This window comes from Monodelphis domestica, chromosome 4 (assembly GCF_027887165.1).
Source record: "Monodelphis domestica isolate mMonDom1 chromosome 4, mMonDom1.pri, whole genome shotgun sequence".
NCBI lineage: Eukaryota > Metazoa > Chordata > Mammalia > Didelphimorphia > Didelphidae > Monodelphis > Monodelphis domestica.
In genome coordinates, this window is record NC_077230.1 from 45017056 (window position 1) to 45161234 (window position 144179).

Below are 144179 nucleotides of genomic sequence, written 5' to 3' on the forward strand. Positions count from 1 at the left end.
GGAAGTTGAGTAATCAACAATACACCAAAGATTTGTGAAGAAAAATATTCACATTCAATATTAATCAAGAGAAACTCTGGGCCATTTGTCCTACCCCATCTTTTAAAGTAAAGCCTCCCAAGGTTACTGATGGAATGTTTTAATAGTCTTTAAAGAAGTAATTATAGTTGAGATATTCAAAATGGGAACAGGTCGTTACTGTCCTGGGAGTTATGTCACCACCTGTTTCAATGGAAAGCCACCTTTGGAAAATGAGCCAGGCACAGGTACTTTGAGACTCTTTGGTATTTCAAGTAGATTTTGTTCATCAACATTATATGTGTTGTCCACAGACATTGTGTCATCTTGTTTACTATAAAGGATTCTTTAAATGGAGATTCTATAAGGCACAAGGGAAAGCTATCTCTATAGTGATCTCTACAGGGACAGCTGCTTTGCTCTCATCTTGACTGTTCTCTACATGAGAGTCACTCAGTAGAATTCTTGGGCAGCCAGTGGTGTTTCTCTACCAGGGGACTTGCTGCCTTCTAGTATCAGATTCAGGATGTGCCAGTCCTGGATGAAATTATGAAGTAAGCAAAGGGTTTGGGGCATATTCCCTAACCCAGCAGCATTTGATGCTGTTATGTCATTATGGTGCTTTTCCTTTATTAACTGGATGAACCTGAGTAAGTCAATTAAGCTTTCTGATCCCCTTTTATTTTATATTTAAAATGGGACAAAATAGTCTCTATGAACAGGTCAATCATTCAATCAACAAACATTCAGGTAATTTTTAAACAACTATTTGCCAGAAGGACAGCTATGTGGTACAGTGGACAGAGTTCTGGGCCTGGAGTCATGAAGACCTGAATTCAAATCTAGCCTCAGGCACTTACTACTAGCTGTGTTGTGCTGGGCAACTCACTTAACCATGCTTGCCTCAGTTTCCACATTTGTTAAATGAGTTGGGGGTTGAAATGGCCAACCACTTCAATATCTTTCCCAAGAAATTCCTGAATGAGGTCACAAAGAGTTGGATATGACTGAACAATAAGAAATTCTATCCCCAAACTGAAGCAGGAATTCCATATGTAGCATATTCTATGTTGGAAGAGCTTCAGTAACAGAGAATTTACTGCCTCCACAGGCATCCTATCCCATTTCTGGACAACTTTATTTTGCAGGAGGCTTTCTACAGTGCCTAGCACATAGTAAGTATTTAATTAATGTGTGCTTCCTTTTCTTTATGTTCAGTTGAAATCTATCTCCCTATTGCTTCTCCCCACTAGTCCTACTTCTACCTTTCTAGCAAATCTAAACCAGCAAATCTGAGATTTTCCAAGCTAAACATTTCTAAAGCTTTGTATTATATATACATATATATACATATATTAATCTTGTTAATATCCTGGTGCCCTTGCTGTTCTTCCTAAAATATGTCATATTAGACTTACTCATTATGTGACATGAGGCAAATCACTTCATCTCTACAACTCAGGTTTTGTTAGGTTTACATAAACCATTGTATATAAAGAATTAATATGTTTTATTAAATGCTATGATATGGGGTTAGTCAGTCAACTAGCATTCATCAAGAATCTACTACATTCCAGGCATTGTGCTAAGCACTGGAGATACCCATCCCCAAAAAAGGCAAAGGACAATCAGCCCCTGATCTCAAGGAACTCACAGTTTAAGGTGAGAGGCAATATGCAAAAAACTATGAAAAACAAAAGATAGATAGATAGATGTATGTTAGTAATTCTTTCATATATATAAACATATATGACAAATTGGAGATAATCTCAGAAGAAAGACATTTAAGATTAAGGAGAACTGAGAAAGAATTATTGTGGAAGGTGGAATTTTAGATGAGATTTAAGGAAGACAGGAAAACTAGGAGGTGAAGATGAGGAGAGAAAAGAATTCCAGGCATGAGAGACAGTCAGAGAAAATTCTTAGTCATGAGATAGAATACAGTGTGTAAGAAACTACAAAAAGGTCAGTGTCACTGGATGGTAGAATATGTGGGACTAAAAAAGGTATAAAAAAGCATTGAAAATAGGAAGAGATCAGATTACAGAAAATTTTATTTTTCATCCTGAAGGTAGTAGGAAACCATTGGAGATGAATGAATTAGGAAGTGAGAGGGGACATGGACTATTGTGCAAATAGCTTGACAGAAAGAGTGGTGGGGATTTGAAGCACCAAACGAGGAGAGCAGAGAAGTTATCTTTTGATAAATTATCTTTCTATCACACCTCAAATTTTTCTCAAAAGCCTCTACAAACTGATGAACTTGAACAGTGATCTCTCTTTGTAAAGCAATCTAGACTTCATTCTTATTCATTCTGAAAAGTGCTACAATTACATTTCACAATTCCTAAGGAAATTCCCTAGCAGTGGTAGAGAAATGAAAGCAGTCATCAAACCTAATACCATCTTCTACTTCTGAGAGAGTAGAGAAAAGGCCAATCCATGAGGCCAATATGAAGTCAATCCATCCCCAACAAGGGAGACAGTCAAGGAAGGTATGATATCTATATAACTTAAATAATCTTTGTTGTTATTCAGTCATTCCAGTCATGTCCAACTCTACTTGACCCCATGGACCATTTTAGAGAGTTGTCCAGTGGTCTCTATGAGGGTTCAGGGTGAACTCTGGCTATGTGTGATGATTTTGGTCAAATAATGGAGTGAGAGACACCACGTGCTCAGTCCTACATGTATAAGCATCACATAGTGTTCTTACATGGCGTGGAGGTTTGTTTAATATATAGGCTTAGTGAGTAAATACTCCTTTGGCACACAATCAATTTTCTCCATACATGATCTTCTTCTATTGGATATGTCACGCATTAACAAATCACTTAGTCAACATTCCTGTGATGTTGCAACAACAAAGGATTCTGAGATCATTTACCATGTTGCTACAACAGAGAAATTTTATGATGGAGATAAATGACATGTATAGGGTAGTCTGGAGGTTATTTCCTCTTGACCTTCTGAGTGAATCATTGTGCTTTTGATCAGCTTTCACAATCAATCACAATTACTTAGGAGATGAATAAGAAAACATTTCGTATCTAAGTACAGGATTAAAAGGTAACTTAAAGCAGACAAGAATTGGGGTCTTCCTCAATTTACAAGTTCTGTTTTTCTTGTATTACTTTAAAGCACCTGGCAATGTTGCCTGGTTTCTGCCCACCAACAAATTCATTGGAATGTGTTAAATGTGAGGAAGGATTTATTATGGTGCTCAAGCATTTGGCCAGTGTTGGGTATGGGGCCTTGGAACATGTCTCTGCTTGAGAGAGAAAGGAGGGATAATGGGTAGTTATCTTTAGGCTTTAATTCTGTGAATGCAATCTTTTAGGGTAATAATCTAGGGGGATTAAAGTGGGATATAAGTATTTGCTCTCATATTATTTCTCCTGTATTGGGGAGAGAAAAATAATCATAACAATTTCATTAGTAAGGGAAATTGGAGAGAGAGAGAGAGAGAGAGAGAGAGAGAGAGAGAGAGAGAGAGAGAGGGGGGGGGGGATCAGTGGGGGCCTTATTTTCAGGGAGCTACCTTGCATCCCCCCTCTTCCAAACTGACTTTGTCAGAAGTACACCAATACTGTCTATAGAATTTTCTTGGCAAGATACTGACATGACTTGCCAATTCCATCTGCAGTGGATTAAGGAAAACAGAAGTTTAGTAACTTGCCCAGGGCCATGTAGCTAGTAAATGTCTTAGGTCATGTTTAAGCTCTAGCCTTCCTGACACCCAGTCCATTATTCTATCTACTGAGCCACCTAGCTGCCTTCAACCTTAACATCTAGAAATTTACCATTTAAGATTAAGAATGGCCTGAAGCTGACTTCTCCAAAGGGTAGATATAATGATTTCTATTTTAGGTCTGGGTCTTAAAGTCACACAGAATGTTAACAATCTGAGGATTACACAACCCAACACAATACATTTACAGTCATATGGAGGATTTCTCTGGTACAGTTGACACTGATTTTCAGCCTTTTACAGAATGATCACCAATGAAATTCATATTTCTTTCCGAAGAGAAATTGGTGGACAATCTATCAATTTATAGGGGTTTTTAGAAGAATTTGAGATGTGGTAAAAAGGTGATTTATCAAAAGATAACTTCTCCACTCTCCCAGGGAGGTGCTTAAAAGCCCCAATCCTCTTTGGGTTGAGACTCAGACCTAAAACAGACATCACATCTCCCCTCTGGAACAGTCACCTTCAAGTCATTCTTAACATCAAATGGTAAATTTCTAGATGTTTAGGGAACCTTGAAGCTCATTACAAGTACTTTATAGAGTAATTAGCCTCCAGAGTATATATCTCTTGCTTGCCTCAAGTCACTAAGGAACCTAGGAAAGCACATGAGGCACTGGACTGAGATGGAAATGTACTAACTTGATCAAGCATATCTGATTTGTTGTAATATGCTTTATAATTTCAGCTCAACAAAATTAGCCACAAGCCACATTTAAATCATCTCAAAAGATTAAATCTTTTCCAACCAAATACTGCATTTCAGGGAGAGGCAATTTTCATCAGATGGATCAAGGAAAAAGGGAAAAAAAGAACCTTAGAAAAACTAGAGTTCACAAGTCTAGTCCAGAAAGCCATTTGGTTTCTCATAAATTCAGTTATAAGAGACAATAAGTAGAGACACATGGAATATAAAATTCAGGTGATATTTCCTTCCATCAAGGGAAGGAATGGTCCAGAATTATTTTATTTATAAGGAATAGCTTTGAAATTACATGGTGATCTCTCTTTGTGTGGAAATCTAGACTAGAAAGAAGCAATCAAACTAGCAGCATTATATGCAAAAGAATCTTACAAATAGCTTTAAAAATCAAGTTAAAAAACATTTAGTTATACTAAGATTTTAACAATACAATTTTAAAACATTTTTCCCTTTATGCTGCTTCTATCATTAGATTAAAAGAACATAGCATATTTTACCTCAGATACCTCACATTTTAAAGTTCAGGCAGTCATAGGTTTAAGTTTAAAAGTAACTTTAGAGGCCATCCAGTCCAAAATTCATTTTATAGATAAGGAAAGCAAGGCTTAGAAAGCTTAAATGACTTTCCCAGGATCATTCAGCTAATAAGTTTGTGAGGCAGAATTTAAATATGTTTTCCTGACTTTGAGCTCAATTCTTGATCCACTAGGCTACTTAGCAATTCCAGAAAAGGCAAGTGTCAGGAATGGTATTTGAACCCACATCTCCTTTTTTGCAAACACTTTAGGCATGAAACAAGGCTGTGTCCTCACTCCGGTACTATTCAACCTATTTTTCACCCAAGTATTATGACATGCTGTGATGGATCTAGACCTGGGCGTCTACATCAAATACCGACTGGATGGCTCACTATTCGACCTTCGCCGCCTGACTGCAAAAACAAAGACAACAGAGAGACTCATCCTGGAAGCTCTCTTTGCAGATGACTGTGCTCTCATGGCCCACCAAGAAAATCATCTCCAAACCATTGTGGACAGGTTCTCTACAGCAACAAAACTGTTTGGCCTGACTATCAGCCTCAGCAAAACAGAGGTGCTGTTCCAGCCTGCACCAGGGAGGCCAACGAACCAGCCGTGCATTACAATCGATGGCACACAGCTTTCCAATGTCAACACTTTCAAGTACCTGGGCAGCACCATCGCCAACGACGGGTCCCTAGACCACGAGATCAATGCCAGGATCCAAAAGGCCAGCCAGGCACTCGGGCGGCTGCGCTGCAAAGTCCTCCAACACAGCGGTGTAAGCACTGCGACGAAGCTCAAAGTGTACAACGCAGTCGTCCTCAGCACACTCCTGTACGGTTGTGAGACATGGACACTACGGGAAGCACATGAAACAGCTGGAGCAATTCCACCAACGCTCCCTCCGGTCAATCATGAGGATCCGATGGCAGGACCGAATCACCAATCAGGAAGTCCTCGACAGAGCCAACTCCACCAGCATCAAAGTCCTCAGAACCCAGCTACGATGGTCTGGACACGTCATCCGCTGGACCCACAGCGAATACCAAGACAGGTATTCTACGGTGAACTGTCAGCTGGACTCAGGAAACAAGGCCGACCAAAGAAAAGATTCAAGGATCAGCTAAAGTCCAACTTGAAGTGGGCTGGCATGACACCAAAGCAGCTAGAACTCGCTGCCTCTGACAGAAGCAGCTGGCGAACCCACATTCACCAGGCTGCCACCACCTTTGAAGATGAGCGAAGTCAACGTCTTGCCGCTGTGCGTGAACGCCGACACCAGGCCACAACCGCACCTCCCGTAACAACTGGCGTCCCAGGCCCCATGTGCCACAAAAACTCTGAGCCTCAGCCTTTGGACTTCAAAGTCACATGAGGGTACATCAATAGATGATAATGCACAAAGACAATAGTCATTCTCAATCACCGAGAGACTACTATAAATATAGCTATCACATGAAATAAGTTTTATCTCTTTCATCTCAAAATTTTATATGCTGTACTGACTGAATAGAGAGCTGAAAATAAAATCAGGAAGAATTGAGTTCAAATTCTCCCTCAGATACCTATCAACTCTATAACTTTTAAAATATCATTTGGCATCTCTGGGTCTTAGTTTCTCACCCTGTAAAATATGGGTATTGAACCTGATGACTTCAAAGATTCCTTTCAGCTCTAAATCTATATTCTTTTTTTTTAATTTATTTAGTCAATTTATAACATTATTCCTTGGTTACAAGAATCCTATTCTTTCTCTCCCTCTCCTCCCCCCTCCCCCACTTCCTGTAGCCAACACACAATTCCCCTGGGTTTTACATGTGTCCTTGTTCAGAACTCATTTCCATGTTGTTGATGTTTGCACTAGGATGATCTCTAAGTCTATAATCTTATTTTCCCTGTGACCCTTAATTTTCAATGGACCCTGGTAATGAGGATTCAAACTTTTTTAGCAGAGAAAACTGTCACCATTATCCTAGAACCCAGACATCGAAAAAAATTAATAAATAATCAAAAGATCTTGGTTTTAATGACAACTTTGCCATCAACTATCGGGATGGACTTAAATAAGTCATTTAACTTCCATATGCCTTCATTTCCTCATCTTCAAAATAAGGATCTAAAAGTAGATTATCTCCAAGGTTTTTTTTTTTGTTTTCATGATCAATGATGTCATTTTTTAAACTGAGGCTTTATTTTTTCTTTTTTGTTTATTTTCATTTTTACTAGTTTGCAATTATTAAGAAATATGAACATTTTGTATACAAAGAACAAAAAAGATTAAAGATAAAGTTTTGAACTTTTATTATATACTTTTTAAAAAGACTTTAAGTTTAAGTATAACATGGCTACAGCCCAATTAACCAGTTTTTCCCCCTTTTGAACTTTTTTCTTTTGCATATTGTAAACTCTTTTATTATTCCTTTCTTTTCTTTCAAATTTCTATCACTATCCATTAAATTATCCTAACACAAGTTTTTCAACATAGTGGCAATGCCTAAAAATGTATATCCCTTTCTGCACCCTGGTTCATCATCTTTTTGCTGTTGTAATTTGCATACTTTATCATTAGTTTTCTGATGTGATGATTAGTCATAGCATTGCTCAGATTTCTAAAGACTTTCAGAATAGTTTTTCTTTATATTATCATGGTCATTACAAAATTGTTTTCTGAGTTCTGCTCATTTAACTCTATTTCAGTTCATGAAAGTCTTCCTTAGTTTCTCTGAATTGGATATTTTACCATAGTGTTCCAACCATAGGAAGAACAGTTTTTAAAAGAACTTTTTGCTTTATTTCTTGTCAGAAGCATCTTTTACTACAAATTTATAAATATCATGATGTATATTATTCTTAAGTTGACTCAGTGGCCAGAACATTGCAAATTCTCCAGAAAAGAACATATTCCCTCAAATTCTGTCAGAGTCAACCCTACAATAGCCAGCCTTTAAGATTTTTGGATACAGAATGTCCCAGAAGATATTCCCATATACTACTAGCTCCCAGTCTACTGAAAAAAAAAATACACAGAAAAATTAAATTGCAATGCAGATAGTTTTATCTGAGTAGCTTCTATAGATAGAGACATATTCTTTGAAATATTAAACCCTCAAATCCTTCCTATACATATAAATACTCACAAAGAGTATTACTTTGTACTCTGTCTTCCTCTAATCCTAAAAGTAACTCCTGAACTAGAGATTCTATGCTCCCTGGGTACAGAAAGGCTGCAATAAAGTCTATTTGCATAGCAATGTAACCTGCTTTCTAAAAGAGAACTGAAAAATGCCAGACAAAAGGTGTTGTCTTCCCATGCTTTCTACTTATACTTCTGCCTGCATCTGAAGGCCATAAAATGACATAAAAGACCTGGATTACCTTCAATCTTGCTTCCCTATCCAAACCTCTCAAATTTCTCCATTCTAGTCTTAGGATCATCCATTATATGATCTGCTCCCTTTCTCCACCTCTTTAATCTAGGTGGGATGTGGCACCTCCCTTACTCCTTTAGCTCCCAGCCAAGCCTAGACCTAACAACTAGTTCTTAAGTTGAACAAAGGAAAGACCAGAGAATAGAAGCCCCTAACCCATCGAAAAGCAAGCTATTTTTTGTTTGCTTGTTTGTTTTATGTAACGAGACTCCCCCTAAGTACTCTATCTCTGAGACTCCTACTTTAGAGAAAGTTAGAGGACAGACACAGGCAAATGGACAATGCTCTCTGTTTTGATGGCCTTCTAAACAACTAGAACATGATGAAGTATGAATCACTAATTCCAATGCTGATACACTCCATATCACCCAAGTACCAGACCTTGAAGCTCTGCAAGGAATGCTTCCAAGGAAAACATATGAAAAGATCTGTCCAATGCAAAATTTTCTAATTCAAATGTAAAAGAATATATGTAGTTGTGAATTGATCCAACCATTGTGGAGGGCAATTTGGAACTATGCACAAAGGGCGATAAAAGACTCTCTGCCCTTTGATCCAGCCATAGCACTGCTGGGTTTGTACCCCAATGAGACAATAAGGGAAAAGACTTGTACAAGAATATTCATAGCTGCGCTCTTTGTGGTGGCCCAAAACTGGAAAACGAGGGGATGCCCTTCAATTGGGGAATGGCTGAACAAACTGTGGTATATGTTGGTGATGGAATACTATTGTGCTAAAAGGAATAATAAAGTGGAGGAATTCCATGGAGACTGGAACAACCTCCAGGAAGTGATGCAGAGCGAGAGGAGCAGAACCAGGAGAACATTGTACACAGAGACTGATACATTGTGGTACAATTGAACATAATGGACTTCTCCATTAATGGCAATACAATGTCCCTGAACAATCTGCAGGGATCTAAGAGAAAAAACACTACCCACAAGCAGAGGACAAACTGTGGGAGTAAAAACACCGAGGAAAAGCAACTGCTTGACTACAAGGGCTGAGGGGATATGACTGAGGAGAGACTTTAAATGAACACCCCAATGCAAATACCGACAACATGGAAATGGGTTTGAACCAAGAACACAAGTGATACCCAGGGAATCATGCGTTGGCTATGGGAGGGGTGGCAGGAGGTATTTCCTCATTGTTTCCAATGAATAATGTTTGAAAATGACCAAATAAAAATGTTTAAAAGGAAAAAAAGAATATATGTATGAATTTGAAAAATGGAAATACCAACTGAATAAGAAAAGAACTCAGAAGGACCTAAGAAGCTGGAGGTCTGGTCCCTTATTCCCAAATAGAGCTAACCTTACCACAAGCGAAAAAAACTAATCCACTGTCTTAGAAAAAGAAAGTCACTTGAATTTGAAACTATGCTTTTAAAATTCACAAATACCTAAAATTCACTCATAATAACTATAAACTGGGGCGGCTGGATGGTTCAGTGGATATTGCCAGACCTGGAATCAAATCTGGCCTCAGACACACATAGCTGTGTGATCCTGGGCAAACCACTTAAACTAACTGTCTACCTCTCTTCTGCCTTGGAACCAATACTTAGTAATTTATTCTAATGTGGAAGGTATGGGTTTAAAAAAAAAAACTATAAACTGATCCCTTCCTTTTTACAATTCAAGCCATGACACTGTAATTAAGGGGAGTGTTTAATCCCATTACCACATAACTCTTATTCTTTAACATTTGCATAAACAACTTTTGTGGAGGGTGGGGAAAAGGAAACATATTCTTTCTCTAGCAGAATTCTCCTTTTTCCTTTGCAATGGTGGAAAATGCAAATTCCCTTGGTTGATTATTTTAAAGAGTAAACAAGACATTTTTAACATGCGGACCCTTGTACCTCATCCCCCTTACAGACAAAACAGCAGGGTTACTGGAAAAGAGGAAAGATCTTACACCTGATGATGACTGTCCCTCAAAGTCACTTTTAAATTCCTTGGGGAAAATGTCATTTCTAAGCAGAGCAAAGAACCGTGAAGGCACAGTGACCTGTTGAGATATGTAAATGGGGCCCTAGATGTCTATGAAAAATAATTATATTGAGCACTTAGTGGAATGGGGTCATATTGAGGGTTTTTAAATGAAAAGGCACTGATGGAAAGAGAAAGACCCCTAGGGAATAATTCTCTATCACTCTGGTGATGGGTTCAAATTTCTCATAACCTTTAAAGGTAGAACTTAATTCTCTTTTGGCTAACTCAAATCACTGTAGTTATACCTGACCTATAATTCTTTTCATTTATGCTCAGGAAAATAAAGATTCTATAACTATAACCTGCAAGGCTAGTGGTAAAGATTAGGAAAGGTGTTTTATATCATTACAAATTCCTAGTTTTAAAGGCTCATTATAAAGAAATTTCTCTAGTGCAGACTGTAACCTCCTTGAAGACAAGGACAATATCTTGGTAATTCTTTCATCATACAACCTAGATTTGTGATAAATATTTTTGGGGGGTGTGTGTGTATATGTTTAATCTGAACCTATGGCTTCATTGGAGTGAAGATTTCCATGGTATGAAAATTCCTTGCCTCTTTATAGACCAAACAACAAGTCTATAATTTATTATTTTAGAAAGATCCTAGGGTCCTGAGTGGTTAAGTGACTTACCCAAGGTTACCTAGCATTATATTTTAAAAAACAGAACTTGAATCCAAGACTTGCTCTCTCTCCAAAGTTGTCCCTCTGTCCACTATGCCAGAGTATCTCCCAATGTTTTCAGATCATGCTCATGGTCTAAGATTTTATTCCATTATGATTTTTTTTAACAAAAAGCCTTGCCAATACTAAGTACTGGTTCCAAGGCAGAAAAGTGGTAAAGGCTAGGTTAGGGGGTTAAGAGATTTGTCAAGGATCATATAACTGGAAAGTGTCTAAGACCAGATTTGAACCTAGGATCTCTCATCTCCAGACTTGGCTCTCTATCTACTGATTTTATCTTCCAATTCTTTCACCATCAAACTAGTATTTTAGGCAACATGAAAAAAAGTTTTTGGAAAAACAATAGGAGACTGCAAATTGAAACAGCTATTTTTCAACTGAGTTCTCTTAAAAGTTGAGTATTATAATCATTTTGCAAACTTGTTAGACTTTGTTGATCATTTCCACTCTATCTTGTTTTAAAAAAAAAAGGTGAGGGGAAAATATTGGCCACTCGTCATTAAATTTATTTAGGTAAGCGAAGCAGAGAATTCTATTTCGACATGCTTAATACTCAGTTCTAGATGGTCAACACTGACTGTTCTACCTTGTTACACCCTAGCAAAGGGCTGCCCTTTCATTTTGTTCAGGTGCAAAAGTATCGCCATTGCCTTCTCTTCCAGGTCTTAAGTATCTTGAAAAGGGGAAAAAAAAAACAGTAAAGCATAGATGATTCACACTACTCTATGAGAGAAATCCGTGTAGGCATTTTAGAGACTTTACTTCTAAAGAAGTCATTTGGCATGACATGTCTGACTTCTGACAAGGGTTTCTGAACAATGGCCAAAGAAATTTCTAAGAAAAAACTAAACCAAATCCTCACAACTATTTTTCCTATGGAAAACAGTAAGTTTTGCAAGACTGGAGACATTGAAAAAGGAAGGGAACTGAGAAGAAATGTTCCATGATCTAAATATGGTTCCATTAGAGTCTCTTAGGTGGCACAGAGGATTGGACCTGGATACAGAAAGACCTAAATTCAAATCCAGCCTCAAACACTTACTAGCTATATGACCCTGGCAAGTCACTTGATCTTGTTTGCCTCCATTCCTCATCTGTCCAATGACCTGGGAGAGGAAATGGCAATCTACTCCAAGATCTTTACCAAGAAAACCTTAAATGGGATTATGAAGAGTAGGACACAATTGAAACAGCTGAGAAAGAGTCTTACAAGGCCCAGTGGAAGAAACACAGGGTGGTGGAGAGACTAGGTTTCAGCTCTGGCTCTGTCACTAAATGGTATTGACTTCTGCAGGGTACTTCCCTTATTGGTTGTATGAGGGGTTGGTCCACATCAGAGATAGATACAATAGAACTGAAGATATATAGAATATAGATGATGTTAATATATAGTTTCCCAAGTCAAGATGCAGCCTTGGAAATCTTTATTTATAGCTGAGTGGCTCCCATTTCTATTTGAATTTGATGACATTTTTCTAAAAGGCATTTTCTAAAAGGGCATTTCCAACTTAGTGGTTTTTGCCTTTGTCACTGATTCTCCATATTTGCAAATTGATCTTTCAAAAGCCTTTACAAAAATATATTCCCTATTGTTCATGTTTATAAAAAAATAAATAAATCCCCACCCCAAATCCACTTCCCTTCTTTGTGCAGGTCCTGAGAGAGAGTTTTGTTCCCTAGCATGATGGTGGAACTATTTGAATTGAAAGAGCTATATAGTGAAACTTACTTCCAATGTAACACATTTATTTAAAATTTCAGACAGTACCATGTTTAGGAGAAACACTTGGGAGACAGTAGATTGCATCTTCTTTGGGCTAAGACTAAACTCTCTACAAAGTAGACTGGAAAAATTTTCATAACACCAGTGTGATTATTATTATTATTATTCCAGGAAATAGTTACTGAGAACCAGTAAAGAATGAAGGTCAACCAGTAAAATTTGGTGGAAAGAAGGGAGATAGTAGAGAAGAAGGGAAGTTAGCAAGTTTGATAAAGTCAACATATTTTGAGCCATATCAGTTTGTCAATTCCTATAACATTGAAAAAAACTTTCTAAGATCCAGGTAGATGTGGGACAGAGAATGATGGGGGGGAATGCATTGAAATCCAGTGACTAGAGTTCTTTTCTTTCCCTTTTGCCCTTCCCCCTATCCTTTTGGGTTTTTTTTCTTCAGGAAATGATATCATCTCTGAAGTACATAACAATGTCAATTAAAAAACACTCATAATTATTAATGAGTTAAGGAAAGAAAAGAAAAAAAAGCTAGGAGGACTTGAACTCATTCTTGTGTAATTTACATGTCATAAATCTTTCCACAAGCTCATCTCCAGACAATAGCCTTCTTCACATTATTTCTAAAACAAATATACACCTGTCAATCCTCAGACTTCATTATAATCAGGTAAAACCTAAAAGGGAAGCTCTGTTAATCACTTTCATGTACAGATTCATAATTCATTGATTCAACAATCTGACCCAGCTTTACCATCATTAGTCATGTCATTGCATTAAGGATAATATAGAAATCAAAGCTTGAAATATTAAGCAGCATAACTATATTTATTGACTTACAATCTGTGGCAATAATTTAAGTCAGGGCCAGTATTCTAAGTATTTAACATTTGGCCAATTCATCATGATTATTGTCAAGGTTTTCTAATCAGCTAAATTCAAGGTGACCAGTGTCTCAAAGAAATAAATTTGTTCCCAACTAATGGAGAGAACACATTTGATCTCATTTGTAGGGAGTCAATTTCCTCAAAGAGACTTTTACAATTTCCAATAGGCAAGGCCTAACTGAAGTAATGGCCTACCAGACCTACTGTGGCATTTCTCTGCAAGATCTGAAACCTAAAGGAACATAGATCTTTGTAAGTCTAGTATCCTTCAGTTGTATCACAATGGAAAAAACAGTGGTTTGGGAATTAAAATACATGGGTTCTAATTCTAGCTCTGCCCTATGACCTTGGTCAAGTCACTTAATTTTTCTGAACCTCATATCCTCATCTGAAAAAACTCAAAAATTAGAGTTAATGGCCTCTTAGTTCCTTTTGAGGATTTACCTCCATGATTCTAGGATTCTGGCAAGTGAAAATGAAGGATAGATCACAAATGTGCCCACTATGCTTTTGTAGCAGATTCTTAGGGACATTAAAAGCAAATTTGAAAAATAAACCTTAAAGAAAAAAGTCTTGTTACTTTTGCTGCTATAGCTATTGGTTGTATGAATTTTATATGCAATTATATATATATGTATATATATATACAGTACCACTTTATCCTTAAACTTTCAGTCCCCATCTATTAATTTTACAGATGATATTATTGGCAGCAAAAATGATCTCCATCCTTCAGGGTAAAAAATGGTGTGGAAGGAATATATATATATATGTTCCAAACTTGCAATCTTCCATTTCCACAAAAAAGAGAGGGTATTACATTTATTCATCATTTCTTCTCTGAAGTCCAGGTAGATCATTATAATAGCAAAGGACTTAGTTTCATTTTTCTTTACATATGTACCTTTGTAGTTTATAACAGTTGTAGCTGGATTGTTTTTATTTTAATCCTTATCTTCCATTTTGGTTCTAAGGCAGAAGAATGGTAAGGGCAAGGCAATGGGGGTTAAGTGACTTGCCCAGGGTCACACAGCTAGGAAGTATCTGATCCAGATTTGAACCCAAGACCTCCCATCTCTGGACCTGATTCTCAATCTACTGAGCCACCCAGCTGCCCCCTGAAGTTGTATTTTTAGATAGATAGATATCTTGCTTGGTTCTACTAGCTTCATATTACATTAGACCATATAAGTCTTCCTGTGAGATGCAATGGGTTATAGAGGAAAGAGTTAAAAAAGTGGCAATTCAAATCTGATCTCTGATACTTATTCAACAAATGACTATCGACAAATCACCTAACTCAGAGCCTCAGTTTCTTCATCTCCAAAGTGGAGACAATAATACTTATACTGTCTCCCTCACTGTGTTGTTGGGAAGGAGTTTTGAAAGAGTTTAAACTTATATATTGGTGACCTATATCCTAAAGTATTTACTGTACATGCTGGTAATCCATGCTTAGGGGTTTAAAAAATTTACTAATGAAACTAAGTTAATTTATTTTTCTTCACAATGAACTAATATAATATAGACCCTTTGATGAAAGAGACTTTTGTTTTGATCTTTGTATCCCCAGCAAGTACCTGGCACTTGACCAATGCCTTTTGAATGCAATTGAACTGGTCCTCAAAATGTCATCATTTTGCTCTGATTTGAAGTGAACTTCTCTGTTCATTTGTAATAGTGACATAATGTAGAGCTCCTCACTTTTCCTCTACACTTCTTTACACAATTGAATCTGTTAGTCCGTATTTATTAAGCTGCTAGGTACCAGGCACTGTGCTAAGTTTAACCATGGCAGTAGCTCCACAATATCTCCAGCCCATACATCCAAGGAGTTCTTAAATGACAGATTCACTTTTTATATAATGTCGTCCACAGTACCACTTTATCCTTCAACTTTCAGTCCCCATCTATTAATTTTACAGATGATATTATTGGCAGCAAAAATGATCTCCATCCTTCAGGGTAAAAAATGGTGTGGAAGGAAGAGATGGGGGGGGGAGCAGGCAGGGGAGAAATTTAATCCAATCATAGTACTTTCCAAACTAGCTTCATGGGAAGAAATTGAGCAGACTAAAGGAAAAGAGAATTCCAGGAAGAAGGAATACTGGGAGAAAAGATTCAGAATCCAGAATCATTGGATATATTTGAGGGGCAGTGAGTTCAGTTTGTTTGGAACATAAAATATCAATAATAATAAAATATCAATAATAATAATCAATAGAGAAAAGTAAGATACTATTTTCTTGTGGAAAGCTTAAAATATAAAGTCAAGGAAGGCTTTTGAACTTTGTTTAAGTAAGCAAAAGGAAACATGAAAGCTTGTGAATAGAGAAGTGATATGACCAGATCACAGGAAAAATAGCCAATTTATGACTTGGAAAGTGGAAAGAGTAAAATAAGGAAACACTCTCAATCAAACAACTCTCTCATTATTCTAGGTAGATGATAATTAAAGCCTTTTGAAAAGTAGAATGGCAATGTGAATGTAAAAGAGGGGATGTATTTGAGAGATGCTACAGAAAGAAAACTGACAGATTATGATAACTGACTGTATATGAGAGATCAGAGAAACAGAGACAACACTATAGAGTTCTGAACATGAGAAATTAAGTCAATAGAGGTGAGAGAAATACTCAGTCAACAAGCACTTATTAAGTACCTAGTTTGTTCTAGGTATGCTGTTAAGCACTAGGGATTTAAAGAAAGGTATGAGAAAGTTCCTGCTCTTAAGGAGTTCACAGTCTTATAGGGGAGAAAACATGCAAATAACATTATACAAATGAGATATGGATAAACAGATGAGAAAGTAGCAAGTAAGCAACATAGAGAAGCACTGGCATTAGAGAAGGAATTGGGAAAAGTTTTACTGTAGAAGGTAGAATTTTTAATTGTGACTTGAAAGAAGCCAAAGAAACCAGGAGACAGAGATGAAGAGGGAGAAAATTCCTGGTACGAGAGACAACCAGTGAAAATTCAGGGAGTAGGTAAATGGATTGTCTTACATGAGGAGTTGTATCCTGAATGTGGGGCTGAGAAAGATATAAGACTTCAAAGGAAGGAGGAGACCAATCTATGAAATGACATTAGCAAAGTAACTAAAACATCATATGTGCTTAATAAATGCTTGTTTCCCATTGTCAAAGAATTTCCTTTGAAGCAAATTCAGGATGGGCAACAAATTGAGAGGGAAAGATAATAAAATCAAAAACATTCCATGTTTAGTACGATTTTCAAGTAGAAATTTCCTATATATAACTAAATATATGACCCTAATCTAAGAAGAGGGAATCAAACTGGATATACAGACTTGGAATCATCCATAGTAGAAGACATGAATGTGAGACTGCCAACCCAGAGAACACATAGGAAGAAAAGCCCAGAACAAAACTTATGGGAAAGGAAAAGGAGCAAAAGAGAAAATAAACAAATGGTTAGAAACATAGGAAGAAAACCAGAGTTTATAGTATCTCTGAAGCTAGGGGAGAAGTAAACATGTCACAATTTAGCTGCATAGAGCCAAATGATGGAGAAATGTGGAAGGAAAATGAATGCTAAGAAACAGTCATTGGATTTAGAATTAAAGGGTCAGTAGGGACCAATAGGAGAGAAAATTTAGTACAGTGGTAAAGACAGAAACAGATTGAAAAAGGATAAGGGAGAATTGAAAGGATTGGGAATAGAAATCATTTTGTTATGACAAAGTCCTATATAAATGTAAGCTGTAACAATATAAAAATACTGTTTTCTTAAATAGGAATCAGTTTGAACTTCGATGATTTTTAAGTTTACTGATGTGATAAATTCTTTATTATTCAATTTCCCTTTTGACTGACAAAATTCTTCTCCCAGAAGTTAGAACAAGGACTGTAAAAAATTTTAAGGTATCAATTGCTTATATAAATCAATATTCTAATGAATAATAAAAGTATAAAAGAATCAGAAACATATGAAATAAATTTCCCCTCAAAGCCCACTAAGATTTAAATATTAGGTATGCAAAGAATTGCATCTAACAAGGTATTTTGAATTTTAATGATTGTACAAAATTTATATTTTCCTAAATCCAAAATATGATCATGTTCTACTTCCATCAAATAGAACAACTCGGGAGTGATAAATTTCTCATCCACAAGAATGTCAGTCTAATTTATTTAGCTATAGGTTTTATTTGGTTTGTAGTTTCCTTTTTATTTTCTATTAATCAAGCAAGAATTTTAATGCCAAGATTAAAGAGTATGCCAGAGGCATTGTAGTCTGCCAGAGGCTTGGACTGGGAATTAGGAAATTTAAGCCTCTTTAAGGCTTTTTCAATTATTTCATTATGTAATGTTGAAGAAATAACTGCCTCTCTTTACCTCAGTTTCCCCTTTAGTAAAATTTCACTTAAAAAAGTTCAGAACAATTATTTCATTGGAAAAAAAAGAATTTCCAAAAACTCTCTTCCAATACAAAGAGTTGCTTAGATAACTGAAGGTTAAATGATTTGCCTAACATTGAAAAATTAAGATGTATCCAAGTAGAACTTGATCTAGGAAAGTAGATCTTTCCTTGACGCTATGTCTAGAACATCATCCATTCTGCTATGCTGCCTCTCAAAATGCTCCTTATGATTCCTATTTTCATAAGGCAAACATAGTACTAATAAGATTTTTCCTGAGTCATTGAAGATGGTAGTATTTTTTTAGCAATTTTCCCATTATTCAGCAATGATTTCCTAAAATAACAATAAATAAGCAAATGAATGGATCAATGGCAACATTATATTTGGCCAAATATAATACAAAACCATTTTCAGGGTTAAGAACCAAAAATATCATAGAAACTTTTTCCAGCCTGGATTGACAACATGGTAAGCGCACTACATTTGCAATCAGAAGAATGGTTTGAATCTTGGCTCTAACACAAATTTGTTGTATGATCATAAGCAAGTCTCAAACTCTTCAAAGTCATTTCCTTTTCTATAAAATGATAATAATTCTTGTACTATCTACATCCACAGGTTAGTCATTGGGAAGAACGTGCTTTGTAAACCTTAACACAACATACTAATGTAACTCTTTATTACTCAGAAAGGGAAAATTCTTTTAAGGAACACTAGCTCTGTTGCTAATTCTTCTATGTTGCTATGTTCAAATTTCATTTCAAATGAATTCATTTCGATTTCAATTTCAAATTTCATCTCTGATATTACCTGTGCCATCTCACATTTCTAGGATTAAATTTCCTTATCTGTAAAAGTAGAGACTAAATTAGATAAGGTGACTATACTAGTGAGAACAATTTTCAGGTCTCATTGAGGATGGTATTGAAAGTAGAGGTTAGATTAGATGTCTACTACTGAGGACTGTACCAGTTTCAGAGTTATGAATCCATGACTCTATGAATCACAGCTATGCTATTTATTACTTGTGTGACCTTTAGCATTCCACTTTCCTGCTTTGTGCTTCACTTATGGAAGAGGAAGGGAAAGGAAAGGAGAATAAAGAGGACTAGGAAGAGGAAGAGAACAAGAACAAAGAAAGATTACACTAGATCTCTAAACCTCCCTAAATCAGTTCAATCCCTAAATCCCAAGGTCCATGGGCTTGACAGATCTTAGACAAAAATCTTGACATCAGTCCTTGTTCCCTTCCTCCTCAAAATTCAGATTAAAATCATCTAAAATGTTCTTTATTGGGGGCAACAGGGTAGCTCAGTGGATTGAGAACCATGCCTAGAGAAAGGAGGTCCTAGGTTCAAATCTGGCCTCAGACACTTCCCAGCTGTGTGACTCTGAACAAGTCACTTGACCCCCATTGCCTAGCTCTTACCACTCTTCTGCCTATTGACTCCAAGATGGAAGGTAAGGGTTTAAAAAAAATAAAATAAAATATTCTTTATTTCATTCTGAGGTTCTCATTAATTTTGCAGATATAACAAAATAGAAACAACAAAAAAAATTTCAGGGAGTAAAAAGGGTCCACATGTAATGGAGCAAGGGCAAGCCCTCAGTATTCTCAATTTTACCCTTGTCTTGTCTCTGTTGCTATGATGAAATCATTTAGCCTTTCTGCCCTTCTGTTTTTTGATCTGCACTCCAGAGAAAACAGTTGCTCCAGAAGTGTACATTGAAATCATAAATGCTAAATAGATACTATTCATAGAATTCAATATGTTTCATTATCTTCTGTATCACTGATAACTAATGTCAGTAGGGAAAGGGGACCAGGAGCAGGAGAAAGATTTCAAAATCTCCCAACCCTGCTCGTTGGCAAAAATTTTAGTTTGTTTAACAGTAATATAATTCATTAATTCATTTGACAAATATTTATTGAGCCCCTGTTGGGTCCTAGAATAAATTTCATTTTTCTCTACTGTTTATAACACTGTTATCACACAGCTTTTAATCTGTATGGCTTCATTCCCTAGCCATCACTGAAATTTCAAAATAAAGCCGAATCCCTGCAATTCACTCAGCAAAAGTAAATAGTAACATGAAGCAATCCTCCTTTAGCCTCTTATAGTTCCTTTTTCATAGAGGGCTAAGTAAGACTAAAAATAACTATGTTTATTATTTTTAAAATAATGATAGTAATTTGGGTCCCCATAAGATGGATAACTAGATATAAGCTCTAATCATATCAAAACTCTTCAAAAAAAAAAAAGAATTATGTACTAAATGTAAACTAATTTCAGCTGTCTCTAATAACCAGTTGGGGGGGGGGACTATATTCTAATCCCTACTAGCACATTCATCATCCCCAACTCCACAAGGCTATATGCTTTGGCAGAGTGACACACCACAAGATTATACTCTGCAATCCACTGAGCATTTTCTTGCTGCCACTAAAGTCTTGAAGAACATACCCACTGTCTTTGATACCACCCCACCATTTTGAGGCAACAAGCAACAGAACTCAATCCTGCTTCCCCACCCCATATTTGCTCCAATTAGGGGAATAGCATGGGTGCTGCTCTGTGGCAGAGATTAGCTAGAGAGCTATGGAATAAAAGGAACTAGATCAAGAGATTGGGGATGAGGAGGGGCTCCACCAGGCCTGAAAAAGAGGAATGGGATCCTGTTGAGGTGAATACTATACCCCAAGAAGTTATTTGGGACAGCAACTAAGAACAATGATAATATGGAGTAAGCCGATAAAACTTTATGGTTTAGCCTTCAGAAAATCTGGCATCAAAATAGAAGGTACCAGAAACTAAAAATAGTGGAATATAAGTGAGGTAGAGAATGGAAATTACCTATATCTTAGGATTTGAAAAAGGTTAGTTAAATAATTTGATAAATTAGCAGAGAATATATCAAAAAGAATAGAGCTGATGACATCTAAACCATTTCAAACATCTCTGAATAAAAATTCCAAGAATACAAAGGGAAATTAATCAATGTGTGAAGAAGCAGAGAATCCTATGGAATCCCAAGAGAGTATGAAACCAGGAAAGATGTTCTTGAATGGTTAAAGAGAGAAATAAAAATTGTAAATGTATAATTTGTGACCTTCACAGAAGAAATAATTGGTAGACTAGAAAAATAATTGATTCACTGTATTGCCTTCCCAAAGAAACAAAAGAGAGACCAAAGGATTTAAAATGCAAATAGAAGTGAAGGACAGTAGGGAATAAGAAATGACGATGATGATGATGATGATTTTTTAAAAACATGATCTCTATACAAGCAAAACCTAATGATCTTGAAAATAGGATGCATAGAGACAATTTAATAATTCTAGGTCCCCTAGATGAAGAACAGGAAAAGTCAAGAAGTCTAAATAGTACATTGCAAAAAATGGTGCAAGAAAATGGCCCAGAATATTTGAAAACTGAAAACAAAGTGCCAACTGAAAAAATCAACAGATTACTTCCTGAAAAAAATAGTAAACAAACTATATACTACAAATTCCAAGACACATAATGGTTAAATTCTAAAAATCCCAATGACAAACAACAAATTCTGAATGTAACAAGGAGAAAGACCTTCAAATATAAAGAGAAGAAAATCTATTGAATAATGAAAGAACATCCTATTCTCTCAAAAATTGCAGGATGAAATGGAATGTGTTCCAAAGAGCAAAGAATCTCAAGATGCAACTCAAGGTCACATACCCTGAAAAGCTTAGCCTATTCATTCATAAAAAGATGGACATTTGGGGGCAGTTGGGTGGCTCAGGCGATTGAGAGCCAGGCCCAGAGATCAGAGGTCTTGGGTTCAAATCTAACCTCAGACACTCCTCAGCTGTGTGACCCTGGACAAGTTACTTGACCCCCATTGCCTAGCCTTTACCACTCTTCTGCCTTGGAACCAATACATAGTATTGATTCCAAAATGGAAGGTAAGGGTTTTTATTTTATTTTATTTTATTTTAAAAAATGTTTAATAAAAGACACTTAAAGCTTTTCTACTAAAAGAGATAGAACAGACTATTTTTTATACATGCCAAACATACAAAAAACACAAAAAGATGAACAAATACAGGAAACAAGGAAGATACATGAAATAAATTAGGGAGGAAAAGTATGAAGAGAAAGACATCTATGAGATTAGAAACAAGAAAAGTGTGACAATATCAACAAAAGGACCATCATAATCTTTCTAAAATTTACACAAAGACAAGAATGAAAAAAGAGCTTAAACACAAGTAGTGGTGGAGGAACAGGCCTAAAATGCCAGGGTCTAAACCTTCCCCTGCAGATGAATCAAAGTGTTTTGGGAGGACTAAACTGCATAGAGGCCACATAAAACAAGAAAGAGAAGGAATAAGATAGAAGGGAATGTATGTTATTTATGTACCCTAATCAAGTTGATGGCAAAATATGAAGAGAAAAATTCTATACTTTCAGGAAGAAGAAAGCCTGAAGGAAAATGGGCGCAAACTCTAAGGAAGAGTTGAAATATAAGCAGAAAAAATATGTCTTAATTCAGTGGTATAATAAAATCCCATTGAAGTATACTCCAATAGAAAGAGAGATCATCTATAATGGAAGGGGAGGACTTAAAATGGGTACAATCTGCAATTATTTAATATGTGCTTAGAGACATCATCACACCTGAGAAAGGGTTGTGCCCCTGTTGATAGTATCCTGCCTCAGGATAAAGAGAATCATAATTTCTGGAAACAACTGACAGTTAAAGAGCATGGACACAGACCACCCCCCCCCAAAAAAAAAGATTTCAAGAAAAATAAAGGGGGGGGATTATCATGGGGAGAGCATGTAGGTAATAGTGTTCAGGCCTAAAATAAAAAAGATCAGAGTTCAAGATTGACTCCAAACATATGTGTGACACTGGGCAAGTCGCTTGACCCCTATTTGTCTAAGTTTTTCCTTCTGAAAAATGAAGATAATAGTAGCACATAACTCACAGGTTGTTGTAAGGATCAAATAAGATAATAATTGTAAAGTGTATACCACAGTGTCTGGCACATAGTAAACCCTATATAAATGTTAACTATCATCATTATTATCAGGAGGTATTTCTGATCTACAAAAACAGAAGCAAGGAACATTTCTACCATGAAACATTAATTCGATCATATCTCAGTATAATAATTTATTCTTATAAGAATGAGGCAAATTCAGAAGAGGAAACTCAAAAGATACTTTCGGAGATGGAACAGAGAATAAAGAAGGTATAAATATTAGGACAATGGATCAAAGAAGTAAAGTTTAGAATTGACAGATAAAAAAATTAATGAAAAGAACAAAAGAAAGAAATTTTTTTTAGAAAATACCACAGAAATAAGTTTTAAAGCTTGACAGAAAGGGAAAAGAAAGAAGTTTAAGGGGAAAAGGAAGGAGATTTTACTTGACTACTAAACACCTGGAAGAAAGAGTAAAGGAAATAGGTAACTAGACAAAAGGAAGAAAGAAAAAGGAATTAATAAGTAAGTAAAAACCCAGAATTAGGGAGACACCAAATAGGAGGAAGAGAGATTGAGAGTAAAGAAATATGAGCCTCTAATACTAGAGTTGCCTGAAAGTAGAACATGCTAAAAGTTACTGAAAGGTTAAATTGCTCTCTTTTCTGGGAGAGAACAACAACCATAAAGAAAAATTCCAATTCAGAAAAAGAAAAAAGGAGAAAAATAAAATTCTAACTTTCATAAGTTTAAATGTTAAGGGATTAAACTCTCCAAGAAAATACAAATAATAAAAAGTAAAATGACATTGGATTAGAAAACAGACCCCCAAAATTGGTTACTTACTAACAACAAGATTAAAAAATGACACGTATAGAATAAAAATGAGGGGCTGGACAAAAATTTTCTATGAATCAAAAATTTCAATCCTGCAATCAGACAAATTAAAACCAAAATTCATAACATTAAAAGAGATAAAGAAGATAAACATAATTATGAAAAGAATCATAAAGAACAAATCAAAATCAATAAAAATTCATGTTTCAAATGCTTTATCATTTAAATTTGAAAAGGGAAAAATAACTCAATCATAAGACATAATAACATAACAATAGTAGGAGACTTTAATGTCCCTCTATAAATTCTGGACAAATATAGCAGAAAAATAAACCAAAAGGAAAACAGAATTAAACATATTCTGCAAAAATTAGAAGTAAAAATTAGAAGAAAAAGAAGAAAATTAGAAGAAAAAGAAAAAAATTAGAAAAAAGAAGAAAAGCTAAAAAAATAAATAATTCTTGGGATCAAGTAGAACATTTTAAGAAAATGAACATGTATTAGGGCATAGGGCATTAGGGAAATCACAAAATAAGTATGGAAAAGCAGAAATGATTTTTAAAACATAATTTAGATCCTACAATGCATTAAAATAGTCGTAAGGACAGGGAATACAAACTAAAGATACAGACCCAAATAGAGGCTTAACAAACAAAAATCAAATAACATGTGAATTGAACAATAAATCATAGAAACCATTGATAATTATGTTAAACAAAATTGTAACAGCAAAACGTGATAAAATTTCTGCAACATAAAATCACAAAAAAATTCAGCAGAAATAAAAATAATCATCATAAAGTATTATGTACAGATGTATAATAACAAAACTGATAATACAAAAGTAAAATATAACTCATCCAAACTAAGAGAAAACCAAATAGACATCTTAAATAATTCTATCTTAGAAAATGTAACATAACTATCAGAAAAGAAACTAACAAAAAGTTTCCTTCTTAATGAATTTATAAGAGAATTATGTAAAACCTTTAGAGAATAAATAGTACAACTATTTTATATAGGTACATATTTCTCAAAAATTGAAAAAGAAAGCACTCCAGTCTTCTTTAATGAGACACATATAGTCCTAATACTTAAACAATGGAAGGATTTTTTTAATTAAGAAAACTTCAAACTAACATTATTAATGAATTCAAATTTTTAAAATAAAATCCTATTAAATAAACTACATCAATTCACCCAAGAAAACATTCCTTATGCCCAACTTGGATTTGTATCAGGGACACAAGGATTGTCTAAAATGAGAAAAAGAATCATCATGATGAATCATATTATAAACAAAAATATTCCAAATCACATCCTTATTCCAATAGACGCAGAAAAATCATGTGACAAAGTACAATACTCACTTAAGCTTTAAAAAAAAAATCCTACAAAGTATAACCATACAGAGATCTTTTTAGTGTCATAAAAAGTTGTTGCTCAGTCATGTACAACTCTTCATGACCCTATTTAGGGTTTCTCTGGAAAAGATAATGGTTTCCATTTCCTTTTCCAAATCATTTTCCAGATTAGGAAACAGACAAATAAGGTTAAACAATTGTGCCCAAGGCCACAAAGCTAGTAAGGGTCTGAGGCTAGATTTGAATTCAGGAAGTGAGTTTTCCTATCTCCAGTCCAGCACTCTATCCACTGTACCACCTAGCTGCCCAGAAAGAAAGTACCATATGGAGATAGAAGCTTTCCCAATTAATACTAGAGAAAAATAAGGGTACCCATTTTCCCTATTAATATTTTATAGAGTTCTAGGTAGTGCAGTGAGTAAACCACTGGACTTAAAGTTAGGAAGACCTGACTTCAAATCCACTCTCAGACACTTAACTAGCTATGTAACACTTCATAAGTCACCTGACCTCACTCAGATTCAGTGTCTTCAATTGTTAAATAGGAATATAACAGAGGGTTCCTATATGAATGAAATCAGATATTTGTAAAGCATTTTTTTTAATTTAAGGCACTATTAATGTGACATTGTTATTATTATTAGAAATTATAGGAATAAGAGAAGAGAAAAATTCAAGGTTTAAAGATAGGTAAAAAAAGGAGATATAACTAGCCTTTTTTTGTTTTGTTTTGTTTATAGCATAATGGTTTACTTAGAAAATTCTAGGGAATAACCAAAGATTCTAATTGAATTAATAATTTTAGAAAAGTGAGAGTCTACAAAACAAATCCCCAAAACAACAACATTTCTATATAACCCAAGAGGTAGTAATAGGGGAATCCCACTCCAAATGCCTAAAAATACATGTGATATATCAATATTTCAAAGCACACAAAAGATATAGATTTAATTGCATTATGATCTTTAAAGGAATAAAGAATAATTTAAATAACTAGAAGAATATTCAGAGGGTTTGGCTGGGTTATGCAAATATAAGTAAAGCAAAAATACGAGGAAAGTTAATTTATAGTTCTAATAATATAATAATCAAACCATAAAAGGGATACTTTATAAAGCAATAAAAAGTTTGGAGAAAGAATAATATTAAGGAAAATAATGTAAAAACATAAGGATGAAGAGGGAATAGCACTTCTTGACCTCAAAATATATTATGGAACATCAATAATCAAATCCATTTGGTACTGGTTTGAAAATAGAAAAGTATATCAATAGAACTGACTAAACAAAAGAGAAAGAGAAATGTTGAAACTCAACAATCCAGTATTTGAAAAACCAGAAAATATAAATTACTTAGAAATTAACTAACTTCTTTTTCTGACTAAAAAACCTGCTGAGAATACAAGAAAGCAATCTAGCAGAAATTAGCCCTGCATTTGTATCTAATATCATATTCCACAATCAATTTAAAATAGATACATATTAAATTCATACCACAAACAATTAGAAGAGAAACAGATTGTATATCTTTTACAATAATAGGTAGAAGATATGGTCTTAACTAAATAACGTGTAGAGGCAATTGAAAAAATATAAGGAATAACTCATCCCATGTAAAGAAAAAACTTCTGCATAAACAAAACTAATATATCTAGAATAAGAGAAAGTAAAATAGGAAAAAAACCTTTGTATCATATTTCTCTAGTAAAGTTTTAGCATTTAAATTATATAGACAAATAACTAACAGATATATACATATTTATATGGCAAACATGAAATAATGTTTGAAATCACTAATAATAAAGATAAACAAATCAAAATGACTCTAAGATTTTACCTCATATCCTGTAAATTAACAGAAATGACAAAAGATGGATATAGTCAGTCAGAGAGGCTGTGGGAAGGTAAGCCCAATAGCAATTATTGAGAAAGCTATAAAAATCAGTATAACCATTTTTGAAAACAAATTAGAATTATACAACTAAAAGGACTAAGTTATCAATACCCTTTAACACCAAAATTGCACTGTCATGTTTGTGGATAAGAAAAAAAAAGATCCCATTATATGCCATATTCATAGTAGCACTTTTTTTGTAATAGCAAAAGATTGCAAATAAAGTAAATGGCCACGGGTTGGAAAATGATTAACTAAATTGTGGAGTGTGGATGTAATTAAATATTATTTTACTATAAACAAGGAGAAATATGATGAATATGGAGAAACAAAGATTTACATGATCTGATAGGGTAATAGACAAAAGCAAGGAGCGGGAGAGGGAGCGCAGAACAGGCAGCTTGGTTGCAGCATCAGAGACGCTCCATATTGCTCCCCCCTTCCAGGAGGTTTTGGCCTCAGGAAACATCCAGCCCACACAATATTTAAAACAATGTAAATGGAGAGAACAAACACAAAACAATCAAAAGGAAATGTTGCAAAATGCCAAAGAAAAAAATTATCTCATCTACAATGTTGAGGCTTTCAGCTCAGAGAAATGAACTTTCAAAACCTACTGAGAAACTAAAGGGAAGAAAAATAAATGAAGAGTATCTTGCAAAATAAAGATACAAGGTGGGGAAGAGTCAAGATGGTGGTGTAGAGGCAGAGAAAGTTCAGACCCCTGAAAACCTTTCCTTACCAATTACAAACTAAATGCTCCCAGGAGATTGAAAATCAAATTTAACAACAAGACAGAGCCAAGGAACCCTCCTGCTGGACTCAATTTAAAAGGTACACCCCCCAAAAGCCAGAATTCAAGAACAATTAGGTTGAAAGGGAAAAGAAAGGTCCAAGGATTCACACACACACACACACACACACACACACACACACACACACACACACATACACACACACACACACTTAGAGCACTAAGCATCCAGCAGCAGCTGGAACCTCTGGGTGGGCAAAGGCACAGATCTGGAGGGAGTGCCTTGCGGGCAGGGCTGTGCCAGGCTCAGAGAATAGAACACAGGTGGGGAAGGAGCTGGAGAGGGAGAGCAGAACAGGCAGCTTGGTGGCAGCATCAGAGACGCTCCATATTGCTCCCCACTTCCAGGAGGTTTTGGCCTCAGGAAACATCCAGCCCAACCCAGCAGGACTTAATCCCATTAACAATCTTCAGAGGTCAGGGAAGCTCAAACTCCAACACCCCTCCCCTACAAACTGTGATGAGAGATTTGCTGACAAAGCTCCAAGGTTGAATGCTGACAGAAAAGCCCAAAACCACAAAAAAAAAAGGAGGAGCAAGAGTGCAGGCAACTACATGGAGTAAAGAAGAGGGTAAATATGAGCAAACAACAGAAAAAGAAAAAAGAAATTACAATCAACAGCTGCTCTACAGGCAGTGAACAAAGAGCAAATGGAACAGAGAAGAATGAGGGAACACCAAGCAAAAAACCAGAAACACCAGCAAATTGGATACAGGGTCTGGAAGAATTCCAAATATAATTCAAAACACAATTAAGAGAGGTTGAAGACAACTGGGAAAATAACTTAAAAAGTAAGAGAAGTCATCTGGAAACAGAGGCACTTGAACTAAAATAAGAACACAGTGTCTGGAAAGTCAAAATTAACCAGTTTTAAAATGAGGCAAAGGAGATGAAAGATAACATCCAAAGAAAATCAGACCAGAAGGAGAAGTCAGGGATGAAATAGTCTTTAAAATCCAGAATACAACAACTAGAAACACGCAACTTTACAAGGCAGCAGGACACTATAAAACAAAATCAAAAGAATGAAAAAATTGAGGAAAATATGAAGCATCTCATTCACAAAACAGAAGATTTAGAAAATTGCCTGAAGAGAGATAACTTAACAACCATTGGCCATGAAGACCATGACAAAAGGAAAAGCCTGGACATCATACTACAGGAAATTATCCAAGAAAACTCCTCTAATATTCTAGAGAAAGAGGGAATAGAGGAGATTGAAGGAATCCACAGACCACCTCCTGTACTTAATCCCCAACTGACAACACCCAGGAATGTTAGAGCCAAATTCAAGAATGATCAGACCAAAGAAAAGATATTACAAGCTGCCAAAAAGAAGTTATTCAGATACCATGGAAGCACAGTGAGGATAACACAGGTTCTGGCTGCATCTACACTGAAGGACCGAAAGGCATGGAATATGATATTCTGGAAACCAAGGGAATTAGGTCTACAACCAAGAATCAACTACCCAGCAAAACTGACTATATTCTTACAGGGGAAGATATGGTTATTTAATAAAATAGAAGAATTCCAAGCATTTGTAAAGAAAAGACCAGACCTGAACAGAAAATTTCATGTCCAAGCACAGAATTCAAGAGAATCATTAAAAGATAATTTAAAAAGAGGGGAGAAAGAAAAACAAAACAAAACAAACAAAAAAAAACTTTTTTTAAGGGACCCAATAAGTTAAAATGATATGTATCCCTATAAGAAAAGAGTCCCTTAAAAATTGTTATAACCCACCTGGGCAGTTAGAAGAAGTACACTTAGAGGGAACTGTGACAAACTGTATAGGGTGAAATGACAACACATAAATACGTATATAGATATATGTATGCATAAATACAACTAGAGCTAAAAAAAGAGGTTTATACTAAAAGAAATGGTAAAAGAAACTGAAGGGGATAAATTTATGTGTCACAAAGAAGCACATGGCAGGACGGTGGAGAACATCAATACATGGGAAGGGTAAAAAGGTTGGAGAAAGGAAATACTCAACTCATACATGCATTGAAATTGATCCAAAGAGGGAAGAATAATCCAATCCATTAAGGCAGAGAATTGATTTGCACCCTTTTGGGAAGTAGAAGGGTAACAAATGGATTGGTGGGGAGGGGAACAGTACAAGGGAGGGAGAGGTTGGGGGTAGTTTTATAAAGACTGCAAAGCAAATGAGGGAGGGAATAAGGAGGGAGGGCTTAGAAAGGGAAATAAAATAAGAGTGAGAACTAGGGGGACTGATTAAAAAACAAAACATTGGCATGGAAGGAAATAGTGAAAGAAGAAAAGGCAAGACTAGGAGTAGAAATCAAAATGCTGGGAAATACACAGCTGGTAATCATAACTCTGAATTTGAATGGAATGAACTCACTCATAAAATTCAAGTGTATAGGAGAGTGGATTAGAATTCAAAACCCTACCATATGCTGTCTACAAGAAATACACATGAGGAAGGTAGATACGCATAGGGTAAAAGTAAGAGGATGGAGCCATATCTATTGGGCATCAACTGACAAAAAGAAGACAGGAATCACAATCATGATATCTGACAAAGCCAAAATAAAAATAGATCTGATTAAAAGGGATAGGGATGGTAATTACATCCTGATAAAAGGCAGTATAGACAATGAGGAAATATCAGTACTCAACATGTATGCACCAAATGGCATAGCATCCAAGTTTCTAAAGGAGAAACTAGTGGATCTCAAGGATGAAAAAGACAGAAAAACTATACTAGTGGTAGACCTCTATCAGAATTAGATAAATCAAGCCAAAATATAAATAAGAAAGAGGTAAGAGAAGTGAATGAAATCTTAAAAAATTAGAGTTAGTAGATATGTGGAGAAAAATAAATAGGGACAAATAGAAATACACCTTCTTTTCAGCAGAACATGGTACATTCACAAAAATTGAACATGTATTAGGACATAAAAACATTGCAAACAAGTGCAATAGAGCAGAAATAATGAATGCAACCTTCTCAGATCACAATGCAATGAAAATAATAATTAGTAAGGGTACATGGAGAGGCAAATCAAAAATTAACTGGAAATTATACAATATGATTCTCCAAAATAGATTAGTAAAAGAACAAGTAATAGAAACAATTAATAATTTCATTGAAGAAAATTACAATGATGAGACATCCTTTCAAAACCTATGGTATACAGCCAAAGCAGTACTCAGAGGGAAATTTTTATCCTTGAGTTCATATATTAACAAACTAGAGAGGGCAGAGATCAATGAATTGGGCATGCAAATTAAAAAAACTAGAAAGTGAACAAATTAAAAATCCTCAGATGAATACTACATTTGAGATCCTAAAAATCAAAGGAGAAGTTAATAAAATTGGAAGTCAGAGAACTGTTGATTAATAAATAAGACTAGAAGCTGGCACTTTGAAAAAAAATAAAACAGACAAAGTACTGGTCAATCTAATAGAAAAAAGGAAAGAAGAAAATCAAAATGACAGTATCCAAGATGAAAAGGGAGACCTCACCTCTAATGAAGAGGAAATTTAGGCAATCATTAAAAAGTATTATGCCCAATTATGTGGCAACAAATATGACAATCTAGGTGATATGGATGAATATTTAAAAAACTATACTATAAAGCAGTGGTCATCAAAACAATTTGGTACTGGCTAAGAGGCAGAAAGGAGGACCAGTGGAATAGACTTGGGGTAAATGACCTCAGCAAAACAGTCTATGATAAGCCCAAAGATCCCAGATTTTGGGACCAAACCCACTATTTGATAAAAATTGCTGGGAAAATTGGAAGACAATTGGGAGAGATTAGGTTTGGATCAACATCTCACACTCTACACCAAGATAAACTCAGAATGGGTGAATGACCTGAATATAAAGAAGGAAACTATAAGCAAATTAGGTGAACACAGAATGATATACATGTCAGATCTTTAGGTAAGGAAAGACTTTAAGACCAAGCAAGAGCTAGAAAAAAATCACAAAATGTAAAATCAATAATTTTGATTACATCAAATTAAAAAGTTTTTGTATAAACAAAACTAATGCATCCAAAATTAGAAGGGAAGCAACAAATTGGGAAACAATCTTCATAACAAAAACCTCTGACAAAGGTCTAATTACCGGAATTTATAAAGAGCTCAACCAATTGTACAAAAAATCAAGCCATTGTCCAAAAATGGGCAAGGAACATGAATAGGCAATTTTCAATTAAAGAAATCAAAACTATTAATAGGCACATAAAATGTTCTAAATCTCTTATAATCAGAGAAATGCAAATCAAAACAACTCTGAGGTATCACCTCACACCTAGCAGATTGGCTAACATGACAGCAATGGAAAGTAATGAATGCTGGAGGGGATGTGGCAAAGTTGGAACATTAATGCATTGCTGGTGAAGTTGTGAATTGATCCAACCATTCTGGAGGGCAATTTGGAACTTTGCCCAAAGGGTGCTAAAAGACTCTGTGCCCTTTTATCCAGCCATAGAACTGCTGGGTTTGTACCCCAAAGAGATAATAAGGAAAAAGAAATGTATTAGAAATGTATAAATGGGTAAAATGTACCCTTTAAAGTCCAGAAAACATTAAGACCAAACATTAAGCCTTGGGACTGGGAGGAAAAAGTATAGAGCATTGTATTCTAGATCTGACCCTGTTATATTCAGGATTTAGGCAAAGAATCTCATAAGAGTTATTGTTGTTTAGCTGTTTCTGTTGTGTCCAATGTTTTGAGACCCCAATTGGGTTTGGGTTGTTTTGTTGTTGTTTTTTTTTTGTAAAGATACTGGAGATGTTTGCCATTTCCTTCTCCAGTTCATTTTACAGGTGAGAAAACTGAGTGAAAAAAGGGTTGAATGATTTGCCCAGGGTCACACAACTAGAAAGTGTCTGAGTCCATATCTGTACTCAGGAAGATGTCTTCCTCTTTCCAGGGCCAGTACTGTATGCACTAAGTAACCTCATTGTCCCTTCTAAGGATAGTCACTGATAAATATTCCCTTTCTCACTCATCCTTTCCTCAAGCCTCTGAGAAAGAAGGTAATTTAAGGCATACATATAGAAGAAAGAGTGTTGAAAATGGAGTCAGAAGACATTAGGTTAGATCTCAGTTTTCCTACCTTTGAGATGTTGGACAAGTTACATAAGCTCTGTTGGCCTCAGTTTCTTCATCTGTATGATAAGGAAGTTAGATTGAAGGATCTTCATTATCTCTTCCAGCTCTTCACTGATGATTCTGTGAACAAGGATCTTTTCCCTCTGACACCTAAAAAGCATCAGGCATTTCATGTCACACAACTGTCTAGAATCCATACTTTCAGTACTGTTTTAAGCGGTTTGGAAAATTGGTTCATGGCAGAGAATCCAGGATTGACTGTTAGGCAAAGTAATTAAATAAATAATCAGCAAAGCTATTACTTTGATCCATTGACTTAGTAAATTAAAGGAGGATGCAGACACCATACATGTTAATTTAGTTTTTGTTTATTTGTTTAATGAGAGAGTATTAAAGAAGTGCTAAGTTAGTTCCAAAGATTATCTTCTCTCAAGCATAATTACGGCAGCTGCTATGCATAGTATTAAAACTATCTTCTAAAATATAATTTTTAATAATCCAAATTTTCTGGAGGAGGTAGCTTAGCCCAAGAACTTTACATAGAAATTGTTAGCTAAGGATTTATCTATTTAAACACAAAGGTGATTTTTATTGTAATCGTTTTGGGTAGACATCTTTCTAAAGGTGGCCATCCATCTTTGGGGTGGGCATGCTTCCCTCCCTTCCTATACAGAGTATGCTGAACAGGATTTTATCTCTTTTTGATGGTTCAAACAATCATTGGGAACATGAGTAATTATACCTTAAGACAACAGAAGAAACTAGGTATCATTAGTGAGTAGAACACTGGACAAAAACTAGGAGAGGCCCCTTGTAGAAAGTAGAATTTGAGCTAAGTGTTGAAAGGAAGTTAGGAGTCAAAGGTGAGGAGGGAGATTATTTCAGGCATGGAAGGCAGCCAGTGAGAATACATGGAATAGAAAGATAGAATGTTGTATGTGAGGAACAGCAAGAGGATTGGTATAGCTGGTTTACATCATGCATAGAGGGGAGTAATTCCAATATAAAAATACTGGAAAGGTAGAAAGGGAAGAAGTTTTAAATGATAAGCAAAGCATTTTACTTTTGATCCTGGAAACAATAGAGAGTGCTTGAACTTTATTAAGTACAGGAGTGACATGACAAGACCTGTGATTTAGAAAAGTCAATTTGGTGGTATGATTTGGAGTGTGAAGGCAGCTGAAACAGAGAGACCAATTAAAAGGCTTATTGTAATAGTGCAGATACAAAGTGATGAGGGCCAGGATAGGCCCTCACTTTGTGAGAAGAGGGGAAGGAACATATGGGAGTGACATTGTGAATTTTAGAGTTGTAAAGGACCTCAGAGGTCATTCAGTATGAAAGCATGAAATTACATGAAATTACAACATTCTAAACAAATGGTCATTAAGCTTCTGCTTTGCTATTTCTCCAATGACTGAAAACTTATTCCCTCCCAAGGTTGTCTGTAACAACCTAAAGCAATTCCTCCCTTCCCTTCTAACTGGCTGTTCCTATTCTGTTGGGTACTTGGACATCGCATACTAAGGCAGTTAGAATGTGGTTCAAGCAGACTCTAAGTGAAGACCTAAAGCTCTTTTCTTCAGGTCACTAGATTTGGATGAACTTTGAGTACACAAACTTTCTGGCATCTCTCTTGACTGGTCAGAGGCCATTTGCATTCTCTACCTGGTTCTTAATTGCGTTGCAAAGAAATAAGGTTTTTCGATCATCTAACTCTGGATAGGTATGGTGTTGCTATAAAATTGTCTTGATACTTTTATTTTTGCTAAAGTGAATAGAAGGGCAATATAAATGAATAAAGGCAGGATCGGACCCGTTCATAAATTTCCTGTGTAGAAGTGCTTATCTGACAATAGAGTCCAACCAATTTGTGAGTTATCATAAGAATCACAACTACCTATTTCTCTGACTAGTCCCAGGAGAAGGCTCAAAAGTTGAGGTAAGGCAGAAGACTATAATTTACAGGGCTACTTTCACCCTTTCCAAACTTCAGATTGGCCCGAGAAAGATTGGCATCTCACAAGGTAAAGAACTATATTCAAAGGTAGCTGTTCTTTTGAAAGTGACATAAAGTAGCAAATGTCTCAACAGAAATAAGTACAAATGCTAAACTCCATGGAAACAATGTGTCTATATATTTACATATATGCATGTGTACATAGATATTTATCTATGCATAGACATGTGTGTATACACACACAGACATATACAGTACAGCCTCTTGATTTCCTGCTCTTATTTCAGCAATATCTTCTTTACTACATCTTCTTCTCTACCTTCCAAAAATGTACACATCTAATTGGGAAGCCAAAATCACTGGGCCTACAGCCAGGTCATCTTTACACATGGACAAAGTCAGCAACAGCCCACACAGTTTGATCTGAAAAGTACTATGCCAGCCAGCAACTTCCCACACAAAACTGTCATTCTACCTTCAGACAAGTATTCTTTTGTGTCTTGAAGGTTTTTCATTTGCAAGTCCCTTATTAAAATGCAAATATTCTTGAGAGATGTTCCCTTTTAAGCCTTTATGAGTTAATAACTTAGAACAATAGCTTGTTAGAGCTAGAAGGGACCTTAGAAATTCTTTAGTCCTCTCACTTTACAGATCAGAAAACTGAGTTCCAGGAAAGTTAAATTTCCTAGCCCAAAGTCAGTCACTCATTATTAAATCCCTAGAGCTAAGAGATGGGAGTACAAAAATCCTACTTTAAGAAGCTCATAGTTTAACGTGGACAACAGCATGCAAACTATATAAATATCCACAATGAATCAGAGATAATCCCAGAGGAAAGGCACAAAGATTAAGAAACACGTGGAAAAGATTCTTGCAGAATGTAAGCCTTTAGCTGAGACATAAAGGATACCAGAAGAGCAAGGAGAAGGAAATGAAGAGGGATAGAAAAGTACAGAGTATTGGGAAGTCATTCAGGGCATGGTTGTTCTGCTTGGTTTTAAGATCAAATGCCTGCTCCCAAACATCCTAACTTCCCTTATTACTCTCTTGTGGCACTGAAGTCATGGATTTATCTTAATTGTCTTTGAAACTTTTACTTCAGATTTTTTAAAAATATAATAAATTGTGTATCTTAATTTAATGTAATAATTAGTTACTCAAAACTGATTTCTATAGGATATTTCGACTGATTCCGTTCATTTGAAAAGATGTACTTACTGGTTATTGTGTGCTCAGCATTGTTTTAGGTGTTCTAGGAGATTCAGAATTCAGATAAGTCATAAACCTTGTTCTCAATGATCAGAGAGGATAAGACATATACATCTTTTTTTGGACTTCCGGTTAAGATGGCGGCTTAGAGAAAGCTAAAGCTCAGATCTCCTGAAAACCCTTCCCGACCGATCTCAAACGATAAGCTCCTAAGGCGCCGAAATTCAAAACGATCAACAGCACAGACCCTGGGAACCCTCCTCCTGGACCTGGACCCGGATCAAAAGGTACGGCTCCCCTTAAAAGCCAGAACCCGAGATCCCTCGGACCTCAGGGGTAGGAGAGCAGAGTCCAAGGCTCCTGGAAGCCGCAGCCCGGCAGGGCTCAGAGAGCAGAACCCTCAGGGCCTTCTACAGTCCTGGTGAAAGTTACTGCCTGGGGCTTCTGCTGCAGAGAGCTGGTCGAAACAACAGCAACCCTCAGGGCGGGCAAGACAGCCTCATGGGCTGGATCCTGCTATCCAAGTCTCAGTGAAAGTCCTTGCCCTAGAGCTTGGGAAAGCTGCAGCCCATCCCCCCGCAGGCTGAGGAAACAGCCTCATGGCCAGCGATTCTGAAGGCAACTTCCAGAAAGCGAGCCAGGGGGAGAGTGTGGCCTCGTGGTCCCACCCTTCCATTCCAGTTCCAGTGATGCATATTCAGTTTAACCCAGGGAAAGCTCATAGAACCATCTGCCCAGGACTAAAGCCTCTAAACACCAGACAGAGACAAGAAAAACTAATCCTCCACATTCAGAAATGGCAAACTCCACAGAACCACAGAAGCCCCAAAATACCAAGAAAAATAAGAAGAAAGGGGCGACTTTGGACACATTCTATGGAGCCAAAATACAAAATACAGAGCAGACAGAAGATAATATAAAAGAAAATGCTCCAAAACCTTCCAAAGGAAATGGAAACTCTCCACAAACCTATGAAGAATTTGAATCAGAAATGACCAAAAAGATGGAAGCCTTCTGGGAGGAAAAGTTGGAAATAATGCAAAAGAAATTCACGCATCTACAAAACCAGTTTGACCAAACTGTAAAAGAAAACCAGGCTTTAAAGGCCAGAATCAGGCAGCTGGAAGACAACGATCGTGTAAAAGAGCAAGAATTAATAAAGCAAAGCCAAAATACCAAGAAATTAGAAGAGAACATAAAATATCTCACCGACAAGGTGATAGATCTGGAAAATAGGGGGAGAAGGGATAATTTAAGAATAATTGGACTCCCAGAAAAGCCAGAAATAAACACCAAACTGGACATGGTGATACAAGATATAATCAAAGAAAATTGCCCAGAGATTCTAGAACAAGGGGGCAATACAGCCACTGACAGAGCTCACAGAACACCTTCTACACTAAATCCCCAAAAGACAACTCCCAGGAATGTAATTGCCAAATTCCAAAGCTATCAAACAAAAGAAAAAATCCTACAGGAAGCCAGAAAAAGACAATTTAGATATAAAGGAATGCCAATCAGGGTCACACAAGACCTTGCAAGTTCTACTCTGAATGATCGTAAGGCATGGAACATGATCTTCAGAAAGGCAAGAGAGCTGGGTCTCCAACCAAGAATCAGCTACCCAGCAAAACTGACTATATACTTCCAAGGGAAAGTATGGGCATTCAACAAAATAGAAGACTTCCAACTTTTTGCAAAGAAAAGACCAGAGCTCTGTGGAAAGTTTGATACCGAAAATCAAAGAGCAAGGAATACCTGAAAAGGTAAATATTAAGGAAAGGGGAAAATGTTATCTTCTTCTTTTACTCAAACTCTCTTCTATAAGGACTACATTTATATCAACCTATGTATACTAACATGTGGGGAAAATGTAATGTATAAATAGGGGGTAAAGAAAGACCAAATAGAATAATCATTCTCACACAAAGATTCACATGGGAAGGGGAGGGGAAGAAAACTCCTATAAGAAGGAGAGGAAGAGAGGGGCGGGGGGTTACTTAAACCTCAATCTCAGGGAAATCAGCTCTGAGAGGGAAAAACATCCAGATCCATTGGGATCTTGAATTCTATCTTACCCAACAAGGGTAAGGAGAAGGGAAAACCAAGGGGGGGAGGGGGAGAGGGAGAACAAAAAGGGAGGGAAAGAGAGGGGGGAGGGGGAGGGAACAAAAAGGGAGGGACTAAAAAGGGAAACATCAAGGGAGGGGACAAGGGGGACTGTTTCAAAGTAAATCACTGGACTAAAAGGTAGAGCCGAAGAAGAAAAGGTTAGAATTAGGGAAGGCAATCAAAATGCCAGGGAGTCCACAAATGACAATCATAACTTTGAACGTGAATGGGATGAACTCACCCATAAAACGTAGACGAATAGCAGAATGGATTAGAATCCAAAACCCTACCATATGTTGTCTTCAAGAAACACACATGAGGCGGGTTGACACCCACAAGGTCAGAATTAAAGGATGGAGTAAGACCTTCTGGGCTTCAACTGATAGAAAGAAGGCAGGAGTGGTAATCATGATATCTGATAAAGCCAATGCAAAAATAGACCTGATCAAAAGGGATAGGGAAGGTAATTATATTTTGTTAAAAGGGACTATAGACAATGAGGAAATATCATTAATCAATATGTATGCACCAAATAATATAGCACCCAAATTTCTAATGGAGAAACTAGGAGAATTGAAGGAAGAAATAGACAATAAAACCATACTAGTGGGAGACTTAAACCAACCATTGTCAAATTTAGATAAGTCAAATCAAAAAATAAATAAGAAAGAGGTAAAAGAAGTGAATGAAATCTTAGAAAAATTAGAATTAATAGACATATGGAGAAAAATAAATAGGGATAAAAAGGAATACACCTTCTTCTCAGCACCACATGGCACATTCACAAAAATTGACCATACATTAGGTCACAGAAACATAGCACACAAATGCAGAAAAGCTGAAATAATGAATGCAGCCTTCTCAGATCACAAGGCAATAAAAATAATGATTAGTAATGGTACATGGAAAACCAAATCTAAAACCAATTGGAAATTAAACAATATGATACTCCAAAACCATTTAGTTAAAGAAGAAATCATAGAAACAATTAATAATTTCATCGAGGAAAATGACAATGGCGAAACATCCTTTCAAACCTTTTGGGATGCAGCCAAAGCGGTAATCAGAGGTAAATTCATATCCCTGAATGCTTATATTAACAAACAAGGGAGAGCAGAGATCAATCAATTGGAAATGCAAATGAAAAAACTTGAAAGCGATCAAATTAAAAACCCCCAGCAGAAAACCAAATTAGAAATCCTAAAAATTAAGGGAGAAATTAATAAAATCGAAAGTGATAGAACTATTGATTTAATAAATGAGACAAGAAGCTGGTTCTTTGAAAAAACAAACAAAATAGACAAGGTACTGGTCAATCTAGTTAAAAAAAGGAAGGAAGAAAAGCAAATTCACAGCATTAAAGATGACAAGGGGGACAGCACCTCCAATGAGGAGGAAATTAAGGCAATCATTAGAAATTACTTTGCCCAATTATATGGCAATAAATACACCAATTTAGAAGAAATGGATGAATATATACAAAAATACAAACTGCCTAGACTAACAGAAGAGGAAATAGATTTCCTAAATAATCCCATATCAGAAATTGAAATCCAACAAGCCATCAAAGAACTTCCTAAGAAAAAGTCCCCAGAGCCTGATGGATTCACCTGTGAATTCTATCAAACATTCAGAGAACAGTTAATTCCAATACTATACAAACTATTTGACATAATAAGCAAAGAGGGAGTTCTACCAAACTCCTTTTACGACACAAACATGGTACTGATTCCAAAACCAGGCAGGTCAAAAACAGAGAAAGAAAACTATAGGCCAATCTCCCTAATGAATATAGATGCAAAAATCTTAAATAGGATACTAGCAAAAAGACTCCAGCAAGTGATCAGAAGGATCATTCACCATGATCAAGTAGGATTCATACCAGGGATGCAGGGCTGGTTCAACATTAGGAAAACCATCCACATAATTGACCACATCAACAAGCAAACTAGCAAGAACCACATGATTATTTCAATAGATGCAGAAAAAGCCTTTGATAAAATACAACACCCATTCCTATTAAAAACACTAGAAAGCATAGGAATAGAAGGGTCATTCCTAAAAATAATAAACAATATATATCTAAAACCAACAGCTAATATCATCTGCAATGGGGATAAACTAGATGCATTCCCAATAAGATCAGGAGTGAAACAAGGATGCCCATTATCACCTCTACTATTTGACATTGTACTAGAAACACTAGCAGTAGCAATTAGAGAAGATAAAGGAATTGAAGGCATCAAAATAGGCAAGGAGGAGACCAAGTTATCACTCTTTGAGGATGACATGATGGTCTACTTAAAGAATCCTAGAGATTCAACCAAAAAGCTAATTGAAATAATCAACAACTTTAGCAAAGTTGCAGGATACAAAATAAACCCACATAAATCATCAGCTTTTCTATATATCTCCAACACAGCTCAGCAGCAAGAACTAGAAAGAGAAATCCCATTCAAAATCACCTTAGACAAAATAAAATACCTAGGAATCTATCTCCCGAGACAAACACAGGAACTATATGAACACAACTACAAAACACTCGCCACACAACTAAAACTAGACTTGAACAAATGGAAAAACATTAACTGCTCATGGATAGGACGAGCCAATATAATAAAAATGACCATCCTACCCAAACTTATTTATCTATTTAGTGCCATACCCATTGAACTACCAAAATACTTCTTCACTGATTTAGAAAAAACCATAACAAAGTTCATTTGGAAGAACAAAAGATCAAGGATATCCAGGGAAATAATGAAAAAAAACACATATGATGGGGGCCTTGCAGTCCCTGACCTAAAACTATATTACAAAGCAGCAGTCATCAAAACAATTTGGTACTGGCTAAGAAACAGAAAGTAAGATCAGTGGAATAGACTGGGGGAAAGCGACCTCAGCAAGACAGTATACGATAAACCCAAAGATCCCAGCTTTTGGGACAAAAATCCACTATTCGATAAAAACTGCTGGGAAAATTGGAAGACAGTGTGGGAGAGACTAGGAATAGATCAACACCTCACACCCTACACCAAGATAAATTCAAAATGGGTGAGTGACTTAAACATAAAGAAGGAAACCATAAGTAAATTGGGTAAACACAGAATAGTATACATGTCAGACCTTTGGGAGGGGAAAGGCTTTAAAACCAAGCAAGATATAGAAAGAATCACAAAATGTAAAATAAATAATTTTGACTACATCAAACTAAAAAGCTTTTGTACAAACAAAACCAATATAACTAAAATCAGAAGGGAAACAACAAATTGGGAAAAAATCTTCATAGAAACCTCTGACAAAGGTTTAATTACTCATATTTATAATGAGCTAAATCAATTGTACAAAAAATCAAGCCATTCTCCAATTGATAAATGGGCAAGGGAAATGGATAGGCAGTTCTCAGATAAAGAAATCAAAACTATTAACAAGCACATGAAGAAGTGTTCTACATCTCTTATAATCAGAGAGATGCAAATCAAAACAACTCTGAGGTATCACCTCACACCTAGCAGATTGGCTAACATAACAGCAAAGGAAAGTAATGAATGCTGGAGGGGATGTGGCAAAATAGGGACATTAATTCATTGCTGGTGGAGCTGTGAATTGATCCAACCATTCTGGAGGGCAATTTGGAACTATGCCCAAAGGGTGCTAAAAGAATATCTACCCTTTGACCCAGCCATAGCACTGCTGGGTCTGTACCCCAAAGAGATAATGGACACAAAGACTTGTACAAAAATATTCATAGCTGCGCTCTTTGTGGTGGCCCAAAACTGGAAAATGAGGGGATGCCCATCAATTGGGGAATGGCTGAACAAACTGTGGTATATGTTGGTGATGGAGTACTATTGCGCTAAAAGGAATAATAAAGTGGAGAAGTTCCATGGAGACTGGAACAACCTCCAGGAAGTGATGCAGAGCGAGAGGAGCAGAACCAGGAGAACATTGTACACAGAGACAAACACACTGTGGTATCATCGAACGTAATGGACTTCTCCATTAGTGGTGGTGTAATGTCTCTGAACAACTTACAGGGATCCAGGAGAAAAAAAAAAACACCATTCATAAGCAAAGGATAAACTATGGGAGTGGAAACACCGAGAAAAAGCAACTGCCTGAATACAAAGATTGAGGGGACATGACAGAGGATAGACTCTAAATGAACACTCTAATGCAAATACTATCAACAAAGCAATGGGTTCAAATCAAGAAAACATCTAATGCCCAGTGTTCTTACGCGTCGGCTATGGGGGGTTGGGGGGGGGAGGAAAAGAAAATGATCTATGTCTTTAACGAATAATGCTTGGAAATGACCAAATAAAATATATTTAAAAAAAAAAAAAAAAAAAAAAAAAAAAAAAAAAAAAGAAGGAAACCATAAGTAAATTGGGTAAACACAGAATAGTATACATGTCAGACCTTTGGGAGGGGAAAGGCTTTAAAACCAAGCAAGATATAGAAAGAATCACAAAATGTAAAATAAATAATTTTGACTACATCAAACTAAAAAGCTTTTGTACAAACAAAACCAATATAACTAAAATCAGAAGGGAAACAACAAATTGGGAAAAAATCTTCATAGAAACCTCTGACAAAGGTTTAATTACTCATATTTATAATGAGCTAAATCAATTGTACAAAAAATCAAGCCATTCTCCAATTGATAAATGGGCAAGGGAAATGGATAGGCAGTTCTCAGATAAAGAAATCAAAACTATTAACAAGCACATGAAGAAGTGTTCTACATCTCTTATAATCAGAGAGATGCAAATCAAAACAACTCTGAGGTATCACCTCACACCTAGCAGATTGGCTAACATAACAGCAAAGGAAAGTAATGAATGCTGGAGGGGATGTGGCAAAATAGGGACATTAATTCATTGCTGGTGGAGCTGTGAATTGATCCAACCATTCTGGAGGGCAATTTGGAACTATGCCCAAAGGGTGCTAAAAGAATATCTACCCTTTGACCCAGCCATAGCACTGCTGGGTCTGTACCCCAAAGAGATAATGGACACAAAGACTTGTACAAAAATATTCATAGCTGCGCTCTTTGTGGTGGCCCAAAACTGGAAAATGAGGAGATGCCCATCAATTGGGGAATGGCTGAACAAACTGTGGTATATGTTGGTGATGGAGTACTATTGTGCTAAAAGGAATAATAAAGTGGAGAAGCTCCATGGAGACTGGAACAACCTCCAGGAAGTGATGCAGAGCGAGAGGAGCAGAACCAGGAGAACATTGTACACAGAGACTAATACACTGTGGTATAATCGAACGTAATGGACTTCTCCATTAGTGGCGGTGTAATGTCCCTGAACAATTTACAGGGATCCAGGAGAAAAAAACACCATTCATAAGCAAAGGATAAACTATGGGAGTGGAAACACCAAGAAAAAGCAACTGCCTGAATACAGAGGTTGAGGGGACATGACAGAGGATAGACTCTAAATGAACACTCTAATGCAAATACTATCAACAAAGCAATGGGTTCAAATCAAGAAAACATCTAATGCCCAGTGGACTTACGCGTCGGCTATGGGGGGTGGGGGGGAGGAAAAGAAAATGATCTATGTCTTTAACGAATAATGCTTGGAAATGATCAAATAAAATATATTTTTAAAAAAAAGACATATACATAAATGTAATTTCCACTTAGGAGTGGGAAAGATAAACAATAGCAAGAATCATTTGTGGATAGGTTGTCCTACGATTCTTCTCATATTTCGATGTGTAAGCAACCACTTACTTTACCTACACAAAGAACCAATCGACTTTTTAATTACATTATAATCCTGTTATGACATATAGGCTTCCTCAGAGTTGGTCCTTTGTCCCTCTCAGACTATACATAGACTGTAATTTTCTCAAATGACATGTATTCATAAAGTAGAACCAGTCTTCTTTCTCTGATCTCTTTTGGAGATAAAAGGAGGACTTTTACTGTATGAATACCTAAGGCCCTAGAAAGGTACAGTTCGTAGTCTGGAGGAGACAAGGAACCATATCTCAAAAAAGTATATTGCAAGAGAAAAGCTATTTATGACATCTTTTTTATATGATAGCAGGAAAACTGGAAACTAACTGAAAGTCTAGCAATAGAGATATGACTGAATAAATTAGGACATAAGAATGTGATGGAGTGCTATTGTGATGTAAGAAAAGAGAAAACAGGTGATTTCAAAAAGTCATGGAAATATTCATATGAACTAAAGAGTTGGGAAAGGCTTCTTGAAGAAGGTGAATTAATAGCTGAGATCTAAAAGAAATCAGAGAAGCCAGAAGGTGGAGATGAAGAGGGAAGAGAGCTATAAGGCAAAGTGATATAAGCAGAACTAGTAGAACAATTTGTATACCACCAGCACTCAAAAACAAACAATTCTGAAAGCTACAAGAACTGTGATCAATATAATGAACATTCATAATTTCAGAAGATTGATGATGGAACATACTTTCCACTACAGATAAATTATAATTTTAGGGCACTGAATAACATATACTACACGCACTCACATGCATACAGAGTCAATAAGGATTTTTTTTGCCTGACTATAAATATTTTTATAAGAAATTTGTTTTTCTTTCTGTTTTTCCCACCCTAGGGTGAGGATGGAAGGAAAAGAACATATATTTCTGTTCAATTTAAAAATTAAGAGTAGAGTGGTACAGATGTAGTTTTGTATAATCTTTCAGATGGCATCATATTATTATTCTTACTTGACACATCTTTTTTATAAGGGATCTCTCACAAAGTAGGAGTATTCTGTAAATGTTTATAATGAAAAAAACAGAACACAACAATAAAACATTTTAAAGCCTCTGCAATGCTTCACAGATCCCATCAAAATGTACAAAGCTCATGAAAATCTGTCTCAGAATATATTGAATATTAAAATTATTTAACCTTTAGAGGGCACTGCTAACCACTAGTCTGATCTGATTTACCATAAGCTCCAGAATCTTAGGCAGCCCTACTATCATTCTTATGGTTCTACCCAACCCCAGACAGCTCTGAAAAAAAAAAAAGGCAGAAATCTCTATGGTCTCCAGAGAACTGACAACCTCTTTCTCCCAGTTCTGCCTTTTGCTGGGTGACAGTTACTTATCTCATTTGTCTAAGGGGCACTGTCAGTGAAGATTTATCAGATCGCACTGCCTCTATAGTTGCCATCTCACAAGAAAAATTTCCTTCCTTTCTCACTCAGTTGTATTTCATTAAGTAGCAAGGCACAATGGAGTCAAATGTTCTAAAGTCCCATATATGATTCTTTTTATAATAAAAGGGGAAAAAACTGAATGAAATAAAGTAGAGCTTGGAGAAATATATCCTAAGGCAAATGAAGTAGATTTCACAATAAATATTACATGAAAAAAACTATATAAAATACTGATCATATTTTAAGTAATTAAATTTGTATTTAGCAAAATCATAAGCCCTCTTGGAATAAGCTAAAAACACTAATTGAACTGAGTATTCATTATTTTGGATATATTTTTATTCACTATTATTTTTTATATCAGGTGCTTTTATCTCAACATAAAAAAAATATAATAGAAACCATGCTACTACATATAGTTTTTTACTTACTCATAGACATAGCATCAACAAAAAGGAATAAAGTCATGATATATTTAAAGAATACCACGTGACTGTACCCACAGCTTTTTCCAGTCCCAGACTTCCCGTAACCAAAAATTTTAGAAAAGATACAATTAAATTATTTATCCCAGCTACCTTTTCCCTTCCTGTTTCTTCTCAAGGAACGAAAACAAGAGGAATGAAATAAAGCATGGTTCTCAAATATTATTCCAATTTTAGTCCCCAAGAGAGTCACAGTCAAGTTAGGTTAAGCATTCATGTATTTAGAATAACTTGGCTCCTCCTTGTAGTACAAGAATAGAGATTTGGGGCCACATTCATAATATTGTATTAAGCAAAAATAACTTAGTGTCTGGCACATAGTGGGGATTTAATAAATGCTTGTCAATATATATATGTATATATAAGTTGATTCATTACAGCCTTGTCCACTTTGGAATAACTAACTCATATTTCCAATGAAATAAGCTTATGTTTAAGAAACCTGTCATTTGCATTTTAAATAAGACCAGTTCTACTTTATATTTTGATCAAGTTCACCTAGTTTGATTAGAGTATAAAATCACCATCCATAGAAAATTGCCCTTTAATCCAAGGAGTGTTTCCTTTACTTCACAAGGAGTCTGCTATGTGATGGTAAATCTTCTTTGATGAAAAGATGAAATTCTGATTACCGACATTACTTAAAGCAAAGAAACTGCCTAAAAAAGAGAAGGAAAAAAGGGCAATACATATCTATTTTGCTCTTAGTTAAGATTCAGAAAGGAGCAATTGGTCATCTTTCTCATGAGTGTCAAACTTATGCCAAAAAAACAAAATCTCTATATCAGGTTATTTTTACCAGAAACTATCCTGTTATCATAGGTACTTCCCCCAAATTCTTAATATATTCCTTAACTAGCATCAAGTTGAACTTTTTATACCTCTGTCTGATGTTCCCAAAGTCCATATAAATATTAAAAAGGAATAGCTTTCCTCATAAAGGGAGTATGCAATTACCTATAAGGTATTAGGGCTAGCCAAAATTTTTTCCTCTGACTATTCAGATATAGATCTCAATAGAGCAATGTGTTACCAAGTCATCACGGCTCCCATCCATTTCATAGTAAGATGCAAATTGTTGCACAATTTCATCAAAATTTATAGAAATATGCTTCATTCTTTAAACTCATGAAAGACATCTTAGGACCACAGTTCTAGAGCTAGAAGGGACCTTAGAGGTTATCTAATCCAATCCTCAAATTTTTACAATTGAGAAAAATTTGAATCCAGGGTGGTGAAAAGTGTTGCTCAAGTTTTCCTGACTTCCAGTCAAGATAGTGGCGTAGAAGCAGCGAAAGTTCAGACCTCGGAAACCCTTCCTTACCGATCGCAAACAGAGTGCTCCTAGGACACCGAAATTCAAGCTGAACAACAGGATAGACCTGGGGAACTCTCCTCCTGGATCTGGATCAAAAGGTACCGCACCCCCAAAGCCAGAACCCTAGATCACTCGGATCTAAGGGGTAGGCAGAAGGAAGGTCCCAGGACCCATCCCCCCCAACCCAGAGTGCTGAGCCCACAGAAGCAGTGGGAACCTCAGGGCTCTGAGGACTCACCTTGAAAGCAACCTGAGCCAGTCTCTGGGGCACCCAACACAGATGGCAGGGAAACATAGAGAGAAGGGGGAAGCCTGTAGCCCCCTGGCTGGGTCCTTCCATCTGAGTCTCAAGGGAGGTCCCAGCTTTAGGGCACCAGCTGAACCCAATCGCATCAGGAGCCCTCAGAGCTACTGAAAGGACAGAAAACTCAGGGCTAGCAAAGGGGTTGCTCTGAAGAGCTTACCTTGAAAGTAACCCGAGCCTGTCTCCAGGCATTCAACACAGATTGTGGAGGAGGAGGTTTTTTTGCTTCAGGGCTCATTCAGCCCAAACCAGGTGAACCTAATCCCATCATTAGCCCTCAGGGCCCAGGCAAGCCACGACCCCTCCCCCCTTAGAGAGCAGGGTCTTCTGAAAGAACCAGCTGAACCTAATCCCATCAGGAGCCCTCAGAGCCCAGGAAGGCCATGCACCTCCCCCCCCTTAGAGAGCAGGGTCTTCTGAAAAAAAAAAAACAGAAACCTAGAGGTGAAGTCAAGATGGCAGCCTAGAAGGAGCATAGACCTGGCAGCCTGGCCAGAGCTTTGGAGATCCTCCATATTTGCTCCAGCCATCCAGGAAGTTTAAAACTCAGAGTAAACCCAGCCCAACTAAGCTGAACTCAATCCCATCAAAAGTCTCCAGAACACAGGGAAGCCCAGGCTCCCCATCCATCGTCATTGACTGCTGGACTTTAAGCCAATCAAAAGCCTCCAGAGGACAGGAAAGCTCAAACCCCCAACAACCTTCCCCCAGAGATTACACAAAGAGATCTTCTGTTAAAGCTCCAAGAGGGGAGACTGAAAGAAGTCCCCAAAGAACAAAAAAAAAATGAGAGGAACAAGAGCACAGACAAATATGGGGAGTAAAGAAGGGGTGAATTTGAACAAACAACAGAAACAGAAGAAAGAAACTACAATAGACAGCTACTACTCAGCAAATGGAACAGAGGGGGAGAGATCAGCAAACGATAAACCAGTAATCCCAGCAAATTGGATACAGGCTGTGGAAGAACTCAAAACACAACTAAGAGAGGCTGAAGACAATTGGGAAAAGAACTTAAAAATTAAGATAAGTCATCTGGAAACAGAGGCACTTGAACTAAAACAAGAAAATAGTGTCCTGAAAGCCAAAATCATCCAGCTGGAAAATGAGGCAAAGGAGATGAAAGATGAGGCAAAGGAGATGAAAGATGAGGCAAAGGAGATGAAAGACGAGGTAAAGAGGATGAAAGACAATCTTAAAAACAACAACAACAACAACAACAACAAATTTTTAAGAGACTCAATAAGTTAAAATGATATGTATCCCAATAAGAAAAGAGGTCATTGGCAACTCTTAAAAACTGTTGCTATCACCAGAGCAGCTAGAAGAACTACACTCAGAGGGAACACTGACAAACTGTATAGGATGAAAGGACAAGACATAAATAGGTATATAGATATATGCATGCACAAATACATATACATGTTGTATGTATATATATATATATACATGACTAAAGCTAAAATAGAAAAGAGGTTATGACCAAAAGAAATGGGAAAAGAAACAAATGGGGGTAAATTTATATGTCACAAAGAAGATCATGGCGGGAGGGAGGAGAACAATGATACACTGGAAGGGTAGTAAAGAGGTTGGAGATAAGAAATACTCAATTCATATATACTTTGAAACTGACCCAAAGAGGGAAGAAAAATCCAATCCATTGGGGAAGAGAATAGATTTGCGCCCTATAGGGGAGTAGAAGGGTAAAAAACAGACTGGTGGGGAGGGAAGCAGTACAAGGGAGGGAGAGGGTGGGTGGATTAAAAAAAAGACTACAGTGGAAAATAAGGGAGGGAATAAGAAGGGAGGGGGTAGAAAGGGAAGTACAAAGGGGACTGATTTAAAGTAAATCACTGGACTAAAAGGTAGAACTGAAGAAGAAAGGTTAGAATTAGGGAAGGATATTAAAATGCCAGGGAGTCCACAAGTGACAGTCATAACTTTGAATGTGAATGTGATGAACTCACCCATAAAAGGTAGACGAATAGCAGAATGGATTAGAATCCAAAACCCTACCATATGTTGTCTTCAAGAAACACACATGAGGTGGGTAGACACCCAAAAGGTCAGAATTAAAGGATGTAGTAAGACCTTCTGGGCCTCAACTGACAGAAAGAAGGGAGGAGTGGCAATCATGATATCTGATAAAGCCAAAGCAAAAATAGACCTGATCAAAAGGGATAGGGAAGGTAATTATATTTTGTTAAAAGGGACTTTAGATAATGAGGAAATATCACTAATCAACACGTATGCACCAAATAATATAGCACCCAAATTTCTAATGGAAAAACTAGGAGAATTGAAGGAAGAAATAGACAGTAAAACCATATTAGTGGGAGACTTGAACCAACCATTACCAAATTTAGATAAATCAAATCAAAAAATAAACAAGAAAGAGATAAAAGAAGTGAATGAAATCTTAGAAAAATTAGAATGAATAGACATATGGAGAAAAATAAATAGGAATAAAGAGGAATACACCTTCTTCTCAGAACGACATGGCACATTCACAAAGATTGACCATACATTAGGTCACAGAAACATGGCACACAAATGCAGAAAAGCAGAAATAATAAATACAGCCTTTTCAGACCACAAGGCAATAAAAATAATGATCAGTAATGGTACATGGAAAACCAAATAAAAAAGTAATTGGAAATTAAACAATATGATACTCCAAAATCGTTTAGTTAGAGAAGAAATTATAGAAATAATTAATAATTTCATCGAGGAAAATGACAATGGCGAGACATCCTTTCAAACCTTTTGGGATGCAGCCAAAGCGGTAATCAGAGGTAAATTCATATTCCTGAGTGCATAAATTAACAAACTAGGGAGAGCAGAGATCAATCAATTGGAAATGCAAATAAAAAAATTCAAAAGGGACCAAATTAAAACCCCCCAGCAGAAAACCAAACTAGAAATCCTAAAAATTAAGGGAGAAATTAACAAAATCAAAAGTGATAGAACTATTAATTTAATAAATAAGACAAAAAGCTGGTACTTTGAAAAAAACAAACAAAATAGACAAAGTATTGGTCAATCTAATTAAAAAAAAGGAAGGAAGAAAAGCAAATTAACAGCATCAAAGATGAAAAGGGGGACATCACCTCTGATGAAGAAGAAATTAAGGCAATCATTAAAAATTACTTTGCCCAATTATATGGTAATAAATACACCAATTTAGGTGATATCGATGAATATATACAAAAATACAGACTGCCTAGACTAACAGAAGAAGAAATCGAATTCTTAAATAATCCCATATCAGAAAATGAAATCCAACAGGCCATCAAAGAACTTCCTAAGAAAAAATCCCCAGGGCCTGATGGATTCACCAGTGAATTCTATCAAACATTCAGAGAACAGTTAATCCCAATACTATACAAACTATTTGACATAATAAGCAAAGAGGGAGTTCTACCAAACTCCTTTTATGACACAAGCATGGTACTGCTTCCAAAACCAGGCAGGTCAAAAACAGAGAAAGAAAACTATAGACCAATCTCCCTAATAAATATAGATAAAAAAATCTTAAATAGGATACTGGCAAAAAGACTCCAGCAAGTGATCAAAAGGGTCATCCACCACGATCAAGTAGGATTTATACCAGGGATGCAGGGCTGGTTCAACATTAGGAAAACTATCCACATAATTGACCACATCAACAAGCAAACCAACAAGAACCACATGATTATCTCAATAGATGCAGAAAAAGCCTTTGATAAAATACAACACCCATTCCTATTCAAAACACTAGAAAGCATAGGAATAGAAGGGTCATTCCTAAAAATAATAAACAGTATATATCTAAAACCATCAGCTAATATCATCTGCAATGGGGATAAACTAGATGCATTCCCAATAAGATCAGGAGTGAAACAAGGATGCCCATTATCACCTCTACTATTTGACATTGTACTAGAAATGCTAGCAGTAGCAATTAGAGAAGAAAAAGAAATTGAAGGCATCAAAATAGGCAAGGAAGAGACCAAATTATCACTCTTTGCAGATAACATGATGGTCTACTTAAAGAATCCTAGAGATTCAACCAAAAAGCTAATTGAAATAATCAACAACTTTAGCAAAGTTGAAGGATACAAAATAAACCCACATAAGTCATCAGCATTTCTATATAACTCCAACACAGCTCAGCAGCAAAAACTAGAAAGAGAAATCCCAGTCAAAATCACCTTAGACAAAATAAAATATCTAGGAATCTATCTCCCGAGACAAACACAGGAACTATATGAACACAACTACAAAACACTCGCCACACAACTAAAACTAGACTTGAACAATTGGAAAAACATTAACTGCTCATGGATAGGACAAGCCAATATAATAAAAATGACCATCCCACACAAACTTATTTATCTATTTAGTGCCATGCTCATTGAATTACCAAAATATTTCTTTACTGATTTAGAAAAAAACATAACACAATTCATTTGGAAGAACAAAAGATCAAGGATATCCAGGGAAATAATGAAAAAAAAAACACAAATGAGGGGGGCCTTGCAGTCCCAGACCTCAGACTATATTACAAAGCAGCGGTCACCAAAACAATTTGGTACTGGCTAAGAGACAGAAAGGAGGATCAGTGGAACAGACTCAGGATAAGTGACCTCAGCAAGACAGTATATGACAAACCCAAAGATCCCAGCTTTTGGGACAAAAATCCACTATTCAATAAAAACTGCTTGGAAAATTGGAAGACAGTGTGGGAGAGATTAGGAATTGATCAACACCTCACACTCTACACCAAGATAAATTCAAAATGGGTCAATGACTTAAACATAAAGAAGGAAACCATAAGTAAATTGGATAAACACAGAATAGTATACATGTCAGACCTTTGGGAGGGGAAAGACTTTAAAACCAAGCAAGACATAGAAAGAATCACAAAATGTAAAATAAATAATTTCAACTACATCAAATTAAAAAGCTTTTGTACAAACAAAACCAATGTAACTAAAATCAGAAGGAAAACAACAAATTGGGAAAAAATCTTCATAAAAACCTCTGACATAGGTTTAATTACTCAAATTTATAAAGAGTTAAATCAATTGTACAAAAAACCAAGCCATTCTCCAATTGATAAATGGGTAAGGGACATGGATAGGCAGTTCTCAGATAAAGAAATCAAAACTATTAATAAGCACATGAAGAAGTGTTCTAAATCTCTTATAATCAGAGAGATGCAAATCAAAACAACTCTGAGGTATCACCTCACACCTAGCAGACTGGCTAACATGATAGCAAAGGAAAGTAATGAATGCTGGAGGGGATGTGGCAAAGTAGGGACATTAATTCATTGCTGGTGGAGTTGTGAACTGATCCAACCATTCTAGAGGGCAATTTGGAACTATGCCCAAAGGGCAATAAAAGAATGTCTACCCTTTGATCCAGCCATAGCACTGCTGGGTTTGTACCCCAAAGAGATAATGGAGAAAAAGACTTGTACAAGAATATTCATAGCTGCGCTCTTTGTGGTGGCCAAAAATTGGAAAACGAGGGGATGCCCATCAATTGGGGAATGGCTGAGCAAATTGTGGTATATGTTGGTGATGGAATACTATTGTGCTAAAAGGAATAATAAAGTGGAGGAATTCCATGGAGACTGGAACGACCTCCAGGAAGTAATGCAGAGAGAGAGGAGCAGAACCAGGAGAACCTTGTACACAGAGACTAATACACTGTGGTATAATCAAACGTAATGGACTTCTCCATTAGTGGCGGTGTAATGTCCCTGAACATTCTGCAGGGATCTAGGAGAAAAAACACTATTCATAAGCAGAGGAAAAACTGTGGGAGTAAAAACACCGAGGAATAGCAACTGCCTGACTACAGCGGTTGAGGGGACATGACAGAGGAGAGACTGTAAACGAACACTCTAATGCAAATATTAACAACATGGCAATGGGTTCGAATCAAGAACACATGTGATACCCAGTGGAGTTATGCATCAGCTACGGTGGGTGGGGGGGAGGAAAAGAAAATGATCTTTGTCTTTAATGAATAATGCATGGAAATGATCAAATAAAATATTATAAAATTTAAAAAAAAGTGTTGCTCAAGACCATGCAGAAGATAAATAATTGAATAAGGATTTAAATGAAGTTCTTCTAACTGCAAAGCCAGCACTGTTTCCATAGCATCACATCTCCTGAATACCTTTAAGTCTTTGGCATGGAACAGCCAACTGGTTCCTAAATGTGAGAGTTAGATTTTAGATACAAAACAAATGTGTGGAGTTCCTGTTGCCTAAGAAGTCAATATGACAGAATTAGGGTCTATGATGATGAAAAAGGAGACTGAGAACACCAAAGACAAATTTCACCTATTTATCAATGTTACATAGACCCTAAGCTCTGCCCCCAGAAACGAATATGAAAATAAGTTACAATTATCTTTGACATTCCCATGCTAGTTTTAAAATATTATAACCCATTTCTATAAACCCCTACCCTCAAGAACTTCACACTGGAATAGCTAAACATAAGAAACAATGAACATGATGAACACAGAAAAAGCATGAAAAGACTTCCATGAATTGAGGAGTCAGAAAAAATGCAAATACAATGTAAATGGAAAGAACAGCCACCACTGTTGTGAAGAACAAATTTGTCTTAAAAGAAAAAAAGATAAAGGTATACTTCCATTCTCCACCTCTCACCCCTAATCTAATCCACTGGAGAAGATGGAGTCCAAAGGATATAGAACATTGTTTATAAAGTGAAAGGATAGAAGAGAGCTCCTTCCAAATCCTCTACTTAAGGAGGGTAACCAGAGAAACCATCTCTTCACCTGCTACCTAGCTACATTCCTCTGGATTTTGTCTCATCTTTGAGCAAGTTCCTTCCTACCTCCCTTTTCAGGATATTTTTATGTCTTGCTTTCCTATACTAGAGTATGAATTCCTTGAGAACAGAAACTGTTTTTTGTCTTTCTTCATATTAGTGCTTAGCATAGTGCCTAGCCCGTAGTAGGTGCTAAATAAACATCTAGTAACTAACAGAAATTTATTCAATGCCAATATTGGTTAGTTTTACTGGATGTTTTTCTTCTTTTATTTTCTTTTTTAAAAAATTCTTTGTTATAAAGGATAATTAGCTGAGAGAGGGGAGAGAGGGATATTTTGGGAAAATTAGGTGATATAAAAACAATATGTATCCATAAAAATCAATGTTTTAAATCCTCCATTCTGCTAGGGAAAACATGGACACAGAGAAGCAGATACAAACATACATAAAATATAAATAGTAATTTGGTGGTGGAGGAGGGAGATATTTGATGATGCAGGAATAGTTGGTGTTCTCCATATGTGGAATTTCTTTCTCCCCTTATGTTTCATGGAGAACATATGCCATGCTATTAGCCAACTCCTAGTCACTTTTTACATTCCCCATGAAAAGGAAAAAATGTTTTTCATAGTAAATTGAGAATTTCCTAACATGCTAATTTGCATTTCAAAATAGAACTCCAACTTTTCCTCAGAATTAAAGTCCAGGGCAAAATATTTTCAGATTAAATATAGAGACTATACTCTGGCTCTGTGTCTCACTGTTTTTATTCCACTATATGTCAAACTTATGTTAACGAGCAATATATCTACACGATATCAGTTTATAGTTATGCAGTATGAGATTGGAGTATACCCAAAGGATGTGTAGGTATGAATTTTCAAGGAACATCCCATGAAACATTCACTAAGCTATCCTAGAAATTTCCAGAGTCGTGAGTGACTAAACAGTAAACGTTTTAGTGTTTTAATTGTGGTAATGACTTAGTATTCATGTGTGTGTGTGTGTGTGTGTGTGTGTGTGTGTGTGTGTGTGTGTGTGTTGAGGTAGGACTGGTGCTTGTCAAAGAATGTTGGGTGATCAATAGAACTTAAAAAGAGTGTTTCTACACTCTGGCTCTCTCTTTTTCTTCCTGTCACCAGAGTCTTTAGAACAGACATGCCAAGCATGTGGTCCACAACACTCCCAAATGTGGCTCAAATCAGATTAAAATACAATTAGGAAGGGGTAGTCAAGTGGCTCAGTGGATAGAGAACCAGGCCTGAAGACTTGGGTTCAAATCTGTTCTCAAACATTTCCTAGCTATGTGACCCTGAACAATTCACTTTACCTCCATTGCCTAGCCCTTACTACTCTTCTGCCTTAGAATCTCCACATAGTATTGATTCTAAAACAGAAGGTAAAGGTTTTGTTTTTAAAGTACAATTGGAAAATATGTAACAATAAATAGGAATACAATGAATAGATATTACATTTTATAATTAGGTCAATATGTAGCCTACAGGGATCCTTATATACAGATAAGTAATCCCATTACTATTCACTCTTGACACCACTGGTGTAGAATGTCAGACTTCTCCTATTGTACTTCCCATGAAGGGTGGGTGGTTTACTCTCCCTGTAGAAATGGCAACTCTGAGCATATGGCAAGAGGTACATGTCCTGCCTGAGCAAAAGTGACATTGATACTTGGACTTCTGGCTACCTCTTCTGGTTTGGGGGGAGGGGGTTCCCTAAGCATATTTTCAGGCTTGGAGATAATTTTGTGTGCTGAAAGCTCTTGACTCAGAGTTGACTGGCAACAGAAAGAATTTCTGCATCAGAGAGGATGGCCACCAACAAAAGGAGGGTACCAACCCTTGCCCTGGCTTAACAAAAGACATGAACCTTTAGGAAGGCAGTTTAGAATAGAGTTGAAGGTGAAATGTCAATTTAATAGTTCTGAGAACTGCTTTATGCCTTGATGTTTTAAGTCTCATCCTCCATGGAGAGCTTAACACTTGTTATAAATTACTGTCACTTGTTTTTACAGTTTTGTCAATATGAGCTTGGGGATTTTGTGTTAAACATTTCTTTTGTGTGAAGAAAATAAATAGCTGTCCTATAGCTGATTTACCTTCTACACTGAACTCCTTTCTACTCATCCCTTTTGGGGAGATTTTAGACATGACTCAAACTTAAACTTTAAGTAATTCTACCAGAGGCTCTAGAATTAGGACATAACATCCCAGAGGGTTTGAGAAAAAGAATCAGACCTCTCTCTTCAGACTTCTTACCTAAAAGATATAGTGTGAGGGCAGTCTAGTGGCTCAGTGGATTGAGAACCAGGCCTGGAGACAGGAAGTCCAGGGATCAAAACTGGCTTCAGATACTTCCTAGCTGTATGTCCCTGGGGAAGTCACTTAACCCCCATTACTTAGCCTTTATCTCTCTTCTGTCTTGTAATCAATATAAAGTATCAATTCTAAGATGGAAGGTAAGGGTTTTTAAGAGTTATCTGGATGAATTTGGGGTTCCATAACTTGCCCAATGTAACCTTATCCAAGATAACAGTGGAATCATTTGTGTACTTGTCATCTCTCCTGCTAAATTATAAGTCCCTTGTGACCTGGGACTTATTTTATTATCTGATTGTCTAGCATTGTGAATTGTACATAAAAGGTGCTCAATAAATGCCTACTTATTGAGTGAATGAATGAATGAATTCTAATTTAGTCTCCACTGCTACCATTGCCACTTGATTACTGTTCCTAAGCAAATACTAAAACCCTAAGGAATGTTTTATGGGAATCATTGTAGATGTGGAAATCCACATAGCTGCATGATGTGTCTGGCTTCAGAGTGTCCCTGCTGCAATATCACAGCATGTCTTGGACCTCATTGTGATGAAGCACTTGGAGCAGTTAAAGCTGCACCTCCGTTGTGCAAACAGACAGTTTCATTAAGCATCCAGGCTGAAAAATGCAGGTGCACTCGCCAGACTTTGCAGAACAAGGAATGCAGGTTTCAAATATCTATTAATCACCCAGCTTACAAAAAAGAGAATCTTCCAGGTAACTTATTTATTTGTTTGCTTATCTGTTTATTGTCTATGTTAGTATATTTAAACAACTAAGACACTTTTATATGGACAGGGAAACTCGGTGACTAAAATAAGATTTGGGGAGAATTGTACTTACTGCTGAGAGCTAAGCAGGAGGCTGTGAGTAAATGTGTTCTTCTCTGCATTGGAATTATATTGTTTAAAATTGCCGAGGCCAGAATTTGTGTCATCGCCCTGCTAGAACAATAGGTGACCATTATCCAATGTGAATAGACCCTGTTATTCCTCTCCCTCAAAAAATGTAATTCAAACTCCACATCCCTCATTATTCTACAGAAAATATATCCATTAATAGCATCCTGTCCCAACTTTTAAGGACTAAGCCTTCTAGTTTTCAATCAGTCCCAAGGAAAAGATAAAGATGATACTTCCTGTTACTGTCCCACAGTTTTAAAAGAAAGTGAAAGTGATGTCTACTAAATAGTTCTTGTTACAAAAGGGAATATTTAAAAGGAGAGATAATCATTAAAGGAAGGCTATACAGCTCCCTTAAATGGGACAATTGCTACAAAATGATAGAACATAAGACTAAAAATGCCAGTAAAATATGTCAATCAGCCCTACAGAACTTGTTTTATAATGAAGGCACATCATCTGTATTTTATTGACAGTAGCTTGTTTCACAGACTAGACAATGGCTAGAAACTGCCAATTAGATCATACTATATATAGGCATTCTGTTGTAAGAAAATCTAATATCATGTATGAAAATGCATATTCTCAAAACACACATTGGGATATGGTTATCCACTCTGCAAAATAATGTTCTGTAGTAGTTTTATAGGAATCACTGCAAAGCCTTGCTTTAAATGTCAAGATCCCCTATTGCTTTTAAATTATGATTCAGTTTTCAGAAATATGCTATGCACAGATTTCCTAGATGTGTAAAAAACCCTAAATTTATAGTCATCGATCCTGTATTCAAATCTTAGTTATGCCACTTGTTAGCTATGTGGCCTTGGGGAAATCACTTAACATCACTGGGCTTCATTTTCTTCTTTTTTTTAAACCCTTTCCTTCCATCTTGGAGTCAATACAGTGTACTTATTGGCATTGGGGTTTAAGTGATTTGCCCAGGGTCACATAGCTAGGAAGTGTCTAAGGTCAGATATGAAACCAGGACCTCCTGTCTCTAGGCCTGGCTCTCAATCCACTGAGCTACCCAGCTGGCCCCCATACTCTTTATCTGTAAAATCAAGGGAAGTGATTAGGTGGCTTCCAAGATATCCATCAACTCTACATCCATGATCCCATTAACCTAGATCATCACTCAACCTGTTTGAACCTCAGCTTCCTCAATTACCAAATAAAGGTTTTGAACTTAGATAACTTCAAAGATGCCTTCTAGCCCAAACTTTCCATGAATTTAACTTTTCATGCATATAGCTGTTACATAAAGTGAGGCATGCCCAAATGACTTCGCCAAGCTGAGGAATAAGTGAATGTGTACCTATTGAGAACTAATCCAAAATAGATTGTTCCATAACGGCACTCATTATATTGTTTCAGAGTAAATGTCTACAGAGCGATTTGCTCTACTTAACGATGTCACTCTAGAGTTGAGCAAAGAGATTTTTTTTTTCTTACACATAGTGCTATTATATAGATTCTGATTAACTGCTCACTTGGTGAACTGGATTCCCACAGGACTGGGATTACTGTTGAACTAGGTAATTCACCACTATAACAGCTGCTCAAACCACCAGAGTGTACCCAATCACTCTCCAAATTGAAAATTCAGGGGAATTGCTATTATGTATTTCCATTCCCAAGGATGGAAAATTCCCACAGGTTTTAGATAACCATAGAATCCATGGAATGCTGGACACAGAGACTTGAGATACCAATAAAAAAAAGGATGCATTTCCACTGTCATCATCAATCAAAGATATTAAGGTTTCATGGAATGCGTACTTAATAAATGCCCTTGTTCAATAGTTTTAGTAATTAATTGCACCTTATAAATTCCTCTTCACTCAGGGAAGGTAATGATTTATGCCAGTTGAATAAGCAAAGAACTATTATTGTGATACTTTCAAAACATCTGGGGACTTTTCTTTCAGAGCCAAAATAGAAAAGATTAAAAGCCAGTTTGGGCAGTAGGAAGAGCTGGGTTCAAGTTTTGACTCTAATGCATATTAACTATTTTGTTTGTCTTTGTATCATCCCCAGCACTTGGCAAAATGCCTGGCATGTCATAGACATTTAATAAACATCTGTTATTGATTATGACAAGATGACCATGGCCGAGTGCTATATTTTTCAGTGGCCTAGACAATGATAAGAATTTAAATTACAGGTGAGTTGGCACTGATTTTGCATTGGAATTCCCACCCCGAGTTCCCTATATTTAATTTTTTTCTTTTATTTCTAAGAATTTGAGAAACATTAACAAACACAAACATTTCCATGTTCAAAGCATGATATTTTGAGATCAAGGTTTTGAAAAAATATATATTATATTGTTAGGAATATTTATATATCAACAGATATTAAAAAGCTATAGTTCTAGTGGCTCCCCAATTGCTTACAGTTAAATACAAACTTCTCTTTGATAATAACACTTGTGACAATGTAGCCACAATTACGCATTACTCTCATCCATGCCCCATGTCTTCTAACCAAACTGGGCCACTTGCTGTTGCTCATATATAACAATCTATTCCTCTTCTCTATGCATTTATATAGGGCTGGAATACATTTTCTCCTTACCTCAGTCTCAGAAACCGTAATTTTCTTCAAGGCTTACTTCATATGTTACCCTTTATATGAAACCTTTCCTCATGTCCCCCAGCTTCTAATGTCCTAGTATCCCTTCCTCTTAGGGAAAAAAAACACCTAGTGTTTCTTTTATATGTGAGCCTTCCAGTTTATTGAAAAGGGAGTCACAATTAAGGAGGATTCATAGTCCCTTACCAACATTAATACTTTTCATTAATTATTTAATTACTGATTTATGTGTTTCTTTACAGGAATATCATTACTCTTTTCTTTAAGCTTACCCTACTAAGTTCCCTAAGATGGAGTCTTCTTCTCAGTTTTGAGATTTGAGATAAAACGGCTACAACACAATCCATTTTTCAAGAAATAAAAGCCAAATTCATTATTTCATAACTGTAGAGTTTTTAGTGTCAAAGCCAGTCCTTGCCTTGGTGTTATCTGGTGTCTAGAGGAAAATGATCTTGTCCTTGATAATGTACTCCAGAGGTTAATTTCTACCATGGCTGACAGCCCCTAGGCAACTGTACTCATAGTAGAATGGATATGCTACCCACCTCTTGATAGAGAGGTGATGCCCTCACTCTTAAGATTAGACTTTTTTTTTAATACAGCCAATGAGGGAACTTGTTTCCCTTGATTTTACATAACAGGGTTGGGTTTTACTTTTTTTCTTGGTTTGGGGATAGAGATGTGAGAAAGAGAGACAGAGACACAGAAAGAGAGAGAAACAGAGAGACAGAATGAGAGAATGTGGACTTGAAAAGAAATTTTAATGTAAAAAACAAAATAAAGTAAATGTTTACACATTGATTAAGGCAATTAAAAATCTATGAGGAGTGACTAAAGACACTTCCTGGACCTCAGCTTCCTCATCTACAAAATGAGAAGGTTAGATTAGATGGCTCCTAAGGTCCCTTCTAGTTCTAGATTTATGTTCTCATCATCTTACATGTAAATGATTTGAATGTTTTATATTAGTTGAAGGAAAAATGTCATTTATATTGGCCTTTATTTTATTAATTTTTCCTCTGAATCAGTGGATTTCAATAGAAATTTTTTAAATGACCTATCTCTTCCCCCTTTAATCATGTATTTTTATAAGTATATGTATATCTAAGTCCTTAAAATCTAAAGAACAGATATCTCTCTTATAAATTTCCCTAGAGATCCTGGGAGATCACCTTGAATTAAAAACAATAAATAGGCAGTAGGAACATCAGTTCTCACAAATCTCTTGTGAATATAGTGTTTGAAATGAGGCAATTTATAACTACAGCTGGGAGGCAAATAAATTGATATGTAATTATACTGGGGAAGAGGTGGGAGTGTGAACACAAATAAGAGACTGTCAAACTAATAGAGATCCATCTGGAAGAATGAAACTTTTTATCCTTAAAATCTTGCCATAACTCAACTGAAACCATCAGATGCCATTTGACCTCTTTGTAGAATTAAAAAGTAAGAGAGCGATTGATATACGTATGTTGACAAATACATATACACATAGATGGACACAATCAGCCAAGTAGCTCTTTATTCCATCCAACTTTCATACTTCTCTAACACAACATCCAGTAAATTTTTAGTCTCTAGACTGGTGATTTCCAACTAGAGCTTTGTAAGTTCCAAAAATTTGTTTCCAAGATAAAATTAATTTGTTTTTTTTAATTTTCTTTTCTCTTCCTTCCTTCCTTCTTTCTTCCATTCTATCTTGCCCAGGTTACAACCCCCAAGAACCTTATCTATGTACACAAGGGCTTTGACCTGCCCCATTTTGAACTTGATCAGGTCACTCTTTAATCTTTAGGCCTCATTTCTTTAAATGTAAAATGATGATTTGAACTAGATGACATCTATGGTCTTAATATTTGAACCTTGCATAAAATTAATTTTAATTCAATGTTTGGAGATGACAAGCAAATAAAGCAAATGGGTTTCCAAAAAAGGGTAGAATCCTATCTCTACCCTTGTATTTAAATCTATTGATAGTATTATTCCAGCAATAATACTAAACTCAGACTCTTAGACAGACATCCACCACTTAACTAACTCTTGGTTTCAACTTGGTCAGACTATGAAAGTTGTTTCACAGAATCACAGAATTTCAAAGATGGAAGGACCCTTGTAGGATATTTAGTTCAGCCCATGCCTCAAAATGATCCCTTCTACAAAATACTTGATAAATGGACATCTAGTCTTAGCTTAAAAATCCCAGGGAAGGCGTAATCAACTACATTATGGGACAATCCATTCAACTTAGCTAAGTTTGGAACCACTAGCCTGTCAGGAGCCTTGAACCCCATGTGATGAAGATATAAGTTGGCTGATGAAAATAGAAAAATTCAAATCTAACCCTGTCTTTAGTGATCTACCACTTCACGCATCCCTTATTAAAGTTTCACCTCATGAATTCTGACAGAATTCTTCCAGTGTTGCCAAAGTTCTCCGTTTCCATTACTAACTAGTATTAGTATTCCTACCTTATAATAGAAAAAAAATCAAACATTAAAAAATATAACTAGGTAAATTTTTCAACATTTGAGCCCAGTTTGCAGAGGTACATTTGAGCTAGAGCTAGAAATCATAGAAAAATAGCCACAATTTGAAGCATAACATACAATCACATTTGGGGAAACAAAATGGCCATTTCCTATAGAAATAATAGCACACAATCTAGACTACAGAGTCCCAAAGCAAATTACAGGAGACAGAATATGAGGGTGTCCAAATTAAAGGAAGCAGAATATGAGGACATATATCTTTGAGCCTTCTGGAATTTTATGTTACAATATGCAAAATTTTCATAAATGCATTTCTCCCTAAATAAAAAATGGACACAATGAATGAGCTTGCTGCAAAGAGGGGGGTTATTCTTTCAGAAGCCCATCAAAATTTTGAAACTCCATTGCATTTTTGTCATGATAAATCAGTTTAATATACCTCACTTTGCTAACAAAATATCCAATTAGTATAGTAGAGGCCAAATCTGTGGAATGCTCAGGCTGCAACTTCAATTTAAACCTACTGAGAAAGTTTGCACATAACTACTTTCCCATATTTTAAGTCATAGACTTCAAGACAGAAGGGGCCTTAGAGGTCACTTGGTCCAACCCTTTAATTTTACAAATGAGGAAACTGAGGCCCAGACAAGTTTGGTTACTTGTCTGATGTTACATAGGAAATAAATATGAAAGGTAGGATTTGAAGCCAAGTTCTCTAACTCCAAATCCTGTAGTCTTTGCATAGTGTCATTCTCTTTGCTACCATACTCAGGTAAAGAGACTGGTCTTAATAAACATTTCTTATGTCATGATCTAGATTTTTGGTACATTCATTTTGTTGCAACTTCATGTCAAATAAAAATTTAGACACAGAACCCAGAAGCTTCTCTGATATCTCATTCCTAGATGTAAAAGAATAAAATTAGGAACACAGAATAAAAAATTTAGAGATTTATTAAGAAAAAGATTATAAAATCTTCAGTGGCTTCTCTATATTTTTTATAGGTGCTGGTTTAAAATGGGCTACATATAGAAATTTCATACTTTGATTTCTGTCTTTCTTTGATATCCTGGCTTTATACTATCCTGTTAATGATGACAATAGTGGTTATTACAAAGTAATAACCAATATAAATTTCACCTGAAATAATAATATTTGATATTTAAATATCTTTTATTATTTAAATAATATTTAACTATTAACTATTAATGCTATTTAAAACTTTCAGTGTTTTGCTTATACTTTTTCAGACTTAAAAGTTTTCATTTTTATTGATATGGTTTGTTTTGGCATCACTTTGTTTTCTAAATATATTTCTTCTTCTCTACTCACTGAGCAATACTTTGTAACAATTTTTTTAAAATAAGAAAAAAATGTTCAGCAAAACTAGCCAATGTATTGATCAAGTATGAGAGTTATGCTGTATTGTTCCATACCCAGAATTATCCACATTTGCATCTATGGGAGGAAGATCGATTTTTTTCATTTTTTTCTTCAGAGACAAGCTTGATCATTATAAAAACATAGTTTTCCAGTTTGATGAAGCAAAGTTGTTCTTTCCATGTATATCATTGAAGCTGTATATATAGTTTTCCTTGTTCTGCTTACTTCACCCTACATCAGTTCACATAAGTATTCCCCTACTGTGGTCTTCATATTCATAATTCAATAGGTACAGTACAATACATAATACATATACATAATACAATAGGTACAGTAATATTACATTACATTAATTTACCAAAACATGTTTAGCCATTTCTCAATTTATGGCCATCTGTTTCATTTCCATTTCTTTGGTTAAAAAAGTACTATGAATATTTTAGTTTATCATAGGGCCTTTCTATTGTTGTACTTCGGATATAATCCCATAATTTGAATCTCTAGGACAGAAGATCTGGACAATTTATTTATATTTTTAGTATAATTTCAACGAACAATTCCAGAATGGTTGGGCCAACTCATAGACCTGATTAGCACTAGTGTGCCTGTTTTCTACCATGTCTTGAATGTTGGTTATTCCTATCATTTGTTATCTTTGCTATTTTTTTAGATGTGAGGTAAACCCTCAGAGTTGTTTGGATTTGTATTTCTATTACTAGTATAATATGAATCAATATTTTGTGTGGTTGTCAATAGTTTGCTATTTTTTTGAGAACTGTTGATCTTTTGATCATTTTTCTTTGGAGAATAACTTTGGGGAATGTATGTCAATTCAGTATGTATGCACACACATGCATGTATGTCTATGTGTTTATGTACCTTGGATATCAGACAATAATTAAATTTTTTTCCTTCAACTGGCATACCAATTATATTGATTTTGTTCTTGCAAAAATGTTTCTATTTAATAATATCAAAGTTTACTATTTTCATTTATGAGCCCATCAATCCATTATTTGGTTAAGAACTCTTCCCTAATAAAAGATATCTGCTCTATGTCTCTTCTAATTTTTTTTATAATACTACCTTAAATGTTCAGGTAAAGCATCCATTTTAGGCTTAGTGGAGTATATGGTATAAAATCTTGACCTAAATTTAATTTTTATTAAACTACTTTCCAATTTTCCCACTAATTCTTGTCAAATAGGGAATCCTCTCCCCAAGTAATTCATGTTCTCAGATTTATCAAACACTGAATTATTGAATTTCATTGTTTCCTATTCTTCCTTATCTTGTCTGTTCTACTAATTTACTCTCCTATTTTTTAACCAATATAAAATAGCTTCTGTGACTGCTGCTTTATAATATAAATTGAGGCCTACAGGTGACATTCTTCCTTCATTACTATTTGTTTTTAATATTTCCCTTTTGAGATTTCCCTCTGTCTGACACTTAAAGTGCTTCATATCTTTCCAGTCTTCTTATTCATTACATCCTTCCCCTCCACTATCTGGTCTAGTCATGCTGGCACATTTGCTGTTTCTCACTTTCTCCTCTATCTATGCCTTTGAAATGATTGTCTACCATGTGTTGAATATTCTCTTTCCACCTCTAATAATCCCTGTCTTACTTCAAGTCAATTAAAATACCACCTTTTCCAATAGATTTTTATATTCGTTCCCCTAGGTGCTAGTGGCTACCCCCAAATAACTACCTTCCCTCTAATTTTTACATATACAATATATATTTATCAAATTTATTCATGTACATGTTATCTCTTTTTTAGAATTAAACTCCATGAAGGTAAGGACTGTTTCTGCTTCTACTTTGTATACCCAGTTCTGAGTACAGGGCTTCATCTATTATAAATACTTAATAAATGTTTGATTGAGATTCTAGACCTCCTCTTCCTAAAAAAAGAAAAATTCTTACTTAGCTAACTTTATTCAGTCAACAAAGATCCAATATACCCTTGGTAGTTTGATTGGCATTCAGTCTGTAAGTTAATTTAAGCAATATTTCCATTTTAATTACACTGGTATAGTTGAACTACTCAATATCTTTGCCAAGAAAACAACAAACTTGGTCACAAAGAGTCAGACACAGCTGAAACAACTGAACAACAAAGTAGCTGAACCAGAAGCAAAGAACATTCCTTTTATCATTAAAGAAGTTCCTCATTTATTGAAGGGGTGTTTTGTAATTGTGTTTGTATAGATATCAAGTACACTTTGTAGAATTAGTTCTAGATCCTTTTACATTGTAGAGCTATTTCTATTGTTATTATGCAATATAGAAATGCTGAGACTTTTGTAGATTCACTTTTTAATTCTCCTACCTCAGTGAAGCTATTAATTGTCACAGTTTCTTTGATGTTTCTCTGGGATTTTCTACATAAGTCATCATTAATCAACGTGAATTTATTAAATGCCTACTACATACCAGAATTTGCTATGTGTTGAGGCTACAAGAACAAAAATGAAATAGGCTATCCCTCAGGGAGTAGCTAGCTTTCGAGTTCTCTTTCAATATCTTTCAGCTGACAGCTCCTGGGAATCAATTTCCTCCTTCCTTGGAGGACAACACATCCTCCTCTCTTCAGACCATCCAACACCCACCTATTTAAGAAGGTGCTCAACATTTTTTTCCTCCAAGAGCAACTTCAGTAGAACTACCCAATACCCCATTCAGGAAATATTATAGGTATTATTGCATCCATTTTACTGAGTGAAGAAAATAATGCTAAAAGTGATATCCATGGTGACAAAGCAAGTAAGGATAAAATAAGGATTTGAACCCAAGTCTTCCATATTCCAAATCCAGCATTTGATTTACTAGCCAGGCTACCTAAATTTGTTTTAAATTATCCTGAATAATTTAATAGACTTCCATTTGTTTATTTTGGTGCCCCCACCATTTCCATTTATGATAGTAAATCTTAAAAGCAATAACTTCCAGCATTTCATTCTAGGAAATTAAGTCACAAAAAAAAAAAAGAGCTATAGGGACAATATGAGTCTTTTTTTTTAAAGATGATTTAAAAGCAACATAAAAAAATTGTTATACATTTTCTAAAGGATAAAAGATAAAGTGAATTGTGTGAAGGGAATTTACACCCCTCTCCTGCTAACCCCTATGCCAACACATAGGATGTTGCCCTGCTGCATCTCTACATCCCTGTGTTCCTATATCCCAGAGTAGGCTACATGACTCTAAACTTGAACTGGACATAACTGAATTTGAACCAGATGTAAAAGAGAAGATTAAAGGGGTGAACGGGGAAATGTTCACTCTCTCTGTCTCTGGGGAAGCTACTGCTGCTGGGGGCCACTGGACTCACAACTTGGGTAGTTAGCCTGGCCCTAAATCTCTCTCTCTTAATCTATTTCTCATTTTTACCTATACAAGTAATTCTAATAAACTTTATTAAGTTCTAAGGACCAGAGTCCTAATTTTACTATAACAGAATTAATTCTATATATCAAAGAAAAGAAGAAGAGGGTAGAAGAGATGGAAAGTAGTTGGTAGGAGAGTTTTAGGGGCAATTAGTAACTGTTCTCTTTTTCACTCTGTGAGAATAGGGAAAATGTTTTTCTTATCTTTGGGTCACAAGCATCTAGCATAGTGGTTTTCAGGTGCTATTTACTTAACATACATTTACTGACTTGAATTAACTAAAAATGGTTTTATAGTCTCTGAATTAGGTTCCTTCATTCCATCTCTATTCTTCAATTCAACAAGTATTTCAAAAAAAAACAGACTATCATAGTTGGTAGAGTCTTCAGAAGTCATCTAGTCTAATCTAATACTTGAACTTTAAGTCCTAAAAGTAGCTATAATAAATAATCATTTGTATAATTATCTACCTTTCAATAAAACAAGGAATAAAATTATGAAAAATAAATAAAAGCTTGGTCAAAGAGGCACATACACACATACACAAAGCTGAAGAAAATAGCACCTGAAAAAATAGAACTGTAAATAAGGAAGTCAAGGAGGTAAATTGAATCTTGGAAAAGTTAGATATGATAAACCTCTGGAGACAATTGAATGGGAATAGAAAGGAGTATACTTTATTCTCAGCTATACATAGGACCTTCATAAAAATTAGCCACATTTTATGGCTTAAAACCTTATAACCAAATGAAGAAAAGTAGAAATGTTCAATAAAATATCATATTTTATAAAGGAACATAGATTATATACATATGAAGAAAGCATAGATTACAAGTTATTTGGAATTCAAATAAACTAATCCTAAAGAATTAGTGGGTCCAAGAACAAATAATAGAAACAGTAAGTAATTTCATTTATTAAAATGACAATAATGAAAAAGCATTCCAAAATTCATGAGATACAGTCAAAAGCCAAAAGCAGTACTTAGGAGAAATTTTATATCTCTAAATGCATAAAAGGGGGCGGGGGGAAGCAGATCAATGAATTGGCATGCAATTTAAAAAAAATAGAAAAGGAACAAATCAAAAATCCCCAATTAAACACTATAATGGGAATTCTGAAAATCAGGAGAATTTAATAGAATTGAAAGTAGAAAAAATAAATTCAACTAATAAAACCAGGTGCTGGGTTTATGTGTTGAAAAGCTAATAAAATTAGCTTTTTAGTTAATTTTCTTTTTTTAAAAAGAGGAAAACCAAATTACAATTATCCAAAATGAAAAAATACATCACCAATGAAGATTAAATTGAAGTAATTATTATTTATTTATTCTGTTTTTGTTTTATTTATTGTTTTATATTGTTTTCTTTTTTAATATAGTTAATATGGAAATTTGTATGCCTTCATATTTATAATTGACATACAATTGTTTGCCTTCCCAAGGAAGGGTGTAAAAAATAGACTCGAATACAGGACTACAATCACCACAAGCCTTTGCTCCACTTTCCCAAAATGCTTTGTAATCTCACGGGAATTCTGAGGTGGGCCGAGATCGAGGAAGGATTTAAGCTAGTGGCAAAGGTTTTTGGGGGCTCGCTCTTTTTTGGACTTCCGTTTTGGAGCAGACGCATCTCTTCCATGATGTGAGGTTATTTTGTCTAGGCCTCTGGCCTAGGCACATGTTTCTTACTTGTATTTTCTTTAATCTTTAACCTTTAATAAACCTCTAAAAAAATATAATACTCCTTGCAGAAAGAAACTAATTTCTACCTGCCTCAGTCTCCCCATATATTCCCTAATTTTAATCTTTACAAGGGAGAGGGGAGAGAGAAAGGGAAAGAATTTGGAACTCACAGTTGTTGTTTTTTTTAATGATTATTTAAAACTATTTACATCTAATTAGGAAATATTTAATGATGTAAATTAAACTTAATATTTAAAAGTGAATGTTATGAAAGTCTTCTGTTTCGATTCAAATAACATTTATTAAGCAACTACACTGTGTCTTAGAGATACTGGAATTAAAAAAAAAAACAGACAATTTGAGGAAGAAGAGAACACTAATAACTAAGGACATCAGTTTGCCCATGAATCTTAGCACTTGAGGTAGACCTTAAAGAAAGCTAGGGATTCTAAAAGTTTCTTATATCTATATGGGGGTTGTGAATTCTTAGTATATGGAACATCCTTTGTAAAGGAACAGAGGTGGTAGAGGAAAAGTTCATTTCAGGAAAGAAGAAGTAAGTTAATTTAGCTGGAAGACCAAGTAAAAGGGCATAATGTGGAATTATAGAAAAGCAAGTGGAGATTAAATTGTGAAGGTCTTTCTAAACTAGGCTATCTAATTTTTGTTTTATCCTAGAGGCAACATGGAGTTCCTGGATTTTTCTGAGCAGAAGACTGACAGGGTTAGACCTTTCTTGCCTAAGACTTCATAATCCTTATCTTTGCTTTCTAGATTGTTTCTGGCAGTATCAATTGTACTCATATGAATCACCAGAAGTGTGAAGTACTCATCAGGTTTGACAAGTCTTTGGAGATTCTCCATCTCCCCTGGATACAGGCATGGGAAAGGCAGCTGATCTCTCAGCTACTTTGCTTTCTCTGTGCTGAGCTTCATCAATCATCACTCTTCAATTCTTCTGCTGATGATGATTACTGGGTGGTACTCTTCATCTCTTCTTCTACTGATTGTTATTGGGTAATGTTCTACCTAATGACATCTGTGAAGCCACATCATCATTCCTTGAAAGATAAGCAACAATTTCCTCCTCAAATCATCTCCTCTTCTTTATGAGACCATTAAAAAAAAAACACAGACTCAAGGAGCCTCTTGCTCAGTGAATATGGAAGAACAATGGCTAAGAGAGCATTTAAAATTTTTTTGTTCCTGTATATTGTGTGTGCCTCTTCCTCAAGCCTTTAGGTTTTACTCCCTCAGTATGAATGTTAACAGTTTTTTGCAGCTAACTTCATTTCTGCTTCCTATTCAAGACAAAATACAATCTCTTTTAATTCCCATGTACATGTCCATCAGCTGAACAGAATCTATAGGCCTTATCCGAGAGTTATTAGAGAGAAGAATCTGTAATAAACCATGGTTTACAGGGAAAACAAGTGTCCTATGAGTTTCCAAGTACTGGAAACCCATTGCACAGACCAATCCTTTGGTTTGGGATCTTCCTCTTTCTTCTTTTACCAGTCTGAGTATTTGAATATAGCTGTTTACTGCACATTCTAATAAAGCTTAAATGTTTTTCTAAAAAAAAAACAAAGCAAAACAAAACAAAACAAAAACTTCCCTTGAAGTGTTTAGTGTTCCTTCTTACTTTTCTCTGTCAGGTTTTTCTACCTCCCATCTCTCCTTAAACAGGTCAAGACTTTCCCTTAACTCTTGGGTCCCCCCCCCTTTTTCATATTAAGATTGTTCTATTTCTGTTAGTTTCTTTGTTTTTAGGGAACACCATGACCACAAAAAAGACTGACTTAGCTATAGCAGAAAGATAAATATCATTAATTATTTCTAAGTCTCCAACCTGGAAATGAGATCCTCAAACTTTGTCTTTCTAATACATCCTCTGGCTAACTACTTCAAAGAACTCTTCTCATTAGCATTTTTTTTTATTTTCCCAAAATCTTGATAGTCATATCCAGCTTCCTTTCTCTTGTCCTAATAACATTATTCTTTAATTTTTTCCTCTCTCTCAAATTCTTCTCAATAAGTCATCTACTACGTGGCAGGCACTAGGCTAAACTATAGAGAAACAAAGAAAAGCAGATAGTCCTTGCCCTTGAGGAGCTCACAATATAATCAGGGAAGATTATATATAAATGCAAGCTTAAAACAGGGGAATGAAAATAAGGTACTTTGTGTGTGTTGGGCAGAGGGGAGGGGAACATGATAAAGTCCAAAGTAGTATAAGTCAAGTCATAAATGTTGAAATGGCTGCCCTGGGTCCCCTCTTTAGATGGAGGATATGGGAAGAATGCTCCAATATCCATCTTCTACTTTCTTCAAGCAAAGGAAGAAGGGGTTCCAGGAGCAGGGAATATTGATAAAGTATGTAAATTTCAGAATTAATATGATCTTGCACAATAACCCTTCAGTTATAGTCTATTTCCTTCCCCTTCAATTTTCTCCTACATTCTTCAATATTCCTCTATGAGGATTAAATCTCTTTATACATTTCCAAAGTCCTTGAATAATCTTATTGCCAATTTCCTTTGTTTCCTTCTCCTGATCCTTCTCTGATCCAATCTTTGCCCACCAAAGCTGATGTTATAGTGGAACTCTCATCCATTTTTGTGCTCTTCTGCCATGTAAAATGTCATATGGGCTGTCCTGGGGTTCAGTTGGTGGGGACTATTAAGGAAAGTTTTATTTATTTATGGCTCCTCTCTCCTCTTTTCTGGAAATTTAGCACTATCCAACTTGGCTGCCTTCAAAGTAATAATCACATACTATATTTGAGACTGTGATAGTGAGCAGGATGGGGTCATGAACAGTGGACTCTACCACTCTGTGCTTGTGAACTTACTGCAGTGGTAAAGTCCCCTGTTAATGCCCTATCCCCCTCAGATGGGGGTTTGCCCAGGATTTTGAAACAGTGAGGGGCCTCAGTTTCCCCTTTTTCAGCATGACTTAAGACACAGATCAGCCAGAGTTTTACAGCTGCTGGCCTGGAAGGGGGTAATTGGGCACTTCCCACTCGCTTTCAAGCCTGAAGGAAGTTTCAGAGGCAAAAGTACTAAGAAAATAAAGATTTGGGAATCTGGATTTGACTACAAAAGGAATTTGTAAGTATAGAGGGCCTAAGGAAAGGGACAAGTTCTTCTCTAGATGCGAGTGTGTGAGACCTGTCACAGGTGCAGAACAAGTGTAAAGCCTAGAGTATGCATTTTTGTTGTCCCATCAGGGGCCTAGCCAGAAAACAGGGTGTGTGTGCGCATGTGTGCAAGCTCACACGAGATCCAGAGAGATGCAACAGAGCAGGAGGGAGGTTCCTGGGCCTGTTGAAAGATTTGCAGGATTGAAAAACTGGCTAGATTGTGGAATTTCTTAGAGCTGGTGAGAATGTGCTAGGTTGGGATACACTGGAATTGTACAGAATTGAGACACCTTGAGATCTTGGAAAGTCTTGCAAGGTTGAGACCTGATTTTCTGGCAGGGTTAAAACAACTTGATTTAAAGCCAGTTTGAAGAAATCTCAGGGAGGAGGCACGACTAGGTTCTTTTTCTGGCTAGCAAGATATTTCAGATCTGAGGATGAGCAAGCTAAGTTGACCAGTTTTAAGAAAGTTTTGGATTGATAAATCCAAAGAAAAAGTACAAAAATTAGGGAAGATTCTGCCAGACAGAGTTATAGAAATCTTGATTGTAAAACAGACAGATATTGAATGTCTGAATGGGACAAAGACATTCCTTAAGCACCCAAAGCAGGGAATGCCCCTTCTTCAAAAGAATAAATTGCTGTCATATCTGGCCTCTCAATTTCATGTTTATGAACTTATTACAGTGGTGGGGTCTACTGCTGATGACCCATCCCACTCAATAGGTAAAAAGGAAGAGCATATAAAGATAAAATATTCTATAAAGAATTATAAAACCAGGTATACCTTTTGACCCAGAAATACCACTCTAAGACTTGTTTCTTAAGATCATCAGGTGAAAAGGAAAAGAACCTTTATGTTCTAGAAATTTAGAGCAATCCTCTTTATGGTGGCAAAGAACTGGAAATTGGGCGGATGACCATCAATTTGGGAATGACTAAATAAATTGTGGCATGTGGTGGTACTGGAATAATACTGTGCCATAAGAAATAACAGGCAGGTTAATTTTTTTAATGGAAAGACCTAGATGAAATTGTGAAAAGTAAAATGAGCAGAACCAAGAGAACATTACATCTAGCAACAGAAATAGTGTTTGAAGGATAACTTGTATATAACCACCTCCAGAGAAGAACTGAGAATGAAAACAAACAAGACAGTTATATATGTACATATTTTTTTGGTCAAGTGATGCCTTCTTCTCTAGTGTGGGTAGGAGAGAGAAGGAAAGAGATACCTGGGAATTTTAATGTAACAAATAAATAAATACATACATACAATTTTTAAAAATAAAGTATTATCCCTCACCTCAAAGAAATTATAATATTTTAGGGAATATAAGCCAGATATATGAATAACTTAAACACAAAACAGAATGTGAGATGTACGTGACATACAAAATGCTTTTAGGGGTCTGAGCAAAGAAGAACAATTTCTTACTTGGGAAAAGCAAAGAAAGCTTCACAGAGGAGGTAGAATTTGAAGTACCTCTTGAAGGATAAGTGGTATTTCAAAATAGGGAAGTACAAAGGAAAACATTATAAGGAGAGGAAACAGAATGAGAAAAGCCATGGAGGTAGTTAAATGTAGACTATGTTGTTTGTGTTGCTGTTGTTCTTTTGGAAAGGTAAGGCAGACATAACTTCGATAATATAGAAAATTATTAATACCACTGCAGATGAATTATTACAACTCAGTGTTGAAGAATTCCCCAGGGGCATCAAGGAGCTAAACAAGCAGGGAGAATGTGTGTCAGAGTCAAGACCTGAACCCAGGTCTTCCTAACCCCAGTGCTGACTCTGTCCACTATGCCATTTCTTCTTGGCAGTGCTCAGGAAGTGTTGGAACTGGGGGGAGAAGGAATGTAGCAATAATACATTTATGGGATTTTAGTCAGTTTGGATTAGACTACTATAATGATATTTCTCACAGTTGAACAAATAAGGTTTCACTTTCTTTTCAGCCTATCCTCTCCATTCGATATAAAATGGTAATAAAAGGAGAAGCATTGTTTAGATCTAGTCTAGAAGAAAAGGTGAATTTTTGAGCATGTTTGGGGTTGTTAAGTACTAATCTAAAAACCCTTCAGGCCCATCAAGTTGAGGTCACTTGAATTCTAGAATGACAAATTTCTTTTTCCAGAAAATCTGAGAAGCCAACCAAAAATATCTCTGAGCAAATTAGATCTAGGTAATTAGAAGGACACAAGCAACCTTTATCTACAGCAATTAGTTTGGTACCAACTAATGGGACTGAAGACGTTTCCAATTCTCAGGTGCCTTCTTAATTGCATTTGAATAGCTATTAACAGTTAAAGCATCTTCAGCTAAGTATGGGCTGGAGGGTAAACAGGCTAGGAGGTCCTGAGTGGAAGCACTGCCAAATGCAAGTACAAAGGGTAACAGCTGTGATGTACACCGGGCTCCCAGTTTGCCATAACATAATAAATGAATTGTCACTTGAACAGCAACACAAAAAAAGCCCACCTTCAGTATTTATACAAGATGTACCTTCTGGAAATGATGTGCTCTATATACTAAGAACTGCTGCATGAAGGTAATGACAACCACAGGAAGCTGAAAGGACATTTTCTGTTTTCTGAAAGAATTTAGTTTCTTGTCCACATTGGTTAAGAGTGATTGCCTAACATTCAGAGCTATATTTTGCAAAGATGTGCTTCGAGAAAGGAGAGGTGAAAATAATGTGAAGTTGGCAATTGTCAAGATCTTGAGCTAGAGGTAACTTCAGGCCCCTCCTAGTCCAACCCTTCATCTTACAGGTGAGAAAATGACATCATGGAGGTTAAGTCAAGTGCCCAAGTCATGTCAGTGATAACCCGGGCCTTTTGGCTTCAAAGCTAAAGCTCTTTCCACTGTACAGTGCTAATTACTAATGGTAGTCCTTTATAAAGTCTAATACTTTGATGGATCCATGATTTCACTAATGGGAGTACTCTCTTTCTACCATTGCAAATCACAACCCAGCCATGCCTTCTCTGTACAATTCTTGTCCATGTCCCTCCACAAATAGAAGTTCTTAACAAGGATTCTATGATCTTTTCTTTTATCAAAATTTTTTCTATAATCATTCAATAGTTATTGAATAACTATTTAAATTAGTTTTAATCTAACTTAAAATTGCACTACAACTTGTGGGACATTGTAAATTTTGCTTTTATTTGTTCATTCTCTTTCCATTTGCATCTATCAGTGTTCTTAGGGTGATTTGACTTAGTTGACACAAAAATCCCTGCAGGCTAATTCTACCCACTACTGCTTAAAAAAAAACCACACAACTGTTCTGTGAAGTAATATTCTTTATAACTTTTTCTTATTCTCTTTGAAATGTGCCTAGTCTCTAAACCATTGTTCCTTTTGGCTACTGTGATCTTCTTGGCAATGAAAACATACTTGTTGACTAAGGCAGTTTGAGGCTTCTTTTTGCCATTATTATGGTGATTCTTATATGACAATTAATTACATCTAAGAAATTAAGAAAATCATCTCTTTAATTTTATTCCTTTTTCAATGCCATCATGTTGTTAAAATAGAAATTTAGGCCCCTTCCATTACCATATGCCCTATTTGGATGTTTTTCAATTCATGTAATGAAAACATGTGAGATCACTAAGATTTATTTGGGCAGACTTGGCAGCCTTTCTATGTATATGTACTTGAGCAATGAGATGCAATTTGGATTTAGGGCTTGCTCTCTAAAAATAAATGATTGCTTTAATCTGGGTAAGTGTATGTGACTAGAGGAAACATGAATAAGGTGTGACTCTGTTAGTTAGAAATCTGATTTACACAATGTTATGCTACAGGCAGAGGTCTCACCAGACAAAGTCTCTGCTCCAAAATTACATTTGGTGCTCATGAGAAGAGAAAACTAAAAAATGCATCTTTAGTTAATTAGGAAGAAACAGGAGTCAAGTAGAGCACATTTCCTTGCTTCTCTGAGTTCATAGTATAGCAATCATTTCCAAAATAAGTGTCTCCTCTTTAAGCAAGTTAAGGTGCCACCCAAGGCATGTGGGTGGTATCAAGCAGTATCCTTGAGAACCAGAAAAGTAAAATCTTCAACAATGAGCAACTTCAACAATCTCCAGGAGCAATGTTCTAAACCAAGAAAATTTTGGAACTTGTGCTTCATAAGAACTTAGATTTAGAGCTATAATTAATCTGGAAGGCTACCTACCCCAACTTTATAGATGAGGAAGTTGAGACTCAGAAAGATCAAATAACATTCAAAATTCTTCAAGTAGTATCTGTGCCAGTATTTGAACCCAAGTCCCTTCATTTCAAATCCATATCCTTTATTTCAAATCCATATCCTTTTAATACTCTGCCTCAGCATGATGACAAATAGTTTGCTGACTATGATGAAATCAGTCTCTTTTATCCAATTCACTGAAAGAATGCTAGATTTTTTTTTTTTTTGGAAAGACTGAATTCACCTTAGATCAACTAAAAGAAGCCTATCTCCAAGGTTGCTTGGAGCAACCTAGCAAAGAAGTACTAGGCCAGTAGCCTTGGCATTAATAGACTAGGCCCTCTCCTGCCACCAGGTGTTAAGATTTGGTGGGCCTTTTTAATATTTTAAAAGAACACAAAAATAGTATATGAGAATAATAAAATTAAAAATAGATATTCTATTAATTTTATACCTAAGTTGTTTTAACTTTTAAAATAATATTTTAAAAATAAAAATTTTACATTTCTTAACACACCACTTATTTTTAGAACATAACAAGAAAGTGTAATACTGTTTAAAAGGAAAAAAAAACTAGCTCCCCAAAATATAAATATAATGTCAGTTGTATTAATTGAATTAAATTATAGGCGTAGTGCATAACATTTGCAACACAGTTTTAAGTGAAATGATATTGTGGGAATAGTTAATTGGTCCCCTGGAACTTACCTTGACCTGGCAATCACAACATTTCTCTGGGCTGAAATTTCCCGATCTGGAAAATCAGGAGGTAGAACTATGTGATAGTGCCTCTTCCGAGTCTAAGTTTAATGATGTTAGGATAACCGTAATAGGGGTCTGCCAGTTTAGGAACTATAAAATAAAGAAAAGAACTTTGAGGAAAGATGATAATCATTCAAATGAATTTTAAAGACTTCGCAAAATAAGGCATTCCCTCCTCACTGCTCCATAATACACAAATAGTTCAGATAGAAATAACAGAGCACAACTTGCAGGAGTAAAATAATTCACAACAGGAGAATGATCTCACAAAGCTCATGAATGAAGCAAGTGTATCACTATATACATTATATCATGTCATATTATTACACTATATACATTATATGTGTGTAACATAATAAAAATAGCAACATAACGTAACATGAAATAACATTGGGCCAAGGGGTTACATTTAACCATTCTCCTTGTGTGACACTATATCTCAGGGACAACTATATTTGTTCCTTACTAATTCTGTGCTAGTCATCACTTTCACTTACTACCTCTCTGTCCTAGGATCACTTGCTTCATCTGTGTTGTTCTTACTAGTCATAAAGTACCAGTTGCTTTGAGATTCTTGGGACATAGTCCCAGGATTCAAAGGTTAGAGTGAAATAACAGTAAGAAAAGTTCAAGTTTACATGGGATTCTAAAGTTTACAAAATAGCCTAGTCACCAGTATCCTGGGAGGTGGGTAATGCAAATATTATTCTCCATTTTCTAGGCAAAGAAACTGGGATCCAGTGAAATAATGTATTTTGACCATTGTCATATGGCTAATGAATTCTAGTGATGGGATTTTGAGAGGAACTATCTACTCAAAAGAATCTTGAACTCAGCATTATTAATGTGGCAAAGGCCATTTGATTTCATCCTCAAGAGAATGGGTACTCGTGGGCCAGTGTTACAGACAGCAAGCAAGTACAAAGGAATAGGAGCATGAAAGCTCCCTTTTATTAATGTGAATTTCCCTCCCCTCATTTGCCAGTTATAATCTAGTCAGGTAAACCTGCTGATTGAAACTCAATTTACAATCCCAATCATTCACATTAAAGTGAATGTTAACAACTTCACCTGTTAGCCTCCTAAAGCATAAATCTATCATGAGCTCCTCATCATGTCCTGTTCACGTGGATTTGGAGAAAAGGAGCTTAAGCTAGGAACATGAAACAACTCAATTTTCTTTTCCTTTTCCTCCATTATGGGCTTATGAGAGGAGTCCACCATCTTGTTGGGGCTTGTTCCTTACAAATTTGAACCTAGATCTTCTGACTTCAAAACTAGAGCTCTGGTGAACAGATACCAATTTTGTTTTTAATTGGCAATCTTCAGGCAACAAGGAAAAACCAATATGACTTCTGCTTGCTAATGTCTTCGCTTTTGATGTAGGAGAACTCTAGTCACATATGTCAGATCAGGAATCTGGCACTTTATCTCATCAATATGTATAGATCAAGTTACCAACATTGAACCATGAAGAGAGAAGAGGAGGTCTAGGGAGTCACACATTTCTACTGGAAAGCAAAGTGGCAGAAAAGACTATAATGTATTTCCTACCTTTAAAGGCGAAGTATTCCTTTCACCTAATCTGATTCAACCCAATAAGCATTCTCAACTAACCTAATAAACATCCTACTAAACTAATCTATTCCTGCATAAGAGGTACTAGATGTTAGGTGGTATTGTTTAGTTGTTTTCAGTTGTGTCCAAATCATCGTGATCCCATTTGGGGTTTTCTTGGCAAAGATACTGAAGTGCTAAAGTTACTATTTCCTTCTCCAGCTCATTTTACAGATGAGGAAACTGAGGCAAACAGGGTTAAGTGATTTACCCAGGGTCACACAGCTAGTTAGTGTCTGAGGCCAAATTTGAACTCTGGTTTTCCTTGGGGACACTCCATCCATTATATCACTTAGCTGCTCCAGATGATGAGTACAAAAAGACAAAAACCAAATCTGGCTTCAATTGGCAGAGCACAGCAATAAACGAATAAGTCTAGATATGATTTTTTGAAGAGGGAGAGAGCACTAGTAACTAAGATGATGGCTACAGATATAGGAGTCAAGACTTCTAGGAAGTTAAGAATTCCAAGAGGAAGTCTACAGGCAGGAGTAAATTCACAGGGTCAATCTGTGTAAATGCTCCAAAATGGAGAAAGTTGAGGAAGCAGAACAGTTTAGCAGGGACACAAAGGATGTAAAGGGAGTCACATACAATAAGCTTGGAAAGGTAAGGTCAAGTCAGATTTTGAAGTGCTTTAAACATCATTGCTAGAGGCAACTGAAAAGTTTCTGGAACATTTGGTTCACGATCACATTTGTTTTAGAAAAAAAAAGTATATTTCTGTGGAGAATCTAATTAGAGAAGGGAGGAACCAGAAACAGGAATTTCTTAAGCTTTTCCTTCTTTCTTCACAGAAAGATTAGTTAAGCATGTGTGAGTGAGGAAGAAGGGAAATTTCTTAAGAAGGTCATTCCCAGAAATAATGCTGTGATCTGAGGGATTCAGAGATAAAGAGAAGGGTAAACAACCCTCAGGCCTTTGACACCAGGCTGACATAGCCTGGAAAGCTGAGCAGCAGTCTGAGAAGATTTTATCATCAGGTTATGATTCCAAGTGATTGACAAAGACAAATCAACGTTTTAACCAGGGTCTGTGTAGGAGGTAAGAATAAGCTCTTAAAAAGAACAAAGAGAAAAGAAAAGAAGGTTAATGAAACATTTATAGAATACATCAAAGAAGAAAAAAAGTAGAATGAAGCTCCAAAAATGAAAAATGAGCAGGATAGTGTTGGAATTAGTGTTGAATTTAGAGTATATTTTAAGAAAAAAAAAACAAGCTATATACATAATTAAGATTCAAGGTTTAATATGCAATTTTTCTATTCTTTGAATATGGAAATGATCCTATTTATTGCCAACTATCAAGTTCATAATTTTTAAAATTGGGGAAAATAAAAATAAATTCTGTTTAACTTTAGGCAGGGAGGGGGAAAGGAAGAAAATTGGTTGCTCTTTGTGTTTGCCTTAAAAAGATCCATAATATTTAATGTTTTCTTAATTAATTTAATTCAACAAGAATTTATTAAGTAGCTAATTTGCATTGGGATCCATGGTAGGTCCTAGGGACAAAGGTGTTTTTTTTTGTTTTTTTTTTAAAGGGAAACTCCTGATCTCAAGGATTCACATACTGCTCCTTAAGCTTAAGTATTTCTTTTTTTTTTTAATGATAGCTACATAACAGATGCTTAATAAATACATGTTGACTTAGTAAAAGACATATTTTTGTATAAATGAAATACCCCTGTATTGGATGTCAAATAGAGCACACACTTTAGTTTGAACAGCATGATTGTATCACCACTACTTAGAAACAATATATCTAAATTACAGAGGGAGCATTTTGAGAGCTGAAAGAGCCTTTCATAGGTCAAAACTGCAAAAACAGTCATCAAGAATATATGACAACCCTTAATACCAGAGTAAAGTTCTTCTGGGAATCTATACAAACACAAATCAATCTATATATATAAAAAAAGAGGGATTTGAATTCAAATAAAAAGGCCTCTAAGTTTAGAGCTGGGAGCTCCAGGTTCAAATTTCATTACTGATTCTTAATATCTTTGTGAGATCAAGCAAGTTGAACACCTCTGGGCCTCTGCTTGCTCATCTATAAAATGTAGAATGAGGCTAGATGACCTCAGTTCTCTTCTAGTTCTAAATCCCATGGTCCTCTGAGCCCATTAACTGGTTATTTGATTAAATGTAATTCAACAGACATTTAAGTGCTTTACAATATGATAGGCACTAAGCTAAGCTCTACAGATGCAATGATAAATAGGACACTACCCTTAACCTCACAGAGCTTACAAATGAGTAACAGAATTCAAGGGCAGCTAGATAGCACAGAGGATAGAGCATGAGGCCAATGGACAGAGACTAGAAAATTAGGAGGACCTGAGTTCAGATTTGACCTTAGGCACTTTCTAGCTATGTGGCTCTGGGCAACTCATTTAACCCCAATTGCCTAGCCCTTGCCAATATTGTCTTGGAACTGACACATACAGAAGGTAAAGGTTTAAAAAATAGAAGAATTCAGCTAGTTTCTTATCATGTACATGGAGCAATGATGTTCCAATGGATGGAGTGTTTGCCTCATCTGTAAAATGAACTGGAAAAAAAATGGCAAACCACTCCAGTATCTTTGCCAAGAAAATACAAAAAGGGATCTTGAAAAATGGACATGACTAAAACATCTGAACAGTAACAAAGTGAGTACAAAGAATAACTTGCATATGCCTGGAAAGGTTGAGTCAAATTGTGAAGGATTTTCATGGCAAAGAAAAGAACTCGTATATTATGTTATTAGATATTGTATATTATGTTAGAGACACTGGCAAGCCACTCAAATGCCTAGAGCAGGGAACTAACATGGTCACATCTATGATTTAGGAAATTTAACTTTGGTAGCTATATAGTGGATAGATTATAGAAGGAAGAGGCTGGAGCCAGAAAGAACAATAAGGAAACTATTAGAGTAATCCATCTGTGATGAGGGCCTGAAGCAAGGTGATTATGGAGTGATTAGAGAGAAGAGAATCAATGTGAAAGACATTATAGAGGTAGAATTGATGTATTTTGGTAACTTGTTGGGAATTATATTCCTAAGATCTGTGACTATATGATTCTATCTAAACAGTTTATTAGTTGTTTTCAGACTTTTGAGTCTCTATATTCCCTTAAACTCTCAAAACTACTGTGTACACCAAAGAAATTTTGGGTATGTTGTAATGATTGGTATTTATCATATTTGAAATTAAAAATGATAAATTTTTATATATTTATTTTTCATTAAAAAGAACATATTACGTGGTAACATGATATTTTAATGAAAAATAACTACTTTCCAAAACCAAATGTAATTAGTGGGAAGAATTACATTGATTTACCTATTTTTGCATGCTTCTTTAATGTCTAGCATAAAAATGCCCAGGGATGGCCATATCTGCTTTAGCTTTCAATATGTTGTGATAGATATATTGTTTCAGTTGAAGTATATGAAGGAAATCTGACCTCACACAGATATGAAGTTGCAAAAGGTAGAAAACTTTCATAGGAAAATGATGCCTATGCATTATTAAGGAAATAGTTTTTACCTTGCAGACCAGACCATAAAAGGATCTTAGGAACTCCAAGATCCTGTGGACCATGCCTTGAGTGCCTCTAATCTAAAAAACATGAAGTGGAATCACATTAATTAAATATCCTTTTATTATAACTTTTTTTAAGGTATTCTATATCCATGTGGCTTTTAAGTATGGGGGAATGCCTATCCTTATTAAAATGGCTCTTGCAAGAAGTTATAAAGGATTATCAGAGAACCAGTTATAAAAGATTAAACTCCTAAATGAAGAAAGACCATCATAGGAAAGTCATGCTACAAGTACAAAAATCCATCTCTCCAATCCAATCCAATAATTGTTTATTAAGCATAATGGTGTGCCATTATAAATAAAATTTAGGATAAATCACAGAGGGATAATATGAAGAAGATAAAACGATATGCCTAGCATTTATGTTGTGCTGACAGAACTTAAAAATCTTTTTCACATGGCAGTTAGAAATGGAGAAAGACCTATGACAGCCCGTACTCCATCTCTTAGATGAGAAAGAAAAAAAATACGAAACCCTATTTGAGAAAAATGAACTTATGTGATGAAGTTCAAAGACTAGACTATTACTGATGTTCCCTGAAAATATGAGCAGTCTCACAAGCAGACCAATATTTTTAAGGCAGTTCAAAAACTTCATAACCTGCTTAGTTGCCCCTAAACTGATAGTTAAGGACATTAGCTTGTACCACCTATTGTATTATTTCAAACTTTGCTCTAATGTGTACAGCATATTTTTTTAAATAGAATTCAGAGATTAGGCAAATTATAAACTGTTAATTAAAGCAATGAAAGCAGAGCCCAGTGTATATATTATACTCTAAAATTTATATTACTATCCAATAACTCCAAGTATTATATTTTATAAGATTTGTTAATAATCACTTGAAGTAGAAGAAAATAAGAACAAAAGTAAAAACCTGAGTTAAAACCACCTAAGTAAAATTCTCCTGCCTCTCACCTCACCCCACCTCCATAGCCACATTTCTGGGAGAAGAGAGAGAGGGCAGAGCTACACAAAACTTATATCCTCCCTACATTAGCACATAACATGAGGAGTATGGGAACCAGTGAAAGAGAGTTCTGGGGTTCAAAGTTCTAATTATACAACACATAAGTTCATCTTCATAAAAATTCTTAGATCAGTTTGGATTATACAATTTGGTCACACTTTTTAAAGGACGTAACATTTTTCTAATGAGGAAGAAACCATGGATTTTGTTCAGATACTGACCCAAAGATTGCATCATCTAGTTAGCTTCAAGTTTTGAAAGAATTCAAAGGAAACCAACTTATAGTGTGGCTTAACAGAAGGAACACATTACTTGAATTTTACTCCAGGCTTGGCTACCTTGGCCTTAACTTCTCTTGGCCTCAGTTTCTTCATCTGCAAATTAAAAGATTAGATTAAATTATTTCTGAGGTCTCTTTCAGTTCTACAATATCCTAGGATTCTCTGTGAAGTCAACAGTAACATATCTAAAAGGGGAAGTAAAGAAAAGGTGATATTGTGCATTCATTTCTATCATGGTACATCTTTAAGAATTCCTGGCTCTCTCCTAAAATTTACCCAGGGCCAACATGTAGCAGCAGCAAGGAAAAGGCACAAGAAGTCCCTGTATATTTCTTAAAAACAACAAAAACTTGAAGTGCTCTTGGAATAAACCCATACTCTCAAATTTACATTAAGCTTTACTTTATTCCACTCTTCCTTCTTTTATTCAATAGTTTTCACATCAGAGGGCTTTACAGAACTAGTACAGGCTCACAAGAATCAATCCTGTTAACAGGAGTCATGAATTTACTCTTTGGCCATACAAACTCTACAGTAACAGCCTGCTCTCCCATCTATCTGGATATACTTGTGGGAGAGTATGCCCCAAACTTTGGAGGTAAAGTTTTATACCAACTCTTCTAAATCTAACACCTTAGTAAATGCCCTTTGCTAAAAAAAAAATCTAGCTGATGGGAGGTAGTTAGGTGGCTGAGTAGATTGAGAGTCAGGTTTAGAAATGGGAAGTCCTGGATTCAAATCTGGCCTTTGACACTTCCTAGCTGGGTGATTCTGGACAAATCACTTAACCCCCATTGCCTAGTCCTTACTGCTCTTTTGCTTTGGAACCAATGCAAAGTATTAATTCTAAGACAGAAGATATGGGTTAAAAAAAAGTTAATTGGTGTCTAATGGTTGATCGAAATAGGAGGTACACTGGTGCAGGCTTATAAACAACAGTACTAGAAATCCAGCCCCTCCTATTTCCCTGAGTATGAGCAATCAACTCACCTTGGCACCTCCAAACCACAAATTGGAATGTGGATTGGGGTAGTACTTAACAAAGAGTGCCACACTAGTAAGAATAATTGACACGCTCTATCCATTGGTTAACCACACACTTAAAAACACTTTTTACCAATTGTTTTTTACATTCTAAAATTCAGATATACTCCCTCCCTCCCTCCCCAACCAAGATGATGAATGATATGTTATACCTATATTTTCATATAATACTTGGGGGCTCCAGATGACCAAAAATTCAGCCAAGGGAGGAAGGGGTAATCAAGTCCAAGGAACAGTTTATTGCCAGTTACGGTGATGACTCTTTTCCCTGTCAGGAATGAAGTCTTAGTCCTAGAACAAAAACTATGCTAATGCAATTATGATGGGGGTACATTCTTAGTAACACCCATGGGCACCCTTACTGCCTAATATTATAAGAATGAAAGGAGAGAAGGGTGTCTTTCTGAATTAGAAATCCTGCATTCCATAAGGGAATTGGAACTGAAATTATGGATTCATAGCAAGCCTACTATCATTCAGAAACATCATGATACAGAAGAAAGAGTACTAGATTCAGAGTCATAGGACTTTGGTTTAAATCCAAGGTTTGCTCTCTGTGTCATCCCAGAAAAATCACTTCTGTATTGTTTCTGGGCTCCCATTCCCTTCTATGTAAAATGAAGAAGGTGTTCTAGATGTGGTACCTTGGCAAGTCACAATAAATGCAGAGTACACAATGCATGTGTTAGTGCTTTTTAATTGTACTTTAACATTCAATGTGTCTGCTATTATGATTATTACTAGTATGATTGTTAATTATACTCATTTCAGATTGTCTACATCACTTACTGGCTAATGCAATGCTTGGATAATGCTTTAATTGTTTCTCTTTCCTGAACCCAGTACTAGCCTTCCCAAACTGTAGGGTAGATGACCTGAGAGATAGGTTGTCGTCTCTCAATTAATTACTTGAGGGTATTTTTGTGAAATGAATTGGAAGGGGTGTTATGTTGGAGATACCACATTTCCACTGACACATGCTCTCTGCTTCCCATACATATCCCCCACCCCAGTTATTTTCTCTCTCTTCTTCATTCTCCCATCCTCTAACCAGCTCTCTTACCCTACATTGTTCTTAATAAAACTGGGCTTTCTCACATAGATCATAGCCCTCCAGGGGCATGTTGTTCCTGTCTGCTGAAATGCTACAGTGATAAGCACTATATGAATAATTAGGGATGGTAGACCATGTGTGCAGGGTGTCATCAATATGCTAATGAAACTCAGCTTAACTTCTGCCTTTTCCTAGTATTCTGACAAACTGTCATATTTTTGTTTTCCTGAAACTGTAATAAGGGAGTAGACGAAAGCTGACAGCTGACTATTAGTTTTAACTCTCATAAAAGAGCTCTCAATAGTAACTGTACCAACAAGACATATGGTTGGACCAATTCAATTCAATTCCATGATACAATTCAGCAAATATTTTTTAAACACCTTCATTGTTATTGGTGTTAAGGAGGATATAAAGTTTATCCAAGGTCCAGATAATATCTTCAATGGATAGATAGCTAACATATATATATATATATATATACACATATATATGTAGACTTATATAGGTATGTATATAAAAGTTCTATAACACAAAATTATGCACAAGAGACCATAATAAGTGCCACTTAATGAAAAGGAGGAAAAAGTAATTAGTGGCAAAGAGGGAGGAGTGAGGACAAGGAAAAGTATCATAAAAGAGGTAGGATTTAAATTTAGCTTTTAAGAATTGATAGGAATCAAGAGGGCAAGATACAATTCAATTAAAGTATTTAGGATCCTAAAAGATAAAAGGCACAAAGGAAAAAGGCACAGAACAAATACAAAGGACAATGAGTAGTTTAGTTTCACTGGAGTAGAGACTATGTGGAAGGGATTGGGAGGTAGTATGAATTAGACAGAATGACACCGGATTGTAAAGAGCCCTATCTAAACAACAGGTAGAATTTTAACTTTATTTGTAAGTAGGACAGAGTCATTTAAAGTTTTTGAGCAGAGAAGAAACATGACCAGATCTATAAGTTATATATATATATATATATATATATATATAATATATAAAGATCTAAAATATATATATATATATATATATATATAAGTAAGGCAATATAAGTCTACTGAGGTAAGCATGGTTTTGAGAATATGAGAGTGAAGAGGAGAGATACCTTGGTTGAGGGAAATGGTAAAGAGGGTCTATACTAGAGTCATGGCAGCTGGATCAAAGAAGTATTTTTCCTGCCCATCTCTATAATTTTTTGGAACCAAAAAGTAAATAATGTATTAGTCATAGGGCTGAGAAAACCTCAATTTGATACCTGCTTCTGGTGCTTATCATCTGTGTGATCATTGGCAAATTACCATCTAAGCCTAATTTTCTATCTCTATATAATAGGGGAAAATATGGGACAAAGTTCCTTTAATGCAACAGGATGAACTAAGCCCATCATCAAAGCCAGTTACCAATGAAACATCTCCAGGCTGGACAACCCACAGCTCTTTCCTCTTCTATTAAAATAAAATTCTTAGTTCATAACATAAGGCAAATAACCACTTGCCCCCTCAAGTAGTCCATGCCAGAAATAAAGTAAGAAGCTCCCACATTATACAAACTTTAAAGTAAATTTTAAAGTAATTAGATAAATGGGGGGAAAGGAAAGCATCTGAATATCTTAAACATATTACCAGTCTTGAGTATGTCTTTCTCAATTCCATTTTTTCCATTACTTTATTCATGAGGTGGCATGTTTTTATCACTCTAGGCTCAGTACTAATGTCCTTGCTATCTCTGCTCTAAAAAGTTTCTATTCTCTTTGTAATATATGATAATTCTCTTTTTTAATTTATAGGGTGCCATGTATTATTCATTGCTGAGGCTTGGCTCATACTACAAATTCTATATAATTTTCCACATGTCATAAATGGTCATTTAAATTGAAATAAAAATAATATTCAACTAGTTCAGGTTCACCATATCTGGTGAATTATTCTCCCATTTTAAGATAATTTCCTGTTCACTTAACGTATCATTTATGGGGGGGATCTTTCTTCTAGACCCCTATAAGTAACAAGAACAGAAGACAGTATTTCATCTGAAAATAACTCTTAGGAACCTGAGAGATTGGTGATGATAATGGTCAGGAAGAGTTTTGTTGTGAAATATAGGGTGCATATTACTCCCAAAATGGTCCATTAAGAAGTTACAGCATAATGTATACATAGCATATAATTTCAACTTTCTTTTATTTTCAGTCCCAAACTCTTTGTTAAAATAATAAACTGACTTAGCTTTTTTTCTTACTTATATTTTGCTTTCTTGAAATTTTCTTTTGATTTTTCTTTTTGTGGATACCCACTTCATCTGAATAACTGAATTCCACGCTAAATTCTCTGACCTTTCCAGGGAACTTTTCTCCCTTAGAAGCAAACATATACCTCCCACTGAGGGCAATGAGATCTGAATGTCAATAATGAAGGGCATTATTTAGCCTGAGAGTAGCTTGGGGGCATTTAAAGACAGATTTTCATCTACAGGAGGGTGATTACTCTCTGGAAGAAGACAGAGAAGCATCAATTTACCCAATTCCAAATTCAGAATCATAAAATTTAGCAAACTAGCAAACACCAGAGGGTGCTTTGAAATTCTGTACCATGCCACTCATTCCTTGAAGGCATAGAAAAAAATTTTAAAGCATATATATGTGTATATGCACACATACACACATATATATATACATACGTACATATTCTATAAAGTAGTTTTGCTTCATTTCACTTATGTTACTATTAGTTTATGAATGAAAGAAACATATTAGCATTTGTGTATAAATATACCTGTGAAGATTAAATATAACTTTCCCCTGACTGTGAAAATGAAATTAACTCTCCCCTAATTGTGAAAATTTAATTGTAACCCCTGCCCATTTTTATATTTAATCACCAAAAGTACAAACACCCTACTTAAAGTTGAGTAGGGAGAGCTGTCCATTTTTAGATTTAATCACCAAAGGTGTAAATACCCTATTCACACTTGAGTAGGGGAGGTCTGTGATGCACATGTGCAATAGTGGCTGATGAATCAGAATTAAACTAATTTTCCCTGGGCAGCCTTAAAGCAAATCTTCAACTGTGATTGGTAGACATAAAATTAGAGAAGGCACAGGAAGTGATGTAAAAGAAAGTGTCTTTAAAAGGGAGTTGTGGTGTGCCTTAAACCCCTTTAGTAAGCTAATAAATCCTATAGATTTTTCAGAAAAAATAAATAAATAAATAAAAGGGGGTTACAACTTCTTGAATGGAGTTTTTTACTTGGAGTTCTACTAGGAGTTGAATTTCCTATGAGAGGCAGTTTTTCATTCTTTGGAGTGGAGTCTGGAAAAGAATCTGCTGACTGGACCTGAGACCCTGTTCCTGGTGAGGCTGCTCTTATATCCTTTGAACTGACACAAGGTGAGTGAAAAGGCTGACTCCTTTCCTGAATTATTCTGAAAAAAAAAAAACTAGCCTCAGGAGAGACCTACTGCTTGAGAAAAACTTCCCCAGGTCCTCTACTTTGCCGAGGCCAACTAAGAACTAACTCTCCCTGCCCAGGTTGAGCCAGGGATCCGGAGTAAATTACTTAGTGCTTAGGCTAGATATCTTACCCTATCCTCTCTCTGATATTCTTACTTCACTCTTTCTATATTTTGTAAATAAATTATAAATAAATCCCTTTAGAATAAATTAAATTCCCAGTGACCCTATTTTAAATATAATCCAGTTCAACCTTTTTATATAATTAACCCTTTTGTTCCCTTACATACCTCAAAATTAAAATAATATGAGATAGTTAATTAACTGGTAGATTAATTGAGGCCAGAACAAAAAAAAATCATTAATTATTTGGATCTTATAAGAGAGGCACAGTCCCAAAGAAGAACAAGAATGGAATAACTTTGGTGAGGGCAGGAAAATCTCCTAATCTCATCATCTTTTCATCTTCTTAACTCAGGTATGGATATCCCTTTCTATCCACTGAAATCACATGCAGTATGGCTTTCCTTATATTCTTGGGCACACACACAAAAAAAAAAAACAGATTCAACACTTCTGCTAACTAAAAGTTACTACTCAGAGTTCTCATCAATTTTCTGAAGCACTAAATGCAGCACAGATTATCCCTATTGTGAACTATAAAAAGTCAAATGTTATCTTGTTTCCAGGTCACCTCTTTTTCTCTTGGAAAACATTCTCTTTTAGAAATTTATTTTACTTTATTTTTTTAGTGATTACTCTCATTGTTGTAACAAGCACATGGGTTACATAATTGCAAAAGCAAAAGATGAGGAATCAGAGTGTTTGGCACTGCTTCAAACAGGCTGTTTGACCTTCAGCAAGTTATTCAATAAATGGTCCTAAGTTTCCCAAACTATGCAATTATATTCAAAATACCTTTTAACTCAAAACAAAACAACCCCCCTACCAAAAATTTGTGATTCACTTCCACATATGAAGATATAGTCTACACATATCTTTCAAGATTTAAGGCTTTTATAATGTGCTTTTACCTGGTGATGACTAATATACTATAAATATTTTATGGAAGGAACTAGAGATATTCAGACTGTAGAACAGAATATATAAAGAGATACACATTCTGAGGAATACTTTCCCCAACTCCTTCTCAGTGCGACATCTTCCATATCTATCATCTTAGGAATTATAGAGATATCTACTTATATATGAGGATAGAGAATGGTTCCATTGTTTGATTACATCTTTTCATTTATGTTGTTTTTATGTCTCCATTAAATAGTCTGCCATTGGTCCTTTAGCTTTTGCATGGTCCGCAAAACCATGACTTGGAATCACTTCCATAATGTATGTATAGTATCATAATATTATTTGTCAACAATTTCTATAATAAATAAAAGTACTTACAATAACCAAATGAGATAAGTTATATAAAATATTAAGCAAAAAACTTTAGAGCAAATTATGAGATGGATAGGCTAAATGATTTGTGGAGGGTAGGAGGGGAAAGAGGGACTCCTAATTTCTCCAAATTACATTTGAAGCCAAGATGGTTGCCTCTTTTTGATGAAAGAACATTTTATTATATCTATACTTTCAAGCATCTGGAGTTACTAGAAATAAAGTGGAGCAAGCCCAACAATGGACTATTTTCCCTGAAAATTGCCTTTTGATGTGCCATCATTATTTTATTATTTCCCCATATGGCTTTATAATTCAGTCCTGTGTCTGAATTTACATTATGGAATGTAAAATGAAGATTTGAGTCCCAGACTTCAATTCCCCAGGAGTCCTTGGTACTTCCCAGAATTCCCTATAATCTCACCTGAGTCCCCACCTGGGCGAGATTACATTTTGTATTTAAACTGGCTGTAATGCCTACTTTGGCTCTCTCTTCCTCTACTCAGCAATTGCAACATGTAGTGAGTAAAATGTGAATGGGCTAATCAGTCCTAGGCACATGGTTTATTATTTCGTATCCTTGATTTCTAATAATCTTTAATGAACTTCATAAAATATAATATTTTTATCAGTAGAGACTAATTTAATTTTTTACAGTTACGAAGCCTGAATTGGGAATTAAGACAGTGGTTTGAATCTTAGCTCTGCTATTTATTTCCTTTGTAATCATGTACAATTCATTTCTCTCCATTAGGCCTCAGTTTCCTTAGCTGTAAAACAAGAAGATTCGACTAGACGATTTCTAAATTTCTTTCCAGCTCTAATTATTACAATTCAAAGATTTGATTTGTCCATTAACATGCGAATGCCTATGCACATAGCTTAAAACCTTTACCTTCTGTTTCAAATGAGAAGTATCAGGCAAATTGACACTTTTGAGAAAGAGATCTTTTAGGTCACTCAAGTTGTTTATAGAGATTAATTATAGAGAACTTTTCAATATCTTAAACAAAACTACATGAACATTCAATTCCCATCCAAGTTAGATATTATCTCAGGTGGATAGGGTATAATGATGTAATGGATACAGTTGAAAATTCTATAATACAGATTCTTACAATTGACTTTGGATTAGAGCCAATGTGAAAAAATGTTGACATTATCTTTAGGATGGCATTCTACTTTGAATATGAAATGAAGTTTTGATGTCTATATCCTAGCTCTATCACAGAGAAGGGGTTAAAGTTGAGGTAGTGGTATGTCATGTTGCAGTCAACCCAGAGATGTGTTGGAGCCAGTCAGTACCAGATAAGCCAATTAAATTTTAAATATGAGCATTTTATATCTTATATATTGAGAAATATTAAAGATCTGGGCTTGATTCATTGTTTTATTGACCATCTAAACATAATAAAGTAATAGAAAAGTGTCAAAAATGAAGATTAAAATTTAAAAGTATGTCATGCATGCTTTTTTCTAGAAAGCTAGTTATTAGACATTTACCAGAAAATCCCTGTAGACAACAGGTAAGAAGTGGTAGCTCTTTAGTATAGCACAGACAGTAGTATGTTTTACTTCTAGGATAGGATATATAGGATATATAAAAAATATAGATATTTTTATTATATTCAAGTGTATATGTGTGCATTTGTGGTTGTTGATTCATTCAACCACATCCAACTTTTCATGGACTATCCATGGGTTTTCCTTTGCAAGGATTTGGGAGTAGTTTTTTCTTTCTTTCTCCAGTGGACACTTTTTGTTGGACAGTCAGAGGTTAGGTGACTTTCCCAATGTCACAGTTAGGAAGTGTCTGAGGATGGATTTAAACTTAGGTTTTCCTGACCAGGCCCAATGCTCTTAACTACTCAACCATCACAGGAGGTAGATAGACAGACAGACAGAGGCCGAGAGACAGAGAGAGAGATAGATAGATAGATAGATAGATAGATAGATAGATAGATAGATAGATGGATGGATGGATAGAGTAAACATTAAAATTAAATCTCAATAATAATATGATATTTTAAGAGATTTATTAATGATCACTCGAAATCAAGGAATAAAGAAGATACAAAATAAAGACCACATGCCCATGGCTGGTTAGCCATTTTTTAGTCAACCCCACTCACCACCATCAATGCTGATTCTACAACAAAAAGAGGGAGCCTACAAAGCACGCACCCTTTATCCTCTGTCTACAGGAAGTATGTAATGACAGGAAGTCAGTGGGCTCTTGGGATATGTAGTTTAGGGTAACAGATTTTCAATCATATATTCCCCCCCTGAGACCTATGGAAGACTAGTCTCTCCAGTGGGTCGTGTAAACATATCAACTTTGAAATTGCAATAATTTGAGGATAAGAGGAAAAGAGAACAAAACCAATAATTGCTAGGTGCATTGACAAAAAGCCAGTTAGGGGGCAGTCCCCCTTTGGCATAAGAGTAAACATGCAAATTAAATGTTTAATCAACCTTCAGTTCAATCAACCACACCCAAAGTTCATTCTGGATCTTCTTGATGTAGCTTGTAGTCTGTGGAGGCATTTTCATGGTGCATTCTAAGAAGAGTTCATTTTCTGAATTTGGAGAGGTAGCATGTTTCTTAACCTAAAATTACTCTCAAAAAGAATTTAAAATTTGAAATTTAAAATAGCAATAATAAATTCCCTCCTGAAGAGGGTATTGAAAAATACAGGGATCACTTAGGGATACATGGGTAAGTTAGGAGGTATATGAATCAATTGGCAAGAGAAATAAAAAATATTTTAAAAATTCAAATAAAAAAATAAGTTCTGGATGAAATAAAGACTATCAAAGTCTTATTTTTTAAAATTCTAAGTAAAGGAAAAATAGATCCATAATAGGTCATTGAAGAAGGCCCAATTAAAATGATTTAAACAATTATGCATTTACCCAATCAGTTGCCAGGACTATAGAAAGTTCAACACATCATAAAAGACAGAAAATGGACTAGATTATAGGAGCCAGGTAGGAGCCAAATTTGAGATACTTGGTAGAATGTAGGAGAAGGAAAACCTGCTTTTAACATGTGTTAAACAACTGGAACCTCAAACTCCAAACAAGTTCAAATCCTCTTGTCTTGGCTCAAAATTTTCATGAATCCCATTGAGATTGGTTGGTCTCTTTGACTTTGTGCTCAATAGGCACTATGCAGTTTAGCTTTGTGCTTCTTTGGCACTGTGCAATGGCTCTTTTTGTATTCTCTTGTTTTGGGATCAGACAGAATCATTAAGCAAAGGCCCATAATTCTTTATTAAGCAATCAGTGGCACCATTTTTAGTCTCAAGCTTTTGGGACATGCCTTGACATTATAGCAAATATATTTTAAACTTATATTACTGCAAAATCAAAAAAGTTAAAGAAAATCGTCTCAATGCTGGTGCCATGTGCTTCAAATACAAAACAGAGAGAAAAAATGCAAGCAAAAACAATAATAAAAGAGTTTTAAAAACCAAAAAAGCTAAGGAATTATAGAATACAAAGGTTTCTCACCAAAAATGAGATCCATTTCCTCTTCAAACCTGACCATGATCCACTCTGAGTACAAGCAAATAAGTTTCACAAAGAAAAGGTTTTTTTTATAAAGAACAATAGTACAGCATGTAATGCACATTCAGAAAGAATCAAAATCCACAAAATTATAATAGCCTATTTAATGACAATAGCAAGCAAACCCACGATCATATTTCATATAAGTTTCTGTATGACCAAATAAAAGGATATTTGTCACAATTTTTACAGACAGCAAATCTTTCAACCTTGGCAAGTATATTTTTTTCAAAAACTTAAATGCCAGTAAAACAATTTTTCACTATTTTCAATGCTATATGTTCTTATCTTTTCACTTTGGCATGCCTTGACCTTTTTCATTTGTTTTGTTTGCTTAAACTTGTTGGTACATTTTGTTTCAAAACAACAGATAATTCCAAAAAAACCTCCCAAGCCCCTTTACAAAGTACATTCTCTGAATAATAGTTAGACTATTGATTTCTCACAGAAATGAGGGATGTGCCCTTTTAGCATTAATATTGTAGTTCAAAGAATTTTCTCTTCTAGTTGCCATCATTTAAATTATCGTAGTCACCACATGTATTGTTTTGGGCTCTGTTTTCTTCATTCATTATCATTCCATATATCTTTCTATGATTTTTCTGAGTTCTTCACACTCATCATCCCTTATGGCACAGTGATATTGTATTATATTTGTATGCCATAATTTTTTCAACTAATCTATAATTAGTGTATTTTAGTTCCATATTTTTATCACTTTTTGGGGGGGGGGGGACTAAGCATCTAATTGCATTGATATATGTGAGTTCCAAGTGAGGAACTTCCTCTTCCCACCTTAAGTTGTATTAAGTACAACTTATCCTCAGAGAGTTGCCTGGGACACTGAGAAAGGTTGTTGTTTTTTTTTTTAATTTATGTATTTGTTTGTTATATTACAATTCTCAAGAATCTCTCACCTTCCCTACCCTCCCCATAAAAAAGACATACCCAAATATAAAATTGTCTTGCTATATATCTATTATATTATCTCTTTCTCTGAAGGTACACATACACTAGTCACTCTTCAAACAATATTTCCATTGATATTCTCTTGGTTTTGCTTATTTCACTTTCATGTAAATCTTGCATTTAAAAAATTAATCTGGTAATTGTTTCTTACATCACAGTACTATTCCATCGCAATCATATACCACATTAAAACAACAAATGACATGGAATACAATAATTTGAAGAACAAAGGATCTGGGTTTACAGCAAAGCTGGGTATCATCATGCAAAAAAAAATAATTATCTAAATAAAACTGACTAGAAAATTTGATCTACAAGAATGAGATGAAACATAAGATGATAAACATGAAAGATCAATTATAAAGGACTTAATAAGGTCAAAATGTCTACTCTTCATATGGGAAAATGGTACCTATTCATCTTAAGAATTATATCATTAATTGAGTAGTTTGGAAGAGTATATAGAGAGAGACACTGATGTCTAGTTGAATATAATGAAATAAATCAATAAATAAAATAAAATAAAATTGGAAGAGTAAGGATAAAGTGGAATAATTATCTCATGTAAAATAGGCATGGATAAAATAAATATTATATAAAGGAAAGGGTAATGGAGGGCTGGTGATACTAGTACCTTATTCTCATCAGCTCTGGGTAAAAGAAGAAATAACACATACATATAGAATGGTAAAAACTTTCTTAACTTATAAGGAAATACATAGTAGGAGATGTAGATTAATAAAAAAATAAGGCAAGGGGATATAATTAGGAAGGGAATACTATAGGAAGACAAGGAGATAAGAGAGGGAATAATAGAGGTCATTCATATTAATAAATATAAAACTAATGAAGCTGAGATTAGAAGGAAAGTAGAAAATTGGAGAAAATATTTATAGGCAGTTTCTCAGATGGAGGTCTTATATCTAAAATACATAGTGAATTTTGTCAAATTTATAATATGAGTCATTCTCTAATTAGAAATGGTCAAAAGACATAAATGGGCAGTTTTGGGGTGAAAACATTAAAGCTATATATAATCATATGGAAAATGCTATAGATTATTATAAATTGGAGAAATATACATCAAAACAACTCTGAGATATCATCTCACACCAATTAGATTGGCTCAAATGATAAATGAACAAAATGACAAATGTTAGCGGGAACACTAATACTGTTGGTGGAACTATGGACTCATCCAACCATTCTGGAGAGCATTCTGGAATTGTGCCCAGAGTTATAAAACTGTGTACATCTTTTTGCCCAATAATGCCATTATTAGGTTTATTTCCTAAGGAGATCAGATGAAAAGAAAAGAACCACTATATTATAAAATATTTATGGCACTGAGAAATTAAATGACTTACTAAAAAGTCACACAATCAATATGTAGCAGTTACCCCAAGAATTGAATTCTTCTTAATTCTGAAGCTCACTAAGTCATCCTATTTAGCTATGAATATTTTTGTTCATTTTTTTCATCAACAACATTCTTTAGAAGTGGAATTTCTTGGATAAAAGTCTATCAACAACAATAATTTTCTTTGTATAATTCCAAGCTATTTTACCACATGGTTGAATATATTCATAAGTCAACCAGTAACAAATTAACTTGCCTAATTTTCTAAAATCTCGCAGAAGGATCATCAAGTAGGCTAGTGTCACTTTTACTCTTATTGAAGAATACAAGGAGAGGAATAAGGAATAAAAGGAAGAGTTTTGAAAGTAAACAGAATTTTTTATTTGATCTTGAAGATAATAGGAAACCACTGGAATTTATTGAATGAGATGGTGGCCTAATCAAACCTGTACTTTAAGAAAATGATAACTTTGACAGGTGAGTGGAAAATGGAATGGAGCAGGTAGAGACTTGTAAAAGGGAGATCAATTAGCATATTATTACAGTAGTCCAGTTTTGAGATGATAAGGACTTTGATCAGGGTGATGATGGTATCAGAAGAGAGAAGAGGTCATGTATGGGAGATGCTATAAAAGTAGAACTGACAGTATCTCCACACTGATTGGCTATGAAAAGGTGAGAGAGTAAAGAGTCCAGAGTGACATGTAAGTTGTTAACCAGAGTAACTGGGAGAATGGCAGTACCCTTGCCAGAAATAAGAAAGTTAGGAAGAGGGGAGTGTTTGGAGGAAAGATGCATTCAGTTTGTAACATTTTGAGTTTAAGATGTCTATGTCTATCCAGTTCAAAATGTCTAAAAGGCAATTGGATGTGGAGGATGGAAGTCAGGAGGTAAGTTTAAACAGGATAAGCATATCTGAGAGTCATCCATACAGAGATGATGATTGGAATAGAAAGAGTTGATGAGATCACCAAGGGAAATAAACATAGAGGGATAAGAAAAGAAGGCACAAAGCAAAGCACTGGGAGATTCTCCATCGTGAGTGGAAATGGCATGGATTAATATCTAAAAATGGAGACAGTGGAGTGACCAGATAGGTAGGAAGAAAACCAGAAGAGAACAGTGTCATGAAAACCTGTAGAGAAGAAAGTATCAAGAAGAGAAAGATGTTAATAGGTGCAGAGAGGTTAAAAAAAAAAAACCTAGATTAAGAAAAGGCCCTTGAATTTGGCAATTAAGAGATCATTAGTTGGATTACTATTGTTCTGTAAGAAATGACAAGCAGGAGGAGCTCAGAAAAAAAACTAGAAAGATGTACACAAACTAAATCAGAATGAAATATTCAGAAGCAGGAGAATGTTGTGCAGTAACAGGAATACTTTACAAGGAACAATTGTGAACCACAGCTATTCTCAGCAATACAATGATCTAAAACTATCACAAAGGACTCATAATTTTCAAAATGTCATCAATTTCTAGAGAACTGAGTCTGAATCCAGACCAAAGCAAACTTTTTTCACTTTCTTAATTTTTTTTCTATTTGATTTCCTACCCCAAAAGGATTAATATCAAAAATGTTTTACCTGATTGCACATATAAAATCTATGAGTTTGCTTATCATTTCAAGATGGTTAGGAGTTTGGGGGGAGGGAGGGAGAGAGAGAATTTGAGACTCAATATTCTTTGGAAAATGTTGGAAACCATTTTTTCATGTAATTGGGAAACAAATTAATTTTTTTTAAAAAAGAGATCATGAGTAACTTTGAAGACAAAAGTCTGTTGCATCTGGCTAGAAGTCAGATTCCAGAGTTAAGAAGAAAGTGAAAGGAAACAAAATAGCATTTATTGTAGAGAGCCTTCTCAAGGAATTTGTCATTTGAAAGTAGGAGAAATTTAGGGCAATAGCAAGAGAGGATGGATAGATTAAGTGAAATTTTATTGAGGATGGGGGAAAAATTAACATGTTGTAGGGAGTAGTGAAGCAGCAATAGAGAGGGAACAACTGAATATTAGCAAAACAATAGGGAATAAAAACCCAAATTTGGATCAGGAAGGGTCAGACAAAACTAAAATGACTGAACCACAACAAATCTATTCAAAGATGATCTTAGCCTTAATGGTGCCATCACCCACACATGTTCCTCTTTCATATTCTTGAATGTGAAAATTCCCCTATTTTTGATCCCTAACCCTTTTCTTTATCCTCACCATAATTTCCATTATCTCTATCCCTCATTTCTTTCCCCAGTCATTCCTCCTAAACTAGCTATAATATCCCCACTTCCCTAACTCTGTCCCATGGTTCAATTAATACTGGTCTATTATCCAATCCATCCTCTGCTCAGCTGCTGAAGAAATTCTGCTGAAGCATAAGTCTGATTGGATACCAACCCCCTCCCCTATATACAACACAATAAACTCCAGTGATTTCCTATTACTTCCAGGATCAAACATATTAACTCTTGTTTGGCATTTAAAGCTCTAAAACCTTTCCTCCTACTACCTTTTCTGGATTCTCACACTCTATTCCACATATTCTATGATCTAGCTACATTTCATTATTTGCTATTCCTTATACGCAATATTCTCTCTCCCATCTTTGACCTGTACCTTTGTATATGTCTTTATGTTCTTTCTCTATTCCTTAATGCTCTTCCTCCTTATCTCTGCCTCAGTTCCCCTATATTCCCTCAATACGTAGCTCCAACAGCAGCTTCATAAAATTGTTTTCCATTACTGCCCTCTTCATCTAATCCCCCCCTGCCAGCGCCAACCCCTCTAAGATTCATTTCCATATCTGTATGTGCCTACTATTTAAATGGTATCTTTCCCATTAAAATAGGAGCCCTTCGAGGATAGTAACTGGTTTGTTTGGTTATCATTGTTATTGTTGTTGCATTACCTATTTTCTTAACATCAGTGTTTAACTTAGCACCTGGTGACTTTCTTTTGGGGGCTTGCCCAGTTCATTGGCCCAATGTCATTGTTAATAATAATGAAAGCTTTGACTTACTCCATTTCTTCCATTGGTAGGCAGTCTAAAGTCTTCCCTTTTGCAGGGTCTCACCATATTGGTGCCAAATAGTGCAGATAACTGATTTTCATCCCTATTACAGCTCAGAACTCCTGTACTCAAATGATCCACCAGCTTCAGTTTCCTCAACAGCAAGGATTATGAGCAAGAATCACTATACCTAAGAATATATTTTTTTATTATCAGGCAAAAAGACCATGGGCAAATAATCCCAAATAAGAAAGTTATCAATTATATTCATTTTAATACTCATATTTATGAAACTCCTACTGGCCAGAACTTAGTTTTCATTTCTTAAAACCCTTGCTCAACCTAAGGAAGTTTGCTTTTTATAAGTAGGAGTTTCTAACCAATAGATATGCAATTTTCCAAAGTATTTCTTGTATACATACAGGAACTGTGTCTGCAACTTCTTTGTACTCCCTATAATGTTTGGCAAAAAGTTATTCAATAAATATTTGTTTGTTGGAATATTAGTGCTTATCCCTTTTTTCTTTTTTTTTAAACTTATGATATAGAGCAAGTCATAACATCTCTTAAGCTCTTTTTGTGTCGGTCCTACAGGAGAATATTAATATATTAACTGCATTTCTATACAAAATTAAGCATCATAATAAAAGAGAATAAGTATTTTATATGCCAGGCACAATGATAAGTGATTTTTACAAATATTATCTCATTTGATCCTCGCAGTAGGTAAGTGTTATGATTAATTCATGGGGTGCTCAGGGAGGGGTAGTATCTCTGGTGTGGAGGGCTTGTCGTGCCCTCCTAGGGCAGCTTTCCAGCCTTTGACCCCCACATGACACCCAGCTCTCACTTGTGGCTCCCAGTAGTTGCTAGCATGCGGCAGCAGCCACACCCCGGGCAACGGCTTCGACAGGCCAGTTAAACCTTGTGAGGGTAGCCATCAGGTCATCGACCCCTGGTGAACCAGGGCTTTGCTCACCCAGCATGTGAAGACTGCTTCGGCGGAAAAGGAGGAAGAAACCAATAAGAAGGTTCAATGGCTGAGATGGTGATGCAGCAAAGCACTGTGGAGTGCTTAGGGCGTGTTGGAGCACAAAAGACAACATGGCCATCCAACACAGCTGAGGAAGTCTCCAGATGTAACAATTTTTCGTGCCAATGGACCCAGGCTTCCAAGGCCGAAAGAGTGAGACTTTTCCACTTAAATCTCTTTCACACACAAGTATCTTTGTGCACAGTCATCTTTGTGCACACTCACAGTTGAAAAAAACTGAGGTAAACATAGGTTAAGTAACTTTTAAAGTCACATAGCTAGTAAGTGTCTAAGATCAGATTTGAACTTAGGTCTTCCTGATTCCAGGTCTAACATTATATAGATACAATTTTGATTTCTGGAAAAGAAATGTTTTTGAATCCTCCTTAAAGTTGCCTCTTCTAAATACATTTAGGACATAATATTTAAATAATATTTCATTGTATATAAAAATTATAATCTTCCAAATGTCAGTAAATTCATGTTATGAACATTCTCATCATAGAAGATAAAATGCCCGTCTTTAATAGACTTTTGTTTTGAAATTTTCTTTTGTTCAACTTTGTCAACTTTTCATTGAATGTGTCATTAAAGACATCAATAACAAAAACAAGACTTTCAAAATGAGGTTACTCGACTTTAATGAATGCCTTTAAATTGAGAGGGCTATTAGAATAAAAGTAAAACCATATAAATAACTTTTTTAAAACATAGTTAATATAGATTTCATCTATTTTACTAATTAGAGAAAAGAAAATTCTGCTTCTTTTCATCAAGTTTTGGTTGCTACAAGTGTTTAAGGAAGAAAACAAGAAATCAAAGTGGCCATTGGTGCCAAGATTATGATAGTTGGATCTGCAATAAATGATGTTTTTAGCAGTAAATATACCCAATGATGTAGCACAGCAAGATGGGAAAGCTGAAGAGAGTAAAAAGAAACCACTTTGTAGGCAAAAGCAACACTTAAATGTGTTAGATAAAGGGAAACCTAAAGACATGATGCCTTCTCTTAAGGGTGCCCAGGAATGACTGCCAACAAGACATTTATCAGGCAAGTACAATAAGATAGGAGGAAAAGTTAGTTTCTCCTTTAAACTAGAACAAAACCACTTGTGGAATCCACTAAAGAGCAAACTAGAAAATTACCCATGAACTCCATTAAAAATGTGGTCAGTGAATTTATTGAAGGACATGAAATTACTACAGGATAGCATTCCATTTGGATCCCACTGAAGCCTCAATACATTTACTGGATGTATTAGATTACAACTCAGTTTGTGGAGGCAATCAAAGATGCTGCACTAGGAAAATGGCAGTATTTTTTAAAGCACTTTCATCTTTGGAACAGGAGACTGACCCAAAGTGAAGGACATGGATAGGAGAGGCCAGCAGTATGTCCAGCTTTCATTATCCTGGAACTTTTATTAATTTTAACATTAGAAATTATTGACTGAAGCCAGAGGTGATGGACTTTCACCATTAGTTTACTTTTAAACTCCTTCCCTTCAGTAAGCTTCAAACCATATTTAATATGAATATGGTGAAAATCAACCAATTTTCACTAAAAATGTGTGTTTTGATCCAAATATTCAAACTGGAGACCTATTTTTGTTTAGATTAATACATAAAGGCCAAATTTAGAATGTTACTATTTGATACATAAAGAGACTCTACCAGGATACTGCCAAGATTCCTTCTTTAACATTGACAGGTAAAAATTGGAACACCTCTTTGATAGCATGCTATGGATACTATTAATAATTAACTTTCACTCTATCTGGACATAAAAACTTTATTTAGAAATACTTCTGTGTACTTTTCTTGAATGATTTCCAGAAGAGTATTCAGGCTTTTCTAATTTTTTTCCTAATATTTCTAGTTTTCTAATATTAAAGCTTTTATTAAGCATTTACAAAGTGCCAGGTCCTGTGCTAAGTGCTGGGGACACAAACACAAGCAAAAATCAAAGATATCTCCTGTTCTCAAAAAGCTTATATCTTAAGGGATAAGACAACATTTTATAGGGAGCTAAAAAGTGCGGAGGAAATAGGAAGCAAAAATATATAAATGCAAATGAGGGAGGTAGAATGTTGGTGAAGACTTGAGTCCAAAGCAGAACCAGGAGAAAAAATAGTGACCCCAAATTTTATTGAAATCTTTGTTTCAAACCATTCATTTCTGTAGTATCTGTGATTTTTTTTTCTGTGAGCTTTTTTAAAAAGTATTTTTCTTACTCTTTCTTGGTCATTATTTAACTTTGTTAGTATATTTCTATTTTGATCAGTCAGTCATATTAATCATCTTTTCTTCATACTTCTCTTTTGTCTAAGCCTTAAAATCAAAGGAGAGAGATTTTGCAATTATAGGTTAAAAGTAAACTAATGGTGAATTTTTAAAATTATGTTGGAAATCTCTATGCGAAGAAAGCATTTTCAAGATTTATTTATTCAACAGTCAACTTATAGTAAGCAACAGATCCATAAAACAGAGTTATAGAATCAGATAAAAAAATGTGACAGGTCAATAGAGTTTATTTTTACAGAATTTTACTTCTATTCTAATTTGAACTATGTTCTACTCCATTGTTTATGCTTTACTTCAAAGTGAGAAATTTATTGGAATCTCTTCAGCCATAGTCTTCTGAACTGAGACATGCCTTAAATACAGGTAATATTTCTACTGAGCAGTTGTGGAAAAATCGTTGAAAGGTATTAAAATACTCAAGGAAAAAAAATGAAGAAATCCAACTGAAAGAATAATGAGTGAAAAATTATGAAGTACCATGGTTCAGTGAAAAGAGCTCTGGATTTGTAATCCAAGGAACAAAGTTTAAATCCCAGCCCTGCCATTTACCACCTGTGTGATCTTGGAGAAGTCATTTAACTTCTTATGACCTCAGTTAAATCCTCTACAAAATGAGTGGATTAGATTATATTACCTTTAAAATTATTTCCATTTCTGAATCTATGATCCTATTATCATGTTGAAATAAAAACCATAATTTACACAAAACAATTGAATAATAGCCAAGTTATTTAAATTATCAGGTATTTAATTTAATTGTAGCATTATCATATGTCAAAAGGTAGAGCATATAACAATCAAATCTTTTTCTCCCTACTTATAATAACTCTTATAATACTACAATAGTACATCAAAAAGCTCTTCATAAATCCATTATTTTCAAGAGCATGCTGTGCTAATTTAACCAAGGGATTTCATATTTTATGGGTTCAAATAACAAATGACAATAATAACATATTTTGAAATTATGCTACTGTAGGAAAGGTTTGTCCTTTTTTCTCTCCCATTTAGCATAGAACCAAGGCCCATTCAATTCAACTAACTATATTTAAAGAATACTTCATTTTAATTGAAATTAATGGTAAACTTCTGATTGAAATAATTAATCTAGGGCCTGACAAATTTAAGGATTGGCTTCATCAATTCAACAATACCAAATAAATCTGCTAAACTATTATGGTAAACTAAATTCTAGATTCTAGGCCCATTTTTCACAATATTTTCAATAAATGAACTTTGCAAAAGTTATCCAAGGCACTTATAATACAGGAAGAAATAAATCCTTTTTTGGAAAAAGCAACACTTGGAGAAAAAAATGAAAGGGTATTACTTTACTTAGAACAAAAAGTCAAGATTATACTTGTATTCAGCAGTAAATGTTTCATATATCAAAGATCATCAAACAGGGCAATAAACTGCTCTAGCTAATTGCTATGAGTTGAGTTATAGGTTCTATGGTCAGATATAATGAGAAGATGTATTTCTAATACTGTATCATTTCTATTTCTAAGTAATGTTCTGTATAATTTTTTTAATAGAGACTGGGTCTGTTTTTCAAGTCTCTTTTCTCATTCCTTTGTTCCTGGTGATCCAAGGAATGGTCTTATATTCCCTACCTCAAAGCAGCTGATAAAATTGTATGGATGAGATTGAGATTGTGAGCCCTATCTTTTTTTTTATTTTAGCCCCCAAAATGAAGTTCTAATTATTTTTTAAATAATATTTTATTTGATCATTTCCAAGCATTATTCATTAAAGACAAAGATCATTTTCTTTTCCTCCCCCCACCCACCATAGCCGACGCATGATTTCACTGGGTGTCACATGTGTTCTTGATTCGAACCCTTTGCCATGTTGTTAATATTTGCATTAGAGTTTCGTTTAGAGTCTCTCCTCTGTCATGTCCCCTCAACCGCTGTAGTCAGGCAGTTGCTTTTCCTCGGTGTTTCTACTCCCACAGTTTATCCTCTGCTTATGAATGGTGTTTTTTCTCCTAGATCCCTGCAGATTGTTCAGGGACATTACACCGCCACTAATGGAGAAGTCCATTACGTTCGATTATACCAGTTTATGCAGATTATGCAGTTGTTGTTCTGTCTTCCCGGGGAAGCCAGGAATTGCTGGTGTGTCCCTGTTAAATCCCTCTTCTCCTCGGCACCCTCCAGATGCTTCTCCGTTGCCTTACTTCCATGCTCTAAGCCTGGCTTGGCCCTTGTTTCTGTGCCTTAGCCAGTTAGCGCCAGCACTCTGTGATGGGAGGGGCCGTGGCTTCCCAGAGCTCCGAGGGCTCCTGATGAGATTAGCTTTTCCCTGGGTTGAACTGAGTATGCCTTGAGGCAGGGACTTTTTTCATGAGACTGGGATGGAATGATCCAGTCAGGGGGTTACAAGCTCCCCCATCTCTCTCTGTTTCCCTGCTGTCTGTGTGCCTCCTCAACTGGGTCAGGTTGTTTTCAGGGTGTGGCCTTCAGATTAGCTGGCCGTGGGGCTCTGAGGTTGCCTCTGCTGCCTCGGACTTGGCGCTCTGGGTTGGGGATGATGTGTCCTAGGACCTTCCTTCTGCCTACCCCTTAGATCCGAGTGGTCTTGGGTTCTGGCTTTTGGGGGGAGCTGTACCTTTTGATCCAGGTCCAGGTCCAGGAGGAGGACTCCCGGGGTCTATGCTGTTGATCGTTTTGAATTTTGGTGCCATAGGAGCATATAGTTTGAGTTTGGTAGGGAAGGGTTTCAGGAGATCTGAACTTTAGCTTTCTCTAAGCCACCATCTTGACTGGAAAAAGCCCCATCTTCTATAATAAGAAGAAACAACACTCAGCCAAAGGAGGACAGCCTTGGATCTACCATTCGGATAAATGAAAACTGTCACTCTTAAAAGGCATAAGCTGAATCCTTCATCTAACATTGGAATCCTAGAATTGGGCATGTGATTTTCCCATCATCATAAAGGAATTGGGGAGGGACTCATAAAATATTGGCCCATATCCTCATTAGATGTTCACCAATTAAATATGTCTTGAATGAGCTTCAAAAATTGTATTTAATGACCCTAGGCTCTGAATGAAATGTCTTTGGTCACCAAAAGAGGTCATTGAGCAATTATTTTATTAATTATTGCTAGCCTGATCAACAAATTGATTTTCTTACCCAGAAACCAATCTCTCAGAATTTTTTGTCACAATAGCAATAACTATCTGTGTTTACTAGATTTTGGAATATATTATATCTCTCACAAAATATCCATGTGGATTAAATTAACACTAAAAATCACACTGAATAAAGAAGACACAAAAACAAGAGAGAGAAGTGGTGCAAGGGGGTGGGGAAGATTGGCCATGCTGAATTTCCAGTTTCTCTTTATTCCATTCATCTTAGAGAAAACATTTACAGTTTTATGCTCCCTGTCATAGCCTCCTACAATGCCAATACCTAATTTTCAGTCTTGTTTTGGGGATGGATGGCAAAATAATAGGTTTTAATTCCTTAAATAAAGGAATGGGACATGAAAATAATTTGGCATTCATTTTCATTTCTAGGATGGCTATACCGAATGATTTTTGACTATCTAAAGGAAGAGACAGTCATCCAGAGTGACCAGTTTGGGGGAGACAGCTTTGGGAAGACAGGATTAACTCTTCTTTGACTACCTTTATCTACCTTTTGATTTAAACAACACAAACTTGAACTAGGTGGAGAAGCAGTGAATTCACACCCTCAGAAACTCAATCAGTCAAGATGAGTATTCACCTCTCCAGAAGGTGACTTTTAGAAAATTTATACCCTTAGATGAGGACTTAACCTTCAGAAGGTGAGAAGTTGATCCCACAGACACTGCCTCACAGGCAGTGCTAGACAATTTGGAAACTGTGATTGGCCCCTGTGAAGAGGGGTAGGAACAAAAAGTCACCATAAAAGCAAGCCCCAAACTCCCACAGAGAAACTTGTCTTTGAGAAGATAGTCTGAAGACATTGCCTTCTGGAGAAAGTTTTCTGACTGGAGACAGTCTTTGAGGGAGCTTTGCTAGAGACTGAAATTTGGATTGTGGGCTTGGATCTCAGCTTCAATTTGGACTCTGAGTCCTGGACTACTTCACTGAATTAGTGAAAGTCTGACTCCTTTCCTAGTTTCCTAAGAGGCTAGCTTCCATCTTGGAGGAGGCCATATGGTTACTCACTACCAACCTTCCTGGTTGAGAGCTAATTGATCTCTGCCTGGATTAAGCAGACCTGGAGTAAACATTTAAATTGATAGGATAGATAACCTCTCTAACCTCTTCACATTTCTTTACTTTATTGTTTCCTTTCTACTTTGTAAATATTTATAAATAAATTTCTTACTCAAGACATAATAAATATTGGCAACCTCATAATTTAATAAAATTATTGTCCAACCATTAAATTTAACCTTTACAAAGATGGCAGCCTAGAAGGAGCAGAAGTTCAGACCTCTGAATACCCTTCCTAACCAATCACAAACTGAATACTCCTAGGGGACTAAAAAACAAACTTAACAACAAGACAGAGCCAAGGAACCTTCCTGCTGTACTTAATACAAAAGGTAAACCCCCTGAAAAGCCGGAATCCGAGAACACTTGGGTTTAAGGGGAAGACAGAAGGAAGGTCCCAGGACCCATCCCCCCTCCCACCAGAGGGCTGAGACTCCAGAGGCAGTGGGAACTTCTGGGTGGGTAAAGGTGCTGGTCTGGAGGGCATACCTTGTGAACAGGGCTGGCCAAGTTCAGAGCGTCCAACACAGATGGCAGGGAAGGAGCTAGAGAGGGAGCATAGACCTGGCAGCCTGGCCAGAGCTGTGGAGATCCTCCATATTTCCTCCAGCCTTCCAGGAAGTTTTGGACTCAGAGCACACCCAGCCCAACTAAATTGAACTTAATCCCATCAAAAGTCTCCAGAACTCAGGGAAGCCCAGGCTCCACACCCATCCTCATTGACTGCTGAACTTTAATCCAATCAAAACCAAAAGGTTGATTTGTGGATTCCTGCAAAAGGGCTATGGCCACTCTTTGATTTGCATTTCCTTTTTCAATTTTTTTCTGTTAATTCTTTTATTTCCTTCATTAATGCCTCTACTAAGTCACAATCATCTTCATCTTTCTTTTCATGGCTATTAAAGACATAAAAAATGCTACTCTTCTCAATTCCTCAAGATCCATATTAGCCCAGTTAGGGCAATTAGTCTTAAAATAGTCTTTGACCTCTTCACATTTTTTAATAAATTGTCTTCTTATCTGCCTGACATCCCTTTCTCTGGAAAGATCCGGGTCTATATATCTGTCTCCCAGATCAATAACTCTATCCATAAACTGGGAGGGATTTTCCTCATTTTTTTGCTTTAAATTTTCAAATTTTGTCCATATACCAGGCCTATCAGAACAAGCTCTCATTGCTTTTAGGGTTAGGCCTCTCTAGCCTGGCATAATTTGAAGTAATTTTCCTTTTTATTCAAATTCCATTTTGGGTCTTTCTGTGGTCAATGAATTGCTCTCCTTCCCTGGGCCTGATTAAGAAAAGAAACAATTTTATTATTTTCTCTTTCCATTAAAAAAGCTGGGAGCAAAATTTCCACATCAATCAATGTGGGATCATAAGTGTGGTAAATACTTTCTAGCTTTTTTATAATCACAATGTGCTCATCTTCAAAGGAAGGAGTATTTTCCTTGAATCTCTAAATATCTTGTGGAGTGAAAGATACATGGTGTCTAACAGTCACTAAATCTCTAATTTTATTGTAAGTGGGTACTTCCCTTAAGGGGAATAGGTTTTTCATTGAATTATTTTCAATTTTTGTTGCTTTTTTTTTTATTGAGTCACAATGGAGTAGGTGAGGGGATGGGGTGAAGTGGTAGGGGCGGAGGGAGGATGGTTTCAGTATATATGGTTTGGGTAGAACAAGAAATGAATTGGACACAGCAAGGCAAAGACTAGGCTTACATGGGTAGGCAGTGCAGGGAGATGAATCTTCCTTCTGAATCTTGAGAATATTCAAGCTTTTTTCAAGGGTTTATATCTGAGTCTTGAGATCAATCAAGCTAACATTCTGCTGTTTTTCCTTGAGGAGAAATAGATACATTGCAAGGAATTCAATTAGAATAAACACACCCAGTAATAGCACTAAACAAAGCCATTCTGAAACTGTGAGCTATGTAAACTTGGTAGTATTTTCCAAGAACAGGAACTGTTTCACACATGCAGGAAACTTCCCTCAGAGTGTGGGCCATGTTTAGCACCATATTCAGTTGCGTATTTGTTTTTAAATCTAATTGCTTGTAATTCTACTTCCTGCCTATAAGTGACAGTGCCTTAGTATGTACTGGTTAGGGCTTAAAGTCTCTCAAGGCCAGTGATCTGGGTATTGTAAAGACTTTAGAGAAAAAAATTTGGTGTATCTTGAGACATGTCCTAATTAGCCCCTGAATGAAGTGGGGGGGGAGGGGGCGGGAGAAGCCTTAGCCCAGATTAAATTTAGGAGGGACAACAAGAAAAAGCAAAAGTTCAGCCAAGAGGTTTGGAAGAGTTTGCTCCCTTTCCCTTCCTCTTTAGGGGTAAAAACAACAGCAGTCCACATGTTTCCACCAGCACATGGACAGGGAGTCCATGTAGAGGGGTAAAAAGGGTTTGGGTATAGAATACAGGTTATGGACTGTTGAGATTTTTTCCCTTAATGGGTTTTGAAAATTTATCAGGATTAAGGAAGAAGTTTAAGTTAACTTTGCTGCTGATTCCCCTGATTGCCCTCTTCAGTGTTGCTAGTCATATGGGGATTCAGGAAATTCCTTAAAGAAAGAGCAGACTTCTAGGAGTAAGATAAGGCTAAACTTTGCTTTGTCAACTTAGCCCAACAATTAACTCTTTCTAGTAATAACAACAACAAAAAGACTGAGCTGAACCTACCAGTTACCTCCTATACTCAGGGACTCTGGACTGTAAGATAGTACCTATGGGGGCAGTGTGGTTTCCCCTGAGGCAAGGAGTCTGGAGGGTAAAAGTATGCTCCCAGGTAAAAACTTTGAGGAGGCTAATTGCTGCTAAAAAAAAAAAACAAACACCTGCTTTGGAAAGCAGCAGCAAGTAATGGCTATTAAGCTGTTTACAATTTAAGAGAAAGGGGGATTTATATCTCATCCTCAGAGGGAGGCAGGTGTAGTTCTGCTCTGTGAAGCTCCCAGTGGCTTTCCTTTGCTAAACCTGGGGCAGTCAGGAAGCCCACTGCCCTGGTGCAGCTTTCCTTAGGCTATTTTCTCTGCCACTGTTTCAGGGCTTCTAAAGCTTTTTAGTATGAGACCAATGGCTGTTGTCTTGAGGCCAATCTGTCCTTTTGTGTATTTCAAAAACTGCTCTTGGACACTAAGGGTGGAGTAAAAACTCAAAGCTCAAGAATTTAGCTGCTAATGAATTGACTTAAGGAGAGTAAAAAGTGAAGAAAAGTGAAGATTGAGGATATTTGTTAAACCTTTGTGGTCTGCCAAATGAATAAAAATTTTAAATGTAATATTAATAAAATATTGTGGTTACCATTATAAAACTTACTCTCTAGTCAGGAGTTTGTTAGTAGCTCTTAACAATGTAATTTTAATAAAAATGGAGATATATGAAAAGGGGAAATGAAAGAAGAGAAATGAAAATCTCACCTATCCAGAAAAAAATATCCTAAACCAAAATTCCAAGCCCACCAAGCCACTTAACTTCCAAAACCTCCAGCACCAACCTCAAGAGAGAGCTGCCCACCCCACCTTTTAATCCTCCATGCCCCTATGTCCTACTCTGTACACATGCAAAATATGGGGTGTGGGATAGGTTAAACTTAGAGCGTGGTTTCTATCTTCACTTTCTTTCTCTCTCTTTCTTCCTTTCTCTTTCTTTCTTCCTTCCTTTCTCTTTCTTTCTTTCTTTCTTTCTTTTTCTTTTTCTTTATTTCTTTCTTCCTTCCTTCCTTTCTTCCTTCCTTCTTTCCTTTATTCCTTCCTTCCTTTCTTTCTTTTGTTCTTTCTCTCTTTTGTTCTTTCTTTTTTCTTTCCTTCTTTCCTTCTTTCTTTCTTTCTTTCTTCCCTTTCTTTCTTTCTTTCTTTCTTTCTTTCTTTCTTCCTTTCCTTCTCTTCTATCCCTCCATTCGTTTCATTCTCTGCTTCTTTCTTCCTTCTCCCTTTCCCTTTCCTTGATGTTTTTTTCTTATGTTTTAGTGGATATTCTTTTTTAGGAATAATTGGACTTGATGGCCATTGAAAGTTTTTCATACTCTGGAATTGTGGCACATGCTTAAAATCCTTAATACTTGGGAGGCTAAGACTCATTGATTATTTGAATTTTGGACCTGTGATGAGACTAAAACCTATCAATTGTTCATACTAAGTCTGACCCAAATACAATGAGCCTTTGGGAGCAGGGGTCAAACAGGATGCTAAAATAGGAAAAAATTCCCAAGTCAGAAAATTGGAGCAGGTTATAGCTTCTAAAATAATCAGAATTCAGATTGGGCCCATGAATATTCTCAATGCTTGTAGCCTTGGCAAGATGGGGAGATCCAAACTCAAAAGGAATATATTTTGTTAGATTCATAATAGGAAGGTTCACATTAAGACAATAATGTAGAACTTCATTATAATAAACTTATATAAAAACTCTTTCTATGAGGTGGCTTAGCAACTCATACTTCATACTGTGAACTATTCAATGATGTCCCATTGTAAAGTTTTATTGTCTTTGAACTGTATAAGGGACATGTATCAAAAACTTATGAAAATAGACATGAAATGGCAATTGCCTTCATCATTGGCAAAGTTATCAAATATCATAGATAGTCTTAGTGGGCAAGTTTTAGATTGAATATTTCATCATTCTGGAGAATCTCTTTGTTAGCAGCTTACCACCTGGTGATTCTGAGTAATTGGGTTGTGGCTTCCTTTGCTTCCTTACTTTTCAAGGAATCAAACCTTGTCTGGCCTGAAATCATTCTTAGGTCAACATTTGTGTCCTCCTGTCTTAGCCATTACATCAAGGACAATAACAACCACCGCCACAAAAATAATGATAAAATTAACATGGTAAGTTGAGGTTTTCAAATTGTTTTGCATATATTTTGTATTTGACCATAAAAATAAAACAACCCTGTGTAAAGGTTATTTTTAAATTTTTAAACATTATTTTATTTGGTCATTTTCATACATTATTCATTGGAAACAGAGATCATTTTCTTTTCCTCCCCCCCAGCCCCCACCACCACCTTTCCCCTAGCCAAGGCACCATTCCACTGGGTATCACATGTGTCCTTGCCCAAATTCATTTCCTTGTTGTTGGTATTTGCATTAGGATGCGCATTTAAAGTCTCTCTGTCTCTCCTCAATCATATCCCCTCCACCCCTGTGGTCAAACAGTTGCCTTTCCTCAGTGTTTTTACTCCCATAGTTTGTCCTCTGCTTGTGGATAGTGTTTTTTCTCCTAGATCCCTCCAGATTGTTCAGGGACATTACACTGCTACTAATGGAGAAGTCCATTACATTCGATTATACCACAGTGTATCAGTATCCATGTACTATGTTCTCCTGGTTCTGCTCCTCTCACTCTGCATCACTTCCTGGAGGTTGTTCCAGTCTCCATGGAATTCCTCCACTTTATTATTCCTTTGAGCACAATAGTATTCCATCACCAACATATACCACAATTTGTTCAGCCATTCTCCAATTGAAGGGCATCCCCTCATTTTCCAATTTTTGGCCACCACAAAGAGCACAGCTATGAATATTCTTGTATAAGTCTTTTTTTCCTTATTATCTCTTTGGGGTACAAACTCAGCAGTGCTATGGCTGGATCAAAGGGCAGACAGTGTTTTATCGCTCTTTGGGCATAGTTCCAAATTGCACTCCAGAATGGTTGGATCAATTCACAACTCCACCAGCAATGCATTAGTGTCTCCACTTTGCCACATCCCCTCCAGCATTCATTACTTTCCTTTGCTGTCATGTTAGCCAATCTGCTAGGTGTGAGATGACTCTTTCTAAGTCTTACTTGGTTTTAAAATCTTTCCTTTCCCAAAGGTCTGACATGTATACTATTCTGTGTTCACCTAATTTACTTATAGTTTCCTTCTTTATATTCAAGTCATTCACCCATTCTGAGTTTATCTTGGTGTAGGGTGTGAGGTGTTGATCGGGTAGTATCTCTGGTATGGAGGGCTTGTCGTGCCCTCTTAGGGCAGCTCTCCAGCCTCTGACCCTCACTTGACACCCAGCTCTCACTTGTGGCTCCCAGTAGCTGCTAGCATGCGGCAGCGGCCACACCCCAGGCTGGCTAAACCTTGTGAGGGTAGCCATCGGGTCGTAGACCCCTGGTGAACCAGGGCTTTGCTCAGCCAGCATGTGAAGACTGCTTCAGCTGAACAGATGGAAGAAACCAATAAGAAGGTTCAATGGCTGAGATGGCGACGCAGAAAAGCACTATGGAGTGCTTAGTGCGTGTTGGAGCACAAAGGTCAACACAGCCATCCAATGCACCTGAGAAAGTCTCCAGGTGTAACGATTTTTCGTGCCACTGGACCAGGCTTCCAATGCCAAGAGAGTGGGACTGTCTTGTGCAATGACTTTTCCACTTAAATCTCCAGGCACAAGTGTCTTTGTGCACACTCATCTATACACCATAGATGAAAATGCACAAAGACAATCATCATCCTCGGTTACTGAGAGACGACGACTACTACTACTACTAATCTCTCCCACACTGTCTTCCAATGTTCCCAGCAGTTTTTATCAAATACTGGATTTTTATCCCCAAAGCTGGGGTCTTTGGGTTTGTCTTAGACTGTCTTGCTGAGGTCATTTGCCTCAAGTCTATTCCACCGATCCTCCTTTCTATCTCTTAGTCAGTACCAAATTGTTTTGATGACCACTGCTTTGTAATATATTTTGAGATCTGGGACTGCAAGACAACCTTCCTTTGTATTTTTTTTTCATTATTTCCCTCGATATCTTTGATCCTTTGTTCTTCCAAATGAACTTTGTTATGCTTTTCTCTAATTCAGTAAAAAAAAAAAACAAATTTGGCAGTTCAATGGGTATGGCACTAAATAGATAGATAAGTTTGGGTAGGATGGTCATTTTTATTATGTTAGCTCGTCCCACCCATGAGCAATCAATGTTTTTCCGATTGTTTAGATCTAGTTTTAATTGTGTGGAGAGTTTTTTGTAGTTGTGTTCATATAGTTCCTCTGTTTGTCTTGGCAGATAGATTCCTAAGTATTTCATATTGTCTTGAGTGACTTTAAATGGAATTTCTCTTTCTAATTCTTGCTGCTGAACTGGGTTGGAGGTATATAGAAATGCTGATGACTTATGCGGGTTTATTTTGTATCCTGATTTTTGGTTGATTCTCTAGGATTCTTTAAGTAAATCATCATATCATCCACAAAGAGTGACAGCTTGGTTTCCTCATTGCCAATTTTAATACCTTCAATTTCTTTTTCTTCTCTAAATTTCTACTGCTATTCTAGTACAATATTAAATAATAAAGGTGATAATAGGCATCCTTGTTTTGCTCCTGATCTTATTGGGAAGGCTTCGAGTTTATCCCCACTGCAGATGATGTTTGCTGATGGTTTTAGATAATACTGTTTATTATTTTTAGGAAAGGCCCCTTCTATTCCTATACTTTCTAATGTTTTCAATAGGAATGGGTGTTGTATTTTATCAAAGGCTTTTTCTGCATTTATTGAGATAATCATGTGATTTTTGCCAGTTTGCTTGTTAATATGGTCAATTATGTGGATGGTTTTCCTAATATTGAACCATTCTTGCATTCCTGGTATGAATCCTGCTTGATCATAGTGGATAACCCTTGTGATGACTTGCTGGAGTCTTTTTTGCTAGTATCCTACTTAAGATTTTTGCATCTATATCCATTAAGGTGATTGGCCTATAGTTTTCTTTCTCTGTTTTTAACCTGCCTGGCTTTGGGATCAGTACCATGTTTCTGTCATAAAAAGAATTTGGTAGAACCCCTTCTTGGCTTATTCTGTCAAATAGTTTGTATAATATTGGGATTAGTTGTTCTTTGAATGTTTGACAGAATTCATTTGTGAATCCATCTAGACCTGACCTTCCACCTTTGAAATCCCAGCTGATAACTGAGTCTCTTTGGGGTAATATCTTCTTCCAATGTTGGCTTCCTCGAATCAGCTGCTCCTCCTCAAATTAAGACAAAAGGTGGTCAACCTCCTTCCATTTCTCAGTATCTCCTATTAAAAGAGGCAATTGAGGGAACCACCCCAATGATAGAATCATTAATCAAGCAAGGAATAATAATTACATGTAAATTTGAGAATACTATACCTAGTCTACCTGTAAAAAAATCCAAAATTAGGCACAGATGGAAAACCCATATATCAATCTGTATAAGATATAAGGACTATAAATAACCATGTCATAAAAAGGCATCCTGTGGCTCCCAACCCAGTCACAATTATCTCCTCTATTCCCAGAACAACCACATATTTTACTGTAATAAATCTGTGCTCAGCATTCTTCTCAATCCCTATTAATGAAAATTCCAGGGATGTATTTGCCTTATGTGGCAAAAGATTTTGATGGGGGTCCTCTGGCTTACACACCTTTTGAGCATTTACAAATTGATTTTATCAGTAGGCCATAGGCTGGACCATATAAATTTTTTTTTTCTGGTCATAGTGGATATGCTGACCAGATAGCCAGAAGCATTTCCTACTGCTAGAGTCACAGCAGCTTTTGTTGCCAAGGTGTTCTTAAAAGAAGTTATTCCTCACTTTGGCCTGCTAGCACGAATTGATTCAGACAAGACATTTTACCAATTCAGTTCTGTCTCAAATGTTTTCTTGTTTGGGGATTACTCCAAAATTCCATGTACTGTATCATCCCCAGCACTCAGGCCAAGTTGAAAGAATGAATAGAGATATTAAAACAATGATTGGAAAACTGTGCACTGAGTCTCATTTAAAATGCCCTGAGAAAAACAACTGCTTGAATACATGGGTCGAGGGGATATGGCTGGGTCGAGAGGATATGTAGACTCTAAATGAACATCCTAATGTAATCACCAACAACATGGAAATAGGTTTTGATCAAGGACACATGTAATACCCAATGAAATTGTGCATTGGCAATGGGAAGGGTGGGGGGAGGGGAGGAAGAGAAATAATATAATTCCTGTAACCAATTAATAATGTTCTAAATTGACTACATAAATTAATTAAAATTTAAAATAAATAAAAATAAAATGGCCTGAAACTTTCTCTCTAGCTCTATTTTATCTCTGAAGCAGGCACAGGGGAGATCTATACATCTCATCATTTGAAATACTTTTTGGATATTCCCCTATGCAGGCTAAGCCTTTTTCTCTTGCATACACATCATTAGTAGGAGGGGGGACACTTCTTTTGCTTTGTATATATAGGACTTATAGAGCAAATTGTGATTGCTATAGAGCAAAATTTGCCAAACAATGGTGAACCATTACATGAATGTATAGAAGTAATAGATCTAGTGGATATGCCAAGGATGAATTTAAATGGCACTTGAATCAAAAATCCAGATTTGGTTTTATTCACAGATGGTTCTTCGTATTTGCATAATGGAATTTGATGTACAGGTGCTGCAGTTGTCACAGAACTTGAGACACTGTGGTATGGATCATTGCCTAGTAACCTTAGTGCTCAAGGCGCAGAGTTGGTTGCTTTAAAGCAAGCATATCTTCTGGCTGATGGTAAAAATGCAAATGTGTATACAGATTCCCATTATGCTTTCTTAGGGCGTCATGCTACAGGAAAGATCAGTAAACAATGAGGTTTTATTACTGAATTGGGAAAACCAATTGCTCATGCAGAAATAATAACTGAGTTGTTGGATGCTATCCAGAAGCTGAAATAGCTAGTGGTAATCCATTGTTGAAGTCATACTTATGGCAGTGACTCAGTTGCTAAAGGAAATCATGAAGCTGATATAACTGCAAATTTTGCTGCCAGAAATGCTCCAGTGTATGTCATGAACTTATCAAATATAAAACCTGATGATTTGGAAAAAGCTTATATAGACTCATAAATACAAAAACGGAAGAAGTTTGGAGCAAGAAAAGAACATGGTATATGGTTAGAAGATACATGAAAGCTGCCATTGCTAAAAGATCTATATACCTATTTGTGTTAAGCCATTCACACAAAAAGTCATTCAGACAGAAAGATTTAGGTGGTAGACCTTTAGCATATTGCCCATTTGAAAACCTGCAGATTGGTTACATCAGCATGCCAAAATCTGGAAGATACAAGTTTTGATTGGTAATTGTTGACAGATTAACCAAATGACCTGAAGCTTTTTTCCATCAAATAGAAATACAGCTAGCTTTGTTGTGAAAGTGTTGATTAAGGAAATTATACCTAGATTGGAGTACCACCAACCATAGACTCTAATAAGGGATAGCATTTTACTCAAGATATCCTGAAAAGAGTCCATGAGAATCTAGGAATAACACCAAAATATTATGTTCTTTATCACCCACAAAGTTCAGGGCAAGTGGAGCATGTAAATAGGGAACTAAAGGTGGGGAAGACCTGTGCTGAAACTCATCTCAAATGGCCAGAGATTCTTACCATAGCTTTGTTTTACCTACATATGAGACCAAGAACAGATTTACATATATCATCCTATTAAATGCTCTTTGGACATGCTCCACTACAGGCAAAGACTTGTAAGACAGTAAAATCTCTCTTAGGATGAGATTGTCAACTTGCTTCTTACTTAAGTGCTTTACAAGAAAGACTAAAAGAATTGCATGATATGGGAGTGTTAATTCAAACTGGTCCTTTGGATTATTCTATGCATAATTACAAACCAGGAGATATGGTATATGTAAAAATTTTTGCTAAAACATCATCAACAAAAGAAAGTTGGTTAGGTCCTTACAATATTGTGTTACTTTCTCCATCTTCAGTAAAAGTTTTGGGTAGACTTTCATGGTATCATATAAAATTAGCACATGGTATTAATAATGAAAATATACAAATCATCAAAGAAAAAGAAAATGAAGAAGAGATTGCATAAAGTTGGAATCATCAGTCAAATTCAGTCTGCAGTCAAAAAGATCAGTAAGGAGAGGACCATCCCTGTGGAAGAGGATAGAAGAGGACAATGCAGATGAAGAGGAGAATTCAGGAATTAATGGACAGTGTTAAAAGACTGAAAATTTCTAAATTTAAAGACTTTGAGAAATTTACAGTGAAGAAGATTATAGGATTAATGGACTAATGAATTAATACTTTGAGGTAATGTATTATAGTACAAAATAACATAATATTTATTTACATACAAACACAAATATATTTACTACTATGGAATTGCAAAAGAATAATACTTCAAGCAAGAGGAGATGTGAAGAGAAGGAAAGTCTGATGTACTGGTAAGTATATTGCATACAACAGTAACATAAAACTAACATAACAGTAACACTGACATTAAAATAGCAAAATAACATAACATAGCAAAAGCAACAACATAACAAAACATAAACACAAAACACAAACATGGTTAGGATACATTGAATCACTACTTAAATGAGTGAAACAATGTATAGTTACGGTACTAAACGTGTTATAATTAGCTATAGATAATTTAGTTACTAACAAAATGTGATTAGATACTTAGATTTAGTTTAAGTACAGAAATCTAGTTAGACCCAAGAATTTTGAAAATAAGGATTAGTTAAATAGGATTAAGTAAGATAAGAAAAATAGATACTGACTTGTGCTACATCATACATTACACAACACAAACAACATTACACATACATATCAAACAAAATTTTAAGTAAATATGTAAATAGGGTGTATAATAGAATTGTAAATTAATTGTATTATAGTGTATGTATATGTGTAAAATATATGTAAATATGAAGTGTATATAAGTGCATATGTACAGCATACAGCATATGTGTTTTTATTGTTTGTACCATATGTATATATGTGTGTAAATTATGTACATAGCTCATTTATATCTATTGTTACATGTATTTGCATGAGTAAGTTTAGTGTTTGGTTTGATTTTCAGTAAAAAACTTATGCAATGTTGTCTTTATTGTAATTTTCACAATTTTTTTTCCTCTAAGTTAAATGTTAATGTACTGCAATAGTACAATGTTCAGTATTAGCTGATAAGAGTATTTTGAGTTTGATGTTTGCATGGAAGTTATGTTCATCTTTTGTTTGATGTTTATGTTGTTATGTTATGATGTTATTTGCTGTTTTGCTTTTGTTTCTGTTTGACATTTGTACTTGTTCATTATTTAATTCCTTTTTCTTTTTCCTTATTAAATTCCCTAAAAGAGTTTAGTATTAGTTAGAGTAAGATAGGAGGATGGCCTTCAACAGATATGTGCAGAAACAATTGCCAGACCTCTGGGCTGTCCTAAGTCACGCTAAGCTACCATTGGTACAGATGAGATGCAGAAAAGTGCTGTAAAACCATCTATATATGGCACATCAGTTCCTCTCTTCACTCTTTTTCCCCAGAGAGGTGGATCTGACTGATCACTTCCTGTGAACAGCCTGGGCACCAGTTTGATCCTGGAACTCAAGCCTAGAAGAGCTCACTCAGACAGCTTCCTTGAGATGGTCTCATGGTGAGTAATAAGACTGACTCCCTTTTCCCTTGGGCTCAGGGGAGGACCCCTTGGCCAAGGCCTTGAACTCCTGCCTGGCTCAGCCTGAGCCGGAGCAGTTTAAATTAACTCTTTCCACTCTCTCTTCTCCTTAATTCTGTCTCTCTATATATTAATTAAAATCACCATAAATTCCAGCTGATCTGGGTATTTTATTATTTGGGATTTTCCCTGGTGACCAATTGAATATATTTTAGATCACAACACTAAGATTATCCTTACATCTCTCTCTCTTGATCTTGGCACTTAAGGTTTTTGTGGGTTAAGTGACTTGGCAGGGTTGGGATTTTGGCTTAGAGTATTTTTTCTGGATAGGTGAGACTTTCTGTTCCCTTTCTTCATTTCCTTTTTTCATATATCTTCATTTTTATTAAAATTACATTGTTAAGAGCTACTAAAGGACTCCTGATTTGAGAGTAAATTTTATAATGGTGATCACAATATTTTATTATTATTACATTTAAACATCTTATTTTCATTTATTACAAAAGGAAGGAAGAACCTAAAGTTCTTCCATTTCTTATGAGTAAAATCTCCTATCCAGAAAGCCATTTGAGACACAAGACATTAAGAGAAAAAGATAAATCTATCCTATCCAACAGAATTCCTAGCTCTAGCAGTTTTTTCTGTTGCCTTTGAAAATAAGATCAATTTGGTGTAGCAGATGGAAGGAATCACCAGAACAAGTAATGATTTTCAAAATAAATATGAGGAAGCGGACAGATCTGAAGCAACCTCCTGAATATAATTCCCCTAGCAACACTACAAAAAAAAAAATTAAGTGAGAAACCTCTAAAACATTTTGCATGATCTTTGAGCTACATGGTCATTCCTACTGATGAGCAAACTTGGACTATTTCCATAGGGATCAATCTAAAAGATACACCCACTCACAGGAAAAGCTTGCCCATGAAGTAAAAGATATTACTCAGCTAAATAAATCCTATCCTTGGTAATAGAATGAATTCTTCCAGCATATTTTCATGAGTTACTAGATTTTTGAAAAATGCAAATAATAGCTTTTCAGAAATAAAGATTTGCATAATGTTAACTGATCATTTCAATCAGACTGATGCTTCTTTCCCAGAATTCCACTGAACCAAAAAGTAGAATGATATTACCTTATTGAAATTCACTTTCACCTTTGCCTCAAGACATCTTCCACATCACTTTAGCCCCAGCTGCCTGGTTAGTCAAAGGTCACCAGAATCCAGTCAGACTGATTATAAACTTCAGTGTAAAACTACATACATATCTACAAAGAAACAATCTTTATGCAAGAAATTACATTGGAAACACCAGGCATGATGGTGGAGCAAGAGAAATCAATGCAGCTCAGCTCCCTAAAAACTACAGGAACGAAAACATAAGGTGAACACCAAACTGAGTAGCAATCAGAATTCTAAGACATCCCAGAAAATCATTTTTTTCCAGCACAATATCACAAATTTAACCCACAGGAAAATAACCAGGGAAAGAATAGGGATTGCTTGGGATATAAGAGCCAGATCCCAGGTTCCAAAGAGAGTACCTAGAGTCTCAGACTCAGTCCAGGTGTAGGAGACAGAATTCTATTGATTTAACCAATGAGAGGTGATATCTGACATTGAAGATCAGGGGTTTAGTGATGCTTCCAATCCTTAGAAGGGGGAATCTAAGACCTTAGACTCAGCCCTTAGGTGAAATATAGTCCTGCCACTTAGAGCCCAGGAGAAAGAAGAGGAGAAGACTTTATAACTCAGAACCAAATAAGAAGAATTATTGCCCTACTTAGAAATGGAATATAAGAAACAGACCCCTAAAACAGAAGAGAATGACATTTTGTCTCTCCAACCAAGGTGAAAAGGATCTTGTAGCAAGCCAATAGGTGATCCCCAGTAGCAGAACAAGGGATGAGATAATTTTATATAGATATATGAAAAAGATATGATGAAAATACAAGGCCACAACAATCTCACCAAAAGTGAACAAAACCTAGCCCTAACACAAAGTCCCATTCTGGGTCATAATAGTAGATGAATGAGGAAACAAAAAAGGATAAAATTTCAATATGATGTCAAAAGTAAGAATAACTCCAAAACATCTAAAAAGCCACATAGAAAAACATAACAGCCATAGATTCCTATAGAAATGTGAGGGGGGGGGGGGGGAGAATGAAGTAAGAATTTTGGAAAATGTATATAAATAATATATAAATGAAAGAAGATAAAGAGTTTAAAGTATTGGAAAATAAATGAGAGATGTGGAGGAGAGATTTGGAAAGAGATTTAACATCTTAGTACAAGAGATATAAACATTTCCCAAATATAAACATTCTGAAAGTTATAATGGACCAAACAGAAGTTAATACCTCAAAAAAAAGAAGAAATATTAAAACAAAGTCAAATAATTGAAAAAATAGAATATATAATGTATCTTGTGTCAAAGATAACTGACCTGGAAAGCAAATCTAAGGAAAATCACTTAAAATTCATCATAATACATGAAAGGGATTACCAAAAACAGAAGGTACCTATATAAAACTGCCCAGACATGTCATCATCAGATGACAATGTGAAAACAGGACAAATCTGCCAGCAATGTGATAGAGGAAGTGAGGAGAAAAAAATAGGGAAAATAATGAAAAGAGGATGGAAAGAAGTAGAATATTCAAAATATAATTGTGAATATGAATGGGATAAACTCACCTATAAAGTTAAAGATGATAGTAGAATCCAAAAATATGTTGTTGATAGGAAAAACACTCAACATTTAGACTCCAAGTTAAAATAATGGATTTGATTAAAATCTTTTAGCCTTAGGTGAACTGAAAAACAATGTCTAGATAATGTCATACAAGAAAATAACAAAAATAAATATTAAAAAATATAAATATGAAAAATAACTTTTCTTAAAATGTACCTTAGGCAATTAGGTTATTTCGGTACTGAAGGGTAGGAGGTGGATATCAAATGGCATAGTATATAAATATCTAAAGGAAAAGGCAAAACATTTACAAAAAATATGCAGTGTTAAAATTAATTGTTGTTGGACTCTGAAATATTAATTAGGTGGTCACCAGGGATTTAATTTCTAAATCCCAAAATGAATTACTAAAGTAAATGGAATTTATGGTAATTTATTTACAATATTTACAATAGAAGGAAGATATTAGGGAATGAAAGAGAGAAAGAGAGAGAGGAGAGAGAGAGAGAGAGAGAGAGAGAGAGAGAGAGAGAGAGAGAGAGAGAGAGAGAGAGAGGGAGAGAGAGAGAGAGAGAGAGAGAGAACTCTGGCTTCTTCTGATATCAGTTAGAATTTCTAAGCCCCAGCCAGGGGAATAGAGTCTCAAGAAGTTGGGCCTTTCCTGGAGGCTTCATGCCTCCAGAAAAGTGGGGTCACTAAGTCAGCTTTTCACTCACCAATGGTGACAATCTAAAAGAACTCTAGGCATCTGCCTTCTGATCGCTCCTCAAGGATCTCTCTTCCAGTAGCTCCTCCGAGTAAGTGCCTAAATGAATAAATGAATATCTGTCTTCCCTCCAGCTCCAAGTGACTGATCCTTTACTCCAAGCCTGGGTGACTGACTGTACTACAGTCTTTGTTTCCTCTATTTAAAGGCCTTCTTCTCTTGTGTCACCTGCCCTAAATTTTCAAGTCTACTAATCACTGCAAACGCCTTCCTCCAGAACTGCTCATTCTTTAGTTCTCACCTTCTCTAGTAAGATTATATCTTTTTGGGTTACTTAACACCTCTTTTTGTTAAATTCACCTTTTGTAGTTATTTAACACCTTTTTGTAGTTAAAATCTAGAAATAGATTGCAGCTTACAATTCTAGCTTCACTATAAAGGAAGAGCTAAATACCTTCATTGTTACAATCAGGAGATTACAATTTTATCTTCACAATAAAGAAACAGCTAACTATCTACATTGTTATAATCAGGAGATAGCTAAATCCAATCTTCACAACATTAATATTATAATTATGGATAATCTCAAAGTTCCATATTTAGGACTAGATAAATCTACCCAAATAAATAAATAAATGAACATGAAAGAAGTGAAGAACCTAAATAGAATTTTTAAAAAATTAGTTATGATAGATTTCTGATTGTTATTAAAAGAATATAGAAAGCACAATATACACACAAAGATACGTGTGAGTATATGTATATATGTGTGTTTGTAGGTATATATGAATATCAGCTATGTGTAGAACTTTTTTCAAACAGAGAACCTATATTCAGGCTTTAAAGGCCTCACAAATGCAGAAAAACAGTAATATTAAAACTATGATTTATAATCAACTGTATGTTTAAAATTATATTTAATATAGTCAAAGAACAAATCACAAAACAATGGATAATCCTTCTAAAATTATATCAGTGATAAATGTTAACATAAACATTTATACTTCTAAATACTTTTATAAGTATAAAAAATAACTGATGAACACATTGGATATACAAAAGAAAAAAATTAATTCATAATTGATTTTAAAATTAAATACTAAAATAGAAATAAAAGGCATGAGATTAACCAAATTAGAAGAAAAATTCATTGAAATAATAAGCAAAAATAGAATCTGGTTTTTAAAATAAAATAAATGATTTGCTAATTTTATTAAAAAGAAGAAAAATAAAATTATGGATATGAAATATAAAAAGGAATTTATAATTAATGAAGAATAAACAGTGGATATTATTAGTAACTATTTTACTTAATTATATGTAAATAAAACCAACAACTTCAATGAAAGTTTACAAAAAGATAATATACCTGAATCAATAAAATTATAGAAAACTTAAGCAACTCAATTTCAGAAAAAAAAAAAATTTAGAAGCTATGTTTAAGCTTTCCAAAGAAAAGAATCCTAGAATCAAAAGGATTCACAAACAAATTCCATCAAATAGTCAAAGAAAAAAATAATAAATCCAATAGAATCCAAGTTGCTTATAAAAAAGAAAACTAGAATTCTACTAAATTCTTTCTATGATACAAATATGGTCTTGGTATTAAATTGAGACAATGAAAACAGAGAATGAAAAATACTGATCAATATCCTTAATGAGTAAAAGAAACAATTTTGTTAAATATTAGAAAAGAGGCTACAGTATATAGTACAAAGATTATACACTATGACCAAGCTATATTAACATCAAAATAGAAGAATAAAAGGTTGTCACAATATTAGGATACCTTAAATATAATTTACCATATTAATAACAAGAATAAAAATTATATTAATGTCCATAGAAATCTTTAACAAATTACAACACCCATCGCTTGTTTAAAAAAAAGACACCACTAGAAATCATAATAACAAAAGGACCTTTGTTAATTTAGTTAACACCATATAGATCTAAAACCATAACCAACATTATTAGTAAGAAAGATAAATGAGTCATCTTCAATAAGATGATCATCCTCACTTCTATTTTACTTAGGGAGTTCTTTGATGGCTTGTTCAATTTCTTTTTCTGACATGTAGTTGTTTAAGTAGTCTATTTCTTCCTCTGTTAGTATAGGCATATTATATTTTTGTAAATATTCATCTATATCACCTAGATTGGCATATTTATTGCCATATAATTGGGCATAATAATTTTTAATTATTGCCTTATTTTCTCTTCATTAGAGGTGAGGTCTCCCTTTTCATCTTGGATACTGTCAATTTGGTTTTCTTCTTTCTTTTTTCTAATTAGATTGACCAGTACTTTGTCCATTTTATTTGTTCTTTTTTTCAAAGTACCAGCTTCTAGTCTTATTTATTAAGCGCTCTATGCTTCATCTCTAACTGTTCCCCACCTCCTGAGTTTGATGCTCTCTGCCTGGCACAGCTTTGCCCACAAGGTACTCCCTCCAGACCAGCACCCTTGCCTGCCCAGAGGTTCCAACTGCTTCTGGAGGCTTAGTACTCTAGGTAGAGGAGAGGTCCTGGGTCCTTCCTTCTTCTTTCCCCTTAAACCGGAGTGTTCTCAAATTCCAGCTTTTGGGGATGTACCTTTTAAATTGAGTCCAGCAGGAGGGTTACTTTGCTCTGTCTTGTTGTTGGGTTTGATTTTCAGTCCCCTAGGAGCATTTAGTTTATAATTGGTAAGGAAGGTTTTTCAGAGGTCTGAACTTTACCTGCCTCTCTGCTGCCATCTTGAATCCATGTCTCCTCACTTTTATTTTAAATACTGCTCTCATTATGACCATAGCAATATGATAGGAAGAAGAAATTGAAGAAATAAGAATAGGTAAAATAGATATAGATATGTAGAAAATCAACTTTTTTGATCAATTTGGAGAATTTACAGAAACAAAGGGTCAACTAAAATTAATTGAAATCATTAATAATTTCATCAGTTTCAGGCTATAAAATAAATATACACAAGCCATCTACATTTCTACATATAACTAATGAAATCCATCAAAAAGAGATTGAAAGAAAAATTGAATACAAAATAATTTGAATATGTAAAACACTTGTAACCCTACCTACTGGGATATATATATAATATGATTATGTATGCTTATATGCAAAATTGTCTTTACAGAAATAAAGACAAATAATTGGAGAATTTTTTTTGTTCATTTTTAGGCCAAACCATTATTTTTTAAATGGCAATAATACCTAAAGTAATTATTCAGTAACTCAGGCAGATAGATGGATAGAGTATTGGCTGTGGAATTGTTATATTTAAAATTAATATACCTACCAGTTATTATTTTCCATAAAGTTCATTAATAATTACTTGAGAAAGAAAAGGTAGATAAGCATAGAGTTAAAGTCTTTTCCTTACTCTAAGTTCAGACCACCTGCAAGAATCTCTCTCTCCCTCACCTCCTCCTCGAGCTCAGCTTCTGTGCCAAAAGCCCAAGTGGATTCTGCCCACTCTCTTTTATTGACATTCATGGATGTTCACTATGGTATGTAAAGAATGTTGATAAACCCCTGCAGGAGGGGGAGGGGATGAACTTCCCTCGACACAGAATCAAGAAGATTCAACTTCATGAGTTCAGATCCAGCCACAGCACTTTCTAGGGTGTGACCCTGGGAAAGTCATGCAAACCCCTGTTTACCTTAGTTCCACATGTATAAAATAAGGTAGAGAAGGAAATTGCAAAACACTCCAGTATTTTTGCCAACAAAACTGAATGGGATCGTGAAAAATTGGACATGACCGAATAACAAAAACTCAGTAGCATAACGATCAATTATATTATATTATATTTATTATATCATATTATATGGATTATGTTATATAATAATGTCAAGATTCATATGGAAGAACAAAAGACCAAGAATCTCAAGGCAAATTGCTGCATACAGGAATCCTATAAGAACAGCAACAAAATATTAAAAATTGGAAGGCAACTATCTATCCTACCCACTTCTCTCATGTTACATACATGGAAACTAGGAACCAGAGAGATTAAGTGATTTATCAAAGGTTATTATATAGCTAGCTAAAGGCTGACATAGGGCTAAAACGCATAATGTTTGAAACTCTGCCATAGCTGTATGAGTGGAATTTATGTTAGAAGGATTTGTTGTTTAGTATTTCAAAACTCAAACACTTCTGATTTCATTGGGGTAGAAGATTTAGGGAGGGGTCAAAGAAGCAGAAGGCAAATGAGAGGACATGGGTTCAGAATTTTCACCTCTGACATTCCCTGTATGCCCTTGAGGAAATCATTTAATTTCATACTCAGTTTGTATTCCAGTTTCTCCAGCACATTGTACCTTGGTTTCCTCAGCTGTAAATTGAGGGAACTGGACATAATAGTCTCTTTCAGTTCTAAATATATGATTTTATGATCCTACATACCCTTTCCACAAAAACACATTCCACAACTCATCTATGTCTGAGTAGAAGTTTTTTAAAATTTTTAATTAATAAGGGAAAATAAAAATACTGCAGTTAGAGAAGGGGAAAAGTAAAAAAGATTAGGGGGAAATATCTTAAATAATTAAGGTGCACAAATAGATATCTTTACAAACAAGGAAGGGGGTAGCAGTTGACACAAACCAAAGAATGGGAATCTGATGGAGTATCCATAAATTGGAAATTTGATGGACAATTTAGGGTATATAAATGTGATGAAATACTATTGTGCTGACTTCTTAGTGTAATAATCAACCAAGATTCCACACAACTCATGAGGGAACATACTACCTACCACTTCATAGAGAAGATAAGAATTCAGAGTTGCACTACATAGCACTTGAGAAAAGGTGAAAGGTCAGAATTTTAAATCTCTGTAGACCTAGAAGTTGAATGTGCAAAATGAGTTAAAAAGAGCTATGAGACCAAACTGGATAAGCTCATTCATCATCACTGCTTCATTCAACATCAGTTCATACAAGTATTCCATATCTCTTTGAAATCATCTATTTTTTCATTCCATGTAGCACAACAGTATCTAATCATATTCACAAAAGAATTCAGCCAAATATCTTATCATCCTGTGACCAGTCTGCAATGAGCCTTTCCAGGATGGCCCTCTGATGACAAAAGTTCAATTTGTGATCAGAGTGAAGTCTTTCTGTCTTGATAAAACCTACTAGATCTTATAGACTGTTAACATATCTTCCAAAAACCTAGATTCATATTCACATTATGATGAGGCATCAGATCAGAACTTTAATGGAGAAAGCAGGAAATGTATCTGCCAATAGGACAGCCTGTGTGTTTCCCAAGAAGCTACAAACCCTTACCCCATTCAAATATTTTTGTTTGTTTGTCCTTTTCTTAATAAAATTTATTTACATGTGACTCAGATGCTCCCTCCCCTCCCAGCAACATAGAAGGCATCATCTGGGGGACAGATATTATATTCTAGATTATGTCTTTCCTGTTTCTTTCAGTTCATTCTCTGGAGGTGGCATTCATAAGTTATTCTTCAAGTATTAAATCTGTAGCTGTATATAATATTCTCCCATTATTTCCAGGATATTTTTAATAGCCTGATCATTGTTTCTTATACCAGAGTAGTATTCCATCACAATCACAAACCACAATTTGTTTATCCATTCCCCAACTGATAAGCATTCCCTCAATTTCCAATTCTTTGCCACTACAAGGAGAACTGTTATACATATTTTGAAACATATAGGTTCTTCTCCTTTTTCCCTGATCTCCTTGGGAACCAGACAGCAATGGTAATAATTCTCTGGATGTAAATCCAAATTGCCCTTTAAAATGGTTGCATCAATTTACAGTTCCACCAACAGTGGGTTAATGTACCCAATTTTCCACATCCCTTCAAACATTTGTCATTTTGCCCTTTTGTCATTGATGAGTGTGAGGTGATATCTCAGAATTATTTTAGTTCACACTTCTCCAAATAGGAGTAATTTAGAGCATTTTTTCAAATATCTATATATGACATTGTTCTTCATCCAAACATTGTCTATTCATATTTTTTGCCCATTTATGACCTGACGGATTGCTCTCATTGTCATAAATTTGACAAAGTTCTCTATTTTAAAAATAAGATCTGTATCCAAGAGACTGTATAATTTTTTTCCAAATTATCTGATTTTCTTCTAATCTTGGCAACATTGTTTTTATTTGTACAAACCCTTTTTAATTTATCCATTTTGTATCCCACAATGTTCTCCATCTCCATCTTGCTGAATCATAAATGCCTCTCCCATCCTTAAATCTTGTGTGTAATATGTTCCCTATTCTTTCAATTTACTGATATTTCTTTTTATGTCTAGATCATCTAACCATTTTGATTTTGTCTTAGCAAATAGCATAAGATAATGGTTTATACCTAGTTTCAGCCAAATTCCTTTCCAGTTGTCCTAGCAATTTTTACCAAATAGTAATTTCTTATTCCAATAATCTGAATCTATGCTTTTATAAACACAAGGTTACTATAATATTTTATAAGTTTTGTTATTTGTTTATGTATTCCATTGATCTACCTTTCTATTCCTTAGCTAGTACCAGATTGTTTTGATAATTACTGCTTTATAACTTAAGAGTTAAATTTAGGGTTTTGACTAAATATGAGAATTCTAAAGTAATATTGTGATTGCCAGTTTAAAAATATTATACCTTAAGTCAAAATGACTTTTAGAAGCTTTATTTACAAAGAGGTGAAAGAGTGAAAATGGGAAAATGTAAGAAGGTAGAGAATTATATAGCCTACCACCCTAAGTGTTGCTCTGATGTCCTGCTCAGCCTTGGTAAGGCTTCCCCAAGTCTGATATCCATCTTGATTTCCCAGTAATCCTCAGCCAGAAGTCCCAGTAGTGTCTTCAGCCAGAGTTCCACCAACGCAGCCTCCTCCAAAGTCAAGGCAGGAATCTCAGCCACTCATCCAGCAAGCTAATACAGGATCCAGGGGAAAAGTCTCCTCCAAGTCAAGGCAGGAATCTCAGCCACTCCCTCCAAACACCAAGAATCTCCAGAAGCAATCTCTCTAAAAGTCAAGAAAGGAATGCCTGTTAGACCATGCTGGTCTCTTCTTCTTATGCTCCTTTTTTCTACATTAATTCCTGTCATTTCCTGTCACTCACCCTTCTTCACAAAAACCAATAGCAGTTTTTCAATTTCCCTAGCACTGCCTGGGGGTGGGAGCATCTGGGGGAGTGCAGTGGCCTTTGGAGGTATGAGCTTATTAAGTAAGTGACTAGTGAACTCTCATACTTAATGGAAAGTAGGGATAATTTAAGTTCTTGATTTGATTAACTAAAAATAGACAAGGGGAGAGTTAATCCTATCTTCCCATAACACAAAAAATCTGGTACTACTAGACCTCCTTATTTATATTTTTCATTAATTTTTTATATTCTTGATCTTTTGTTCTTCCAAATTAATTTTGTTGTTTTTGTAACATAATAAGATAATTTTTTTGGTAATTTGATTGGGATGACATTGAATAAGTAGATTAGTTAGGTATGATTTTCCTTTTTAATTTTATTGATTCTTTCCATCTATTAACAATTAATATTGCTCCAATTATTTAGACCTGACTTTATTTGTGTATAAACATTTTATAATTATAGTAACATAGTTACTGGATTACTTTTGTCAGGTATACTCCAAGGTACTTTATATTATCTGTAGTTATTTTAAATGAATGACCTCTTTCTTTCTCTTCTTATGGGACTTTGTTAGTAATATGTAAAAATGCTAATGATTTTTGTGGGTTTATTTTGTCCCTTTCCTAAAATTAGTGATAGTTGCAATTAATTATTTAGTTGGATCTTTAGGATTTTCCACATATACTATCATGTCATGAACAAACAGAGATAGTTTTACTACCTCTTTGTCCATTATGATTCCTTCAATATATTTTTCTTCTCATTGCTATTGCTAGCTTTTTTTTTATTGCTAGCTATGTTAAATAATATTGGTTATAATGGGCACCCCATTCAAATTTAAAAGAGCTTCCCTTTTTGCCTCTGACCTAGCTATACAATTTGCTTCTTAATCATATTTCTTAATAGTAGGAACTTCTCCCCAAAAGGAACTGATAATAAGAATAATTGTAAAGAACATAAAAAGATCAAGTAGAAGATATGCTTATATCTTATATACTTAGTTTTAGCTAATTTCAGGATATCCAAATAGAATTGTTTCATAGAGGACTAGCAAAAGGGTGAAAGGTCAGAATCTTACATCTCTGTAAAACTGGAGGTTTTTGTGAAAAACTAGTTAAATAGAACTATGCAACCAAACAGGCTGTTTACAATGGAGTTAGCTTATGACACACAAAAATGGCCTAATTTTTAGTACTGGAGACCCAGTACATGGTATCAGCAGAAGAAGAGAATGAAATCAATGAGTCAGAGAAATACCAGAAATACATAGCCTATCACTTGAAGGAGAAGACAAGGTCATGGGTGTTATTAAAAGAATCAGAAAGGTACAAAAGGGGAAAAACCATAAAGTTAGCCAAGGGAAAATCATTGTTGGCACCTATAGTGAATGGAATTTAAATACAATTATAAACACAGAATACAGATTACATAGTACAGAAGGGAGGAGCTGTTGAATAAATGACAGGAAAAGTGGTTTTGAAACCATAATTGAAATTATTAATAAAATTGTATGTTTTCTTCAAAGACAGGAATCAAAAGGAAATAGCAATTCAAACAATTTCCATCATTGTTCAAGAAGCATCTTGTCATGTTTGTTTATGATGCTATTCAGATCAGATCTTTAGTCAAAGAATGACAAGATTAATAGGGATGTCAGAAGATGCCACTTTGTTACCTAGATTTCCAAATATGATGGTGTTACATTCTAAAAAGATTCAAACAACACAAAGAAGAATTATGAGCACAATGATAATAAAAGCATTTTTTCTTATTTTGATAAATTTTCTCATCACACACCTTAGTTTTCAAATATGTCTCCTCTATTTTCTGCACAAAGAACTATCTATTGTAACTAAGAAATTAAAAAGAAAGAAAAAATTTATCAAAACTAACACATGAACTTGCTGATAATATATGTGACATTTCATAGTCATACTCTCTCACTTCTGCAAAGAGATGGGAGTCCATTTTTACAGTTGTTCTCTGAGGCCAAGCCAGTTCATTAAAATTACATAGTGTTCAGTATCAATTTTTTTTAGGATTTGTATTCTTTCAGTGAAATAATATGGTAGTCTAACAAATTGAATCTCACTATCACAGTGGTTCTCAACCTTTCTATTGCAATACAGTTCCTCATGTTGCAGTGACCGCAAACCAAAAAATTGTTTTGGTGGCTACTTCAAAACTATAATTTTGCCACAGTTATTATTTGGAATATAAACACCTGATATGCATTATGTATTCTCATTGCTACAAATCAAACATAATTTAAACATAGTGATTAATCACAAAAAATATTTAATTATATATTGAGAAATATTAATCCAGCAGGAGGCAGCCTGAGCTCTGGGGTGGGAAGTAAGTCCTGCCTGGGGAGGGAGTCCACAGACACTGCCTTCTTCTTCCTGTCATCTCCCTCCAGCTCGAGCTGAGGCTTCACTTTGCTGGGGTTGCTGGGCTCTGTTATCCACTCCAGAAGTTATCTGCTCCAGGACTCGTTCTTTACCCCTTCGGAGTCAGCGCCTGGGTCTCTGGATCTCTCTTTGAGTCTGGTCTCCAGGCAACAGAGTAAATCCATGCCCCTCATAGGGGGAGGGCTGCTGATAGGTAACTAATATTAGTACAATGTGTGGGCAGCAGGGTCCCCGTTCTTTCCGAGATCTTGCTGTAAAGTAGCGCAATTTCTCAGTGGCTAAAGCCATCGGAAATATGTATTTTCTGATGGCTTTAGGTGACCCCTGTGTTTTGGTTGTTCGACCCCCGCCGGGGTCTTGACCTACAGGTTGAGAACTGCTGCACTATCATATTTACTCCAGATTCTGATTTAAATACTAGGCACTAGGGAATAAGACAGTTGTATTCAAATAGGAAAAACTTAGAGTGCTATTGTTTTCAAAATTTGGAAACAGCCACATTATTTGTAACATCTTTGCAGGCTATACAAGAAATATAGAACAGAGCCAGAAAATTATTTTAGAAATAATCAAAATATTAAATGCCAAGTAAGTAAACTTTAGGAAAAAAGTTATGGCATGGGATGAATGAATAAAGGACTCAATGCTAAGGAAATGGACTTTGCCACAAAAAGCAGAAGATGCATAAAAAGCACATATCCGTAAGTTAAAGATCTATGATTTTATCAATGTGAGAATAATCCCTACTAAAATAGATCATAATTTTTTTATAAATAATAAGTTGACTGATGTTCAGAGAAATTAGGGAATTAACCTATGATTATTCAATGAATATATGCCAAGTTGAAATTAGAACCTGCAATTTTCTGACACAATACAGCATTCTATTTATGATTCTATGCTATTTCTTATAATCAATCAATAAAGAAGGGGCAGCTGGGTTGCTTAGTGTATTGAGAGCCAGGCCTAGAGATGGGAGGTCCTGGGTTCAAATGTGGTCTCAGACACTCCCTAGCTGTGTGACCCTGGGCAAGTCACTTGACCGCAGAAGAGCCTTTACCACTCTTCTGCCTTAGTGCCAATATACAGTATTGATTCTAAGATTAAAGGTCAGGATTTTTTAAAAAGAAACAATAAATCAATGAAAAGGAGAGGCACAAGAATGAGGTAGAGTGATGGAAGAAGGTCAAACCTTAGCCCTGTTACTTATATCTTGTATAGTCTTGGGTACCTCATGAGACCTCTATATTCTATTATGTAAAATGAAGAGTTTCAATTATGACTTCTGTAGTCCCTTCTAAATCTATCATCCTATATATGAATAAAAACATAGAAAAAAGATTCACATAAAAAAGTATCAAGTCATAAAATAAATGAAAAATATATGAGTTATAACAAATAAAGTTATCCAATACCTCAGAAAATCATTAAAACTTATTTACATCTGAATAGCATTAGTAGTTACTAATTCTGCTATCCACATACAGAGAAAGAACTGTGGGAGTAGAAACACAGAGAAAAAACAACTGCTTGATTACATGGGTTGATGGGGATATGATTGGGGATGTAGACTCTAAACAATCACCCTAATGCAAATATCAGTAATATGAAAATAGGTCTTGATCAATGACACATGTAAAACCCAGTGGAATTGCCTGTTGGCTATGGAAGGGAAAGAACATGAATCATGTAACTATGGAAAAATTATCTTAATTAATTAAATAAAAAAATTTTTAAAGTAGTTACTAGTTCTTCATTCAATAAATTCTAATCTGCCCATTTATTTTTTGGTTAACTACAAAAGAAATTAGATCTAATAATGAAAGTGAGGCTATAGGATCTCAAAGAGGAACAGAAATTTCTTTGTTTTGCTTAAGTAGGATAGACTAAAAAGAATATTAAATGAACAGCTGAAAAGACCAACAGCTTAAAATTGCAGACAAATATTCAACATTTATTATAATTGCTCCTTGTGTTATTTAAACATTTCTAAAAACAAACACATCTTTAATGTCTTAAAAATAATCTAAACTGAGTTCAAGAATAGCTTGTGGAAGAAACACTTGGGGAACATTCTAATTACTATTATAGGCATAAATTGTGCATTGTAAATGTTTGTTGAATTAATTGAATGTATATAATATATCCAAAGTCACTGAAGACATCAGAGCAGGAAACAAGTCCTAGAGAGACTATTAATTTTGCATTATCAGTTCATGTGGAAATGTGGGGGTTATATTTTTGACAGGCTCAGTGTAAAATATAATATGCTAAATATTGCTAGAATTCTTAGCTGGGATTTTGGAAGCAATTATCTTACAGAGTTAAAAAAAATCAAATTTTTGACAAAAGCTGCATATGTATTATAAAAGTAATACGTGAGGTCAGTTTATTAGGGTTATTATGGCTAATTCTAATATTAACAAAGATAAACTAGCCTTGCATATAGCTAAAATTTATATTTTTGATAGTAGTATACAGAAATTAGCAGTAAAATAATAAGTATTTATTAAACACTTAATAAGTGCCATTCAGGACAGCTGGTGGTTCAGTAGACAGAGCAGTAGACCTGAAACAGAAAGATCTGAGTTCAAAAAGCCCCAGATACTTGCTAGTCATGTGACCCTAGGCAAATCACTTAACCTCTGATGGCCTGACAAAAGGACCCATTGGAAAAGGAAATGGCAAACCACTCTAGTATCTTTGCCAAGAAAACCTCATGGACAGATAGGATCCATAAAATCATAAAGAACTGAATATGACTGAATGACCAAGCAAGTGATCGACATTGTGTTAATCTTCAGAGACACAAAGACAGAAGTGAAATAATCCCTGCCCTCAAGGAGCTTACCTTCCAAATGGTGAAAGAACATTCATGTACATATATGTGGATGGAATATAAAAGAATAAAAGCTAGGTTGGAGAGAAAACAGGGCAGCAGTTTAAGATATCAGTGTCATTAAGTTGTAATAAATGAGTAGTGGGCAATTCATTACAAATATAAATCATGGAATTCAATAAAATATTTCTTTACAAAACTCTAATTTTATATCCAGTGCTGTTCTTAGTAGCAGGAGAAAGAATTTAGATCACATGGTCACTGTCCTAAAGGGAATTATAGTTTAGTTATAGAGATTAGATTGCTAGATTAAATTAAAATTACTAGATTAGATTAAAAAGAATTTTAAAACAGTAAAGAAAGTACTGTTTCATGGTAATGACCTGAATCAAAATCACAGAATATCAGATTTGGAAGGTACTTCCAGTACTGTCTGCCACAGAGGTCTCTAACTAATGGTAAGGGAAGCAAAACTTCTAAGTGTGAGCCAAAAGTAATCAAGAGGTGATTAATAGATAAATAAAATGCAATATAACATAAGTAATATTAATTTGTGCTTTTTTAAAGCCAATATATATCCTTCAGGGATGTTTCTATTTGACACCAATGAACTACAATACCCCTATCATTATAGGATCTCAGAGATGGAAGATAGAAAGGACAGTTTCATTGAAAGGGTGAGATAAGATGGATCTTGAAAGACAGAATATGAATAAATAGAGAAGAGAAGTCATGAAGTAAAGATACAGAAACATGAATGATCATGTTTTCTGGAAGAGTACAAATGGACCTCCCTAAATAGAGTAGTAGCAGGTAAAAAAAAAATCTGGATGAAGGTAAAGCCAGGCTAGTGGTGGGACTAGATTTCAAGTGTAGGCAATAAGAAACTCTTTGTTACTAAGGAGAAGAATGCTTTAATGGAGTCTAAAAACACTGAGAAGTATATGATTCTAGAGGAGAGGAAATGAAAAGGGAAAAGTAAACCAAGTAACATAGTAAGAATGGAAAAAGATGATGGGGGAAATAAACAAAGAACAGAAACTGTTTGTTTGGGGAGTGGGGAAAGAAACATATACTATCAACAACCATAATAAAGAATGCTCTAAATCACTTAAATAGATGAGAAATGCTAAGTAAAACACCTTCACTTTACATTCATCAGATTAACTAAAAAATGACAAGATGAAAATGAAGTACTATAGACGGCATGTGAAGACAGACATACTAATACATTGTTAGTGGGATGGTAAGTTAATCTAGGTATTGTGAGAAAAAAATTGGAATTGTATCAGAAAACTAACTAAATATAATAAGGTAGGTAGAAGGCAGAGATCACAAAAAGATCAGACCCCAAACAAGACAAAACCAGACCAGTATCCAGGAAGCACACATCCTAATCAAAGTCAGACAAGTGTCCAGGAAGCAAAAACCCACCCAAGTGCTCAAGAAGCCTGAGACTTTAACATTGCAGAAGATAAGATGAGACCCGTTCCTGGGCAGCCCAATACCCAGGCAATCCATGTTTCAGCCACAGCAGGAGCCACCACAGGAGGGATATACAAGGCAGTATCTCAGAAGCAAAGGATCTTAGATCTTGTAGGTGGTCTGCTAATAGCATAAACAAAAGCCCATATTTGCTGACTACTGGTGTCATGGAAGAGATAAAAACAACTCTAAACTTGGAATTATGCAAGAAGAAGGAGTCAGAGATGGGATCAAAGTAAAAACCAAATCCACCAACTAAGAAATCTAGCCAAAACCTAGGAATCCTAGCAGAAGATTAGTTTTAGTCTTAGATATTGCTTGCAGTATCAAGAAGGACCAGGTTACAATATCTAAGAGTACTTGAGAAAGCAGAGTCGAATAGCACCATAAAATACCAATCTGGTTACGGAGGGTAGCAACTTAAGTAAATAGAAGAAAAAGAGAAATAGAGAGAAAGGGAAATTTCCAAGGAGAAGGAATTTAATGTCTCACATCATAGAGGTATATGAAAATATCATTTAGTGGTCTTTGATTCTTTGTGATACCATTTGGAGTTTTCTTGGTGGAGATATTGGAGTTATCTCAGTTCCTTCTCCAGTTCATTTTAAAGATGAAGAAACTGAGACAAATAAGATTGACTTGCCCAGGATCACATAGTTAGTGAGTGTTTGAGGCCAGATTTGAACTCATGAAGATGAATCTTCTTCACTCTAGACCCAGCACTCTACCCACCCGAATTCTCCCCTGAAATGAGGATATGGAGTTCATGACCCTATCATCCAATTAGAGAAGTTAAGGGTAATGATGAGGTGGAGTTCCAAGGCTGATGAGAGCTTACAGGCTGATGACATTATCCCAATATTGAGCTTCCTGGGGGAAGGTAGAAAAGTCAATCAGTGAAATCTCAAAGGAGTGCAGCCAGGTGAGAAATGATGTTTCAATTTTGTTGTCTGTAAAATGAAAGGGTTGGACTCAATGACTTATAAAGTCCCTCCCAGCTCTATATCTCTGATACTATAAATAGTCACCTCTACACTAGATAAGATATTATTACTACAGGGAAGCTGACAGACAGAGACCTGAGAGATACGCCTGTTAGTGAGTAGTCAGGACAAATATGCACCCAATTGTGAAATAGTCAAAGCTGCCTTCCATTCCACCCTGCTTTCCCTCTCTGTCTTCCTTTTATGGTCAAAGAATTCAGTGCTTTCATCCTATGTGTATTATTTCTGAGAAACAAGATCATAGAAAGGAAAGAACACTAAACTTACAATTAATACATACATTTGCCACCTATTAGCCATTTTATCATGGGGAAATCACTTCATTTTTCTGATTCTCAGTTTCCTTAACTGTAAAATTTAGGTAGTCATACTTACACTATCCACTTTAAAGAGTTGCAGTGATAGATGTGAGCTGTTGATGCTGCTATTTCAGAAGAAAGGAATCTGATAGACTGAAGTACTGGTGACTGGTATGTTCCACCTCCCATAAATGTCTGCACTTTAAAAGCAGATTGCTGGTAGGAGTGTGTACACTTTGAAAGCAGATTGCTGGTAGGAGTGTCTGCTTTTCAAAAGTGGTTTGCAGAATGACAGTTCATACAAATAAATGAACCAATTGAAATTCAGTCATCAGTTGGTCCCAGGGATATAGAGGTTGATGTAGGAAGGCAAGGGAGACTCTTCTTAGTATCTCTCAAATAAAATCTTGCAAGACTCCTCCATGTCCAGGTCAGGCAGGACCTCATTACAAAACTTGTTTTTGCCCATGTCTCTGACAAATCTATCTAGAGAAATCTTCCTATATTGTCCTTTATAATACTATAATGACTAAGATTTACTCCCCACATTTCCTATTTTTAGAAAATAGTGATGATGACCGAGGAAGACAGGAGCAGTCTAAAATTGATATACTTCATTCACTTTATGGCAGTTTGCATATACTTGGATTTCTTTTTTCAGTCAAATGTCTCAGATTTGGGATAGATTCTTCTTATGTAACATTCCAAAGATATACAGCCTTCATGGAAAAAGAAGAGTTCTATTTTTGAGCATATCTTAACCCAAGAAAACTAAAAATACTAGTCAAATGCAAGATATCGTAAATGAAAGGAATAAGGAATTATTCATTCCATTTATTAAGGACTAATAAAAATAGCTAACATTTACAAGATATTTACTATATGGCAGGAATTGTGCCAAGAACTTTACAATTATTACCGCATTTGATCCTCACAACAACCTTGGGAGATAAGTGCTATTCATAAACCTCATTTAAAAAAAATACAATGCAAATCTGAAGCCACAGGTCAAGTGACTTTCCCAGGATTACATAGCTAGTAAGTGTGAGGCTGGAGTTGAACTTGAGTCTGTCTGACTCCACTGCAACATCTAGCTGCTCCTATACATTCAAATTGGTCAAAATCTCTAGATACTATGAAGCTAGATATGTAGTCATAACCCAAATTCCTCATCCAAGAAAGAAAACACTAATAGGAATTCTTATGTCCTATTTTATTCTGAAAAACATCCATATAAACAGCAGGAAATTTATTTATCTTTCAGTAGCTGAGATTGTACTCCTCAGTATGTGACTACAGCATTGCAGTGACCAAAGAAAACAACTGGGAAGCCAAAGAACTAGGCAGGCTTTGAGCTTTCTCTCTCGCTCAGCTCCAAGCTTTTATTTAATATCACTTCCAATACGTCAAAAACAACATAGTTGGATTCAGTTTTGTTATTGTTGTTGTTGTTAGTGATGTTTTATTTTGATCTGGATTTATTTTCCACATCTGTAACCATAAAGGCAAGCAACACTCAGTTTAAGTTGGGAAATAGTTTATGCAGACTGGTACAGGATCATTTCATTTCAATACAGAAATTGAAGTATTAAAAAAAGCCAAGCCCTGATCCCAGTGTCATTGCTAATCTGCCAACTGGCTTTAGGCAAGGTGGTTGACTTCCAAATGCCTCACTTCCTTTTCTCTTAGACCAAAATAATTATAATATCTACCTCATAGTGGGATGTGTGGGACTAATTAATGATCTTCAGTCACCTTGAAAAATATCAAGTGTTATAAAATGCTTATCATTGATGTTGCCAAGGAAGTTTTTTCTCAAAATTTTAAAAGCAAAAGAATGTCCTTTCAATAAGGAAACAGATGTCCTACCCTCTATAGGATGAGAAGTTAGCTTAAGTACTTGAAACAATAGTCATAAAATGCTTTGGGAAATTAAAAAAAATTTGCTATAAAAATAATGGAAAAGTATAATGAAAAATTCACCATGAAAATTGCTAGATTTTTGAAGTACCACTTCAAATACCACTTCAAATAATTTCTCCATGACTCATTTTCCCCATATAATACTAAAAGTCTATTCCAATGCCTCATCATTACATTGAGATTAACCTAGCTATCCCAACAAGTCTGATAGGTCCTATTAAGTTGGAACATCAGCCATGTAAGACAATGGATACAGGAAAGGACTTGGAATTAGGAAGAACTGAATTCAGATCCTACCTCATATACTCATTAGCTGTTTGACCATAGGCAAGTTGGGTAACATACCTGTGACTCAGTTTATTCATCTGTAAAATGGGGAGGAATTACTTCAGTAGATCAAATGAGCTAACAGTAAAGCACTTAATGAACCCTAAAGAGCTATAAAATTACAGGTTATTATTTAAACACAGATTCAGTTAAAGAAAATTTCATAGAATAAAAAAAATTCAGATTTTTATATAAAATCAGTAGTTTTACAGTTCAATTCCTATATGATCAATAATTCCCTTTACAATGTACCCCAAGAAGTGGTTGTCCAGTCTTTGTTTAAAGATAATTAGGCAAACACAGAATAGTATACATGTCAGACCTTTGGGAAGGGAAAGATTTTAAAACCAAGCAAATCTTAGAGTCACAAAATGCAAAATAAATAATCTGGATTACATCAAATTAAAAAGGTTTTGTACAAACAAAACCAATGTAACTAAAATCAGAAGGGAAGCAACAAATTGGGAAGCAATCTTTATAAAAACCTCTGACAAAGGCTTAATTACTCAAATTTACAAAGAGCTAAATCAATTGTACAAAAAATCAAGCCATTCTCTAATTGATAAATGGGCAAGGGACATGAACTGGCAGTTCTCAGCCAAAGAAATCCAAAGTATTAATAAGCACATGAAAAAGTTCTCACCCCTAAATACTAAAAAGTATCACCTTACCCCTAGCAGATTGGCTAACATGACAATAAAGGAAAGTAATGAATGCTGGAGGGTATGTGGCAAAGTAGGGACATTAATTCATTGCTGGTGGAGTTGTGAATTGATCCAACCATTCTGGAGGGCAATTTGGAACTATGTCCAAAGGGCGATAAAAGACTGTCTGCCCTTTGACCCAGCCATAGCACTGCTGGGTTTGTACCCCAAAGAGATAATAAGGAAAAAAACTTGTACAAGAATATTCATAGCTGCACTCTTTGTGGTGCCAAAAATTGGAAAATGAGGGGATGCTCTTCAATTGGAGAATGGCTGAACAAATTGTGGTATATGTTGGTGATGGAATACTATTGTGCTCAAAGGAATAATAAAGTGGAGGAATTGCATGGAGACTGGAACGACCTCCAGGAAGTGATGCAGAGCGAAAGGAGCAGAACCAGGAAAACATTGTACACAGAGACTGATACACTGTGGTACAATTGAAGGTATTGGACTTTTCCATTAGTGTCAATGCAACATCCCTGAACAATCTGCAGGGATCTAAAAAACACTATCCACAAGCAGAGGATAAACTGTGGGAGTAAAAACACTGATGAAAAGCAACTGCTTGACTACAGGGGTTGAGGGGATATGACTGAGGAGAGACTCTAAATGAACACTCGAGTGCAAATACCAACAACATGGAAATGGGTTCGAATCAAGAACACATGTGATACCCAGTGGAATCATGCGTCGGCTATGGGAGAGGTGGGGGGGGGGAGGAAAAGAAAATGATCTTTGTGTCCAATGAATGATGTTTGGAAATGATCAAATAAAATAATGTTTAAAAAAGAAAAGAAAAAAAGATATATCACTTCTTCAGACCTCCATTCTACTTCTGTACAGCTCTAAAGGTTTAGAACTTCTTTGGAACCTTTAATTTTTTTCAATTAACTAGAATTTATTTTCTTCCTTTCCCATCTGAAAAAGGGGGGTAGGGGTACACATACTTGTATTTAAAAAATTTATTACATATTTATAGTCAAGCGAAACAAATTCCCATATATGCCATGTTCAAAAATGCATGTCTTATTTTACATCTTGTGCCCATCATCTCTCTTTCAGAAGGCAAGGAGTAAGGTTTATCTTTGGACCTCTGGAATTATGGTTGGACATTCCATTGATCCGAAAAAGAGTTTAAAAGATGGTTTTGGCATCAATAATTTCCTCTGTGCAATTTTCACCCATTTCTCCTATCTCTGCTCAGTGGGATTAAGCAAAACAAAACCTCCTACCTCATAATAACCCTTCAAACTCCAGAAAACAACTGTCATGTCCTCCTTCAGCATCATCTTTTTTGCAAACTAAATATCTTTATTTAATAGAGACTTTTATGGCATTATCTAGAGGCATGTACAACTTATGTTGGCCTGAACCAATTCAGTTAAATGCATACATACTAATCAACAAAATATGGAGCAAGGGCAAATAGGTAGCACAAGGTATGGGTCAGGCCTGGTGTTAAGAGGACTTGGGTTCAAGTCTTTCCTCAGTGACTCTCTGTATAACTCTGGGAAAATTGCTTAATTCCAGTTGCCTAGCCCTAACCTCTCTACTGTCTTAGAATTAATACCAAGACAGGGTAAGTTTTTTTTTAATTATTTTAAAACAAAATAGAGACCAATGTGTAATATTTTTTAAATATTACAGTATTCCCAGGGAATCCATTCCCTGATATTTGTTTCTTCTTTTCCTTTGGTTCCTTCCCATCATGACCCTACAAAATGATTGAAATTATTCTTGAATTATTCCAAAAGATATAGGATGAAAAATATTATCCATCTTGTGAATCTTAAAACCTACTCAGACTTTACTTTAGAAGATTTGATTTAGCTATTTCCTTATTGTAACAATGGAGATACTTGGTCTAACAAGAATCAGAAATGTCTTGGGAACTTTACATTACTCCACCCATACTTAGACATACTTTAGGGGAAGATAAAGTTGTAAACTCCTGATTGAACAATGAAGGTACTTAGTGAAGCTAGAACTTAAACTAAGTCTATTTTTAATACAAAAAGGTGTTAAGTACCTGTAGAGGTTAAATTAATCACAAAAAGGTCAAGTAACTCACAAAAGGAAAGCTTAACAAAGAAGTGTTCTTCTTAACAAAGAAGATATAATCTAACCAGAGAAGGTGAAAACTAAAAAGTGGTGAGAACTAAGAATGGGCAGTCCTGGAAAAAAGTGTCTACTGTGATTGGTAGGCATGAAAATTTAGGGGAGGTAACATAAGAGAAAATTTCTTTAAAAGGAGGGGTAAAAAGGCAGTTGAGGCAGTTCAGTTTGGAGTGGAATTCAGTTCTGAACGCAGTTCAGGAGATTGAGTTCAGTGGAGGACTGAAATCCAGCTTGGAGATGGTCTCCTGGTGAGTGATAAGACTGAAACCCTTACCCTTAGGCTCAGGGAGGCCACTTTCGCCAAGGCCTTTAACTACTGCCTGGCTCAGCCTAAACCAGAGCATTTTAATCTCTCTCTCTCTCTCTCTCTCTCTCTCTCTCTCTCTCTCTCTCTCTCTCTCTCTCTCTCTCTATCTATCTATCTATCTCTCACTCTCTGTCTGTCTCTCTCTGTCTCTGTCTCTCTCTGTCTGTCTCTCTGTCTCTCTTTTCTTAATTCCTTCTCTCTATATTAATTAAAATCTCCATAATTCCCAGCTGATGGGATTCCCAGCTTTTATTATTTGGGAATTTTCCCCGGTGACCAATCATTTAGATTTGAGTCAAAACACTAAAATTATCCTTCCAATCTCCAGAGGAAAAAGAAATGGGATCTGGATGCAGATGAAATCTTTTTTTTTTTTTAATTTTCTTTATTTTTCTTTTGTTATTTACTTTTTTTGTTATTTACAATGTCAAATAGGAAAATATACTTTGGATGATTTCACAGGTATAACTGATACAATATTTCTTTCCTTCTTAATGGATGTATGTTAATGTTAAAAATAATAATTTTCTTAAAACTTTTT

General features: G+C 35.5%; 1 pseudogene; it reads left to right on the forward strand.

The window, feature by feature from the left end:
* Positions 1–957: 957 nt before the first annotated feature.
* On the forward strand, positions 958–102083 carry LOC100619816 (ubiquitin domain-containing protein UBFD1-like; annotated as a pseudogene).
* The last annotated feature ends 42096 nt before the right edge of the window (positions 102084–144179 follow it).